This window comes from Felis catus, chromosome C1 (assembly GCF_018350175.1).
Source record: "Felis catus isolate Fca126 chromosome C1, F.catus_Fca126_mat1.0, whole genome shotgun sequence".
NCBI lineage: Eukaryota > Metazoa > Chordata > Mammalia > Carnivora > Felidae > Felis > Felis catus.
The window spans coordinates 99,279,117-99,402,991 of NC_058375.1; the positions used below are offsets into that span (position 1 = coordinate 99,279,117).

Below are 123,875 nucleotides of genomic sequence, written 5' to 3' on the forward strand. Positions count from 1 at the left end.
CTGCCTTCTTCCCCAGTTGCACTTGACTTTTCCTGCACCAACCCTGGGTCTTTAGTAGCCAGCAAGGAGGTGATTCAGGGGCCTCTTCCTGCTGGGGCTGACCTGACTCTGTTTACCATGCTCGCCCCATTCCTACCAGCTGCTCTCGCCTATTACCATAATCCCCAAGTGGCTGCTGCTGGTCCGAAGGCCACTTGAGGACCCTGGAGAGGAGGTCAGGGAGCACGATAGTGATAGTTGCATAGGGCCATGGCCTGAGTAGTTTTGAGCCCAACTCGTTCATTCATCATTCATTCAAGCAGATGTCCCTGAGCACCTGTTCTGGGCAAGGCGCCGTTCTAGGTCCCAGGGGATGGGGGAATGTAAAGATGGCCCCTGCCTCAAAGCACTTAAAGCACTTTCACAACATCCCATCTTTCAGACTGAGAGTTTGAATCCAAAGCAAGGAAGAAAAAGTCACGTCACCTGGAGCGCTGTAAACGCCCCACCCCTTTGGTTCTTTACAAGCAGGATTCACACATCTCTTCCCGTGAGAATTCCTGTCGTCACCCCAGTGAGGCTGGAGGCCGCTGAGAGTTTTCAGAGGAAGAAGCAGAGGGTACGGGCCATTACGATTTGCCCAGGTTTCCCAGATGGTGAGTGGCACAGCTGGGGTCTGAGTCCAGGATCCCTCCGTGGAGGCTGAGGCTCTTTTCACTCTGCTCTGAAAGACTTTGTCTTCATTTTCTCCTGCCTCGTCTCTGAGCCCTTCTCTTTTCTCCTCCCAGTGCTCCTGGGACCCTGTGGCCTTCGTGGGCTCCCTCGGCCTCCCCACCCTCAGCAACCAGGAGCTTCTCAGTTCTCTAGTTTGATAGGTTATGCTAATGCGTGAACATAGGTCAAACACAGCAAATTTCCAATCCTATTTTAAGCTTCGGGCAGATGAGGTTCTAATGGAAAATGAATACAATGACTATTTAATGGACAGGCTGGCTGAGGATAAACGACTTTCAGCAGTATGCAAACATTTATCCAGCACCTATCATCTTGGAAGAAATGAGCTAGGGAGTTCATGGGAGGGGACCGGGCAGTCACTTCCCCAGTGCCATGGCACAGAAAGCTTGGAGCTGGGGGCCAGCTGGAGCTCTGTGTGAGTCCTTGCTGCGAGACGCTGGGCAAGCGACAAGCTCTTTGAGCTTAGCGTTCTGTGAAACGGAGATAAAAATATCTACTCACAAGGTTCTCGTGAGGATTCGACAGGCTAGTTAGACGTGACGTGCAGGTGTTAGGAGTTTAAATGTTTAATATGTTTGTTCCCCGCCTTCTCAGAGAGCTTACGTTCCAGCTGGGGCCGTAAGGTCATTACCGTGAGTTGAGTAAGAGGTTAACTACACGCCAACAGTCTCGTCCTTCCTGAACCTCGCAAGAGAGCTACTTACTTTGGGGACATGTAAAAGGACAGAACACACGTGGGAAGACAGAGCACAGGTAAGAGAGCATGGTGTAGATGAGGAAATGCAGGTACAAGTAAGATGTAGGGCAGGCGAGAGGGCAGGCGAGGCGCGCAGGCGAGGGTACGGTGAGGAGGGCAAGGGCCCAAGGCTGTGGCCCGGCAGGTAGGGTCCAGGTCCTGGGGGCTCCAGGTATACCTTACCTTGGGCGGCATAGCCCCAGTCTGCCTCTGTTTCCTCTTCTGTCTCTGTCACTATCTCCCCATCTGCATTTCTCTTATAAGTGTATCTGTCATTAGCCTTGAACCCCAGTCTAAATCCAGGATGATCTGAGATCCTTAACTTAATTACATCTGCAGAGGTCCTTTTCCAAGGCCTGACGAGTGCCCCAGATCTCATTCTTAAATCTCACTGAAGCTTGCTATGGGAATTTAAAATGGTACGGCCACTATGGTAGTTTCTTAAAAAGTTAAACATATGCCTACCACTTAATCCGGCCATTCCATTTCTACGAATTTACCTAAGAGAAAACAAACCAGATTTCCACATAAAGACTTGTACACAATGTTCATAGCAGCTTTATTTGTAACAGTCAAAAATTGGAAATAACCCAGATGTCCAGCAGGCGAATGGATAAACACATTGTAGGGTATCCACACAATGGAATCCTACTTAGCAATCCAAAGGAATGAACTACATTGCAACATGGAAGAGTCTCAAGGTAATTTTATTAAGTGAAAGAAGCAAAACAAAAAATGAATATATACTGGATTGATTCTGTTTAATAATAAACTCTAGAAAATGCAAACTGATCTATAGTGACAGAAAGCAGATCAATGGTTCCTTACGGATGAGAGAGGTTGGAGGGAGAGGGCAGAGAGACTGCAAAGAGACACAAAGGAGCATTTAGGTGTCATGGATATGTTCACTACCTTGATCATGGTGATATTTATACATGTGTCCAAACTTAACACATCGCACGATTTAAGTATCTGCAGTTCATGGTATACCAATTACACCCCAATAAAACTACTTCTAAAAAACCCACCGAAGAATTTTAATTAAGGTAAAGACATGGCCAGATTTTCAAAGACCTTCCAGTTGTACGGAAATGGAGAAGACACTAGAGACAGGAAAACAGCCTAAGGCCTAATTACATATATAGTTAGGTAAGAGACGAAGTGCTGACTCATTCAATTTAATTGCTGTGTAGTATTCCATTGTGGAAATATATCATAATCCATCTATTCGCCCATTTGAAGGATATTTAGATTGTTTCTAATTGTTTATTGTTACAAAAATGCCTTATCGAATAGTATTATAAGTTTCTCCAAGTACTCACATGGAATAGTGTCTCCAATGAAATACCTACAGGTGCAATTATTGAGTCAGAGTACAAGTGCCTTCAAGTTGACTAAATGTTGCCAAATTGCTCTCTCCAAAGTCATTGCAAAAATATTCCCTCCTGTCAGAATTTTATGAAAGTTTCCATTGTTCCACATTCTCACCGACACTTGGCTTTACCAAAATGTTAACGATTTTATGGCTGTAAAATGGTATCTAATCTTTCGAAAGTGCATTTCCAGAATTATTAGTGAGGTTGCATATCTTATGACTCTTGGTCACTGAGCTTTCCTCTTCTGTGAATTCTGTACATATCTTTTGCTTGCTTTTCCGGTGGGCCACTTGCCCCATTTTTATTGGCTTGTAGTTTGCCTTATATTCTTGTATTCTAATCCTGTATGCTGTACCCTTTGCAAAAGTCTCCCAATCCGTGGCCTATCTTTTCACGTTGTTTTATGGTGCCCTTTGTTATACGATGTGTTTATTTCCTAGTGCTTCTGTAACAAATTACCACAATCTCAGTGGCCCAAAACAACACATTTATTACCTTATAGTCTAGAGGTTAGAAGCCCCAAATGGCTTTCACTTGGCTAAAATCAACGAGTGGGCAGGGCTGTATGCCTCTTGTAGTCTCTAGGGGCAAAATCAGTTTCCTTGCCTTTCCTAGCTTCTAGAACCCACTTCTTGGCTTGTGGCCCCTTCCTCCATCTTCAAAGCTGACCACATAGAGCCTTCAAATCTCTCCCTCATTTTGACACTCCTACGTCCCTCTTATAAGGACCTAGGGTCAATCCAATTTATTAAATAGTTCACTTACCCTACTAATCTGCTATTCCATCTTTGCTGTATAGCAAGCTTTCATAAATGCATGGGTTTATTTCTGGGCTCTCTATTCTGTTCTTTCAATTATTTACTCCCTTGCTTCTCAAAGTGTGTTCCAGGGACCAAAAGCATCAGCATCCCCCGGTTAGCTTGTTTGGAATGCAGAATTTCAAGATGCATCCCATACTTTCTCAATTAGGAGCCGCCCTTAACAAGATCCCCAGGAGATTCCTATGAGCAGGAAAGGTTAAGAAGCACTAGTAGACCCAGTGCTTTTAAAATCTTAGTTACTTCCTTTCAAGCATTGATATCTGGTAACTCAAGTTCTCTTCTTTGCTCTTCATCATGTCGAATTCGTAGTTTGGAGAAGATTGGGAAATTTTATAATAATCGAAGTTAATTCAGGAGCTTGTCATATATAACTTATTTGGGGCTCCTTTTATGTCCTGAGTGTCTCCATAGAGGTTTTGTACATCCTTATGAAGCCCCAAAGTCAGGTTTTTGTCCACATGAGGGTAACTCTGAGCCTCTGGCTGGGCAGGCTGTGTCTGTGTTACAGTCCCTTGCTGCGGGTTTGGTTCCCTGGGGTAGTGGTCGGGCTGTACCTGCCCCCAGCTGACCAATTCCCACTGGGCACCGGCGGAGAGCGAGCTTCAGGAAGTGGAGCTCATACGCAGCGTCTGGCTGTCTGGGGCACCTGGGCAGGCGTTCAGCACTCTTTGGACTGTGGGTCCTCACCCTGACGTACTCCACCCCCCGTTTAGAAAGTCTGGCACGATCACAGGCTGTTCTAGGCAGTAGATTTCCGGGGTAGTATACAGAGAAGGACCGAGCCGACAGACGGGTCTTGGTTGCCCTAGCGAACAGAGAGAAGAGGGCTGGGTTCTTCAACCCCCCATCTTGATTCTCCACATGGCTTCTGCCATTGGCCCTCTTCCTCCCAACCCCAGCATCCTAAGCCCCAGAAAGTTTGGAGGCCCATGGAGGTGCCAGTTGCCCCCTCCCAGGGCCCTAACATGGGAAGCATGGGAGCAAGTCCAGTACTTATATGAGGAATTGCAGAATCCTGCTAAGTTTCCAGACTGGCTGAAAGCTGTGATGTAGGCCCCAGTGTAGTCCCCACGGTGGGGCAGAAACCGAAGCAGGATCAAAAAGTCCTTAAGAAATCTGGGCTTGCCCAATGCTCTAGCAGCTCCGAGGCTCTGAGGATATCTTGAAGCTGGTTTCTGTAGGCCACTCTGTATCAGGCTCTTTGCCATTGCTAAGGGGTGAAGCCCCATTCAAAGACAGGGGTCACAGCACCGATTGGAGAGGAATAGAATCAAAACACTCACTGTATAGATACACCAAGGAGACAGAAGGAAAAAAATGAAGGAATCTGGTCCCGGAGGAGAGCTTTGCACCTGTTGCTGGAGCTCTGGGTCATCAGAGCTGTAAAAGTACTCCACCAGTGGTTGTGAGGGCACCCCAGGAACTGACAGTGACGGATTGCCAACTGCCAAGAAGCTGGAAAAGTTGAAGGCACAGGACCCAGGTGACCAGAACTTCAACAGCAGAATAGTCCAGAGGGGGTGAGAGTTCTTTGTTAGCAACAGCAACTTCCCGTACAGAGTTTAAGCTGGAGCCTAGCTTGGGGAGATGTCATGTGAAGTGTAGCTAAGTTGAGCAAATCTGTTTGGAGCTGCTTGGATTTCTGTGTACGGATTATACACCTTGAGACAAGAGGAAACCGTGAGCCTGGAATGTGAGACAATAGAGCTACTTGGATTTGAATCTGACAAAGAGCAGTGAACTTCACAGGGCAAAGGCTCAGGGGTACAGGGGTCAGGGTGAACAACAGACTGGGTAGATTCCAAAATCCTGGAACGTTGCTCTGGGTCTGACCCACGTGGATCTCTGGTACTCATCATTCTTGCTTGGACTCTCTGTATGTTGAAACCAGGTGGTGTTGCATATATTATTAGAACTTTCGGTGGTACTAACAATTTATGTTTGAGAGGAAAGGAAAATTTTGCCTTCTGACCTCACTCCTTTTTTCAAAGTTCTTATTGTAATTTCAGTTAGTGCACAATGTTACATTAGCTTCAGGTGTGCAATATAGTGAGTGATTCGACAATTTCAGACATCACCCAGTGCTGACGTCACCACAGGCACACTCCTTAATCCCCATCACCTACTTAACACACCCTACTTACCCCCCTCCTCTTTGGCAACCATCAGTTCTCTATAATTAAGAATCTGCTTCTTGATTTCTTTCTCTCTCTCTTTCTTTTTTCCCTTTGCTTGTTTTGTTTCTTAAATTCCACACGAGTGAAATCATATGGTATTTGTCTTTCTCTGATTGATGTGTTTCGCTTAGCATTATACTCTTTAGAAACGCCCGTGTTGTTGCAAATGGCAAGATCTCATTCTTCTTGTGGCTGAATAATATTCCATTGTATATATTTACTATATCTTTACCCATTCATCAATCAGTAGACGCTTGGGCTGATTCCATATCTTGGCTATTGTAAATAATGCTATAAACATAGGGGTACATGTATCCTTTTTAATTAGTGTTTTTGTATTCTTTGGGTAAATACCCCGTAGTGTGATTGCTGGATCATAGGGTAGTTCTATTTTTAACTTTTCGAGGCACCTCCATATTGTTTTCATCAGGCACTGCACCAGTTTGCATTCCCATCAACAGTACACGAGTATCCCTTTTTCTCCATATCCTTGTCAACACCTGTTGTTTCTTGTGTTGTTGGTTTTAGCCATTCTGAGAGGTGTGAGGTGATAGCTCATTGTAGTTTTGATTTGCATTTCCCCGATAGTAAGTGATGATGAGCATCTTTTCATGTGACTGTTGGCATCTGTATGTTTTCTTTGGAGAAATGTCTATTCATGTTTTCTGCCCATTTTTTAAATTGTTTTTTGGGTGTTGAGTTTTATAACTTCTTTGTGTATTTTGGATACTAACCCTTTATTGAATACGCCATTTGCAAATATCTTCTCCCATTCTGTAGGTTGTTGTTTAGTTATGTTGCTGGTCCTTACCTGTGCAGAAACTTTTTTTTTTTTTTATATAGTCCCAATAGTTTATTTTTGATTTTGTTTCCCTTGCCCGAGGAGACATGTCAAGAAAAAGTTGCTTCAGCCAATGTCAATGCTTGTGTTCTCTTCCAGGATTTTGATGGTTTCCTGTCTCACATTTAGGTATTTCATCCATTTTGAATTTATTATTGTGCATGGTGTAAGAAAGTGGTCCAGGTTCTTTTTTTGCAGGTTGCTGCCCAGTTTTTTCAACACCATTTATTGAAGAGACTGTGTTTTTCCCACTGGGTATTCTTTCCTGCTTTGATGAAGATTAATGGGCCATATAGTTGTGGGCCCATTTCTGGATTTTCTATTCTGTTCCATTGATCTATGTGTCTGTTTTTGTGCCAGTACCATACTGTTTGGGTGGCTACAGCTTTGTAATATAGTTTGAAGTCTGAAATTGTGATGCCTCCAGCTTTTTCAAGATTGCTTTGGCTATTTGGGTCTTTTATGGTTCCATACAAATTTTAGGAGTGTTCTAGTTCTGTGAAGAAGGTTGTTGGTATTTTGATAGGGAGTGCATTAAATCTATAGATTGTTTCAGGTAGTATGGACAATTTAACAATATTTGTTCTTCCAATCCATGAGCATGGGGTGTCTTTCCATGTCTTTGTGTCTCTTCAATTTCTTTCATCAGAGCTTTCTAGTTTTCAGAGTACAGGTTTTTCACCTCTTTGGTTAGGTTTATTCCTAGGTATCTTATTTTTGGTGCAGTTGTAAATGGGATTGTTGTCTTAGTTTCTCTTTCTGCTGTGTCATCATTGATGTATAGAAAAGCGACAGAATTCTATACATTGATCTTGTATCCTGCAACTTTACTGAAGTCGTTTATCAGTTCTAGCAGTTTTTTGGTGGAGATGTTGGGTTTTCTTTATATAGTATCACATCATCTGCAAATAGTGAAAGTTTTCTTCCTTACCAATTTGGATACCTTTTATTTCCTTTTCTTGTCTGATTGTTGTGGCTAGGACTTCCAGTATTATGTTGAATAAAAGTGGTGAGAGTGGGGGCGCCTGGGTGGCTCAGTTGGTTGAGTGTCCAACTTTGGCTCAGGTCACGATCTCACGGTTCGTGATTTTGAGCCCCACATCAGGCTCTGTGCTGACAGCTCAGAGCCTGGAGCCTGCTTTGGATCCTGTATCTCCCTCTCTCTCTGCTCCTCCCCTGCTCACCCTCTGTCTCTCTTTCTAAATAAAGATTTAAGAGAATTTTGGTGAGAGTGGACATCCTTGTCTTGTTCCTGACCTTAAGGGAAAAGCTCTTAGTTTTTCATCACTGAATATGATGTTAGCTATGGATTTTCCATGGATGGCCTTTATTATTAAGGTATGTTCCCTCTAAACTTACTTTGTTGAGAGTTTTGACCATGAATGGATGTTGTACTTTGTCAAATGTTTTTTTCTGCATCTATTGAAATGATCATATAGTTCTTATCCTTTCTCTTATTAATGTGATGTATCATGTTGATTGATTTGTGAATATTGAACCATCCAGGAATAAATCCCACTTGCTTGTGGTGAATGATTTTTTTAAATGTCTGGCTGGATTTAGTTTGCTGGTATTTTCTTGAGAATTTTTTGTGTCCATGTTCGTAAGGGTTATTGGCCTGTAGTTCTCTTTTTTAGTGATGTCTTTACCTGGTTTGTGTATCAGGGTAATGCTGGCCTCATAGAAATAACTTGGAAGTTTTCTGTCCTTTTCTAGTTTTTGGAATGGTTTAAGAACAATAGGTATTACCTCCTCTTTAAGTATTTGGTAGAATTCATCTGTGAAACTATTTGGTCCTGGACGTGTTTCTTGGGTTTTTTTGTTTTGTTTTGTTTTTTACTGATTCAATTTTTTTTTTTTCTGATTATCATTCTGTTCAAGTTTACTATTTCTTCCTGCTTCAGTTTTGGTAGTCTATATATTTCTAGAAATTTATCCATTTCTTCCAGGTTGTCCAATTTGTTGACATATAGTTTTTCATAATAGTCTCTTCTAATTGTTTTTCTGTAGTGTTTGTTGTTATTTCTTTCTCATTTGTGATTTTATCTATTTGAGGACTTTATCTTTTTTATTGACATGTCTGGCTAAAGGTTTATCAATTTTATTGATTTTTTTTCCCCAAAGAACCAGCTGCTGGTTTCATTGATGTGTTCTGCTGTTTTTATAGTTTCTATATAATTTATTTCTGCTCTAATCGTTATTATTCCCTTCCTTTTGCTGGCTTTAGGTTTTGTTTGTTGTTCTTTTTCTATCTCCTTTAGGTGTAAGGTTAGGTTGTTTGTTTGAGATTTTTCTTGCTTCTTGACATAGACCTGTGTTGCTATATATTTCCCTCTTAGGACCACTTTTGCTACATCCAGAAGATTTTGGATAGTCATGTTCTCATTTTCATTTGTTTCCATGTACTTTTTAGTTTATTCTTTGATTTCCTGGTTAACCCAGGAAATCATTGTTTAGTAGCATGTTATTTAACCTCCATGTATTTGTGGTCTTTCCAATTTTTTTCTTGTGGTTGATTTCTAGTTTCATAGTGTTGTGGTCAGAAAAGATGCATGGTTTGACTTCAATCTTTGTGAATTTTTGAGGATTGTTTTGTGGCCTAATATGCAATCTATTCTGGAAAATGTTTCATGCACACTTGAGAAGAATATGTATTCTGCTGTTTTACGATGAAATGTTCTGAATATATCTGTTAAATCCATCTGGTCCAATGTGTCATGCAAAGCCATTGTTTCCTTCTTGATTTTCTGTTTAGATGATCTGTCCATTGATGTAACTAGGGTGTTAAATTCCCCTTCTGTTATATTATTATCAGGTCCTTTATGTTTGTTATTAGCTGTTTTATGTATTTGGGTGATCCTATGTCGGGTACATAATTACCATTGTTATATCTTCTCATTGGATTGTCCCCTTACTATTATATAGTATCCTTCTTTGCCTTTTGTTATAGTATTTTTGTGGCTTTTTTCCAAATGTTTGTTTTTGAGAGAGAGAGAGAGAGAGAGAGAGAGAGAGAACGAACAAGTGGGGGAGGGGCAGAGAGCAAGAGGGACAAAGGATCCCAAGTGGGCTCCATGCTGATAGAAGTGAGCCTGTTTCAGGACTCGAACTCACGAACCATGAAATCATGACCTGAGGTGAAGTCAGACGTTCAACCAGCTGAGCAACCCAGGTGTCCCATTATAGTCTTTGTTTTAAAGTCTACTTTGTTCAATGTAAGTATTGCCACTCAGACTGTATTTTGACATCCATTTGCATTATAGATGTTTCTCTGTCCCCTCCCTTTTAACCTGCAGGTGTCTTTAAGTCTAAAGTGAGTCTCTAGTAGGCAGCATATAGATGGGTCATTTTTAAATACACACACACACACACACACACACACACACACACACACACACACATTCTGTCACCCTATGTCTTTTGATTGCATTATTTAGTCCATTTCCATTCTAAGTAATTATTGATAGATCTGTATTGATTGTCCTTTTATTATTTGTTTTGTGGTTGTTTCTGAAGATTTTATCTGATCCTTTTCTGTCTTTGTCTCTTTCATGGTTTGCTGATTTTCTTTAGTGATATATTTGGATTTCTTTCTCTTCATTCTTTGCATATTAATCAGTGGTTTTGATGTATAGTTACCATAGGTTTGTATATAACCTCTTCTGAATGTAACAGTCTAGATTAAGTTGATGGCCATTTAAGTTTGAGCCTATATTTTACTTCTCACCTCCCCATGTTTTAGGTATGACTTATTTTTACAGATATATTCATTTTTACTACTTTTGTATCCTAACTCTATACTGTCTCTTTGGCCTCTCTTTTCCACTCAAAGAGTCCCCTTTAATATTTCTTGCAAAGCTGGTTTAGTGGTCACAAACTCCGTTAGTTTTATTTGTCTGGGAAACTCCTTATCTCTCGTTCTATTCTGAATGATGGCCTTGCCGATTAGAGTATTCTTAGTTGCAGGTTTTCCCCATTCAGTGCTTTGAATATATCCCATCCCTCTGGCTTGGATATTTTCTGCTGAGAAACACCCTGCTAGCCTTATGGGATTTTTCTTGTAAGTTACTGACTTCTTTTGTCTTGTTGCTTTAAAATTTTTTCTTTATAACTATATTTTGCCAATTTAATTACCATATGTCTTGGTGTGGATCTGCTTTTGTTGATTTTGATGGTAGTTCTCTGTGCCTCTTGGATCTGGATATCCATTTCCTTCTCCAGATTAGGAAAGTTTTCAGCTATTATTTCTTCAAAAAATTCTCTGTCCCCTTTTCTATTTTCCCCTCCCCCACCCCCTTCTCCTCTCCTCCTCCTCCTTCTCCTCCTTCTCCTCCTCCTCCTCCTCCTCCTCCTCCTCCCCCCCTCCTCCCCCCCTCCTCCCCCCTCCTCCCCCCTCCTCCCCTCCTCCTCCCCTCCTCCTCCCCTCCTCCTCCCCTCCTCCTCCCCCCTCCTCCTCCCCTCCTCCTCCCCCCTCCTCCCCCTCCTCCTCCCCCTCCTCCTCCCCCTCCTCCTCCCCCTCCTCCCTCTCCTCCTCCCCCTCCTCCCTCTCCTCCTCCCCCTCCTCCTCCCCCTATGATAATGAATGTTATTATATTTGATGGAATCACTAAGTTCTCTAAGTCTATTCTTATTTTGAGTAATTCTTTTTTCTCTATCTTTTGTTCAGCTTGATTACTTTCCATTACTTTGTCTTCTAGGTCACAATTCATTTCTCTGCTTTTTCTAGCCTGCTGTTCATTCCATCAAGCATGTTTCTCATTTCATTTATTGAGCCCTTTATTTCTGCTATGTTGTTCCTTATCTCTGTGTTAAAGGTCTCACTCATGTCTTCCAGTCCTTTCTCAAGTCCAGTGAGTATCCTTGTGATAATTAACTTAAATTCTCTATCAGGCATGTGACTTGTATCTGTTTCACTTAGATCTCGGGCAACGGTCTTGTCCTGTTCTTTCATTTGGGAAAATGTTCTCTGTCTTCTCATTTTGTCTAAGTCTGTGTGCCTGTTTCTGTGTGTTAGGAAAGTCAGCTATGTCTCCTGTTCTTGAGGGTAATGGCCTCATGAATAAGAGATCTTTTAGTGTTATGCCATGTAGTGTCCCCTATTTCCCAGGACCTGGCACTTCAGGGAATATTCCAATGTGTGCTGCATGTTCTCTGCTGTTATGTCCTAGCCACTTTATCCTTCAGGCCAGTTGTCTACAGAGGCTCTCTTTGCCTGTTGTGGGCCGTGTTGGTTCCATGGTCTGAATGTGGTGCATTTGTGGGTATGCTCTGGTCTGTTTGTGAAATGAGACCTATTGCCACCACCAACAGAACCAAGGTTCTGCAAAACTCCTGAGTTGGGAGATGTGGTGTTGGCAGGGGGTTGGGCCATTCTTCTGAGGGAGGGGGCCCACTGTGCTGGGACTGAGGCAAGTGTCACTGAGAGAGGTGGTTCCATTGGAGCATGGGATTGGAGTGGGGCTTGGTATAAGCAAGTTAGATAGTGAGTCTGACATCATTTACTTCTTGATTAATGAACACTAAGAGTTATGGAACTGCTTAGTCAATTGGTTGTTTTCATTATCTGCAAAATAAAGTAAATGTAGCAGAAAAAAAAGTCCTAGAGACAGGTTAACTTTTTATAAGCAGTTAATCTCAGGCAAAGTACTTTCTTAACATCTTTGAGCTGCAATTGTCTCATTTGTAAAATGGAAATAATAACAGAACATTCTAAAGGATTTCACAATGATTAAGAAGCTTTTGGCTACAAGTAATTCAATTTAAACAATAAAGAAACTATATCTCCCCACATAACAATTAGTCCTGATACTTCTGGGATGATTACCTCAGTAATCAATGACACCATCAAAGACCAATTATTTTCCATGTCTTGGTTCTGACATTTTCTTTGTCTCCTTATTCTCAGGCTAATTCCCCTGCTAATTGCAAAATGATCGCTAAAGTTTCTGGCATCCCAAAATTCTTGAGAAGCACCTCCCCTCTCCCCCATGCATTAGATTTCTCTTCATATCTCATTGGCTAGATTTTTTTTCACATGTCCATACTGAAACCAATCACCCTAAGAGAAATGGAATCACAGTAGTTGGTTTCGACCAATTGGGATATAGCTTTTCTTGAGTTGCTGAGAAGAGTGGTAGATATCCAAACAAAATTAGGGCTCTGCCGGCCATGAACAGGGGAACTGGTTGTTTGGTGGGCAACATGAGTGTCTACTACAGAGCTGTTTCCAAATTGTAATGAGATCATTTGCAGCAAGCTCTTGGCATGGTACTTGGTGCACAGGAAGCTCTCAAATCCATGTTATCTAGAAACACTTCTCATGATCTTCACAATTAAGTTATAAATTTAGGCAAGTTTTGAAAATTGCATTTTTCTTATCGTGCTGGATGATATATGTAAACACGGTGACCCCAGGAGCGCAGAGGAGCCCCTAAGCTGGTGTGGAGAGAGGAACTGAAGGGTGAGGAGTGGGGAGAGTCTGTCAGGAAGGGTTTCTCAGAAAGAGATGGCCTTGAGCTGAGTCTTGAAAGGCAAACAGAAGTAAGCAAATCTTAAAAAGAAAGAAAGGATGGATGGATGGATGGATGGATGGATGGATGGATGTAGTGGGCGTGAGGCATGGGAGCATGGGACTAGAAACTTCCCTGTCCTCTATGCACCTGAAAATGCTTAAGGAGAAGGAGGCTGAGAAAGCCCTTGCAACTAGGTATGCCCTGAGCCTGGGGTGCTGTCAACGTATTAAATGTCTCAGACAAATTGATCTTGAGCACATGTGTATTATCTTGGTAGCAAAGAAACAAACGACAAAAGAGTGTGCTGGTTCAGAGAAGGCTTATGTAGTTAGGAAAAAGAATCTTACATAAGTCGCCAGGTTTTCGAGTGAGGAAGATTGAACAGTCATTTCACAAGATCATAACAAGTGGGTATCGCCTGTGTGAAACTGAATAAAAGAAACCCCACTCAAAATGGAGTTGGGAGGCCAGAAGGGGGCACTCCCATCCCCTACCACTCACAGTCAGTTGCAGACCCCAATGGGAAAAGAGCGGTGTGCATTCCCAACAGGAAGAAGCTTACTTCACTACCCCTGCAGGAGGAAGAAAGATTTTCTCCTTGCCTGGCAACAGCCCAGCCAATAAGAGACCGTCACAACTCAGCCAATGAAAAACCACTATCCTTCAAACTCCTAGTTTACTCCAATGGGCTTTTGGCAGACAACAGCCCCACCCGACTCCCCCCTTCCCTGTGTAGAAGAGCATTCCTCAGCTTTGTGCTCCGGACTTGCCTATGGTTTTGACATAGCTTGCATGTCCCGGATGGCAATTCTCTGCTATTCCTGAATAAACCTATTTTGCTGGTAAAATAACCGACGGTTTTATCTTTAAGGTCAACAAATTAAACCAAAGGGCCATTGTAGCAGGACAATCTAAGATACTAGATGTGCTGCCAGTCAAAAGGGGAGGAGGAAAAAAAAAAAGACTTTGGCACATTTAAACAGCAAACGATGAGAGTTCATTTCTCTCTGCGTTTGGAATAGCCAACCTGTGTCCCCAGCCAACTGACAGGCAATACAGTCAACTAGGGAGATGAGCAGAAGCACTGGGTGTAAGGGGAGGGTCAAAGTGGGATTCACGTTCTCGTTTTAAAGCCGTCCCTGATGATTTGTCACATTTGAGCCACGAAGATGCAAAACACAGTTTGCCTGCTGCTTAGTTTCAGATAACATTTCCCCCCACTGGAAACGAATAGCAGGGGAGAGGCAGTGCTGCGAAGCCTGGGGGGGTGGGGGGGATTGAAATGTATTCCGGAAGTTGGAGGGAACCACTGTAGGCTAGTAAGGCTCATTCTCAGGGATCGATTCCCTTTCTCCCGGGCCTGGAAGTTCTAGATAACACCCAGAAGGGAGAGAATGAAGACAAACAACATGGCCAGGTGCTGTTTGTTTGTTTGTTTGTTTGTTTTGCTTGTTGTTTTTTGATAAGGCAATATGCCCGTGCTTTCAAATACCTGCATGTAGAAATCTGACGTACGCAACTGGCTTTCAGTAAGAACCTGCGAACAACTCTATCTTAGCCGGTCTTGTCCGGTCCTTCGGGATCGGCAGCTCCCTGTGGTCCTGCTTCCCTCCCAAGGTGGCAGCCGCCAGAAAGCACCTGGACAGTGACAGCTTCTACCTGAGGCTCCGTGTGCTCTATGCCAGAAAGGGGAGCTCTTTCTGAGTGGTCTCCAAGAAGGGACGTCTTGCCAAGACCGTACGTTCCAACTCTGCTCCGCCCAGAGATATAAAACCACCAATATGTTTGAGAAAAGGGGCAATGAAGGGAGGGAAAGTAAATTATGTGGCACTCCTTTGGTTGGCTGGAAGTTGAGAAGGAAGTGAGGATACCCTCTGGGCCTTCCATGGGACAGTGGGCCTCTGGCAACCCTCTGTCCCCACCTCCGCTGTGGGCCCCTCACATTCTGCGTCCTCTGTGAAAAAGTCCCTGCTCTGTTGGTGACCAGAGACCCTGATCCGAGGCCTGGAGAAGAATATCTCTACCCTTCCCCACCCCTCAAATCTGTATCTTTTGCCCAAAAGGTCTGAGTGGGGAAAGAAGGCGAGAAGAAAGTAAACTGTGTGGCTGAGGTGTCATAGCTATTCTCTTCCATCCCACCCTTGGGCCATACATTTCCTCCCGCAGCCCACACAGGGAAGGCAGGGTGTCCCCTCTGGGTCCCTCCAGCCCGCAACGTTGTGTTGCATCTTGTGTTGCATCTCCTGTGAATGCTGGCACCAGTGTTCTCACAGCATCCTGACTTCCCTTCACGAAACGCAGCCCTCTGTGCTGAAACGGCTGCTTCTGTGCCTTCCCCATTTTGCCACCTCGAGAGCGAGTGCTGGTTCTTGCGTGGGTTTGTGTTCCAGGACCCAGCCTACTGCCTGCGCAGAATAGGTCCCAGGAAACCCGCTGGAGAGTCACCGGCCACTAGCGGAGGGTGCAGACTCCAGGGCCAGGACTGTCCTGTGCCCCAGTCCTTCCCCCGTGGCTCTGCTTGCCTGGGGCTGCAGCCAAGACAGACCAGTGACAGACCTGAAGCCAGGCTCAGAGGGCAGGGCTTGGCCTTTCCCTCCGCATCAGCTGCTGGACAGCAACACGACAAGAGATAATCTCTCTCTCCAAGGCCATAAATGCTGCGGCAAAGCCCCACGTTCCTCCTATTGTTGGGGCTTTCCTGTTTTCAGCCCCTGAAGATGCCACATGGGGGGAACAGGGCTTTTCAGCAGGTGGATTCTTTCCAGCCTTGGGCACGGCTCTGCTCTGGGTGGTGTATTTATTTGAACTCCTTTGGCAAATTACACCTCCCAGAGGCCTGCGGACTCGCAGCCAAGGCTGATTTCTCTGGGGAAAGATAGCACCTTACAGAGTCAATAGGGAGGCTCTGTTCCCTGAGCAGAAAGACACTTTTAACAACAGCTAATGTTTTATTCTGTCGAGGTCACAAAAGCCTCTGTAGCCAAAAGGGCGCGAAGGGGAGGAAGAAGTAACCTTGAACTCGAGAAAGAAAAAGAAAATCGCTAGAGTTTGTAGATCCCGGTGATCTCCCGAGCCAGTCCCAATCCCAGCAACAGCAAATGTGGAATCTACCCATTGCTTCTCTTATCAGCACCTTTATGCTTGCTATGACTACAGAAGGGTCAAGCCTGTGCTATTTCCCCTTTTCTCACTCCCTTCTTTCGGGCTCTCTCCTGCCTTTCTTTTTTTCACCCTCTTCTCTCCATTTCCTCTTGCTTTTGTTTATAATCCGTCTCCCAAAACATGCACACATGTGCACGCACACACACAGACACCCGGTTCCAAACAGCTCTCCCCATGCTCAAAACTTTTTGAAGCGTTATGTTCTATTTTTTAACATATTAGGATATTGTTTTCTTCTCCATAATTTATTTCTGATGTCATGTGAATATACTTGAAACCACTGACGAGCAAATATCGTTGACATTTCAAGAAGACGTTCCTTGTTTGTCCTGTGGCTCCTTGGGGCATCACTGAGCACTCCCAGGGGCACCTGTACCTTGTTTGAGAAACATAAATCTATAAATCCCTGCATTTTTTTTTTTTAATTTGCAAGCCCGCCAACTCACCATCCATAATATAGGTGACACGTTCACATTTGGTTTAGGTGTTATTGAATTGCCCCAGATGGTGGAAATGTTAGCAACCGTAGGGATCATCAAGTATGGTTGGCCCATCTGGGGCACAGAAAGGGTAAATAACTGTCCTAAGGCCCCAGAGCAAGTTGGTGGTAGAGTTGGGACTTGTCCCCAGGTGTCCTTTCAGTCAGAACATTTCCATTCTTCCCTATCTTCCTTCTTTGATGTTTTGGAAGATCCCACTGTGTTCTAAAATTATATAATTCAAAATAAGGGCATAGAAGTTAATCCCTGTGCCCTTTTCAACCTACCTTCTCTTCTTGAATTCATTCCTCCTTATCACTACCCTTTGTCGACAGATCCCAAGCAGCTTTAATCCTGTCTTCAAGACTGCATTTAGGTCCTAGACAAGTTGAGTTAGTTAATACCCTGAATAAATCGAATCACTTTTTCCATAGGATTATTTGTTGGTGGTGGGACTTACACTATTCGCTCAAGTATCACTTTTAGTGAGATACACTCTTCCTCCAAAACCTGCAGTGGCTCCCCATTACCTATGGCATCAAAACCTTCCCCACCTCCTTCATCCACTGCTGTGGGATCCGGGCACCCAGGCTGGGGACACCGTGTTACTGCAGAGGGTAGGTCCGTCCCTATTTGGCCCTTGACACATGATTTGAAGACAAACAGGGTATTCCCAACAAGGGAAGAAGTGCTTGCTAGGGAAGCAGGGAAGGGGGTAGACGGGTGAGTGCAGTAGGTGCCCTGGGAGAGGGTCCTTAGCAATCCAATTCCAGTTTCCCCATAACCTCAGTGTACCCCATCCTCTTTTCCCTCGTCATTGGCTCCTTTTCTCCTCGCGTGATGTGCCGGCAGCCACTCGACCTATGCCCGTGCATTCCTCAAGTCCTCACGTCTCCTCCCGAGAGGGTCCCCTACCCCTGGACTCTTCCCCTCCAGTCTGCTCACCACGCAGCTGCCAGAAGCAACTCCATCTTCTCTGTTCCCTGTGCGACTGTCTTCTGCCTCCTGCTTCATCCGTGGAGTCCAAATGCCTCAGTCTGCCCTCCAGAGTCTTTTAGTTACCATCCTATCCCTAACGACTTCATTTGCTGCTGTTCCTTCGCGTGGCATCCTCCGTGAACGAAATAAATGCCTCTCACGCAGAGCAGAGGGCCCAGCCCTGGGGGGGGTGCGGGAGATCGGAAGAGGTGACCCCCGGGGGGCTAACGAGGGCTCATGGAAAGTAGACTCTACCACTCTCTAAAGTCGCTTCTTTCTTTGATAGGGGCTATCAACCCATTAGATCAAAGGGTTGACATATACATGGCATAACTTGTTTTCAACAGAGATGATTTTCTTCTTAATAATTTCCTACACAAGATGGGCGAGGCTGGGTGGGCCAGCTGTCACGTGCTCCCACTTACCTGGCCTGTGACCGTAGCAGCTAGGATAAATGTTAAGCTGTGATGGCAAAGAGAACCCCAAATTACAGTGGGAGAAGGAAGGGTCACCTGACAGTCTGGGTGGCCCCGGCCGTCAGGGCAGCCCTGTCCCGTGACATCAGTCAAGCACCCAGGTTTCTTCCACTTTTCTGTTGTCTTTGCCTGCAACTCCACAGCCACATTCCCGCCAGCAGGAAAGGGAAACAAGAATGTGAAGAGAGAGCAAATGCCGTCGTGGGGGATTGAATTGGAGTTTGCCCACGTGGCCCCCATTCAGAGCCCACTGACCAGAGGCTAATCACCTGACGGAGATGCAAGGGAAACTGAGGAATGTAGTTTCTTGATGGGTACCATGTGCTCAGCCAAAACTCAGCAGGGATGAGGAAGGTCTTCATTAAAAGGAAGAAGGGGAGGGGCGCCTGGGTGGCGCAGTCGGTTAAGCGTCCGACTTCAGCCAGGTCACGATCTCGCGGTCCGTGAGTTCGAGCCCCGCGTCAGGCTCTGGGCTGATGGCTCGGAGCCTGGAGCCTGTTTCCGATGCTGTGTCTCCCTCTCTCTCTGCCCCTCCCCTGTTCATGCTCTGTTTCTCTCTGTCCCAAAAATAAAAAACATTGAAAAAAAAATTTAAAAAAAAAGGAAGAAGGGGAGAGGATATCTAGCAGGGTGTATAACAGCCTCTGCCACAGTAACTTCTCCTCTTTAGCCCCCACATCCCCACCTGTTACACAAGGGCAGGAATTTCACCCTCCCGATCACACAGAGCTATCTGGAGGAGAAAATAAAATTGGACACATGAGGGCTTAGGAATATGTTTTTTTAAGATTTTTTTTTTAAAGTGCTGTGCTAGAATGCAAAGTTCAACAGCCATTTAAAAAACCAATCCGGGGCGCCTGGGTGGCTCAGTCGGTTAAGCGTCCGACTTCAGCCAGGTCACGATCTCGCGGTCCGTGAGTTCGAGCCCCGCGTCAGGCTCTGGGCTGATGGCTCGGAGCCTGGAGCCTGTTTCCGATGCTGTGTCTCCCTCTCTCTCTGCCCCTCCCCTGTTCATGCTCTGTCTCTTTCTGTCTCAAAAATACATAAAACGTTAAAAAAATTAAAAAAAAAAACAAAAACAATCCGTTGGGGCACCTGGGTGGCTCAGTTGGTTGAACGTCCGACTCTTGATTTCAGCTCAGGTCACGATCTCGTGGTTGTGGTATGAAGCCCCACGTGGGGCTCCACACCAAACATGGAGCCTGCTTGGGATTCCCTCTCTCCCTCTCTCTCTCTCTGCCCCTCCCCCACTAGCACACATGCACACTCTCTCTCTCTAAAATAACAATGACAACAGCAACCAAAAACCAATCTGTCAGTGTCATAAGGTTAGACACACACCTGCCATATGATGGAACAACGCCCCACTCCTATGTATTTGCCTAAGACAAATAAAAAGTTACTTTCACACAAAAACCTGTATACATAAGTTAATAGTGGCTTATTCATGGAAACAACCCAAATGGGTAAAGAAACCATGGGGTAACACCCATAGGACGAAATACTACTTACTCAGCAATAAAAAGGAATGAGTCGCTAAATACGTGAAGTTAGGTGAGTCCCCATGCATTTTGGTAAGCGACATAAGCCAGACTCAAAAGGCTTCATGCTGTATTATTCAGCTTATATGACATTCTGGAAAAAGTAAAACTTTTAGGGGTGGAAAACAGATGAGAGATCGCTGGGGCGGGGGTGGGCATTGAATGAGTGATTGCCACCTCTTTGGGATGGGAAGCTGACCACAGAGGAGCCTCAGGGAACGGGGTGGGGGTGGGGGTGCAACTGTCGGATCTTCTTCATCCTGGCGCTTACACAGCTGTGTGTGTTTGTCGAAACTCAGAGCTGTCCGCTAAAAAGGGCACATTTTGTTCCTTAATTTATACCTTGATAAACTTGACCAAATCAAGTGCTATTCTAATGCAAACTATTATTAAGAATCATCTGCCGGGGCGCCTGGGTGGCTCAGTTGGTTGAGCGTCTGACTTCGGCTCAGGTCGTGATCTCACAGTCTGTGAGTTCGAGCCCCGCGTCGGGCTCTGTGCTGACAGGTCAGAGCCTGGAGCCTGCTTCGGATTCTGCGTCTCCCTCTCTCTCTGCCCCTCCCCACTCATGTTCTGTCTCTGTCTCAGAAATAAACATTTAAAAAAATTTTTAAAAAAAGAATCATCTACCTAACAGCTCCAATAATGACTTAAGTTCACACTGGGTGACATAATGTAGTTCACAGCTTTCTTATACGTCATCTCAAATGAGCCCCAGAGAGGCCCTAGGAGGTGGCAGGGCCAGCCTCTTGTCTTCACCAGATGATGCTCAGAGTATTTCAACTATTTGATAATGTCACGTAGCCAACGGGTGACACCACTGCCACTTTAGCTTTCTAAATTTTGTTCTTTCTTCTTTGAAGGCCATCATGCTGTTTAGGAGTTTTGAATAGTATCAGATAAAGACCGAACATTAAAACAATAAAATAAAAATCTCCCCGTTGGGAGCAGGAACAATATAAGACCCAGGGATTTTTTTTTAAACTCCCGATCTGCCCGTCCCTAGTGTTCTAAGCAGGATCCTCTGAAGCCTTTCTGTCCCAGTGAAGGCTGCGGTCCCCTCCCTGGGGACCCCCTGTGACTCAGGCCGCAGGACGGGACCTCTCTGGCTGTGGGAAGACAACACCAAGACTTGACCACTTCCAGAAATTGGCTCCCTTGCAGGTTGCCAATAGTACCCTTCCCACAAGGCCATGGAAGGAGTAGACCCAGCCACTAGAGCCCCATGCCAGGATAAACAGCAGAAAAAGTAGGATGATGAGACCCGCCTAATCAAGGCTATTTGGGGACCCAGGTGCAGGCGCCGCGCGCTTAACTACTTCTTTTGTCTTCATCTGTGCATCAGAAAGATCACCCACAACCTGGCCAATTCGTGGCTGTCTCTTTCCATAGCTTCGCAGCCACTAATATCTGTATCGCACATTAGAATGAAGCGTCTTCGCAGGTGTGCAGTGGTTTGCTTCTCCTTACAGAGAAAATCACATGCCCATCTTATCTGCAGGTGAGAAATAAAGACCCATAGAGCCAAGCTAACCGTAGCTGCGTAAATCAAGCTGGGCTAAGATCCAGCTAACAATTGGTGGAGCAGGACTTGGACCCATCTCACTTACGCGTCCAAAGTCCACATGCTTTTTCTCACCTCACTCTGCCTCTTATCTTACCCCCAGCTGCTTTCTATTGTACCCCCCCCCCCCCTCACTTGCCCACACCAAGCACACGGGTTGGGGAAGCATCACGAGCATGTTGCCCATGGTAGTGAATCAAATGGTTCAGGGTGTGCTACCAAACAGCTCCTCAATGGCAACTGTTTCTAGTAATGTACTTGTCGTGGGGCGCCTGGGTGGCTCAGTCAGTTAAGCGTCTGGCTCTTGATCTTGGCACAGGGCGGGATCTCACAGTTTGTGAGTTCGAGCCCTGTGTGGGGCTCTGCACTGACAGTGGGGAGCTTGCTTGGGATTCTCTGTCTCCCTCTCTCTCTGCCCCTCTCCCACTGGCTAGCTCTCTCTCTCTCTCTCTCTCTCTCTCTCTTAAAACTAAATAAACATAAAAAGTGTTTAAAAATAATGTACCTGTCATTCATGAATTTTTAAAAATGCTCTTCACCTATTTTGTCCATCCCCTCCCCCTGGCAACCACCAGTCTGTTCTCCGAATTTGAGTCTGTTTGTTCATTTGCTATTTTTTCGATTACACACAGAAGTAAAACCACATTGTATGTGTCTTTGTCTGACTTATTTCACTTAGCATAATACCCTTTAGCTCCAACTATGTTGTTGCAAATGGCAAGATTGCATTCTTTTTTATGGCTGATAATATTCCCAGTGTGTGTGTCTGTGTGTGTGTGTGTGTATGTCCATTAATTTATCAGTGGACACTTGGGCTGCTTCTATATCTTGGCTATTGTAAATAATTCTGTAATAAACATAGGGGTGCATATATACCTCTTCAAATCAGTGTTTTCATTTTCATTTTCCTTGGGTAAATACCCAGTAGTGGAATGATATGGTGTTTATGTTTTTAGTATTTTGTGGCACCTCCATGCTGTTTTCCACAGTAGCTGCACAAATTTACATCTCCATCACCAGTGCATGAGGGTTCCTTTTTCGCCCAATCCCTGACAACACTTGTTATTTCCTGTGTGTTTGATACCAGCCATTCTGACGGGTGTGAGGTGATATCTCATGGTGGTTTTGAATTGCATTTATCCAAAGATGAGTGATGTTGAACATCTTTTCATGTGTCTGTTGACCATTTTTTTAAAACTGATTGTTTTGAGTTGTATACGTTCTTTATATATCTTGGATATTAACCCTTTACTGGATATATAATTTGCAAATATCTTCTCCCATTGTGCAGGGTTCCTTTGCTTTTGTGATTGTTTCCTTTGCTGTGCAAAAGCCTTGTATTTCGGTATAGTCCCAATAGCTAATTTTGCCTTGCTTTTGTTTTCCTTTACTGAAGTGACATATTCATAAATGTGTTGTGGAAGGTGATGTCCAAGAAATTGCTGCCTGTGTTTTCCTTTAGGAGTTTTATGGCTTCAGGTCTCACATTTAGGTCTTTCATCCATTCTCAGTTTATTTTTGTGTTACAGTGTAAGAAAGTGGTCCGGTTTCATTCTTCTGCATGTAGTTTTCCAGTTTTGATGACACCATTTATTAAGATTGTCTTTCCCCCATTGCATAATCTTGCCTTCTGTCTCAGAGATTGATTGACCATATAAGTGTGGATTTATTTCTGAGCTCTCTGTCCTGACCCATTGATCTGTGTATCTACTATTTGTGCTAGTACCATACTGTTTTGATTACTAAAGCTTTGTGGTATATCTTGAAATTTAGGATTGTAATATGTTAAGCTTTGCTCTTTTTTCTCAAGATTGCTTTTGTTATTGGGGTCTCTTGTAGTTCCATATAAATATTAGGATTACTTACCCTAATTCTGTGAAAAATGCTATTGGTATTGTGATAGAGATTGCACTGAACCTGTAGATTGCTTGGAGTCGTGTGGACATTTAACAGTATTCATTCTTCCAGCCCATGAACACAATACATTCTTCCATTTGTTTGTGTCATCTTCATTTTCTTTCATCAGTGTCTTACAGTTTTCTGTGTATAACTCTTTCACCTCCTTGGTTAAATTTATTCCTAGGTACTTTATTCTTTTTGATACAATTGTAAACGGGATTGTTTTCTTAATTTCTCTTTCAGCTATTTCATTATTTGTCTATTGAAGCATGAAAGATTTTTATATATTAATTTCACATCCTGCAACTTCACTGAAGTCATTTTTTAGTTCTAATAGTTTTTTGATTCAGTCTTTAGGGCTTTCTATATGTAGTGTCATGTCATCTGTAAATAGTGAAAGTTCTACTTCTTCCTTACCAGTTTAGATGCCTTTTCTTTTTCTTGTCTGATTGCTATGGCTAAGGACTTCCAGTATTATATTGAATAAAAGTGGTAAGAGTGGACATCCTTGTGTTATTCTTGATCTTAGAGGAACAGCTTTCAGTTTTTTCCTCACTGAGCATGGTGTTAGCTGTGAATTTTTTCATATATGGCCTGTATTATGTCAAAGTATGTTTCCTCTAAACCCACTTTGTTGATAGTTTTCATCATAAACAGATGTTGTATTTTGTCAAAAACTTTTTCTGCCCCAAGGTGATCATATGGCTTTTATTCTTTTTCATTTGAATGTGATGTATAACATTGATTGATTTGCAAATATTGAACCACCCTTGCAGCCATGGAATAAATAGTATTTGATTATGATGAATGATTCTTTTAATGCATTATTGAATTCAGTTTGCTGATATTTTCTTCAGGATTTTAGATCCATGTTCATCAGGGATATCGTGCTGTAGCTTTTCTTTTCTTGTAGCATCTTTTTCTACCCTGATACAGGGTAATGCTATCCTAGTAGAATGAACTTGGAAGCTCTCCTTCCTTTTTTATTTTTTGGAATAGTTTGAGAATAGATATTAACTCTTCTTTAAATGCTTGGTCGAATTCACCTGTGAAGCCATTTGAACCTGGACTTTTGTTTGTTGGAAGTTTTTGATTACCAATTCAATTTTGATACTAGTAATTGATTCTAGTCAAATTTTCTATTTCTTCCTAAGTCAGTTTTGGAACATTGCATGTTTCTAGGAATTTATCTATTTCAGTTTGTTGGTATATAATTTTTCATAATATTCTTTTATAATTCTTTGTATTTCTATTGTGTTGGTTGTTTTTCCTTTTTATTTCTGATTTTATTTGTTTGAGTCCTCTTTTTTCTTAAAGGTTTACCAATTTTGTTTATCTTTTCAAAGAACCAACTCTTAGTTTCATTGATATTTTCTATTGTCTTTCTCTGTTTCTGCTCTGATCTTTATTATGTCCTTCCTTCTACTAGCATTGGGTTTTGTTTCTTCTTCTTTGTCTAGCTCCTTCAGGTGTAAGGTTAGGTTGTTTATTTGAGATTTTTATTGTTTCTTGAGTTAGGTATGTATCCTCTTAGATCTGCTTTTGTTGTGTCCCAAAGATTTTGAACCATTGTGTTTTAATTTTCACTTGTCTCCATTTATTTTTTTTATTTCCTCTTTGATTTCTTTGTTGACATGTTGGTTGTTTAGTATCATGTTGTTTAGCCTCCTTGTGTACGTATTTATTTATTCCAATTTCTCTTATAGTTGATTTCTAGTTTCACACTGTTGTGTTCAGAAAAGATGCTTGATATGATTTCAATTTTCTTAGATTCACCGAGACTTGCTTTCTGGTCTCCCATGTGACCTATCCTGGAGAATGTTCTATGTGCGCTTAAGCGCACTCGTGAATCTCGTGAATCTTCTAAACCAATTTGTATTTATTTATTTAAACCCATTAAATTTTTTGGAGGAAGTAAGTTCTTCTGAGTATTACCATGCCCCCTACAAAATGATATTTCTTTTTTTATTTCTCTTGACCTGACCGCTCCCAAATGGCAATAATTGTTCCCTATTCCTACTCTTTTGGGCTCTGTGAGCGAATCATTCTAGTCATGCCTTCACAATTTCATGCATGCTCTGCTCCACCGCAGCATTTGGTTTCTTGTGGGTTCGCCTTGGCCCTTGTCCACAGAGTAATTTTGCCAGGAAGACCTCAGTGTCTTTTCAGTGTGGTCCCCAGGGCACAGACTTCAGCATTGAACTGGGTGCCGGCGCTTAGGGAAGACTTTTGCAGGGTTTGCAAGGCAGAAGATAATGATGTGTCCCTTTAATTAAGGATTTTGCTTTCTCAAAAGAGAAGGGGTATAAGCTGTGACATCTGTTTTATTCTTCAAAACCTGCCTCCTGTCACATTGCATTTCTTCTGCGTTCACTGTTTTCCAACACCTCACCCCAAATAACCCTGTTCCGTTTACCCTCCTGCAGGCTGGGGCAGCCCCCCCCCCTCCTCCCAGCGCGCATGAGTGTTGGAGCTTCCTCGCTGCCTAATTACCTGCCCTGTGGAAGCCAGGAGGGGACCAGCCGCAGCTGGAGCCCAGCTGTAGGGAGATGGAATATTAAGACATTTTCCTTTCTTCCGAGTCCTTGTTAATTCTTCCTGGTGGTGATTAGCCAGTTATTTTTAGCTCCCTCTAAGCTTCCTGGTTAGTATTCAGGGCTGGTTTAGACCGCACAGAGGCACACTCAACATGTTCATGCTCCAATTTCATTTGGTCTCACTGAAGTGAATAAAATGAATTTGCAGGGTGGCCCATCCCCCAGCCTCCCCGGGTGCACCCTCTCCTGCTGCTCCCCGAACTGTTGGTTCCTGTCGCAAGGGCCTGCCGCCCTGGGGCCGGGGACAAAGTCTTGCAGGAGGGATCTGGAAAATGAGCAGTTTGGAAGCCATTGAGGAGATAGAAAGAGCACTGCACCAGGAATGAGGAAACCGAGGTTTTAGTCTGGACTTTGTCACCAGCTAGCTGTGTAACAGCCGGCAAGGTACCTGCCACCGGTAAGATAGTGTGGCTGGACCAATCAGCTCGTAAGTCCTTTCCGGGACTAAGATACTATTGATTCAGCAAGTCTAAAACAGTAGCTGAACACGAAGAAGCCTGTGTGCAAACATCTGGAAAGTGGGAGGGATGCGTGTGCCTTTTTCTTTCTTTCTTTGGTCCATCTGGCTTCCCTTTTCCAGAGCTCGTTCTTAAATGAAGGGTTGTTCTCACTCCACGACCCCGCCTCAGGCTCCTCCCTCTCCACAGTAACCCCTGGCGTTCGTTGTCTCCCAAAGAACTCCCAGAGGTTCTGGGCCTGCTCAGAAGCCACTGTAGGTGCAGCAGAAAAGGACATCTGGGGAGATTTGGGCCCCTCGGTGCAATCTTGCTAACAAGAAGGAAGAGGCCACCAGGTTTGAGAAAGCAATCCAATTCCACTCCATTTAACCAGCCTGGGAATGATCAATTCTAAATGATGGCTCTTCATATACTTCCTCAAGCAAATACTGACTCTCAGCCAGTTCAAAGGGTACGTGCAGAGCCATTTTCCCAGCAATTCACTTGTTTTGGTGCAGGGGACAGAGCCAGCCCTCCCCCAGGATGCTTTTCCTCCTTTCCTCATTTGTAACAGGGGGCTAACACCCGCTAGGCTACGTGTCATAGGATGAAATATCATGAATTCATAGACATCATTTGGCCCAGAGCCTTGTACACCGTCTTTTACAGATTGAAACTTGAGAACTGCAGGAGGAGGCTCAAGCTCAGGCTCGCACAAGCTCGCAACGGAAGGGTGAGTCTGAGCTCTCAGCCACATACACGTACAAACGCCGCTTCTGAACGGGGAGATGTGATTTTTGCGCGTGTACATCCTTGAGGGCTGCACTCACTGAAAACGTTCCCCTGAACCCTGCACAAAGTAGATTTTAAGAGAGATGTTGTTGATCCTCAGGACTATCCCCAGTCCCTTCTCACACCTTTAGTACCTTCGTAACCAGCCACGTGTCCTGACTGTCACATCTCTGGTGCAGCAGCTGGTGACAAACCTCTCTACATCCCGAACACAGTTCTGTGTTACCCCCCATCTCATTCGCCAGCCCATGGATTGGTGTATCTGTGCAAGCCACACTGGCTATGGACCCCACATATATTGGTTCCTCCGGCTCCCTTCCAGTCAAAGCCCCAAGCCCTTCACTGCCCCCCCCGCCCCCCCCCCCCCGCCATGTTGCTGTTGAGAGCTAGGTTCACAAGCACCTCTTGGCCCCTCTGGCCAGGCTTCCTTGAGGGCGTAGCCCTCACGGGACTGACCTCTGGCTTCTCCACGACCGGGTCATAGTATGAAGGTTACTTCTGCAGTAAGTCGGGAGCATAACAGGCAGAGGGGGCCAGTCAAGCATCGCTAACCTGTAGCCGTGAGGCGCACACGGGGGTGCATGTGGGTTCACCTTTAAAAGGCCTCTTCTGCTAGGGCCGTGCCTTGATTGACTAGTGATCCCTCGGGGTGCATTTAAGATACTTCAAGTAGTACAGGCTGGCTGCCTCTGCAAGCTTGGGTCGGGCAGGACCGGTCCTCTCCAGCTGGGATCCGGGACAGCCTACCCTGCCTTACCTCCCGCTCGGTCCCAAACAGGGGCTCCGCCCAGCCGCTGCAGGGGGAGAGATCTGGAAACTGCTGTTGTTTGCACACAAGGCCAGGCGAAGCCAAGCCCAATGCATCATCTTTTAATGGCTCTCTCTGCAAGCAGGTCTTACTTAAAGGGACCTCCAGCTGGTCAACCCTTGCCCCTCAGTCTCTGAGTTTGGGACTAGAAGGAAACTCTTGTAAATCTCCTAATGCTCGGAACCACGCATTTTATTGTAATCATAAACGGCACCCAATGCCACAGCAGGTGCACCTGGGCACTTGGTTAAATAATAAATGCAATCTGTTTCCCAGTCACCCAGCCCAACAGGCCCTGAGTAGCAGGGGGAGGAGCAGCAGAGCAGAAGCCAAGGGTTGTATTGCCGCGAGAGAATCAGAGAGGGAGCGTTCTCACATTGGGCTCAGAGCGTGGATGTCGATGCACACGGCAATTCTTCCACATTTATGTGGGGCCCGGTTCAAATACCCATTTTCTGGCCGTGTGCTCTCGGGCAGGTTGCTTAATCGTTCTGAGCCTGTTTTCTCAACCGGGAGACAAAAGCGCTTAATCCTGATGAGCAAATGAATGACGGGGACCTGGGCTCCCTCTGCCAGGATTCTGCCCCTCCCCTCGGGTGGCGTTGGAAAAATCTGCCCCTTAGGTCGGTCCTTGGTCAAAAAAGCCCCTAAGGCCAGGGAGAAAACAGAGTTACGGCCCACCTCACACCCACAAGGAGGGCTTCTCTCAGAAAAACAGAAAATAGGGATCGACGAGGACGTGGAAACATTGGAACCCACGTGCAGTGTTGGTGAAGACGTCCAATGGTGCAGCCACCGTGGAAAACAGTATGACAGCTCACCAGGACATTTAAAATAGAATTACGGTACGATCCAGTAATTCTGCTTCTGGGTACATGGGTTCCCCCCACTATCCGAAAGGAGTGTTCCTATGAAAACTTTCACAAGCTGAAATGGCATAAAGCAAAGAGGTCATTACCATTAACTTACATGGAAAAGTGTCTGGTGTTCCCAGATCCAAAAAGTAACCTCTCTTAGGCGTTTCTGAGAACATAGGATACACCTTGCTAACGGATGCACGGAATAAAACGAGATGCATCACAGATGCTCACAGACACAGTTCAAGGCTATGGTGGCTTGGGACAGAGGTCTGAGCACAGTTCCCAGGGGAGGAGATTGGAGGGGCCGCCCTTGCTGCTGGTGGGTGAGCTGCCTCTATAGAGGCTTGTTGCAAAACAAACGCTGAATGCTAGTTTGGCTTTTCACCTCTTTTCACAAAAGTGAAACTCCCCTTTGGATTTCTTTGCCTAGCAAAAATGGGTATTTGTAAAAGTAAAGTGGGCCAATGTAAAGTTTCAACAAGCGGGGGAATACCTGGTTACACAAAAGAGTTGAAACCAGGGTCTTGAAGAGATGTTTGTGCACCCATATTCATAGCAACAGTAGTCATGACAGCCCAAAGTAGAAGTAACCCAACTGGCTGTTGACGATGAATGGATAAACAAGATGGGGTGTATGCGTCTATTGGAATATTACTCGGCCTTAAAAGGGAAGGAAATTCTGGCTACAACACAGATGAAAGTTGAGGACATTATGCTAAGTGGATAAGCCAGTTACAAAAAGACAGATATTGTCTGAGTCCCCTTTAAAGATGTACCTGGGGTAGTCAAGTTCATAGAGACATAAAGTAGAATGATGGTTACCTGGTTTCCAGGGGGTGGGAAAGGAAAGATTGGGGAGTGGCTTAATTGATATCAAGTTTTAGGGTTTTTAAAAAAATTTTTAATGTTCATTTATTTTTGAGAGAGAGAGAGATTGATTGAGAGCGAGTCGGGGAGGAGCAGAGAGAGGGAGACACAGAATCCGAAGCAGGCTCCAGGCTCTAAGCTGCCAGCACAGAGCCCAACGCAGGGCTCGAACTCATGGACCGCGAGATCATGACTTGAGCTGAAGTCAGACACCTAACCGACTGAGCCACCCAGGCGCCCCATATAGAGTTTTAGTTTTGCAAGACGAAAGAGTTCTGGAGATTGGTGTCGCAATGATGTGAAATGCAATTCACGCAACTGAACTATACGTTTCAAGATGAGTAAGGGTCATTTCAATGTTTGGTGAATTTCATCAGAGAGACAGACTGAGTTAAAGTTATGGAGCAAACTAATAAAGATTAGTTAATAAATCTTAACATCATTAATAAATGATGTTACAACGAAAAACAAAACAAAAACAGAAACACCCACAATAGAAAGAAAGTGATGGAGCAAAGAGGTAGTGATGGTGGTGACTGGGAACAGATTCTTCCAGACAAGATGGGCACTAGACTGATGCCCTCATCATTCCAGACTGGGCTTGGTGGTCAGTGGCCAGCTTTGTTGGCCGAGTTTCGGCCTCCGTTCTGGAGTCTGCAGATGAAACAGGGTGCGTGTGTGTGTGAAAATGCCGACCTTCGATTTGTTTTACTTTCTCTACAGGTAGATAGTAATAAAAATTGCAATATTAAATGTTACTGAGCCTTGACCTGTGCTTTGTATATGTCACCACCTTCAATTTTCCCAGCAGTCAAAGGAAGTAGGTGTTACTACCCTTAATTTACAAGCAAAGGAAGCAAAGTTCAGGGGACTGAGTAAGAATGGCAGGAGTTATGTAAGCCACCAGCGAGTGCTGGGCACGTAGTTTGGGTGGCCGTGATGGTGTGTGCTGGGCACTGGGGACACAGGTGTGCCTGGAGCTTCCGTGTGGTCTCTGGGGGCCCCCAGGACCACTGAGGAGACATACACAATGACAGAGGCTCAAAGTAGAGTCTTGATGTTACGGAAGGGGCATCACAGAGACTCTGGAGTTCATGCAAAGAGGAGGACACTGAATTGGCAGAAAAGGGAGACGTGAAGGAGGCTGAAACTCTAGGAGACAGGAGGTGAATAGTAGATTTAAATAAAAAAAAACAGTATTCATTCAGGGGAAAGTGAAGCACGGTCGCAAACACAATTTCCTAATGTGGGTAAAAGGTTGGGGGAGACCTTCTGCAGGGATTGCTACTGTAAGCACATTTATGCCCACGTAATAATTGCTAAGATTTATTGAGCCCTGATTGTGCGCCAGGCCCTAGTCTAAGTTCTCTATGTCCAGTAGTGCATTTGGCCCCCACCACCACCCTACGAGGTGGGTCTTACTCATTGTACTCATTTTGCCCATGGAGAAACTAAGGGCTCAGAGAAGTGAGGTGACGTAGTCCCCCATCATGGAGCCAGCAGAGCCAGGATCTGGACCCACGATCCAGAACACGAACACCCAGTTCCCACTCTGCCTGGTTTGGGGATACGGAGCGATCATCCAACCAAAATCATCGCATTCGGCCATGGACGTAAGCGCCAGTCGCGTGTAGTCAGAAATTAGTATTTCGCGACTTGGTTGCTGATGTTGGTGTTGAGTGCATCGCACGTGTTGCAGATGGCACAAAACGCCTACAGATGAACGCGAGGGGCTATAAGGGGCGGGGTGGGGGGGGCAGGTGTAGAACGGTAATGAAGCTGTCGTTTCCAACGGTAAATCGTGACTTCAGCCCTGTGTATCCTGTATTCACCGCAGAGCCAGCAGACATCATGAGGGGAGCTCACAGAGGTCAGGAGGACCTAAATTAGGCAGCAGGGAGTGTTTTCAAGTGACCGGAAACCCAGGTCAAAGTAGCTTAAGCGAAGAGGAGAATCCGTTGGCTCGCCCAACATCCGTTGGCTTCAGGAATGGCCTGGAGTGGAATCAGCTAAGAAACACAGGAATTGTGGCAGAGACCTCAGGAGGCACCAGTCTCTAGTTAAGGCTCCACGCTAACCTTAGGTCGGTCTTTCTTAAAATTTGGCCAAAGGTCCGTTGCACGAGAATGTCTTGGAGGAGGGGGGTGGAGGAGCATGGTAAAAATGTCCATTTCTGGAAGGGAAATTCTAGAGCCAGGAAATCAGACTCCCTGGGGAATGTGGCTCAGGTGACTCTTGCAATTCAAAATTTGAGAACCGGTTGGCTAGGGTTACAACAGCAACAAAGTGCGTCATGTGATCCGTTCCCGAGCCACGCTTCTCTGTGGAAACCATGCTCCTTTCCTGTTACCTCATTGAGTAGTTACCCAATGGTAGGATTAACTGAAGCCATTTTCTCTACTGGACTGTAGTTTTCACGAGAGCAGGAACTACATCTGTTGGCACGACGCCCTCCATCAAATCCCCCTTGAACTCAACTCAGTGTCTGGTGCACGGGGATCTCTCGATAAATATTTATGGAACGTGTGAGGGGGTGAGTGAATGGATGTCTGTAATGACTTCGGGTCCACAGAGTCTCACACACTTGGCTCATGTAATCCACACAACAACCCCCACCCCCCCCCCAATGAGGGGGGTAGTCTAGACACTATCATTTCATTTTTCAGGTAAGAAAGCTGAAACTTAGGGAGAAGGTGAGCTGCTCAAGTCGTGTACAGAGTAAATGAATGGTCCCTAAGCTCCTGCTCTGGGCTCTTCCAACAGCTTCATTCCAGCAGGATCCAGGGACCCATGGAGGCGGTGGGTCACCATAAGGATGTCCCCAGAAAGGCAGAGGTGGCACACGCCGTCCCATTCCCCAGCCGATCCGCAGGTCTCCTTCCTGAACACTCCTTTGTTGTCTCACCGCGTCCTCATTCAGCTCAACTTCTTCAGCTCTTTCATTGCTCCGACTCCTTTCTGCAGGGCTCAGGAGAGGAAATCAAAAGGAAGAGTAAGGATAACAAGAGGCCAGTTGCTGAGAGACCTGTAAACGGGTCTGATCTGCAGAAGATGACCAGGAGCCGCCCATTACACCACATATCCCCAGCCCCAGTCTGTGGTCCGGACACCGCAGATCAGAACCACGCCCACACCTAGCAGTGGCCGGGGCAGCCGGGGCCGCCCTCATGACCACAGCAAATAGCGACAATTGTCGGCAAAGAAGGGAATAAACTCCGAGGTGTTCTGTGGTTCCAAGCACCGCTAACTATCCTCTAGCCTCCCTCGTGCTCCTAACAATCCGCTGGGCACACGGGAGGGGAAAACAAGAACGTAAGACTCAGCCACTTGCCTGGAGGAGCAGTAGCGTCCTTTACGTTGGGAGGAGTGCGACGCGATGACGCAAGAAGAGAAATCAGAGCATGTGTCCCCTGCTGGTCTTGAGGCTGCGGGAGGTCAGGAGTGAGCTGTGTGGGCCAGAGGGCAGAGTGAGTGTCATGGAAAATGTGACTGAGTCTGGAGACAGTTGTAATTTCAAAAGGCTGTGGACTAGGGGAACATTCCTGGGAAGGCAAGAATGGGCTTCCAGAGGTTCTGGCGAGCAGGAAGAGGTCGGCGAGATGGTTGTCTACTTCTGCGCTGGGCTCTGCCCTCGCTAGCTCGTGCTTGCGTTTCTTCGATCAAATGCGATGCTCAATTATGATAAGAAATAGTTTAAATTAGGAAGCGTCACGATCATCTACTTCATAGGGTTGTCGTTGTAAGGGTTAAGTGAGTTACTGCGCGGAACGAGCTTGTTTAAAGTGGCAGGTTTAGGGGCGCCTGGGTGGCGCAGTCGGTTAAGCGTCCGACTTCAGCCAGGTCACGATCTCGCGGTCCGGGAGTTCGAGCCCCGCGTCGGGCTCTGGGCTGATGGCTCAGAGCCTGGAGCCTGTTTCCGATTCTGTGTCTCCCTCTCTCTCTGCCCCTCCCCCGTTCATGCTCTGTCTCTCTCTGTCCCAAAAATAAATAAAAACGTTGAAAAAAAAATTAAAAAAAAAAAAGTGGCAGGTTTAAATAAAATAGTAGCGAGTCGTTCAGTAACATCCCTGGAGCTCCTGCTCTGTGGCAGGCAGGCAGTGCGGTAGGGGTAAAGCGGTAAAGCGTAAGATCCTTCCTCTAGAAGATCGCCCAGGAAAGAGAGGAGAGAGCCAGGTAATCCTAATACGGCACAAATGCAAATGCTAAGTACCGTGACGGAGGAAAGCACAGGACACGGTGAGACTCAGGGCCGGGTCACCGCTAAGGCTGCCTAGGGGCATCCCGGGAAGGCTTCCCAGAAGAGGTGATGAGTGTGGACTCCAAAGCGAGAAGTTTCCCAAATGAAGGGGAGAAGGGGGAACCGCCAAGTACTAGACGTCCCAGACGTGGTGGAGAGGCTGGGTGGCATGGGAATCTGAACCGGAGAGTTAGGTCAACGAGGGTCCGAAGGACCTTGGGTGCCAAGGGAAGGAATTACAGGCCCTAAGAAGGGGACAAGGAGGCTGGTGGATCTGAGCATGTGGGGCCCTTGCCTCCCTGGGCCTTGTTTCTTCACCCATAGGAAGGAAGCTGGGAGAGCCAAGCCCCATCTCCCTCCGAGAACTGACCAACGGCACGCGTGTCTAGTGGCTCCCCCCCACCCCACTCCGCTCCCCCACCCTCCACCCTGCCCCCCAGATTTATACAACTGCCGGCCCAGCCGCGGTGCTCCAGAGGACAGGTTAATAGACACATTGTCAAATCATTTACTTGACAATTTTTTACTGAGCACCTGCTATACCAGGCAGCGATGAACAAAGGGAGATGAGGTCCTAAGTGCTGAGCCCAGGCTCCTAAAAATGGGGCAGGAAGGGACCTGCGGGGCCCCCCTGTCTTGCCACCTAGGCAAGGATAGCACCCATCTCTTTGGGCAGAATGGGAGCCGTTGTGTGCAAGGGCACGCACCTCGGGGTGGGGCTTGGGGTAAGGCCCCCTCCCGCCTCCCTCTCCGGGAGGTCTGTCTCACCTATCAGCCTTCCTGTGGAGACAGATTTTCCCAACTTGCAGGGGAAGCGGGCACGCACAGAGAGTGGGCGGGACGGGTGAGAACTCTGGCACAATCCCAGGCTCCCACAAGACAGGCAGACCAGCAGCCTCAACGGTTTGTAGACGTTTAGGTAAATATAAACTCCCTCATTCCCGGGCTCTAGAAAGCCCGCTCCGTCCGTGCTCTAAAACCAGCCTGCTGGGCATTGTCCCGTGTAAAGGAGTGCTTTCTTTGTTAAATCTTTTAATCCCACTGTCTCCTATCTTGCCCACTCCTCCACATTCCCACAGATTCCTGGGGAGCCCTCTCTCTGTTCTGATGCAGATTTATCCAGCTGGAACCAGTTCAGGTCCAGGAACAATTGGAAAGTAATGGGCTGGAGGGTTGCTGTCATTTGCCCATAGACAAAGGCTTAATACGGGCAGAGCCTGGTGTCGGGACTAAATTCAAGGTCGGGGACAGAAACTCCCTACGGCTGTTGCTGTGGGCTGCAGGCTGAGGCACCCTGTCTTACCTCTCCGTCATTCCTAGAACGTGGCCCGTCTAACCCCGGCCCCCTGCTTGCGCGTCACATAACTACCTCCTGGGTGTCCCCAAGAGTGGTACTCCGTTGTCAGTTGCCTATGGTTTCCTCACCCTGCTGCTGGGGCCCTGTACATGAACGTTACTTTCCTCATTCCCCAGCTGTTGGTTTGAGGCTATATGAAAAGTAGGGACACCGTCTACATCACAGAATTATTGTGAAGTTTCAATTAGATAATATAGAGGGGCGCCTGGGTGGCTCAGTCGGTTAAGCGTCTGACTTTGGCTCAGGTCATGATCTCCTGGTTCGTGAGTTCGAGCCTCGTGTCGGGCTCTGTGCCGACAGCTCAGATCCTGGAGCCTGCTTCAGATTCTGTGTCTCCCTCTCTCTCTGTTCCTCTCTCTCAAAAATAAACATTAAAAAAATAAATTAGATAATATACATAAGCCACACAGTAGGTGCTTTGGTGACCATGGGACTGATTCTCTCTTTCTTCCCAATGGTCTGACACTCAAGTCGACAAAAATGGTGAGCATTTACTCTATGCCGAGGGCTGTGTTAAGCACCGTGAGCGACACACTAGAAGTATGCTCCACCTGGTTTCTACTCCTAAATCAGTCCACTACATAATCAGGAAATGGGTTTTATGGGCTTGCCCCATGCCTGGGATCATTTAGGAAGAGTGACAAATTCCAATAGGCATGAAATATGACACCATCCTTTCTCATGACACTCTGGGGAGAGAACGTATCACAGGAAAAGTTAGATTATAAGACCTAACAATGCTTGAGAGGACAAACATAAAAAACCACACGACGTGCACGATTCACGGCTAAATGGCAGGGATGGTCCAGCGGAGGGGAACGCCCGGGCTACACACATCTGAAACTCAGGACACCAATGGAGAGGACCAAGTAGGGCTGGGGATCCCCAGTTTTATTACTGGGGTTTTGTCGCTCAAGGGAAGAGGCTAAATCATGTGTCATGGACCGCACTGTAGATCAAAGACGGTGATGTCTGAAAATTAAGTAAGACAACTTCTTCTTGTCCCCTCACTGCTGAACGAGCTGGAACAAGTGACTTACAAGTCTCACTTTCTGCAAATGGGAAATGATAGTTTCTACCTCGTGGAGTTAGAAAGATGAAACAAGAGATTTTCACGTGTATCACTTGATCACTTAATGTGTCAATACGTTAGCATTTATTAATAATATGAAGCGAAGCTCTGGTGGTGGTTTTTCTTGGAAATGCAACCCAGCTTAAGCCTCCAAAGTCATCTTGGTGGCTGGGAAAGATGTGACAACTTCTATAGTAGCTGAATTCAGGTGAATTCAACTTTTGGAAACGGCTTTTCATATTTTATGTGCCAATTTATTGAATCGGGGGACATAAAACTCCAGCCATTCAAGAGAGGAAAACTCTGGGGGCTTCCTTTATTTCCAAAGTCATTTTCTCCACCCCCCCCCCCCCACCAGAGACAGATCTTTGGAGATCCTGGGTAAACGCACACACGCATCCTGGGTCTGCAAGATGGGGCATGCCTGCCTCTCATCCCGGCCAGTCTCAGCCTGGGCCCCGGCTCCTTGTGGGTGGATGTCAGTCCTTCTATTTCTTCTCCTGGCAAGACTTAGCAGAGGGGCTCAAAGAACTCAAGGCAGTTGTCTCTTATGGATGGTAAGGGGGGATAAGCTTAGCGAGATTATTCAAAATCCATGCTCCGCCCAAATTGCTTCTTAAACTCTTTCCTGGGATCGCTACCAGGCCCTGATGCTGACTAGTCAAGTCCTCTGCCATGTCCTGCGCTGGTGGGCGTATCACTGAGGACAGCCACAACGCTGCTGGCAACGAGAAGCAAGAGAAAGAGGGAGGAGGAGAAAGGGGAGGGACAGACTGAACCATTAGTCTATGAATAATTGAGAGTTGACTCGATTTGGAGATTGACTTTGATGATGGTTTGGCCCGAGTGGGGACCCTGGAGACTCCGTTCTAGCCTCATCACGGTAACCACAGGGCCACAAGCCAGGCGCGCAAAGTGCCTTCCTAAGCGGCAACAGCCGTTGCCATCATTACCCAGCGGATGGTGTTTCAGGGGACACAGTGGCCCCTGTGTGGTCCTACAGCCATGTCATCGTGAGTGGGCAAAGGCTCCGAGCCCAGGGCCCACGCAGCCGTCAAGGACAGCGGTCTTCTACCAGTTAGGCCCACCAACGTGGGGAGGGATGAGTGAACTGGGCCTTGGGCGGAGAGGCCCTGAATTTGGGGGCCTCGGGAAAGGGCTTTGCAGCCTCCTTCGGTTTTCCTTTCAATCCTATTTGACGGACTTTCATGGGAATTAGGATCAGGGCAGGAATGGCATGTGCCACGGGTTGAGACTCGCCGTCTCTTTGCCGTGTTGGCCCAAAGCCCCCATTGTGAGTGAACCGCAAGGCTGGGTCATGTTGCACCTGTGGGAGGGGCACGCCGGGTCTATCTGAACACTCCATCGAATTCTCTCACCAAGGACTGTTTACTTTTTCAGCCTGTAGTGTCACCTCAGTCACCCAGAGAGAGGCAGTCAGAGGTTTGTGGGGGGCGGGGGGGGGGGGCAGACAGCAGCTCTATTTGAGCTATGTGACCCCAAGAAACCACTAAATGCCGGAGCTTCTGTTCCCTCTTCTGTGAAACAAAGGGCAAAAATGTTTCCACTCAGGATTGTCGAGAGGAATATAGAAGATTGAAATTCTTATAGTGTCCAGCATAGCCCCTGACAGACATCAGCCAATGAAATTGTTTTTCCCCTCACATCCCCGACAGTACCAGCGTTTGTGGTCTCTTGACGTGGGGACCGATCCCTTCTGAAGTAGGGTCCCCAGGAAGGAGCTGCCGTTGTCACAGGACCGACCATCTGTGACATTACGCTGTTCAGAATTGTTCTGCCAACGGAGGGGGCCCCCGATGTGTGAGGTCTTGGGGGGCTTTTTCCCTGAAGGACAAGGACACTTCTCTGCCTCTGAAGAAGAGAACCCCAAATTAGGGAAGCCATGGGAAACAACAAAATTCCTTGGGGACCCTCAGCTAACCCTGAAGGTCAAACCATAATGGGGGTAAAGACAGTATTTTCCTCAGTCAGAGGGATCACCAGGCCAAAGGGAGCTCCAGGGACACCCAGAACAAAGAGCATTCACTCCAGGCGTTTCTTTGGTTGATTTGTGGAGCTCCTGGAGTGGAGAGGGGCCAGGGCGTGAGCAGGTGCACAGGGTGTGAGAGGTAAGGTCCTTGAGCCCGACTGACCATTTGGAGAAGGAGCTTTAAAGAGACAGCGATTCGGGGCCGGCAGCGAGGATGGCTCTCACCTCACTGATTTATGTGAACGATTGTTTAATGCTTGCAGTCATATGGTTTTTGCTCGTTGGGGACCTCCACCAAGAAGAAGCCGGGGAGCTAGAACAGAGTGTTGCTAAGAAATATGTGGGTAGGAGTCCTCGTCCGCCGGGCTGCAGAGGGGCCACATCAGGAGTTCCCCTGGCCTGGAGGGGGGTGTCAGTTGGGGAGTCGGGACTCCTCAGACTGTACCCAGTCCTGTCCCTCTCCCTGAGGTGCTGGTGAGGAGGCAGCCCTCCCCCTAGACCAGCTGCCCTTGGCTCCCCTTCCCCGGGCATCTGTCTCCCCAGAGCAGCCAAAGGAGATGAGCTCATTTCTAGAACCCGAGAGGCGGCTATGACCCCATCTTGCCAGTTACTGCTGGAGTCGGGCAGTTGAATCCAGGCAGGGCATCATGCTGGCGCCGGGCCAGCCTCGAATCGGGCAAATGTGCTGACTCATGTCCCTCTTCCAACAAGCCCTGGGAGTTGGCACGCAGGGAGCAGCACCGGGGTGTCTGATGGCTGACGGCGCGGGCCACCTGGCAGGGACCAACCGAGGGTGGGGGGGGGGAGGCAGGGGACAGCACCTCTCTACAGGAGCCGTCACCCACCTGTACCCCGGTCCCACATTCCACTAACCACCACGGGGGACCAAAATATGTGCTCACCCAAGGATTTCAAGGCTTCTTGCACAAGCAGAAACAAGCACATCACAGGAGGGAATGTTGTAACAGGAGCAAGTGTTATGCTTCGCCCGAGAAAAATGGATACCTTGCCTTGGATAACCTCCAAAACTCAGGCTGGGTATATACAGTAAAGCTTAGCGGTTTCTTTGGGGGAAAAGGTCGCACCTTAGGGTTTGAAAGCCTAGCGTAGAAAAGTCTAAAGACTAAAACAAACATGGCCCATCATCCCCTCTCCGCCACCCCCCCAGGTAATAGCTGTAGATGGTTAATGGATACAAGTACTTGATTGGATAATATATGTGGACAAAAAGGTACAAATTTAAAAGTGAAACACCCCCCCCCCGCCTTGTTTATTTCTCTCTCCAAGGCACCACTTTGAAAACTTTCTTTTGTTCCCTCCCCTCCCCTCCCCCCTCCCGCCCCCCCCCCCCTCACTCCAGGGAGAAACGTTTATGTATGAAACAACATATCTGTCTGCGCTTAAATATTTTAGCCTGAGGATTGCACCCCTCCCTGGGACAGCAACCCCACTGCATTTTCGGGTGCCCCGAGTGAGGGCTGCATTCAGGTAGTGCACAACGTGAACATGCCCACCAGAGTTATGCAATGTGGTAGGAGTGTGGTTTCCACGTCATAATATACCCCAGAGCTCTCTCCAGATCAACACATAGATTCATCTCTTTTGTAAAAAAAAAAAAAAAAAAAATCTGACTTCACAGATCCCACATTTAGAGGTACCATAATTTATTCAACCAGTCCCTATGCCTGGACAATTTGTTCTTTTTTTTCCCCCCAGTTGCCAAAAGGCTCCACTTAACATCCTTCTGTAGCTATCTTAGCAAACTTTTATGAGTGTCCACGGAATAAATGCTTATCAGCAGAATTCCTAAACCCATGGGTACGTACGTTTCAACTTTACAGATTTTATCTAATCAGTAGCGTCTATAAATAACAGCTACCCCAAGGAACAAAAGAGTTTCTCTGATTGAATTCCTCCCTGAAATAAGGTGAAAAGGATTGACCTGACGTTGGAATAGAACCCCTTATTACCACGGGCGGCACTGAGGGTGTGTGCACACAGATTGGCTGAATGGAAGGGAGGTGAATCGGATGAGGGCCTGGAATAAAAGAAATCCTTCAGAATTTAAGAAGGGCTGTCATCCTAACCACTGATAAGGAAAAGAGTAGACAAAGGGGTTATAAAGGCTGCAGTTAGAGTCACTGTACCCTGGCTGCCGCCAAGTAGCTCAGAAACAAAGTGGGAGCACCCCCTGGGCTGGAGGCTTTTACAGCACTTGCTGGAATTTTCTAAGAGGCCCCACCATTAGATGTGTGTTCTAGTTGCCCAGCACAGCTATCTATAACCGTTCATTGTTGTCTCTCGTGGGCCTATGGAATGACTGGGCTCAGCTGAGCGGTTCCCACTGGGGGTCTCCCATGGAGACCCAGTCATAGGTAGTCTGTTGTTTCAGCTGGAATTGCCCAAAGGGATTTGTGATCTCCCCCAGCGTCCTGTAGGTTACTATCCTCCTAACGAGGAGAACTAAGGCTTGGCCATTCCTCTTTGGTTCCCAAAAGAGAGATCCCCAGCCCACACGGACTTGGAGGAAAAGGGGGAGTTATCGACTGAAGTACCTTAAGTGTGCAGGAGGGTTTCAGGAATAGCTGGATCTAGCTGTTAAGAGAATGTTATTAGGAATTTGTTTCTCACCATCTCTCAAATTTACTTTTCTCTCTCTTGACTTCTTTCTCAAATAATGCCACCAAGGTCTCCAGGGTCAAGATTATCAATCTCAAGGGACAGAAATCCTCCTTCTCACAGGACCTTCAGCCCCATCCTGAAGCTGTTGGGCTGGTTTGGGTCACAGGCACGTCCCTGAACAGATCATCACAACCAGGGAAGGGACATGCTGGCCAGGCCTTAGTCTCCTGCCAACCTCTGGATCTGGGAGGTGGGGGTCAGACTTTCCCAGATCATATGGCCTGAGACTAAGACCAAGGATGAGGTGAGGTGGTTCCTTGAAATGAAGGTGGAAAAAGGGAGACATTGGAGACCACTTGACTCCAGTCCCCAACCCAGTGACGGCATGCCTCCCACACCACCTGTGTGGGCACTTAGACGAGATCAGTGGGAGGAAGCAGGCTCAAGGCCTCTGAAAGCAACCTCTTCCACTATCAGGCAGCTCTAAGTGTAAGTCATTAGAAAGTAAGATATACCAACACTTTAATGGTCCCTTTGTGTCAGGCACCGGGCTATGTACATTACAATTTCTTTTCATAGTAGCCTGTTAAAGAGTTACTATCATTGACCCTGTTTTACAGAGGAGGAAATCAGACCGAAAGCCATTAAGTAATTTGGATATTTCAAGGACAAAATCTTTTTTTAAAAAAAAATTTTAATGTTTATCCATTTTTAAGAGACAGAGCACGAGAGGGGAAGGAGCAGAGAGAGGGAGACGCAGAATCCGAAGCAGGCTCCAAGCTCTGAGCGGTCAGCACAGAGCCCAAGGTGGGGCTTGAACTCACGAACCAAGAGATCATGACCCCAGCCGAAGTCAGAGGCTTAACCGACTGAGCCCCCCTGGTGCCCCAAGGACAAAATCTTCATGATAAACCTCTATACCAGGAAGGTCGGCCCCACCATGATTTTTACCCATTGACCTTTCTTTGGCCTTTTGGAGTTAATTGGATAAGCTCTCCAAATAACTGTAGACAGCTATTACATACGTGCCAAGATTTCAGTCTTCTCAGGTAAGCAGCCCCAGCACCTTGTAAATTCTGAGTGTAAAATGGTTTGTGGAGGTTTCCCAAAATGCTTTTCTCTGGGCATGCTCAGTGGCCCTCTTAGAATGTGCTTAAAACCAAACTGCTCCAAATGGGGTCCAACCAGCGTGAAATACTACAGGACCTCCTACTCGGCTACTATACATGTGTCAACGAGACCTCAGATTTCCTTCAGGTCTTAAGGAGTCACGTTCCTTTGACAACTCAGACTGAGTGTGGAGTCGGCTTCTATCCTAAGGGCCTCGTCAAAGCTTCTGCTGAGTCTACCCCCCAGGTCATCACAGGGCAGTTAACTTTTTGAGCCTCAGGGGCAAGGCTTTACTTTTAACCTTGTTCAGTTTCACCCTGTTCATTTAGTTGATCGTCCCAACACTTCTGGGAATTCTCATTCTGTCATTCAATGCCCCGTCCACTCTCCCAGCCTGGGTCATTCTGAGTCAGAAATTAAAAGAACATTTGGCCAAATAGAGGCATGAATAGAAAATGCCATGGGAGGCCTGTTTTGGGGCACATTCATTGGTTAACAAATCCCACCAGCTACACCCTCCCTCACCTTCAGTGCCTGCCATTATTTTTAAGAGTTCATGAGATCTTGCCAAATACCATGATGAACAAATGACAGACGAGCCATTTCCAAGGGTCTAGTACCTTCTTAAACTATTTCAAGAGGAAGAGAAATTCGTTTCTCATTCTTTTTTAAATTGTTTTAAATGTTTATTTCTGAGAGAGAGACAGACAGACAGACAGACAGAATCCTAAGCAGGGTCCAGGTTCCCAGCTGTCAGCACAGAAGTCCATGCAAGACTCGAACTCACCACGAGATCGTGATCTGAGCCGAAGTCAGAGGCTTAACCAACTGAACCACCCAGGAACCCCTCTCATTCTTTAAATATATTTTTTTAATTTTTTTAACATTTATTTATTTTTGAGACAGAGAGCATGAACAGGGGAGGGTCAGAGAAAGAGGGAGACACAGAATCTGAAACAGGCTCCAGGCTCTGAGCTGTGAGCACAGAGCCCGACGCGGGGCTCGAACCCACGGACCGTGAAATCATGACCTGAGCTGAACTCGGACGCTTAACCGACTGAGCCACCCAGGCGCCCCTGAACCCCTTTCATTCTTTTATCCATTCAATGATCCAGTGTTTAATGAGCACAAGCTTTATGAGCTGAGAAGCCCTGGGTAAGCTGCTTAAGCCACCTGTGCCTTTATTTTCTAATCTGTTAAAATGAGGATAATAGCTTCACAGAACTAACGTAGAAATTTAGTGAGATAACCAAAAGTTGCTTCAAATGATTCCTGGCATAGGCTCGACGCTCAATGAATAGAAAATACAGAGCCCTGTTATGAACCCATCCATGCTAACTCTTTTCCCTCTTGCATCTGAACTTTGTCCTTTGACCCTGCTTGACCTCAGCCTGCTTGCAATGCCCTCACTTCCAGCAGTCCGGGGCTCCCTCAGGACGCTCACCAGTTCGGATGAAAATCTGGTGCCTTCTCTTTTCTCCCTCACTTTGGTTATTTGTGGTTTGATCATCCTGGTGGCCTTTTTAGCGCCCTCTTGCCAGGCTCGGAAGTCCTTCCTGGCAACTGCTTGCGGTGGGGGGGACTGGGGGGGGCCCTCCGAGGCTTTCTGACAGCTGCCCACAGCCAGGGAAGTGCTTTGCAGTCTCCTGTTGTCTGCGGTGCCCTCAGGTGACTGCCTCACATCATCCAGACTCCTAAACTGGAAACCATAATTCTCATCCTCTCTCTTCTTTCCTGTAAGCCTTGATATTACGATCAAGTAGGGTCCTTCCCACTTCTTTCCTTGAAAAGTTTTTTCGTACAAATGGGTTCAGGGTCTGAGCATTCCCCCACCCCAATTGCCTACTCCCCAACACACACACACACACACACACACACACACCTTAAGAAAATTGGGGTAATTATATTATGAAAGGAAGAAGTTTTCTCCCGCCCGTATCTTTTCATTCCTTCATATTCTCAAAAGGTCACCCCAGGGCCACCTTGAGACCCAACTCCGGGGGAAGCTGTGTGAATAGAATGCGTGTTACAGGGTGAGCCCCTTGGAGTGTGCAACACACGAGCATGGCCCAACTGGCTCTGTAGCCGGGTCCTCCTGCCCTCCATCCCGTCTCTTCTTACGGACTGCTACTTCTCGGTAGCAGAACATCTTGCTAGCTTAGAAAGAACAGTGCACTAAGTTACTGATATGGGTGGGTGAGGAAGGGGGAGAAAACCATCTTGCCGACACTGAGACAGCGTCTGAAGAAGACAGCACGTGGAATGCCCGGGGCTCAGAGTGATGCTTGGCCAACTAAGGGGAGGGCCAGCGGGATGAACCCAAAGAGGCTCTGCTCCCCCCTCCCCCAGCCAAGGAGCTGTAGTCTCTTTGCCTGCGAGTGGCAGTGAATGAGCAAAAGCCCCTGGCTGCACAGGTGGAGGTCTGGTAGACTCCCCCGTCTCGAAGAAGAGTCTACAAAGGAAATGGTGCGGCTATCTCCGATTCTGAGTTAACAGGGCCACCCGAGGCCCTCTTCAGAGAAGTTCTGACTCCCTGATAGATCGGGTGGGAGAATTATGCAATCTTATAATTCCCAAGTGTTTTGATTGGGCCAAGGGCAGACCCCCCGGCCTCGGCTCTCTCTCAACGTAGTTACTTTCTCGTCTCAGGATCAGCAGCCCAGGGCTCTGCCCTGGGCTCTCCCTCTCCAGTCACCCACTTCTATTTTTCTCTATGGCCCTTCCACCTGCTAGAATGTAAGCTTCTAGAAGACAGGGCCTTTGCCCCAGAGCCTAGAACAGTGCCTGCCCAGCCCAAAGTAGCAGTCGGGAAAAAGTCTTCGAAGGAATCAGTCAATGAGTGAGAGGGAAACAGCTCAGTCCCACTGAGTGAGCTGGAAAGGACTTCAGAGATGGTCTAATCGTTTCCTCTGATTTTCCATGGAAGCAAATTGGGAGCAGTCCAGAGGTTTTAAGTGACTTCTCAGACCTGCCCCTAGAACTGGACTTGGCGGTTTTCAAGGAGCTTTCAAGGCACACCACCCCCATGTGACTTTTCACGCACTCTGTGGGAGTGTTAGGAGGGAGGATTGGTGGCCCAGAGAGGCAGAGTCAGTTGCTCAGGGTCACGCAGCCAGAATTTAAACCCAGCTTTGGGTTGACTCCCTAACTGCTGCTTTAGGCCATTGGGTTGGGGATCGCGAATGTGTTTCATTTGTAGAGCCGAGCGCGATTAATGGGGAATGCTCCCTGGGGCCACCATTTTGAGAAGGAGTCTGAGGCGACATCCAAGTTCAGAAGGCAGGACTGCACGATTGATTAGCAAAGTCTGCCATGGGCACAGGGGCACGGGGCAGGAGGGGCAGGGTCTGCCATCCCTAGGACTGGAAGATGTTGCGATATTGCAACATTAGGCTCCTTCTCCAGGACTCTTTCTCCCTTACCATAGTGCTTCTGAAGCCAGTGTTTCTGCGCTTCCTGTGCCAACAATGAGAAGCCTATGGGGAAGGCCGCCAAGCCCTGCCAAGTCGGAAGTGAGCAGAGCACTGTGAGAAAGGAACTGAATGGACATTTGGTTGTTCCAGAATCTTTTGTCCATCACACCTGCCACTTACGTGTTGGAAGGACACAAACACGTTAATGACAGGAGGGAAGATCATCCACGATCCTTTATATCAACTTTTAGAGGGATTCTGTGACCTTTTGGCATAGACTTACTTGGGGTCCTGTTTTCCTCAGAGTCTGCGGAGAGCAGGGAACCTCCGTGACATGCGCTATGTGATGGCAGGACTAGAGAAGCAATTGCGGCCAATGCCCACAAGGCAGAGACCCACAGAACGGAGCACACAGGCAAGGCCTGGCCACCCAAGGCTGGACTGCCAGGACCTAAATCAGTGACCCCACAAAGGCTTATTGAGTCCTAAGCTAAGGCCTATAAACGACCTCACCTCATACAGGCCTGGCACATTCACAGTGATGGGCATCTCCATTGTCCCCCACCTGCCTGGACATGTGCACAGTGCTGAATAATATCAGGTCTGGACATGGACTCTGAGGTCAAGGAGACTCTGCCCCAGGTCAGGAAACAAAACACCCCATGAAGGCACGTGGTCGGCCCCGGGGCCTCTCCTGGCTCGTCTCCCTCCTTTACTTCACGAGCAGCCTACCTTTATGCAAAACACATTTTCTTGGAACTCCCCTGATATTTTGGGTTGCCTCACACCTCCTTGCCTCTGCTAACTCTCCCAGGCCACCTGGCAAACAGCTCTTCATGAGTTTGAATCCCGTCTTTGCCCCTCAGCAGCCACGAGGCCCTGGGCAAGTTTAACTCTGTGCCTCTGTTTCCTCATCCGAAAAAGGGGATAATAAGCATTGCGCCTGTATGAATGAAATGAGGGAATACATAGTAAGAGCTTAGAAGCATGTTCAGCACTGAAGCACTAGACAGGAGTCGGTAATCATTATTATTACTCATCTTTCAAGACTCAACTTGAACTCTGCCGGGAAGGAGTGCGAAAAAATACCAGAAAGACAAAAGGTTGCCTGAGAAAGATATTTGCGGTACGGGACAAGGGACTACTTTCCTTCGTTTACGAGGGACAAGTGCAAATCTGTAGGAAGACAATCGTTGGATGGAAAAAGGTCAAATAAGCAGGAGCGTGCAGTTCACAGAAAAAAAAAAAAAATACAAGTTGTCAATAAGCCAGGGAAGATGATCAGTTTCACCCCTAACTGTGCCAAAGTAGCCAGGCATTTTTTGGTTATCAGACTGGCAATATTTTTGAGGTTTGGTAATATCCAATCAGTGTCCACCAGGACGGGAAAGCGAACAGTTTGCATAGGCTCTCGGAGGGCGTCCTGATTTCTGTGGTCTTTTCAGCAGGTATTCTGAAAATAGTTATCAAAACTAAAACTGCACATTTCCTTTAGCCCAGCAACTTCCCCCTTTACTTTCTTTGTTTTTGTTTTTTTTTTTCAACGTTTATTTATTTTTGGGACAGAGAGAGACAGAGCATGAACGGGGGAGGGGCAGAGAGAGAGGGAGACACAGAATCGGAAACAGGCTCCAGGCTCTGAGCCATCAGCCCAGAGCCTGACGCGGGGCTCGAACTCCCGGACCGCGAGATCGTGACCTGGCTGAAGTCGGACGCTTAACCGACTGCGCCACCCAGGCGCCCCTCCCCTTTACTTTCTTGATATCCTCACAAGAGGACGTCAGTATATGTCACTAGCATATTCTGGGTTTCTAGAACGGTGCCCAGCATACAGAGATGGTCAATACATATTTGGAGAATGGACACAACCAAAATGTTCACTGTAGCAATGTTTCAGATAAAAACTGAAAACAGCCTAAATGTCCCCCAACAGGGTCGACTTCTTTTTTTTTTAAGTTTTTAAAAAGATTTTATTTTTTTTAATGTTTATTTGTGTATATTTGAAAGAGAGAGAGAGAGAGGCAGAGGGAGAGGGAGAGAGAGAACCCCAAGCAGGTTCCACGCTCAGCCTGACACAGGGCTTGATCTCACAACTTGAGCTCACATCAAGAGTTGGCCACTCGCCCCACTGAGCCACCCAGGTCACCTAGGTGCCCCAAAGATTTTATTTTTAGGCAACCTCTATACCCCCCCCCCGTGGGGCTTGAACTCACAACCCTAAGGTCAAAGTCGCACTTTCCCCCAAATGAGTCAGCCAGGCACCCCCAGGGTAGACTTTAAATAAATGATTGGAGAAATCGATAGTTGTTAAAACCAGTATCTTACTTTGGATTCAGGAAGATTTCTAATACATAAGGTGACAAAAATCCACCTAAAAACGTCAAAGTACAGAATAAATGTTACGCAAAATCATTGGTATAATTAAGAGAGCATATGCATATATATTATTCAAATATTATAGTGTATATATACTTTTTCTTGGAAAGATACCTTTATCCTTCCAAGGATACCTTTATAATTCTAATTATAAAGGATACCTTTATAATTCCCTTCGGGAGAAGGATCAGGGAAGGGAAGTAGGCAAGATGAGAGAATTTTCGATTCATTTTACGCTTTCCTATTTGAAATTTTTCTTTCTTTTCCTGTATGCATGCATTGGCTTTATTTTAAAATACAATTTTTACAGTTTTTAAAAATTTGTTTATTTTTGAGAGAGAAGGGAAAGACAGAGTGTGAAGGGGGGGGGGTGGACAGAGAGAGAGGGAGACACAGAATCCAAAGCAGGCTCCAGGCTCCAGGCTCTGACCTATCAGAGCCCAACACAGGGCTCGAACTCACGAACCTGAGCCGAAGTCGGACACTTAACTGACTGAGCCACCCAGGCGCCCCTAAATTAAAGTTTTTAACTAAGTATTTTAGATTATTAAAGTAAATATTTTAAAATAAGTACTTAAATTATATTTTAAAAAATCACAGTGTAAATAAACCAGTGTGGCTTCTGTCTCGGAGTAGCTGACTGGGCTCTCTAAGACCTGCCCGGTGTCAGCCTCCTCCTGGCGTCCTGCTCTGGCCTCACTCCCAGCGCTGCCAAGCCCAGGCCGGTCCCTGCACATCCTCCACGGGCTGTCTGGCCCTTTTGCTTCCTGTGCTCCCCTTCCTCCACTCACCGCGTTCTTTAAGCCATTACCCCCGGGCCCGGGTGAGCCTGGTGCGCTTGTGGGGTCCCCCACAATGCCCCCTACACACAACTGTCCCTTTACTTGTCCGTTGTCTGGAGTTCATCTGTTTGCTTGGGAGGGAGCAGGTGTAAGAGATCTTCAGGGCAGAGCTGTACTTCCCAGTCTCTGTGGCCTCTGCTCACACCAAAGTCTCTCAATACCTGTTGGAAAAATACATAGGAGGGGAAAAAAAGACCTGTCTGGAAAGCTGTGGAAAAAAAACCTCTTTCTTAAGCCTTGAGTGACGAACACTAGAATTCATACATAAAAGGGGGACGGTACTGCTCGCAAAGCTGGATAGTCAACAAAAGAGACCTGCTTCTCTAGCAGCACTTTGTCAGGAATAACTGATTCCCGTTCCAGAAAACTCAGCCCCAGATTCAGCAGCCTCTTTCTTGGTGGCCCTTGCTCCTGGCAAGCTGTCCTCAGGCCCATCTGGGTCAGCCTTAGCGGGGTAGCAGAAGTCTTGGAAGAGAGAGGGGGGTGGTAGTTAATCACCCTACAGCGGCACCTAGTGATAAGACCCCTACGGAGTGGGACCGCCCAGGAGGAGCTGGGGGAGGTTAGAAGGTGCCTTGAGAACTAGAAAATGCTGGCAAAGAATCTCTAGGTACACATGGATTTCCAGGGAAGATGACTGGTTGAGAGAGGGTGAAGGGACAGCTCACTAGGATAGAGTTAAAAGTGTTTAAGGCCAAAGGTGCAAAGCTAATAGAGTCGATCAAAGTTTTGAAGCTGCCCTTAAAGTGATTTTCTGGCAATTTCTTGGGACTTCGTTCTCCCATGAAGGGAAATATACAGCATATGGGTCCAACAAGTCAGGATTCTGAGGTCCCCAGACATCTGTACGTGGAAGCAGGTGCCGTGGGAGGAGGGAGGGCCCAGGGTAGGATGTGGGGAATGGGGTTGGGGGCTCACGTTGAGAAAGGCCTACAGACCCGCCTCTCCCCTTTCCTGAGCCACCTGCCATCCTGCCCCAGCTCCCTCCTGTCTGTTCTGGACCTGACTTCCAACGCACAAAAGTCACCGTGACTTTGGTGCCAATAGCCTGAGTGGCTTCAGTCACACGGCCCAGGCACTCAGTGAGGACGGGTGTAGATCAACAGTGAGAGCATGTGCGCTTGACGGAGTCAGCACAATGGTGCCTAATCCCAGCTCCACCATTAACCTGCCGAATGACCTTGAACGGGTAGCTGCTCTCTCTGTGGGTTAACCCGGTATACGATCTCTGTGATTCCTTCTGCATGAACGTTCTCTATCGAATTCTAAGCTTGACATGTCTTCTGAGGCTCTGAACTTCCAGAAGCACCAGAGGTAACCCAGAGGTTTGTTGAATGATGGAAGTCCAGCAAATGCATCTTTTATCTCTCACTGGGGATTTTGTAAGCAATAATTGGACCATCTCACCCATAGTTTCTAACTTAATCATACGACATTTATTGAAGGTTTGTGATAGGGTCAGCAACTGGGTTAATATTTTGCAACAACGAGTAAAAAGAACGATATTAACAGCAATATATTGACGACTGTGATGTGTGTTATATCCCTTAATCATCAGTTCTGAGGAGGTAGGTAGTATCATCCCGTCTCTAGAGAAGAAAACAGAGGCTTTGAGAGATTAGGAATCCTGGCCCAGGGCACCCGGTGAGGAAACAACAGGGCCACGAGAAAAACCCACAGTGGTCCAACTCCAGAACCCAAGCACTTTACTAGGATTTACTGACTCTTCTGGAAATAATTATAAGAGGCTTAGAAAGAATAAATAATTGTTCCCTGAAGACATAACAGATATGCTGCTGATCTAAGTAGTACTCTCTCTTTCCTCACCAGGTGTATTTTCCAGTCAAACTAGAATTTCCCACCAGCAGCCCCTAACTCGGGTGCTCACTTGGTCTCCGTGACGCAACCTCATGACAATGGATGGATGGATGGATGGCTCACTCATCTAGCAGGTTTGTTTACCCAAACCCTCTACGCCACATATGTTCTCTTTATGCCGATCGCCGGAAGCAGCTTTTCCCAGGAAGGGAAATGGACCCGTTTTATAGCATTTCCCAGAATTTGGATATCACCTGCTGAGCTCCAGAAACCTTACTAAGAGCCCTCGGTTTTGTTTTTGTGGTTGCTATTTATTTTTTTTAAACGTTTATTTATTTTTGAGACAGAGAGAGACAGAGCATGAACGGGGGAGGGGCAGAGAGAGAGGGAGACACAGAATCGGAAACAGGCTCCAGGCTCCGAGCCATCAGCTCAGAGCCCGACGCAGGGCTCGAACTCACGGACCGCGAGATCGTGACCTGAGCTGAAGTCGGACGCTTAACCAACTGCGCCACCCAGGCGCCCCTTGTGGTTGCTATTTAAACTCAAGGGCTGCTGTGCTTCTTGATGGAACAGAGAGACAGATGACAGTTTAACTCCCAAAGGTCCAGATGCCAGGAACCGGGGACATCTTGCTCTGTGGCTGAGCCCTGGACTCCAGGATAGAAGGAGAGCCTTAAGCCACCTGGGGGCCCACTGGTCCCTGTAGAAGGAAGCCAATAGCATTAGTGACCCTCTTGGGAGCCAAGCAGCAGGGACAGCAGGAGAGAGGTTAGGTTTATTTATTTATTTATGAAAAAAAATTTTTTAATGTTTATTTATTTTTGAGACAGAGAGAGAGAGAGAGACGGAGTGTGAGCAGGGGAAGGGCAAAGAGAGAGAGGGAGGCACAGAATCCAAAGCAGGCTCCAGGCTCTGAGCTGTCAGCACAGAGCCCGACGCGGGGCTCGAACTCACGGACCGCGAGATCATGACCAGAGCCAATTGACTCTTAACTGAGCCACCCAGGCGCTCCGAGAGGGGTCGGGTTTAGCATTGTGAGTTTACAAACTGCTGATCTGAGTCCCTGAAACAACATTCTGCTCACAGACGTGGCACGAAAGAAAAAAGCTTAATTGACGTAAGCCACTGGTAGTCGCAGATAACATATCAGACGTCAACGCAGACTTGGTGAACACAAAGCAATTCTTGAGCAGAATAATGGAGCTGAATATAGAGTGGACATGGCGGCAGATCCTGTGGACTGCTACTGGAAGAGAGGTGCCGTCTGGGCTAGGGACCCCCTAGGACATCCCCAGCAGTGAGGTGGCAACAGGTGTATTGAGAGCCATCTGTTAAAGAATTCTAGAATTACCACTGCTCAGAGGGCCTCAGCCAGGTTCCGTGTTGCACCTGAGGAAGCTTAGACCCAGGGAGGGGAAATGACTTACTTGCCCGAGGTCACGGAGTGGGAGAGAGACAGGAACCAGCCTTCCTGACTGCAGTCCCCGCTGTTCGGTCTCAGCACCTGGCTGGCTCTCTCTCTCTCTCTCTCTTTGAGAAATGGCTTCACTGTTTCTCATTGTTTGCATATAACTATGGTGACCATCTTGGTAGCTAACCAGCATGGCATCCTAGTGATTCAGCCTGGGTGCTGGGGACAGAGCTCCCCACCTCACCTTTAAGTTATTTCTCACATGCGAAGCAGTTAAAGGGCCTGTGAGGGTTTTGCCTGAAGGGATGAATGGGTCAGATTGGCAGGAGGCAGATAAGCAGGGCCCCTGGAAGGGACAGGGAGAGGGACAGGGGAGAGAGCGCAAGGAAGGACCATTGCGCTCACACGGAAGGCAGGACCACCCACCAGGAGAGGTCCAAGGGGGGCTGCCCATGCAGAGAGCACTGAACCACATTCCCCTTAGGGTCTCGGAACCTCCAAGACTCTATGACAGTTTTTACACGACAAACAGGCCAGGATACACAAGTGTTTCCCCTCTCTAGAACATAAGGTCCACACAGAAGCATTTTTGTAAGTTTCCTTTTTGCCACTATAATCCCAGTGCCTAGAGCTGGGGGGCAGCTCATGGGCCAAATCCGGCCCACAGACTGCTTCTGTAAATAAGGTTTTATTAGAAGACAGCCTTGTGTTGTCTACAACTGCTTTCGCATGACAATGGCAGAGTTGAATCATCGTGACCGTGACCGGATAGCCCATGAAGCCGGAAACGTTTACTGTCTCAAATTTTCTAGAGAAGTCTAACAATACCTGATCTCGACTATTGCCTATATCACAGCAGATGCGTAATAAACATCTGACCAATGAACAAACCATTTTCTCCATTGGTATCACAGAGGTGCGGAGACCTTAGTTAAGGACATACAGGTGTAGAAGAACCGTCACGGAAATCAGAGCTTGACAGACCCGGACTTGAACCTGGGCTCTACCGCCTACGTATGGTGTGCCCTTACGGAATACGTTGCCTAGTTATTAATAACTTCAAGGAGACTTCAATGCGAGAGGTTCCCGCGTGACCGATTGGACATTATGGAACAGAGGCAGCAGTCAGAAGTCTTGAGCTCTCTACAGAATGGGGCAGGGCAGGGTTGGGGGGGCGTCAAGGGCAAGTTCAGAGATGACTGTCAGGCAGTTCAACATTTAAACTCATGGAAAACTACCAGTCAGCCAATTTTCACGTGATGATATTTAAGACAGTGAATGAATAGGCAAGATTCAATTGGCTAATAGATTTCAGGTGTCTTCCCAGTGGTGAAAAACAACGCAGAGTCTCCAAGCTCCCCAAGTTCCCCAGCTGCCACCCCTCTGACTACCCAAGGACACAGAACTCCCTCCCCCCGGCTCCTGTGGGCATGTGGGTTGCAAACGCAACCTCCCAGGTGAACACTGTTATAATTCCACTTTTACGGGCGATAAAACTGAGGCCCAGAAATTTGTGAATGCTGTCGGGGTCACGCTGCTAACGGGGTAGAGCCAACTCTGGTGTCCCAGGACCCCAGAGCCCCTGTTCTTCACCACCAGGTTAAGCCCTACGTGCTTACTAGCTGCGTGACCACGGCTGCACCACTTAAGTGCTCAGGTTGAAGCTTCCTCAGTGGCAAAGTAGAGATCATGAAACCTGCTTAAAACAGTTGTGAGATCTAGACGATATACATGAACCAATAACCAGAGAAATGGGAGCTACACGTGCCAAGGGACTGCCCCTTACAATGTGAAGGAAAACAGCACATGGAGAGTTTTCTTATCTAAACCAACGTGGGTAAGAAGTCTTTGTTGGGTAGATGAACCACCTCCTTGCACTCACTAAAATCACGGTCAATTCATCATCTACTTACCCTTTTGGCAAATACATCTCAAGGGCCTTCCAGGGGCCAGTTGGTACCAAAGGACAGGATAGCCTACGGGAAAGTGAGCTTTGGGTCAGAAGGCTTAGCCTGACAGCCTCACTCGTCACTCGTTTCTCTCGGCGGAGTGAAGTTGCACAGGTCACTTAGCCTGCTGGGGCCCTCGGTTTTCTTAACTGTATAATGGGAATGATAACACCTATCCCACGCAGCTGTGAGGTTTAAGTGAGATTGATATTCCACCCATGAGCGGATTCATTCTCTGATACAATGTGCACACCTGTAACATTGTAGCTGCTTCCCCCCCCTCCCCCCCGTCATTGTCCCACTGAGAATGGTGCCAATTATTTCAACTTTAGATTAGCATGTTCTTTACTGGGGAAGGGAAGAGATTTCTCATCACTGATACTGCTTAGAATTTCCAGCTGAGGGTAATAATGAAAAAGCAAACTGACTCTTAATCTTATTTTAAATTCCCTACAGACAATGTACTCCTTACCGATGAGACATGGGACAGACCACTCCCATGGCCAGCCTCGGGTAAGCAAATGAATTATACATTGGTGCCAAAGTGTTCAGATGATAATCGGAATTAATTGGCAGTTATAAACCACATTGTTAGTAACCCATTTAGAGTCGGTGCGTGGAATCAATAGGCTCTGTTAGAAAGCGGCAAACAGGGGCGCCTGGGTGGCTCAGTCGGTTAAGTGTCCGACTTCGGCTCAGGTCATGATCTCGTGGTTTGTGGGTTCGAGCCCTACGTCGGGCTCTGTGCTGACAGCTTGGATCCTGGAGCCTGCTTCGGATTCTGTGTCTCCCTCTCTCTCTGCCCCTCCTCTGCTTGCACTGTCTCACTCTCTCTCTCAAAAATAAATAAAGATTTTTTTAAAAATTTAAAAAAATAAAAGAAAGTAGCAAACGTCTTCATTAATCCAATCGAAAAGTCTATGAGGTTTCCTATTCCAAAAACTTTTTACAGAAGTATCATATAAAGAAAAGCACACACATCATACAGCTTGCTGAATCCTTACAAGCAGAGTGTGCGCATGTAGTCAGAGCCCAGATCACTAAACAAAACACCGCCAGTACTCCCGAAGCCTCTTCATTCCTGCTTCCAGTAGTTACTCGTGGCCTTCCTTCAACACCTTGGAGATTCTTCTAAATCTGATCGTGTCATACCGTCCTTCAAACCCGTCGCTAACCTTTTCAGTGCCCTTAGATGCAGACCCATCAAAACTCCTTCACCTGTGTCTGCCTGTGCTGAATGATCCAGCCATGCCAGACCTCCTTCCCTTTGCTGAACAAACTGTGCTCTCTCTCCTCTTTGTCTTTTCAAAACTGTATATAATAGCACAATTGGGATGTAATTCTTATACTATGCAATTCACCCGTTTCAAGTGTATAAATCAATGGTTTGTAGTATACTTAGGGAGTTGTGTAACCATTATCATTCTCAATTTTAGAACCTTCCTATCACCCCAGAGATAAACCCAGTGCCCATTACCAGTTGCTCCCCATTTCTCCTCAATCCCCCTCGCAATCTACTTTCTGTCTCTATCAATTTATCTGTTTAGACATTTCGTATAAATGGAGCCATACAATTATGCTGCCTGGGGTTTTTGTTTTCGACAGGCTTCTTTCACTCAGGGTAATGTTTGTAAGGTTTACCTCTCAGGACTTCATTCCCTTTTTATTACTGAATAATAAACCATTGTAGTAAAATGCTGTATTTTATTGGTCCATTCATCATTGTTTCCACTTCCATTTTCATCGTTTCCACTTTTTAGCTGTTACGAATGAAGCCGCCAGGACTGTTCGCACACACGTTTTTGCACAGACACACGTCTTCATTTCTCTTGGCTATACACAGAGGCATGGGATGTCTTCGTCATGTAACTACTGTAGGTTTCAACCTTTCAAGGCACTGCCAATCTGTCCTCAAAAACATTGGTCCCATTTTACATTCCCACCCGCGTCACGTGAGTTCCAATTTCTCCGTGTCTTCTGTAACACTTGTCATTATCAGTCTTCTTTATTACAGCCAACCTACTGTATAGGAAGTGATAGCTCATCATGGTTTTGCTTTGCATTTCCCTGATGACTAATGCGATGATGCTGAGCATCTTTTCATGTGCTTTCTTGGCTATTTGTACACTTTCTTGGGAGAAATATCTATTCAGATCCTTTGCCCACTTTTTTTTTTTTTAAATTTCAGAGAGAGAGCGTGAGTGGGAGAGAGGGGCAGAGGAAGAGGGAGAGAGAATCCCAATCAGACTCCACACTCAGCATGGAGCCCGATGCAGTGTTCCATCTCGTGACCCTGGGATCATGACCCGAGCCAAAATCAAGAGTCGGACGTTCAACCGACTGAGCCACCCAGGCACCCCTCTTTGCCCACTTTTATATTGAGTTATTTGTCTTTTTACTATTGACTTGAAAGAGCTCTTTGTGCAGCCTAGATACAAGCCCCTTATCAGGTATATGATTCACAAGCATTTATATGAAATAGAAAATTTGGGGGAGAGATTACTGTGGATTACTTATTTCATTCAATGCCAGCGTGAGTCCCAACATAGTGGTGCACACTTCTTAGAAGAGAAAGCAAGGGAGCCAGGAGCACTCAAGGGCATCTGAAAGAAGAGGCTGTTCTGAGATGTACCCTAAAGAATGGGAAGACTGTGCTGCAGGGCTGAACTTCTCATCACTCAACAGTAAGTCAAACCTCATCATCTGTTCCCTGTAATAAGACAGTTCCTCCCCTTCAAGATGTCTACAGCCCAAGTGGGTGAGAAGCACAGTATTTGCAACGCAATGTGCTAAGTACAATTATAAATATTACAGAAGCCCAGGGAAGGGAGGTTAGTCTTGACCACCTCGGACTTCCAGAGGATTCGTTCAATCGGGGAGGCGTGTGGGTAGAATTCATGGGATCGTTAATTAGGATGAGAAGGAAATTACATCTTTATTTTCAAGACCTGAAATTGATATTTAGCATCCTTTTCATTTATAAGTGTAAGGAACAAACCATAGTAGTATTTGCAACAATCGTGATTTGGTTGTAAAACAGCACAGATATTTATACATTCTATTAAATTGTTGTGGGTCTTGAGGTATTATTTATGCTTACCACTACTTGAAAATCATGAGTCGTTAGACCCACCAGTAGATCTTGTTATTTAATGTGATAATAAATAATATCTTATTATAGCCAAATTTGATTTATTAAAACTTCAATTACCATATTTCAATATAATTGGCTTCCTTTGTAATCCTGTATATTTCCTTTTATATATTTATTTATTATTATTTTTCATCTTTATTTATTTTTGAGAGAGAGACAGCATGTGAGCAGGGAAGGAGCAGAGAGAAAGGGAGACACAGAATCTGAAGCAGGCTCCAGGCTCCAAGCCGTCAGCATAGAGCCCGATGCGGGGCTCAAACTCATGAACCGTGAGATCATGACCTGAGCCAAAGTCGGACGCTGAACCGACTGAGCCACCCAGGCGCCCCCCACCCCCACTTTTTATGTATTTAAAAACTGAGAAGGGCTTCATGAACTTAATCAACTGCCAGAGGATAGATGGCACAAAAATTTTTTTAAAAATTAAAAAAAAAAACACCTGTATTAAATAATTCTTCATTGAAGCTGGAGATTCTACTGAGCCCATGAGTCCAGAAGAGAGACAGACAAATACGCAGATATTTTCAGTATAATAGTAAATGTATGACAGAGGTCTGGATATGGTATTATGGGAGAACAAAGAAAAGAAGGACTAATTCTTTCTAGATCATTCAAAGAGGGCTACAGGTGACATTTGAGCTGACTCTTTTTTTTTTTTAATTTTTTTTTCAACGTTTTTTATTTATTTTTGGGACAGAGAGAGACAGAGCATGAACGGGGGAGGGGCAGAGAGAGAGGGAGACACAGAATCGGAAACAGGCTCCAGGCTCTGAGCCATCAGCCCAGAGCCCGACGCGGGGCTCGAACTCACGGACCGCGAGATCGTGACCTGGCTGAAGTCGGACGCTCAACCGACTGCGCCACCCAGGTGCCCCGAGCTGACTCTTGAAAGATGAACAAGGTGGCAGAGACCTTCACTCATTGGGTCCGACCCCGTATCCAGTCCTTGAGTAACCTCTACACGATGCCATCCCGCGGATTCAGCCTGTCTGAAACACTTGAGCCTGGAGGCATGCACCCGGAGTCTGACTAGAGTTGGAGGCGGAGAGAAGAGGGGGACGGGACCTTGACAGATAGAGTCGCATGGCAAAGGGCAGGCCTGTGTTTGTGCAGCCAGAAGGAGACCAGATGGACAGGAAGAGGTAAGGCTACCAGGGGCTGTGGGCTGGGGTCGCACAGAGTAAAAAAAAAAAAAAAAAAAGAGGACCCCAGCCTTAGGAAGCAGTCAAACCTGGATTCCACACCAAAATGGACATCTAATAACCTGTGTGACTTACACAAGTTATTTAATCTCTTGGAGCCTCTGTTTTGTCATACGTAAATATGAATGAACATCTATATTTCAGGGTTATAGGGATTGAGTGATAGAGTCTATGGAAAAGTACTTGGCTCCGAGTAGGCAATCAATAACTGTCAGAGCCTCTTTCTTTCAGTTCTACCCAAAGCCAGCCTTGCTACCTTCTTCCCTCAGCTGATAATTTGACCTTGATTACTCATTCTCTAGGCCCAGCAATAACTAGATCTATTAGCTTCTTACTATGCGCTTGACCTTGTGCAAAACACTGTCTCTTGTCCCTAAAGGTAGAAACCTCTAGTGGGCGGACGAAGACACTGAGGCTCAGAGACATCACACAGTAATCATTTGCCCAAGGCCCCACAGCTAGGAAGTGGTAGCTGCAATTTAAACCCCGATATGGCAGGGGCGCCTGGGTGGCTCAGTCGGTTGAGCGTCCGACTTCAGCTCAGGTCACGATCTCACGGTTCGTGAGTTCAAGCCCCGCGTCAGGCTCTGGGCTGATGGCTCAGAGCCTGGAGCCTGCTTCCCATTCTGTGTCCCCCTCTCCCTCTGCCCTTCCCCCATTCATGCTCTGTCTCTCTCTGTCTCAAAAATAAACATTAAAAAAAAAATTTAAACCCCGATATGGCAGACGTTAAAATCTATGCTACACATCGTGCTTCTCCTGCAGAAACATTTGGAGATCACTCCGTTGCGTAAACGTTTAATCCATGCCTATCAACATTTGACCAAAGCTCAAGAAAACTGTGCTTTGATAAACAATGCCTATCAACACCGAAATCAACAAGAGCAAAAAAGCAAAGCGATAGGTTGGACCAGTGAGAATCCTTAAAAGGGAGATAATCTAACTAAATACTTAGAGTAATAACAGCAATTTCTTGGGCACTGGAGAAGGTCACCGTTGTTTCCCCACAGCCCAAGGCAACAACTGTAAGATGTGAGGTCTTACAGTTCTTCTTTAGGGTTGGAGACTAAAGTCACCTGGATTGGTGGTAATATCTCCACTCACATTCGGTCCATCCTGGCATGAAGCTATGGAGACCCCAGTCACAAAGACTGATATTTGTGTAATGCTTACAATTTAGTAAACGTTCTCATTTACAGGGTTATCTGCGGACACAACCCTAGGACGTGCATAGGGCCAGGGTCCTTTGTATGCTCAGAATAAGAACCTGAGGCTCCGAGAAGCAAGGCGACTTTCCCAAGGTCAATGAGCTGGTAAGAGAGAATCATGATTTAAACTCCATCCTTTGCCTCCTTCTCCAGGGCAATTTCCACCTCCACTGGCGTCCCCATCCCAGTCCAAATTAGACAGAAGTTGAGGCTCTTTGGAAGCAAACTTCTAGAATCCTGTGAACTGTGTTGGATGATGAGTTGGAAGCAAACAGAAGATAGCATTGACAATAAAAGCAAACCTCTAGCATTTCTCGAAATAACAACTTTATTGAGATAGGCATCGCATACCATAAAATTCATGCTTTTATTTTATTTTATTTATTTTATTTTTTAATTTTTTTAATGTTTATTTATTTTTGAGACAGAGAGAGACAGAGCATGAACGGGGGAGGGTCAGAGAGAGGGAGACACAGAATCTGAAACAGGCTCCAGGCTCTGAGCTGTCAGCACAGAGCCCGACACGGGGCTCGAACTCACAGACCATGAGATCATGACCTGAGCCGAAGTCGGACGCTCAACCGACTGAGCCACCCAGACGCCCCAAAATTCATGCTTTTAAAACGTACAATTCACTGGGTTTTTTTTTAGAACATTCACAAAGATTTATTACCATAAAACTAATTCCAGAACATTTTTGTCACCGTAGAAAGGAACCCGTAACCGCTGCAGTTACTACCCATTCCAGATTTTTTCACTCCCTGGAAACCACTTATCTACTCTGTTTCGGTGAATTTACCCTGCTGGACACTTCGTACTAACATAATCACTCAGTATGTGGCCTTTTGCGTCCGGAATTTTTTTACTTACCTAATAATGTTTTCACATACCATTCACACTGTAGCATGTATCAGTACTTCCTTCTTTTCATGGCCAAATAATATTCCATCGTATGGATATACCACATGCTACGTATCCATTTATCAGTTAATGAACATTTGGCTCTTATGAATAATGAATGAATGATGCTATGAACATTTGGGTACAGGCTTTTTCATGGACATGTGTTTTCTTTTTTCTTTTTTAATTAATCTATTTAATTTACATCCAAATTAGTTCACATATAGTGCAACAATGATTTCAGGAGTAGATTCCTTAATGCCCCTTCCCCATTTAGCCTATCCCCCCTCCCACAACCCCTCCAGCAACCCTCAGTTTGTTCTCCATATTTATGAGTCTCTTCTGTTTTGTCCCCCTCCCTGTTGTTATATTATTTTTGCTTCCCTTCCCTTATGTTCATCTGTTTTGTCTCTTAAAGTCCTCATAGGAGTGAAGTCATTTCTCTAATTTCGCTTAGCATAATACCCTCCAGTTCTATCCATGTAGTTGCAAATGGCAAGATTTAATTCTTTGTTATTGCTGAGTAATACTCCATTGTGTATGTATATATATGTGTGTGTGTGTGTGTGTGTGTGTATATGTATATATACCACATCTTCTTTATCCATTCGTCCATCGATGGACATTTGGGCTCTTTCCATACTTTGGCTATGTCAATAGTGCTGCTATAAACATGGGGGTGCATGTGTCCTGTCAAAACAGCACACCTATATCCCTTGGATAAATACCTAGTAGTGCAACTGCTGGGTCATAGGGTAGTTCTATTTTTAGTTTTTTGAGGAACCTCCATACTGTTTTCCAGAGTGGCTGCACCAGTTTGCATTCCCACCAGCAGTGCAAAAGAGATCCTCTTTCTCCACATCCTCACATGGACATATGTTTTCATTTGCACATGTACCTAGGAGTGGAATTGCACAGGTAACTCTATGTTTAGCTTTTTGAGGAACTGCCAGAATAAGGCAGTTCTTTATTCTTTTTGTTCCTTTATTCTTCACGCTACTATTCTATTTATGCTATTCCAACATGGCTGCAACATTTTACGCTCTGCCCAGTGGTGTATGAAGGGTTCTACTTTTCCTGCTTTCTCTCGACTCATGTTGTTACATGTTAGTGGGTGTGAAATGGTATCTCATTGTGGTTTGGGTTTGCATTTCCCTGATGGCTAATGATATTGAACATCTTTTCACGTGCTCATTGGCCCTTTGTATACCTTCTTTGGAGAAATGTCCATTCACATTATTTACCCACTTATTTGGGTTGTTTGTTCGTTGTTGAATTGTAAGAGTTCCTTCATACGTTCTATGTACAAGTCCCTTATTAGGTATGATTAGCAAATATTTTCAGTCATTAGTGGGTCATCTTTTCATTTCCTTTTTTTTTTTAAGTTTATTTATTTTGAGAGAGAGAGAGAAAGAGAGAGAGCGCGCGCCAGGGAGGTGCAGAGAGAGAGAGAGGGAGAGAGAGAATCCCGATGTGGAGCTTGGTCCCACAAACCATGAGATCGTGACCTGAGCCAAACCAAGAGTCAGATGCTTAACTGACTGAGTCACCCAGGTATCCCATCATTTCCTTGATAATATCCTTTTAAGAACCAAACTTTTAAAATTTTGATTAAGTGCTATTTATTTTTTCTTTTGTTGCCTATACTTTTAATCTCATATCTAAGAAAATATTGCCTCATCCAAGGTCATAATTCTGACACATCTGTTTTGTTTTAAGCATTGTATACTTTTAGCTTTTACTTTTAATGCCATGATCCATTTTGAGTTAATTTTTTATAGGATGTGAGGTTGGCATCCAACTTCATTCTTTCGCATGTGGATATCTAGTTGCCAGCACCCTGTGTTAAAAACTAGTTGTTCCCTATTGATTTGACTTGGCAGTCATGTCAAAATTCCATTGACCATAAATGTAAGAGGTTGTTTCTGACTCTCAGTTCTGTTTCATTGATCTATGTTTATTCTAGTCCAGTACTGCCCGGTCTTGATTACTGTAGCTTTGTATTACGTTTTGAAATTTGGAAGTGTCCGTCACCTAGCTGTGTTCTTATTTTTCAAGATCACTTTGGCTATCCTGGGTCCCTTACATTTAAATATGACGTTTAGGACCAGCTTATCCATATCTGCAAAAAAAGAGAAAAGAAAAGAAAGGGAAAGGGGCGCCTGGGTGGCGCAGTCGGTTAAGCGTCCGACTTCAGCCAGGTCACGATCTTGCGGTCCGTGAGTTCGAGCCCTGCGTCGGGCTCTGGGCTGATGGCTCAGAGCCTGGAGCCTGTTTCCGATTCTGTGTCTCCCTCTCTCTCTGCCCCTCCCCCATTCATGCTCTGTCTCTTTCTGTCCCAAAAATAAATAAATAAAAAAAAAACGTTGAAAAAAAAATTAAAAAAAAAAAGAAAAGAAAAGAAAGGGAAGGGAAGGGAAAGGAAAGGAAAAGAAAAGAAAGAAAAGGGAGCTATGATTTTGAGTGGAATTGCAGTGAATCTGTAGATACATTTTGGAAGTATTTCCATCTTAACAATACTGGTTCTTTGAACCCATGAACCTTGGATGCCTTTCTATTTAGTTAAGACTTCTCTCATTTCTTTCCATGACTCATGTAGTTTTCAGTATACATGGTCTTACATTACTTCTGTAAAATTTAGTCCTCAGCATTGTATTCTTTTTATGCTAATGTAAAGGGGATTGCTTCCTGTGGTGTTATGGTTTATAATATAAATCTTGTCCTCAGTTCCTGAAATGGCTTCAGAAAAATAAAGATGAAATGGGCATCTTGTTATTTATAATAAGCCCCTTTCAATCACTCTTGAGTTTATGTGAATGAGGGGACTTTGGGAAAGCCCCTAAGGATGGGGGCTGATTTCCAGGGGAACCAACCTTGACTTTTCTTTTTTTGGAAATTTTCTTTTTTTTCTTGGAATTTTCTTTTTTTTTTAATTTAATTTAATTTAATTTTTTAAATTTACATCCAAGTTAGTTAGCATCTAGTGCAACAATGATTTCAGGAGTAGATTCCTTAGTGCCTGTTACCCATTCAGCCCATTCCCCCCTCCCACAACCCCTCCAGCAACCCTCTGTTCTCCATATTTAAGAGTCTCTTCTGTTTTGTCCCCCTCCCTGTTTTTATATTCTTTTTTTTTTTAAAGATTGGAATTTTCAGTCCCACCTCCCACCCCCTGGCTAGAGGAGAGGCACAGGAGGTTAAACCAATCACCGATGGCCAATGATTTCTTTACTCATACTATGTAATGGAGCCTCCATAAGACTCCCCAAAATGAAGTTCAAAGAGCTTCCAGGCTGGTGACACATGGAAGTGCCTGGCAGGGGGCATGGAATCAAAGGGGCGTGGAAGCCCTGTGCCCTTTCCTCACGCCCCATCCTATGCATCTCTTCCACCTGGCTCTTCCTGAGCTGTGTCCTCTCATAATGAACTGATCGTCTAGGAAGCAAAATGTTTTCCTGAGGACTGCAAGCCACTCTAGCACATTAATCAAGCCTGAGGAGGAGGTCATGGAAACCTGCAGCCTATAGCCCGTTGGCCAGAAGCACAGGTAACAGCATGGGCTTGGAGTTGACATCCAAAGTGAAGGGTCAGGGGAGGGAGGCACAGTGTTGTAGGACTGAATGCTTAACCTGTGGGATCTGATGGTATCGCCACATAGTGTCAGAATTGAGTTAGATTATAGGACACCCAGCTGGCGTCACAGAATTGGGTGAAGTACAGAAATCCCCACCACACACTCACTTGCTGACCAGAAGTGTCAGAAGTAGTGTGGTGGTAGTATGAGAGTAAAGGAGACACACAGAAGGAGTGTGATTTCTCTTAATACATCCTTAATTTCATTTTTGGATTGTTCATTGCTGGCATTTAGAAATACAACTGATTTTTGTATATTGATCTTGTATCCTGCAACCTTGTTGAATTTGTTTCTTAGTCCTAATACTTTGTAGTGGCTTTTTTAGGGTTTTTTATGTACAAGATTATGCCACCCACGAATAAAAATAGTTTTCCTTCTTTCTTTTCTGATCTGGATGCCTTCTATTTCCTTTTCTTGCTGAATTGCTCTGGCTAGAACCTCTAGTACGATGTTGAATAAAAGTGGCAATAGTACTTGTTTTGTTCCTGATCTTAGGAAAAAGCTTTCAGTATGTCACTATTAGGTGTGATGTTTGCTGTGGGTTTTTCCCAGATAGGCTTTAATAGGTTAAAGATGCTCCCTTCCATTCCTAATCTATTGAGGATTCCTATCAAGGAAACATGTTGGATTTTGTCAACTGATTTTTCTGCATTTATTGAGGAAATTAGTTTCTGTGTTTTATACTATTAATATGGTATTACAGTAATTTCTTGTATGTTAGACCATTTTTGTATTCTTGGGATAAACCTCCCTGGATCATGTATATGATACTTTTCATGTTGCTGGTTCAGTTTGCTAATACTCTGTTGAGGATTTTTGCGTCTATATTGCTAAGAGATATTGGTCTGTGGTTTTCTTTTCTCATGATGTCTTTGGTTTTGGTATCAGTGCAACACTAACCACATAGAATGAGATGTGAAGTATTCCCTTCTTTCTATTATTATTATTTTTTTTTTTGGAAGAGTTTGCAAGTGATTTGTATTAATTCTTCTTTAAAGGTTTGTTAGAATTTACCAGTAAAGTCATCTGGGCCTTGGCTTTTTTTATGGGGGAAAGTTTTTTTAATTAATAATCGAATCTCTTTACTTATAGATCTATGTAGATCATCTGAGTTTTTGTTTTTGTTTTTTTAGTGTTTCAGTAATTTGTGACTTCCTAGGAAGTTATTAATTTCGTCTATGTTAACTAATTTTTTGGCATACAATTGTTTGTAGTAGTCACTAATCCTTCGTATTTCTGTAAGATTGGTAGTGATGTTCATTCTTTCATTCCTGACTTTAGTAATTTGAGTCTTTCTCTTTTTCTTGCTTCGTCTAGCTAAAGGTTTGTCAATTTTTTGGATCTGTTCAAAGAAACAAATTTTGATTTGATTTTCTCTAATGCTTTTCCATTCTCTTTTTCATTAATTTCGACTCTGGTATATTTCCTTCCTTCTGTTTGTTTGCGAGTTTGTTCTTTTCCTAGTTTGTTAAGCTGGAAGTTTAGGTTATTGATTTGAAATCTTTTAATACAGATACTTAGCTGTAAATTGCTCTCTAAGCACTGCTTTAGCCGCATTCATAATTTTTGGTATGTTTTGCTTTCATTTTCATTTACCTCAGAGTATTTTCTAATTTCCTTTGTGATTTCTTCTTTGATCCACTGGATATTTTAGAAGTTTGTTGTTTAATTTTTGTGCACGTATGAATTCCCCAAATTTCCTTTCACTATTGACTTCTAATTTTGTTTCATTGTTATCAAGGGATATTTTTTTTTTTTTATGATTTCAAGTCTTTTAAATATATTGTGGCTTGTTATACAGCCTAACATGTGATCTGTTCTGGAGAATGTTTCATATGCACTTGAGAAGCGTGTGTATGTGTATTCTGCTGTCGAGTAGGATGTTTTAAAAGTGCCTGTTAGGTCCAGTTGGTTTACAGTTTGTTCAAGTCTTTTAGTTCATTGTTGATCTTCTGCCCAGCTATTATATATATTGTTGAAAGTGGTGTATTAAAGTTTCTAACACTTAAATTGTCTATTTCTCCCTTCAATTCTGTCAGTTCTTGATTTATGCATTTTGAACCTCTGTTGTTAAGTCAATATGTGTTTATAATCATTATGTTCTCCTAATGGGTTAGCCCTTTTATTATTATAAGATGTATTTGGTGCCTCTAGTAATAACTTTTGTTTCAAGTCTATTTTGTCTGATATTACTATAGGCACTCCAGCTATCTTCTGGGTACTATTTGCATGATATATCTTTTTCCAACCTTTTACTTTCAAGTGGTTTATATCTTTGAATGTGAAGTATCTTATAGATGGCATATAGTTAGATGGAAGGTTTTTGTTCATTTTTTCAATCTCTGGGTTTTTTTATTATAATTTTAGCCCATTTACATTTAAGTAGTTACTGATAAGATAGGATTTAATTTTTCCTTTTGCTATTTTTTTTTCCTGTGTGTCTTATGGATTTTTTTGTTCCTCTATGCCTTCATTACTGCCTTCCTTTGTGTTCAATATTTTCTAGCATAGAACATCCCCTTGCTGTTCCTTTATATATACATATACAACATATATGTGTGTGTATATATGTGTGCGTGTGTGTATATATGTGTATTTTTTTCCATAGTGGTTGGCCAGAGGATAACAGGATCTTAAAACAGTCTAGCGTGGGTTAACACCCTGCATGTGTATAGTACATTCTCATTTACATTTTTTATTTAATTCTAAGGAAGGAGTAAGTAAGAAATCTGGGCTAGAAACCCTTTCTCTATTTTGGCCCTGGGACCTGTTCAGAGCAATGTTACTCATGCATAAGGCTCCTCTGAGGGCAAATTATAGCCATGTGAGAGAGATCCTTTCCTGATTCCCAGGGTATAGATTTTCAGGGTTATCATAACAACTTTGTATGGACTTTCGAGCTGCCAAAGTGGATTCGAATACATCAGTGATTCTCAAAGTGTGGTCTGAGTATCTCTGAATGTCCATGAGATGCTTTCAGGAAATCCTTAAGGACAAAATTATTTTCATAATAGTACCAAGAGGCTACTCGCCCTTTTTAGCTCTCGTTCTCTCACAAGAGTATAGTAGAATTGTCTAGAGGTTACATGGCATGTGATATAACGGATCGAATGCAGAAGCAGATAGGAGAAATTAGTGTCCCTATTAAACCAGGCATTAAAGAGAGTTGCAAAACTGCAATACAATGATACTCTTTTCTCTAAGTTGTTTTTGAGAATACAGTGATATTTCATAAAACAGGTTGTTGATATTCGCGTAAATGGCTTTATTATTGTTAAGTTTAAATGAGTTTTTTTTTAATTTCCCAGTTTTAATTTATACTGTGGTAAATATGGATATGGCACATTTCAACAAAAGCTTGTTTGTGTTCTTGATAACCTTTAAGAGTACAGGGGCGCCGGGGTGGCGCAGTCGGTTAAGCGTCCGACTTCAGCCAGGTCACGATCTCGCGGTCCGGGAGTTCGAGCCCCGCGTCAGGCTCTGAGCTGATGGCTCAGAGCCTGGAGCCTGTTTCTGATTCTGTGTCTCCCTCTCTCTCTGCCCCTCCCCCGTTCATGCTCTGTCTCTCTCTGTCCCCAAAATAAATAAACGTTGAAAAAAAAAATTAAAAAAAAAAAAAGAGTATAAAGCGGTCCTGAAACCAAAAATTCCGAGAGCTGCTGACATTTTTATCGCAGCCCTCACGACAGCACTGTATGGAAAGCAGGACGAGTTCGCTCGTTTGCTGTCGTGGCTCCTGGGATGGAGAACCTGAGGCTGTGGGCCTAGAGCTATACCTGGAAGGACTGGATTTAGTAGGAAAGCAGTCTATGATTCTGAGGTTAGAGCCAAACCAATTAACTGGAGTGACACTTTCTGGGAGCTGTAAACTCTTGGTGGCCATCGACAGTGCTGGCCTCTCCCATGTTCTGGATACTTTTTGCATACTGGCTTCCATGAGTGTTGCTAGTTTCACAAATGGCTCCTCTTCTTCCACCTACCCCTTAAATATTCCTATTACCCCACATCCTATCCTCAGCCCTCTTCTGGTCTCCCTCTAGACTCTCCCTAGATGAGTTTACCCGCCATTATATATGATGATTCCCAAATATGCCTCTCCAGCTCAGATCTGTCTCTTGAACTTCATAGCAACGTACTGGATGTGTCCACCCAGATATCCCTCAGATGTTTTAAACCCACATGCTCAAAACTCTCTAATCACTAGGCATTCAGTATATCGCAGTAGGCACAGGTAATGTGACAGCAGACAAGACATAACTGCTTTTCTCAAGGAAAGAGCAATCTAATAGAGATGACCGGGTGGTCCAAAGCCAACTTCTGTATTTGGGGGTCTGGTTTAGTATGACTGCCATTGGTCCAATCACCCAAGACTCCCCCTCCTTCTTCCCCAGCCTCTCCATCCAGTGAGTCACCAGTCCTGTGCATTTTATTTCTGTAATGTCTCTCCAGCCTTCACTTCTCTCCGTCCCTACTGCAACTCCCTCAGATCAAGAGATCTTATGTCTCTTGTGGATGATTGCAATAATCTCCTAACCATTCCCTTTGTCTCCTGTCTCGTCCCCATTTCCTTCCTACTTCACACTGCTGTTTGAGTGCTCATTTTATAATGTCACATCTGCTTTCCTTGCTTCCATGCTAAACCTCTTCAATGACTCCCTCTTCTTGGTGAAATAATATCCATGGTCATTAGCTTGCCTCAAAAGGTTCTCCGGGAACTGACATTTGCATCATTTCCTATCACTTCTCTGAATTTGTCCAAGATATTTCAAATAGCCAGATATTTGAAGATATTTCTTCAAAAGCTTCAACAGCTTCAAATAGCAAGATAGTCCAAGATATTTCTGATAGCAAGAATGCCCTCCTTGGGGCACCTGGGTGGCTCAGTCAGTTAAGCCTCCGACTTGCGCTCAGGTCATGATCTCATGGTTCGTGGGTTCGAGCTCCATGTCAGGTTCTGTGCTGACTGTTTGGAGCCTGGAGCCTGCTTCGGATTCTGTGTCTCCCTCTCTCTCTGCCCCTCCCCTGCTTGTGCTCTGTCTCTCTCTCTCTCTCTCAAAAATAAACAAACATTAAAAAAAAAAGAATGCCCTCCTTAATTACCTGGTCATCCTTTATAATCCTTCTAAAGCGTAAGTTGTGGGTTTTTGGTGTTGTTTTTTTTTTTTTTTTTGACCTTCCCAAGGAGTCTTGATTATTCTCCCTTTTGGGAGATATATTAATATATCTTGCACAGATCTCCCTTCATTATGGTACTTATTACATTACAGTATAATTTTCTCTTTCCACATCTATATCCCTCTCTGGACTGAACACCTCAATGGCAGGCACTGTCTTATTCATCTTTGTATCGCTAGACCTAGCCCAGTACCGGGCATGGACTGGGCACTAAATAAATATTTATTGACTTAATGTTGAAGGTCTGTCAAATATGGCTCACACTCACCCTTCTTCCTATTTTCTAAATTTAGAATTCCTTCCCATTCTCCATCCAATCACCCAAGCCCAAAACGCAGGTGCCTCTATAAATAATAGATTCCACACTCTTCTTTATTCCCGATAGCTAATAAATCACCAGTCCAGTCTATTCTGTCTCTCTACCCTCTCTCCAGTTTGTCAGGTGCCCTCCACCACCACCTTAGAGAAATCTTCTAACCCTTAAGAACACAATGGCCATATTTCCAACCTCAAAAATTGGGACATAACATTTTTGTGTCACTTCCGGATATGAGGTATTCTGATAAACAGAAGTAAGTTCTAAAAAAGGTTGAGGGGCGCCTGGGTGGCGCAGTTGGTTAAGCGTCCGGCTTCAGCCAGGTCACGATCTCGCGCTCCGTGAGTTCGAGCCCCGCGTCGGGCTCTGGGCTGATGGCTCGGAGCCTGGAGCCTGTTTCCGATTCTGTGTCTCCCTCTCTCTCTGCCCCTCCCCCGTTCATGCTCTGTCTCTCTCTGTCCCAAAAATAAATAAACATTGAAAAAAAAAATCTTTAAAAAAGGTTGAAATTCTCAAAATGGTTTCAGCGATTTCCAGGGACAGCAGTAGAGAATATTCGAAATCAACACGTCACTAAGAATTCAGGTTGGGTAGTCATTTAGCTTTGGTCACAAGGTTCCTGGGCCCCTGTTTTAAGAGTCTCAGACCAGGGGCACCTGGGTGGCCCAGTCGGTTGGGCGTTCGACTTCGGCTGAGGTCATGAGCTCACCATTGTGGGTTCGAGCCCCACGTCAGGCTCTGTGCTGACAGCTCGGAGCCTGGCACCTGCTTTGGAGTCTGTGCCTCCCTCTCTCTCTGCCCCTCCCCTGCTTACACTCTGTCTCTCTCTCTCTCTCTCTTTCCCTCTCTCTCTCTCTCAAAAATAAATACAAATTAAAAAAGAAAAGAGTCTCAGACCTTAAGCTATTTATCATTTAGGTGACAAAGGACAAATGCACAGACAAGAATAACTAAAAATACCATATTGTAAGTACCAAATAAATGAGGAGGTAATTGAAGAGAGACACACAGAGGAGATATGACCTGAGCTGGGCTTTAAGGTCCTTGCAGAAGAGGTGGGCCAGTTCACAAAGACTGCCCACGTGGAAACACCTCAAGTCCAGTCACCACTAAAGGAAATGGATCCTTGTTCACCAGCCAAGGTTGACTGACCAGAGGAAGTTGATTGAAGGGTGGTATGTCCTTGGGCAGTCTGAGATCTATGACTTGGACCTACATAAAAAGACGAGCTGTGTCAATGAGACTTCTTTCTGGAATGGGAAATTGGGAAACCAAGATGGGAGATCTGGCAGCCCAGGCTGGCCTGAAAAGACTTGCTTCAAGTGTTACCTTGAGGCAAAGGTGGGGCTGGAGGGTCCAGGGCTAGCTAAAGCCAAGTGTAAGCCAAGGTCATAAAGAAATAGAAACCATGAGTAGACAGAACAAGTCGGTCTACAAAGGAGTCAATACTCAATATAAGTGGTAACAGCATCAGAAGAAGACCGTGAAATGAGAGACTTGGAGCAGCCGGTCCCGGGATCCACCTCGGAACTTCGTGCATTGCGGGCTCCAGTCCTTAGAGCCGCTCCTGAAACATTTTTCCCTGGTGATTGTTTGAATGCTGTTGCTTGCAAGCTAAGAGATGAACTGAAACCGATTTGATTGGAAGGAGCAGAGGGAGAGAGAATTCCAGGAGGTTGAGTTTCTTGTGGACTACTCAGGAAAGGGTAGAAAGGGATTTTTTTTTTTTAATTTTTATTTATTTTTGAGAGAGACAGAGAGCAAGTGGGGGAGGGGCAGAGAGAGAGGGGGACACAGAATTTGCCTGAAGCAGGCTCCAGGCTCTGAGCTGTCAGGATGCGGGGCTCGAACTCAAGAACCGTGAGATCATGCCCTGGGCTGAAGTTGGACACTCAACCGACTGAGCCACCCAGGCGCCCTGGGGGATTTTTTTATTTTTTAAAGTAGAAGGTAAAAATGATGGGAACACCTTAAATTTTGAAATCAGCCGACCGGTATTTGGCGAGTGACTGAACGAAGTCATGCGTGTAGGTGAAGGCCAGAAAGGAAACAACTCTGAATACCCAGGATCAAGCCTACAGTCTTGATCCCACGGGCAATAGGAAATGATGGCAGCTTGGAACCGGAAGAAGACACCATCAGGATGGAATCTGCAAAATCATGAAGGTCTTGGGAGACACAGCATTTGCCAACACAGAAGCATACTTCTCCCAGCCCTGCAAAGCTGGACCGTGGGTAGCATGCGGCTGACGGAAGAACGCGAAGCAGCCTGGGGTTGGGAAACGGAACTACCGATGAGGGTTGGCCTGAGGGAGGCTTCCCCCCAGACAACCTAGAAGCTAGGAAAAACGGCCAGAGACCTCCAGCCGTAAGATCAGCGAAGGTCGCCTCCGTGGGCACGCCCGTGCCTGATCAGTGCTAAAGGGGCCCATTATGACAGGGACCGTAGAGTCCCCTGTGGACTTCCGTGTAGGGCCCAGATGTCAGCTGTCTCCTCGTCCTCTGAACCGGGCATTTGCAACAGCTGTCTGTTTCACATCACGTCAACTCGGACACGGATTTCAGCAACTCTTTAAATGCCGCCCTCCAATCCCCTCACGTTACATTAATGAGCAGTGGAGAATCTCCTGACAGTTGCTCGAGGGAGGTAAAGTTGCACCACCCACAGCAAACAATTTCAAACACACAAACAACCAGACATGTATGTTCTGTGAAGGTGGGGGAGGGGCAGAGAGAGAGGGAGACACAGAATCCGAAGCAGGCTCCAGGCTCCGAGCTGTCAGCACAGAGCCCGACGCGGGGCTCGAACCCACAAACTGTGAGATCATGATCTGAGCCGAAGTCGGACACCTCACGGACTGAGCCACCCAGGTGCCCCTGGGCTTTCTTCTTCAACCCATCCCCCCTAATCTAGTCTCCTGGATCTCTCTCCCTCTGTTCTGTTATGCAAAGTCATTCTGTTGTGTCCTAGCTCCTATCCCGCCCGAAATGTGCAAACCCAAACCCAAAACACAGTTTGGATAAGTAAGCTGTGTCCCACACGGTTTATAGGACCCACCTTTCTTAAGGTGACAACTGAGGTTATTAATAAAGCATTTTTTGTGGTTGCACACACGGCCATAAGCATACAGATCAGTATCTTCCAACATGGCACCAGCTGTGTTTTCTTGGCCCTATCACTTTGCTCTGCGGGCTTCTGTTTCTTATTCTTTAACACAGAGGCACCGGTGGGTCAATCTGGGTGAATCCCATCTACCGCCCAGCTCTCTGGAGTCCGCATAAGAGTCAAGTGGAAGGACGGCTGGGGGCGGGGCAGAGGGAGGAACCAGCTCTTGAAGCTCTGGCTTTGGTGCAGGTGGGGGGGGTGGGGAAGGGTGAGGGAGGAAGGGGTCGGCAGGCAGATTCCAGTGGGCAGGGAGAGCGAGGTGTTGGCCTGCCCGCAGCCCGGCTGCCCCCCTCCAGCAGGCATGATGCAGCCGGAACGCAGAGCGAGGAGGAAAAACGGCTTTGTCTCCGCAGCCGCCCACGCTCTGACTGCATTAAGGCTCACACTGGGCCCGCAAGGACTTTTTGATGAAGTGGAGCAGCAGAGCACGGCCGCCTTTGCAGGATGCTCTTTTCTCCTCCTCGGCCCTCCCCTTAAAGCGCATTTTCTGGATGCCATTTTCACTCTCAGCCCTCCGCAGCTCCTCAGGAAGAGGGGAGTGGGGAAAATCCAGTCCCAGGGACAGCCCAGTGGCTCGTTTCTCTGGGAACACCTATGGATGTCTACTGTATCGGGCAGGAACAGAACAAAGTCACTTCTATCTCCGGCTTTCCTAAAGGCTTTGTGTGCCTCAGAAGCTGGTTATTGTTGTATTATTAAAGCCCCAGCAGGCCGGCCCAAGGCTTGGATACACTAGAGCTGTCCCAGGCAGCTTCAGCTAGTTCAGACTTTCATCCTGTGACCCAGCCTGACTCCTGGTTCATCGCATCCCAGGAAGGGGGAGCAGGAGGGAGAGGCCAGGCTCTTCTAGAAGGTGCCCTGGGCTTCTCACCAAACCGGTCTGTCCAGTTCCCAGGAATCATTCTGAGCCAGGATCCATGTTGCCAACATTGTGTTTCTTAAAGCTCTAGCAGTGTAAAGGTGGGGGTGGGGGTGGGGGGAGGAAGTGTTGCATAAGGACATATCTAAAACCAGATCCTCCCGGGTTTCAGCCAGCGGCTTGCTCAGGGGAAGTTGGGAGGACCAAGGGTTAGGCGTGACGCCGGTGACTGAAAACGGAGGGTTGGGGTGGGAACTGCATGGGGCATGGTTTGCTTAGCGTAGGTTTGAACACAGGTTTGTTCCAGCTTGTCGCAATGTCCTAGTCACACCTGTGAGCTTTGTCATCTCTCCCAACCCCTATTTCACAGATGAGAAGGAAGCTCAAAGAAGCAAGGTCATTCCCATGAACTGGCGTCCACTGAGATAGCCACTACCTGGATACATGCTGAGCGTGCACGGGCGTTCATTCTTTGCAGGTGCCCTTTAAAAGGCAGTGCCCAGGCCCTGGGGGGCTCAGTCGGTTGAGTGTCCGACTTTGGCTCAGGTCATGATCTCACTGGTCACGAGTTCGAGCCCCACTGACAGCTCAGAGCCTGGGGCTGCTTCAGATTCTGTGTCTCCCTCTGTCTCTACCCCTCCCCTGCTCACTCGCGCTCTCTCTCTCTCTCTCAAAAATAAATAAACATTAAAAAAAAAAAAAGGCAGTGCCAGTTTAATGCTAGCATGGGACACATAAGTCCTAGGAAGGCACGGACTGTATTTTTCACTAGGTTTTATGTGGCACATTGCAAGCCTCGGGCATAGTTGGGAGATTTGCTTCTGGACAAACCCTGAAAAAAAGGAAGATCACCGTCACATCCTCCAACCGGCTCCCCTGCGCTTTGTCTCATGTACATGTGGGAAAAGTGGAGCTGGAGAGGGTGCCGCATGACAGAGCAGCAAAGCATCACCAGGGATGGTTGTACAGCCTGTGCACTCCACAAAAGACCTGGAAGAGGGACGAAGCAGTGGCCCAAATCCACACTGTCTTCCACTTAATGAGGCACGGCCCTAGTGAAGTGCTCCTTGTCCTTGTGGTCTCACGTCAAGTTAATCCTTAAGTAGAAAGCCTTTCTTCTCTACTGGCCCTTCCTCTGTTCTTCCCTTCTACCTCACTCCTAGTCGCTAAAGCCTTCCCCTTTGGTGTTGTTTGTTTGTTTTTAAATTTATGTTTTCCTTGTTAAGCTGTAACCACCAAACCAGTGATGAGCCCATTTTCAGGCTGCCTGTTCCACCTTCTGGACATGGTGTCCCCATGATACTTCTGGCTGCCTCTGTCCACGTGCCTCTTCCTCCAGGAAGACCTCCCTGGCTGTTACCTTCTCCCCCAAACATCCCACCCCAGGGTAGGAGGCCCATCACCCTTAACATCCTAGGCACACCCTACGGGAGCTCTCCGCGTACCTTGAAATGACCTGTTTGCAAGCCCACCTTCCCCTTAGATCTGCCCTGTCAAATATGTTAGCCCCTGGCCACATGCGGTTGCTGAGCACTTGAACTCTGTCCAGGCTGAATAGAAATGTGTTGTAAGTGTAAGATACATACAGGATGGGCACAGCATGGAAAAATAATGTAAGATATCTCATTGATAGTTTTTATAGTGATTACGTCCTGTTGAAATTATAATCTGGATATATTGGGTTAAAGGTCTGATGTAAATTAATTTCACCTGTCTCTTTTTCCATTTTTTTCTATGGCTACTGGAAGAACAGCACTGCTTAGACTGTAAGCCCGTACGGGTCAGGGACCAGGTCTAACTCCTCTTTGGAGCCCCAGCACCTAATACAGACACCCACTGGGAGCTGAGAACGTCTGTGCAGTAATACAGACGTCACCTCATACATACGGTCCCTGTTGCTGCCTCCCTGTCTGTCTCTACCAGGACCCTTTGTGGGCACCGAGCACAGGGGCTGTGCCCCACCTGTCACAGCGCTTGGCAAGAGGCAGGTGCAGAAGAAATGTTTAAGAATGGAGGTAGAGGAAGTGCTATCTAACTATGTGGGTAGAGGATGTTTAAAAATTTAATCTTGCTTTAATTCTACGCGGGGATCACGGATGTGTATGGAAACGTGAAAGGCGGGATAAACGTGGAATAGCCACAACAGCCTGGATGGACTTTTCCGAGTTAAGGCAGAGGAAGCAGCAGAGCGGGCCCGGCAAGAGGGATAGTAGTGGCTGTGCTCCCAAGGCCAGCATAGCAGTCTCTCACATGAGGAGCTAACTTGTTAAAAAGCCAGCAGTTAGAGAAACCCTTCTGGGGGATTATAAAATTATATATATAAAATACAATATATAAATATATAAATATATAAACATTTTCTGAATATAGAAATAAAACTGGCTCATTAAAAAAAAAAAAAAAAAGACCAAAAACCAGGGCACCTGGGTGGCTCAGTCAGGTAAGCGTCCGCCTTCGGCTCAGGTCATGATCTCGAGGTCTGTGAGTTCAAGCCCCACGTCGGGCTCCGTGCTGACAGCTCAGAGCCTGGAGCCTGCTTGGGATCCTGTGTCTCCCTCTGCCTCTGCCCCTCCCCCGCTCATGCTCGCGCTCTCTCTCTCTCTCTCTCTCTCTCTCTCTCAAAAAAAAAAAATAAATAAACATTTAAAAAAAATTTAAAAGACCAAAAACCACAAAAAAGGGAAAAGTCTGTGATCCCACTCCAAACAGTAACCCGATAACCACTAATAACGGGTTGTTGCTACTTCTAGGTTTTTTCATCACGCAAATACTTTCCTTTTGCTTTTTTTTTTTTTAACGTAAATGAGATTATATTCTAAATAACATTCTGCATCTTTTTTCTGATGTTAATTTACCTATTTTTGAGGGAACGAGTGGGGTGTTTATTTTTGAGAGAACGAGGCGGGGAGGGGCAGAGAAAAGGGAGAGAGAGAATCCCAAGCAGGCTCCGCAGGGACAGCACAGAGTCCTATGCGGGCTCGTGCGTCTCACGGCCCTGGGATCATGACCTGAGCTGAAATCAACCGACTGAGCCACCCAGGCCCCCCTGCATCTTGCTCTTTAAACATTTAGGACATTTTTTTCATGTCCACACGTATAGATCTCTTCAATTCTTTTTAGCTGTAGCAGGGCTCCACTTAATTTAAATAACTCCCTTATTATTGGACTTCAGCAATAAGGATACACACTTTTTTTTTTTACTCTTGCAGGCAGGCTGTAGCAAACATCCTCAGACGCATCTTTGCAACTTTTGTATTTACCGAGGAACAAAAATAGCTTCATTTGTGTCCTAATGAGGATGATGAAGCCATCAGAATAGGACCACCCGTAGGTTTTTTAAAAAACAGATTGGGGTGAGGGGGTATATGGAGGAGGGTGGGGATGATAATGGTGGATGTTTGGGCTTCGTTTGGGGGTTCTTGGAATAATGGAAACAAAAGTCCAGTTTAGCATGAATCTCATCTTCCAGCTCTAGAATTTTTTTTTTAATGTTTATTTTGGGGACAGAGAGAGACAGAGCATGAATGGGGGAGGGGCAGAGAGAGAGGGAGACACAGAATCGGAAGCAGGCTCCAGGCTCTGAACCGTCAGCCCAGAGCCTGACGCGGGGCTCGAACTCACGGACCGCGAGATCGTGACCTGAGCTGAAGTCGGACGCTTAACCGACTGAGCCACTCAGGCGCCCCGCAGCTCTAGAATTCTAAAACTATTGCTTTTCAATTTAATCTAAAAGCTCAGTTTTGAATCGGACTGTGTGAAGTTCAAGAACATTATCTTACTTATATCCCAGTAAGATCTCTAACTGGATACACCCCTCGGTCTGGCATTCAGTGGGTCAGTTTCCACTTTTTCCTATTGAAGCACTTACAGGTTCTTTAATTACACAGGTAACTATGGTTTGAAATTCAAAACAACAGTGTGTCTTTCATATTTCTCCTCAGAAAGAAAAATCCAACAGTAAACAACACCACTAGAGTTTCTCCTCTGCCACCAGTCGCACCTAGATGCCCTCCTGGCTCTGCAGTGTAGATAAGTCACTGATCTCTCCCCACCTGTGAAATGGTGCCGCCTCCCTTGAATCACTATCGTCTGGATTACAGACGATTTGTGTAAAGCACGGGAAGAAGGTACGTATTCAAATAACGGCAGTTCGCATTCTTTTTCGATCGAAACAGCCAGGATTAAATAGCAAGCAAAAGAGAGAAAAGTAGCTCAAGAAATCTAAGTGGCCCCTTTGGACATTTTTAGTGGCTGAAGGCAATTAAGGGAGCGCTACCTGCCAAGTTCTGTGTGAAGGATTTCACCTACGTTGATCGCTCTACTGAATTCTCGTGACAGAGTTAAGAAAGAAGCCATCTTTTCCCGTTTCGTGGATTGAAAAGCTGAGGCCCATGTTTAATGTTTCTCAGATTTATCAAACGAGCAGACGGATAAGCTGGTATTAAAACTCCAATCATTTTGTCCCAAACCTACGCGGGTCCAGGTTCCAGATGGCTGTCCACTGCACCTGACCGCCTCGTGAAGCTTAGCAGGGTCCTGCTTCCTTCCCGGCTCCTGCACATCTCTCTTCCCTGACTCCACTCTGACCATGGCAGCAAATTCAGGGCCTTCCTCTTGCCATTTGATTCTCCACTGTACCAGTCAGGACTCTCTCAGCTGCAAGTCACAGAAAGGCACTCAGCACATCAGGAACAAAATGGCCCCCTGCACATGAAAAGTCTGAAGGTGGACTTGGGCTCGAGGCATGGCTGCACCCGGGGGCTCAGATCGTAGCATCAGGCTCTGTCTATCTCCCCCATCTCTCCGGGTCCTGGGACTGGCTTTAGTCTCCAAGGGCTCTCTCCTCTGGCCAGAAAACTTACAGCTCGTGACCCCAAGGATGGAAGATAAAAAGAACACCCTTTGTGTCTTGCGTTGTCTATATTGTCCACATGTCGAATCTTAGTGAACATTCGCATGCCCATTCCTCAGTCAATCACTGTGGCTTGAGGTGTGGTGTACCCTGTTGGCCAGGCTCCCGTCTCAGACCCACCTGGGTGACTAGGAATTTGGGGGTCACACGGAATGGTCCCCTGCAGAACACAGAGTCCTGTAAAGAAAGCAAGGGTGAGGGGCGCCTGGGTGGCTCAGTCGGTTGAGCGTCCGACTTCGGCTCAGGTCACGATCTTGCAGTCCGTGAGTTCGAGCCCCGCGTCGGGCTCTGGGCTGATGGCTCAGAGCCTGGAGCCTGCTTCCGATTCTGTGTCTCCCTCTCTCTCTGCCCCTCCCCCGTTCATGCTCTGTCTCTCTCTGTCTCAAAAATAAATAAAAAAAAAAAAGTTAAAAAAAATTTTTTTTAAATAAAAAAAGAAAGCAAGGGTGAAAGAAGCCCTTGCTAGACCCGAGCCACGGATATCTTCTGCAGAATTCTTTCTCTTTTTCCCTCAACAACAGCTCATGAGCTCTGTTTTTGGCCTGAGAAAAGCTCATACTTCAGATGCATAGGGATTCTGTAATGGTTTCTTTTTTGTGTATTTTTCTTGCATCTTTATGTACAGTCTCTACACGTTGTCTGCAAATCCCACTGAACATGATGTATCCTGACCCCTCTTCCCACCTGATTAGTGTAATAGCGCTGGCGCCTTTGAGGCTTTTGGCTGCAATCACCAAAAGTCCTACCTAAAATGGCTTCGCCAGTGAGGACAGTGTCCTTTCCCACACGTAAGGAAGTCCCGGCTGAGGCAGCTCCAGAGCTGCTGGAGTCCGTGGCTCACACTCTCTCCGTCCTCTCTGCCATCATCTGTGTGTCAGCTTTGTCCTCGGTGCGTTCCTCTCAAGGCTGCGGGATGGCCACATCGTCCCGGCTCCCACACCCAGACGTGACGGTATCCTGCAGACGACAAAACTCTGACCTGCCTTGTACGTCACCTGCCCCACCTGAGTCACCTGAGTTAGCCGGCCTGCACTGTCCAATAGATGGGACGATGGACGCTTACATTTTAATTCATTAGCATTCCAGACAATCAACAGTTCTAGGCGCTCTGGGGGCTCAGTCGGTTGAGTGTCAGACTTCGGCTCAGGTCGTGATCTCACGGTCCGTGAGTTCGAGCCCCGCGACGGGCTCTGTGCTGACCGCTCGGAGCCTGGAGCCCGCTTCGGATTCTGTGTCTCCCTCTTGCTCTCTGCCCCTCCCCCGCTCACACTCTGTGTCTCAAAAATGAATAAATATAACAAAAAAAAAGAAAAGAGAATCAACATTTCCTCAGTCACACCAGCACATTTCCGCTATCAGAGACACTCTATTGGATTTTCCCCTTAAACCAATCAACAGCAAGGTGACTATGATTACTATGACTGTTAAGAAAAGCGTTAAGAGTGGAGCCACCATTGGTAGTTACCAAGCTCCAGTTTTGTGCCTTGACCTTGCAGGGACTGGGAATACAAAGATAGACCTTGGTCCTTACCCTCAAAATTGTACACCCTAGCAGGGGTGACAGGCGTGTCCAGACACCAGAGTGAAGACCAGAACCGATCAAAGGGCTGAGTGCTCTACTCAGGGAGCGATTGTTTCTGGGGGAGAGCAGGGAAGGCCACCTCCAGAGCACTTACGTGGCCAGACAAGCAAAAACGAAGGTTAAGAAAGGTAGGAAAACAGGAGTGGGGCACGTTGCCTTAAAGAAGCTGAGTCCTTGGGGCACCTGGGTGGCGCAGTCGGTTAAGCGTCCGACTTCAGCCAGGTCACGATCTCGCGGTCTGTGAGTTCGAGCCCCGCGTCGGGCTCTGGGCTGATGGCTCGGAGCCTGGAGGCTGTTTCCGATTCTGTGTCTCCCTCTCTCTCTGCCCCTCCCCCGTTCATGCTCTCTCTCTCTCTGTCCCAAAAATAAATAAAAGTTGAAAAAAAAATTTTAAAAAAAAGAAGCTGAGTCCAGCCCAAAGTTAAAAACCAGACTCCGAAACATCAGAATTTCAGGATATTTTAAATCTTTTTTTTTTTTTTTTTGGTTTTCTTCAAGTTCATAGTGAAACAAGTCATTAGGATAGATTGTTAAAGGGGCTCCAGGCCAACAGCCCTTTGTGGGGGATCCGAACCCTCCATGAGAACTTTACCTTTATTGTATATATATTCTTAAGTTTATTTTGGGAGAGACAGTGTGCCAGCAGGGGAGGGGCAGAGAGAGGGAGAGAGAATATCCCAAGCAGGCTCCGCACTGTCGGCACAGAGCCCGACTCAGGGTTCCAGCTCACAAACCATGAGATCGTGACTTGAGCCGCGATCAGGAGTTGGACACTTAACGGACTGAGCCACCCAGGCACCCCGAGAATTTTACCTCTAATGAGGCTTTCTTCCTTTGGTCAGCAGACTGTCCCCTGTGTGTTACTTGATGTCTGCAGAACATTCATATTTGTTATGATGCAACTGTCCGCATTTAAATGTAAACGTTATGTTTACGCTGTAACAGAGTGACTGGTTTTTAATGATGTCATTTCAAGAGATTACTGGGTTGCTTTTCCAGGGGCGTCTTGGCTGGTAGATGGGCTGCAGTGGCCAGCAGACAATATCACATCCTGTTAACAGCAACTGATCCTTTCTCCCCGGGAGCCCAGTGCAGCAGGACACATCCTCTCGTGCTCCTGCTGCCCTTAGCTCCGCTGGACCCCGCTGAGGAAACCATTGGTCCCCTCTAGACCAGGCGTGTCGGACTCCTGGCTTGTCCGTTTGCCCAGACAGCACCCTCACCTCCGTCCTCAGAGGCATGTGCCATGCCCTGTCCAGAGTGTTGAGAGCCACAATTCTCTGTCTTCCAAGCAGCAGAGACCTCGCCCTCACCACCAAGTCAATGCAGCTTAACCTTCAGGACTCTCATCTGCATCGGCCCCTTCCAAGGCCCTGCAGGGTTTTACCAAGGGGTTCACGTGGCCATATGTTGTAAAATTTGCAAAAACAGTACATTTGCATTGCAACTGATTAAGAATACTGCTTCTTTTACTCAGATTCCCACTCTTTCACGTAACTCTTCAGATGGGGCGACATTGGACGGATTTTTGGAACCCAGTTAAAGGGAAGGTAAGTGAAGGATGAGTTTAGTTTGGGTTTAGAAGCATATATTTGTGTAGGTCACAGTCACTTCCATGTACAGTTATGTTACTGCCAGTCAGCCGGAGAAAGAATTGCTTTCCAGAACATTCCTATCACCCACTATGCTGACTTGTCCACCATATCGGTACTTGGATGCAGCGCCTCGAGTCATATGGAAATATGAACACGTCTTGTAGCCCCACCACCAGGTATAAAATATATGAGGAGTAGAGGAGAAATAAAGTTCGAAATGTAGGGAGTCAGAGATAACATACGGAAAACTCTTCCAAATATCAGATACGGAAAATTGTTAAGTGAATGGTTCTGTTCTCCCAACACCTAATCAGACGAAGTCCTCTCTTATCAGGAAGATGTCTGATACCAGAGTGTATACAACTCCAAAAAATTAATCCCCTTTTGTTGCCGTTATTATTATTTTTTTTTTAATGTCTATTTATTTTTGAGAGAGAGAGAGTGAGAGCAGAGGAGGGGCAAAGAGAGAGGGAGACACAGAATCTGAAGCAGGCTCCAGGCTCTGAGCTGTCAGCACAGAGTCTGATGCGGGGCTCGAACTCAAGAACCGTGAGATCAAGACCTGAGCCGAAGTTAGATGCTCAACCGCCTTGGCCACCCAGGTGCCCCATTGCTGTTATTTTTAATAGCAATTGTGACAAACAGGATTTATGAGAATTCCTGTATTTATAGGGCATGTACTCCAAGCAGAAAAACAAAGCAAGTATCTTATAACAGTTCACATATGAGCTTTTTGAGAAAAGTTTTCTCAAATTTGAATACAATCGTAAAAATTTACATGACATTACCAATAACAAGTTGGGAAGCTAAAAGGAAAGTTTGTAAAGTAGCAACGATAAAGAAATATTTTTGATCAATCACTCTAGAGGCCTTAGGAAGGAAGGAAATATTGACTCTTCTCTCTTGAGATTGTGAGATCACAAAACCATAATCAAATGAAGAGGTAATGAGAAGTTTCGCAGCCAAAAGACGTTTTTAAAAGAAAAAGATTCTAAAGGTGTGCAGTTAGTAAAAGGCAATAATAATATAAGTCATAAAGCAGTTAATAAGAATATTTTATGTTGTTGATGTGTCAATTTTTTAAATTTATTGTGATTCTTTTCTAAATAAACATTTATATTTGTAACAAGTTTTTATTCATAATTTTGATTCTTTTTTTCTTTTGATTCCCCCAGTCTAAAGAGCTTTAGACTCAGGCCCTCTGTAAAACCTGGATCCCTGGCTGTTCAAGGGAGAAAGTGAGGTAATACTCAAGCAAACGTTTGTTTCACCCAAGCAGGTGAGTCTGTGGTCTTGTGGAAGTTTCCACTTTAAAAAAAGACACATTTGTGGGGCGCCCGGGTGGCTCAGCCAGTTGAGCGGCTGACTTCGGCTCAGGTCATGATCTCACGGTTCACGGGTTGGAGCCCCGAGTCGGGCTCTGTGCTGACAGCTCGGAGCCTGGAGCCTGCTTTGGATTCTGTGTCTCCCTCTTTCTCTGCCTCTCTCCTTCTCAAAAATAAATAAACATTAAAATAGTAAAAAAAATAAAATAAAATAGAACTTTGGGTTAGGTGAGCTAACCGTTCCTTTCCGTGTTTCTGATTTTAACAGCTAAGTGTTGCTAAGTCAAGAAACTCCATGACTTGCTGCAGAGAACGCAGAAGAATGACATCAATTTTTAATTTGCAAATGAGTGCTGCTAACTTTGTGAAATCTGATTGTTCGCGTATGTAGGTTAAACATATCCCTCATGTATTATTCATGTTGTTTAATTATTTAATGCATCCTTTTTTCATAACAGGGCAAAGGTAAACTTTTGCACTGCCCCTTCTAGATAGTCACAAATTTGGCCTAAGTGGAATCCAAAGAAGTTACGCTTTTCTACTTTTTTTAAAGTTTATTTATTTTGAGAGAGAAAGAGAGGGAGAGTGTGCGTGCAAGTGGCGGTTGGGGGGGTGCAGGGAGAGAGAAAATCCCAAGCAGACTCCCCACTGCCGGTGCAGAGCATAACTCGGGGCTTGAACCCACAAACCGTGAGATCATGACCTGAGCCGATATCAGGAGTTGGACACTTAACTACCTGAGCCATCCAGGAGCCCTTATGCTTTGTTATTAAAACTGTGCCACCACCTTCATTTTTATATACTTTCTAATTTGTTTAAAAAAATTGTTTTAATGTTTATTATCGAGAGAGAGAGAGCAGAAGCGGGAGAGGGGCAGAGAGAGAGAGAGGGAGACACGGAATCGGTAGCAGGCTCCAGGCTCCAAGTTGTCAGCACAGAGCCTGACACGGGGGCTCGAACCCACAAACCGTGAGACCATGACCTGAGCCGAAGTTGGACGCTCACCCCACTGAGCCACCCAGGCACCCCAGTTTATACTTTCTCATTTTTAAGCTATCCTTGTAATATATATGATCCTACTTTGTCTCCATCAAATTCTTAGAGGCTACACGGAGCAGATAACTATCTCCATTTGATGGATTCAGAAATGGAGACAGAAAGAGGCAAAATGACTTTTCTATCCGTTTTAGTTGACTAGAGACGGAAACAGCTGGAAGACAGGTCCTCCGATGCCCACTCTCCGTATTAAGGTCAATACATAGAAATAAATAAGTCTGGGATGGATAGGAGGACCCTTTGGTTATCAGTTACTGGTATATATTAGCCAAAAGCTGTGGGTTTTCATGACAATGGGAACGTGGATGGCAGCATAAAGCCCATGCAACGTGGGGAGAGCGTTTATCCAATGTTGGGGGGCAGATCTCAAACTCATTTCAAACATGAGAGCAAAAGCCTGTAAGACTAGCCAGTCCCTGAAGATAAGTGACACATGGCCCTGAACCCCCCTGCCGGCCCCAGTGTGTGGCTGAATGTGCTGGCCGGGTTACGAGCACCATCAGATAGCTCCAAGTCTGTAGAACAAGATAGCATGTCTGGGCACGGGTTGGCTGGCTGGCGTGGGCTCCTTCTCACTGACCTGTTCTCTTCTGAGTGCTTGAGATTAGGCAGCGTATTCCGGCAGCATGAGAGAGGCCACGTGAAGGGGAGGACATGGGCACTTCCCGCAGCCGGTGCACCTGCTCAGGGGCCTCTATTCAAATATTGATGACCAGGAGCTCTGCCGCAATGGTGCACAGCCAGTGCCTCTCTGCTCCCTCCTTCGGTGGAACGGGAGGCCCCCCTGAGACGCAGGCCATTCAGGAGAAAGCGGTTTCTGACAAGTGCCCCTCTAAGAGCTCAGCTTGGAAGGTAGGACCGCTCACCAGTGTGTGTGCGCACAAGAGCCCTTGAGCTGAGTTTGGTGACTGGTTGTCTTGCAATCGTTGCTGGCTGTTCCTTTTTATGTCTGTATATACTTGAAACCGCATGGAACACCTTTTCGGCACGGGTGTCGTAGGGGACTCGGCCCTGGGCCTGAGCCAATCACTCGGTAAGGCCCGCAGTTATCAGGACTCACGCTTTGATGGGGCCTGTCCAGCCTAATTGGACAGTCACTGTCCTCCACGGCGACATCAGGCCCGTGGAGACACTTGAAGTCACCCACACAATCACAATTTCAGCCCCCGGTAACACAAATAAAATCCGAACGTAGTTAAAACGAGATTTGCAGTATTCAATTGGCGATTCTGGCTGCTCAGAGTTTTTAATGGAGAAAAACACATCTTGGTTTTATTATCCGCCCAGACACCGATTTGTAAGGTCTCTCCCTGCCTAACATTTAAGAATCGCTGGTAAAATTTCACTTTTTAGTGTTTTCTGTGCATCTAGACCATTCCCTAATCTGGCCTTTGTGAAAGATAACCTACAGCCATCAGAAAGGAGAACAGGGATGGTGTGGGGAAAGAGAACGCATACTTGAAGAACCCTATCTGAAGGGCAAGATCTGCACAATGCATGTGTCTTCAATACCTCCCCACAAACTTAGGAGGGCAGTATCAGAATCCCCTTTCTGGGGCGCCTGGGTGGCGCAGTCGGTTAAGCGTCCGACTTCAGCCAGGTCACGATCTCGCAGTCCGTGAGTTCGAGCCCCGCGTCGGGCTCTGGGCTGATGGCTCGGAGCCTGGAGCCTGTTTCCGATTCTGTGTCTCCCTCTCTCTCTGCCCCTCCCCCGTTCATGCTCTGTCTCTCTCTGTCCCAAAAATAAATAAACGTTGAAAAAAAAAAAAAGAATCCCCTTTCTACAGATGTGTATACTGAGGCTCCTGGGCCTTATGCAATTCACCCAAGGCTACGTAGACAATGGATACTGGCCTGCTGCATCCCTGAGACCCGTCTCCAATACCCAAATAGTTGAGCCATGTTTACGACAGCTAACCATTTTGTCAACTCTGGGGACTCTTCATCCCTCCGTAAATGAAATGCACTAAACACAGCAAATGAAGCAAATGAGTTGCTTCAAGGTTCGCAAGTCTGATATGTCACCACAGGAAAGCAGACTCATAAAATGTCGTGTGTGGTAAAACTACTCATAAAGGCTGATCTTCTGGACAAGACCTGAAAAGCAGACAGTTCATTTGTCTAACTGGTCCTTAGCATTAATGGACTTTGGCCAATGTCTCAGTAGCAGCATAAGCAGCATAAGGCATCTGGGAATTTAGACCAAAGACTTGCTCTTCAACTCGACTGTCAGGTGCTCTTAGTTTTGTCATTCAACTTTGCTGTGCTTTGTCCTGCTTTCTCTAGCTATAAAATGGGCACGATAAATTATCCTGGAGTGGTCATGAGACTTATATACGTGAAAGCTCTCTTCAAAGCTGTTATTCGGGTGTCTCAGATTTTATCTGAGAAATATAAGCAAGATGCAAAGTAGATTCACCGTTAATTAACGGCTGATGTTCACTGACTACTCTCTGCACGCAGGCATTGCGCTAAGGGCCTTCCAGCCACCATTTGACTTAATTCTGCCAACGCTATGAGAGGATTACCAGTATTTCCCCGTTTTGCAGATGGGAAATGCAAGGCACAGAAAAGCAAGCGACCTTCCAAGTCACATAGGTAGAAAGTGGTGGAGTCCCGTGAGATTCCAACTCAATGGTTTCTTTCCGGAGCCCATGAGGCTCTCCTGCCTTCCATATTGCAAGTTTGACAAAATGACAAGGTGTTAGACAATTCACCATCAAAGGGTAAACATTTGACCTCCATGCTCCCGCCAGAAGATTCCAGCTCACACATACACCTGACCACACTGGCCCCTAGAAGAGAGCCTTGTTAGTCCCTGGCACCGATGCGTTATGTCTCCGTTTTTGGCGGTTCCTGACCGGGCTCCTCTGGTTTCTTCCCCTCTACCACCACCCTCTGGCTTTTCCCTCTGCTGATTCTTGGTGCCTTGGAGACCTACTCACACTATTCCTCCCACCTACTCTCCCCAGAAGCCTTCCTAAACCCTGAGAGCAGGTTGCCTGTCTGCCTAGACCTTGTCTAGTGAAACCCTTTATGTCTGTGTCTGTGTCCCTGCTGTAGGCATCTCAAGGACTGCGTGGCGTCTCGGCCATCTCGGTAGCTTCAGCACCTCATATTACCCACATTCAAACTTGTCCACAGCGAGGCTCTGAAACTTGCTAGACAACAGGACCTTGGATTCGATCCCAGAACAGATGAGGACATATTAATGGAAAAATAGGTGAGATCCGAATAAAGTCTATAGGTAGGTTAATAGCATTGTACCAACTTTTATTTCCTAGTTTTGAAAAACGTACCATGGTTACGTAAGACAACACTAGAGGAAGCTGCATGGAGGTTATATGGGGACTCTCTACAGCATCTTTGCAGCTCTTCTGGAAATCTAAAACCATTGCAAAATAAAAAATTCAAAAATCCAGTCATTAGATGACTTTGTAGCATAGTGTTTAAAGCCATCTTTTTTTTTAAAAATATATAATTGTTTGTCAAATTGGCTAACATACAGTGTGTAAAGGGTGCTCTTGGTTTTTGAGGTAGATTCCCATGCTTCGTCGCTTACATACAACACCCAGTGCTCATCCCAACAAGTGTCCTCCTCAATGCCCATCACCCACTTTCCCCCCTCCCCCACCCCCCATCAACCCTCAGTTTGTTCTCTGTATTTAAGAGTCTCTTGTGGTTTGTCTCCCTCCCTCTCTGTAACTATTTTTCCCCTTCCCTTCCCCCCTGGTCTTCTGTTAAGTTTCTCAAGATCCACATATGAGTGAAAACATATGATATCTGTCCTTCTCTGCCTTATTTCACTCAGCATAATACCCTCCAGTTCCATCCACGTTGCTGCAAATGGCTAGATTTCATTCTTTCTCGTTGCCAAGTAGTATTCCATTGTATATATAAACCACATCTTCTTTATCCATTCGTCATTTGATGGACACTTAGGCTCTTTCCATAATTTGGCTATTGTTGAAAGTGCTGTTATAAACATTGGGGTACAAGTGCCCCGATGCATCAGCACTCCTGTATCCCTTGGGTAAATTCCTAGCAGTGCTATTGCTGGGCCGTAGGGTAGATCTATTTTTAATTCTTTAGGGAAACTCCACACTGTTCTCCTGAGTATAAAGCCACCCTTTTGCAGTAAGATAGACCTAAGTTAAAATCCAAATTCCAACTGAACTATTTATTACACGTCCTGTGTGATCTTAGGCAAATCACATAGACCTAAGAGGCTCTCTGAACTTTATTGTTAAATGGCCTGGCATAGTGCAAATAATCAATGATGGTTGTGTTATGATACGTTTTGGCTTCATAATAATAGTGTTATTACTGTAACAATATGCTAAGAATATGGCCCAAACTTTCCCTTTCAGACTTCCCCCCACTGCACACATCCCAGCATCCTGACATGCCCTTTACTTAACCAATATGTCTGAATGTTCTAGCCACTGTTCTGGCACTGGGATCCAGAAATGAACAAAATCTTTGTCTGCAAAGATTGCTCCTATAAGCAGCTTACATTCTAGTGGAGAGAGGCAATCAATAAGTAAGTTCGATTTATAGCGCCCTGGTTCTCAAAGTGAGTCTCTAGACCAGCAGCCTCAGCATCACATGGGAACTTGTTAGAAATGCACATTATCAGGCCTCCTGAACCGGAGACCTGGGGATGGGGCCCAGCAGTTTCAACAAGGCCTCCAGTTTCAACAAGAACCGCTGATAGAGTAGGTCAGTGATAATCAGTATTTTAGAGAAAATTAAAGCAGGAAATGGGGTGGTGTGCCAGGATAGGGACGGGCGGTGGGGGTGGGGGGTTGAAATTTTAAGTAGGGTGGTCGAAAGCCTTCCTCTGAAGGTAACATCTGGTCCAAGACATAAAAAAGATGAGGACTCGAGTGGGCATCCCGGATATCCAGGAGAAGAGTGTTTTATGCAGAACGAATGGCAAATGCAAAGGCACTGGGGCAGGTGCAGGTCTGGCTTGCACAAAGAAGGGCAAGGGTGGGCCAGTGCAGCTGGATTAGGGTGTGCAAAGGGGAGAAAGCAGGAAAAGAGTGGGGAGAGGTCATGGACTCCAGGCTGCATACGGACTTGTAAGCCACTGCAAAGAGTTTGACATTTACATATGGAACACGTGATTTTTACAAAAACACTCTACCTTTGGCTATTAGGCTACAGCCCTCCCCCCATCCCCCAAGTCCACCTGCTCCGCTTACCTTTCATGTTTCTAACCAATCCCTTCTCTTCCTTAGGCACCCCCACCCTATGCTTGTCAGAATGAGCCTCTCCCACCCCTAACTTCCACAGCTACATGGGTTAATCCCAAGCCACACTGTTTTCCCATTGCCTAAATACAGGTTTTGCCTATATTTTGATTGGATTGTGTCCCTGAAGCGTAGGCTCCAGTCTTTTCCTCCTTTAGTCCCACACCAACCATGATGTCTGTGCATTGCAATGCTACGTGGATATTTACTGAACTTGTCTTAAGGTATCAGGATGGAAACCAACATATTGGCACTCAATACAAATATTATGAATGTTGGCAATGATTTTGCAATTCCCCCGTCAGAGGTAATAAGAGAAGGAGCTTATAGATTTGTTCTCAAACCACCAAGGCATTTCGGATGCATCAGCAGAACTCAGCTAGCGTGCGACTAAGACCTGCACAGCTCTCCACATCCCCAGCCACTGACTACTTCTATGTTGGCAATGGCTCTGGGTATCGCCAGGTTGGACCAAGGCAGGGGATAGTATGAAGGGGAGATGACTTGGAACCCGTGGAGTGGGATGTGGCTTCCAACTCCACCTCTCATGGGGATCTTCCCTTTGTTTAAGTTTATTTATTTTGAGAAGGAGAGAGAGCACGGGGGAGAGGCAGAGAGAGGGAGAGAGAGAATCCCAAGCAGTCTCCGTGTTGACAGCATGGAGCCCAACACGGGGCTCAAACCCATGAACCATGAGATCATGACCTGAGCCAAAGCCAAGAGTCAGTCCCTTAACCAACTGAGCCACCCAGGAGCCCCTCTTTTTTTTTTTTTTTAATATTATGAATCTGGTAAAGCCCAGGGGCTGTTTCCCTATATGAGGTCTTTTTATTGCACACAATCTAGAAGACGACCTAGGAAACAAATTTTGCTGAACTATAACTGAAAAGGCGGTCAAAATTTTCCTGATGCTTAAAAATAAATTTATTATGGCAGTATTTTTACCCCCTCTGTTAGCACATTAAGTAACAAGATCTAGAGGCGAGTTTAGTAAGTGCCAATATTTTGATGTAACGCTGAGTGTGGAGGACATGTCCCGATATTCACAACAACCGTAATATGATAGGGAAGGGACTTCATTCCCCATTACTGACATGGATACGGGTACTTACATTCGTGATGGAAGGAAATGCCAACTTTGGGGTTGATTTTGATTCTCTTAGAGCTCAGTGGGGGGGGGGACTGATTTTCCCCCTTCTATTTTGCTCTGTGTACTATGCAAAGACCTCTTCATTGCCCCAGAATATAGGTTGGGACAAATTGCTTTACCTCTGTAAATATCGGTATCTGTCCCTGTAAAATGATGCTGATGGATGGCAGTTATTTATTTTGCCTTTTAGTAGCAGCAACGGTAGACGACGACTTGGAACCTGTATGTAGTCTGGAATATACTCTGGACCACTTGTTGGCCATAGCCAGGGTCTGATCTTCAAGTTGACCCCTTTGGTGGTCATCTTGTTTTGTTTTTTTAAGTTTACTTATTTGTTTTGAAAAAGAGAGAGAGCACAAGCAGGGAAGGGACAGAGAGAGAGAGAGAGAGAGAGAGAGAGAGAGCCCCAAGCAGGTTCCGCACTGTCGGCACAGAGCCCAACACGGGGCTCCAGCTCACAAACCATGAGATCGTGACTTGAGGTGAAATCAAGAATTGGACACTTAACCAGCCTGAGCTGCCCAGGTGCCCCAGCAGTCATCTTTTTCAACTGGGGCTTCCTACTCCCCAAATGTCTCTTGTTGACCTGAAGGTTCACCTTTATTTTTTTTTTAATTTTTTAACATTTATTTATTTTTGAGACAGAGAGAGACAGAGCATGAACGGGGGAGGGTCAGAGAGAGGGAGACACAGAATCGGAAACAGGCTCCAGGCTCTGAGCTGTCAGCACAGAGCCCGACGCGGGGCTCGAACTCACGGACCGCGAGATCATGACCTGAGCCGAAGTCGGCCGCTTAACCGACTGAGCCACCCAGGCGCCCCTGAAAGTTCACCTTTAGAGATGCGTACACGCCTTCAAGAGACTCCCAACAAAGAGCACATACTCCTGAATTATCCCCCAAACTCCAGCTGGACCCAACACCAGTCCTGTTTAGGGAGTGAGACACTGCTAGCCCAGGGGGGACTGTGGGAGGCTGGAAAAAAAGGCGATTCCTCCTTGGGACAGTCTACCTCCAAGGCCCTCCTTTCCAGGGGACCCGTTAAGACTAAATTGTTTTGCCAGACAAGATCCTATGTGTCTGCAGTCATGGTCTCAAAGAGGATTTTCCTAACACTCAGCAGTGTGTTCAATGGTAACTTACATAGGCCTACCTAACCCTGGTGCTCTGATTCATTTTCCAGTTAATTTCCCTTTCAGATCATAACTTTACTCCTTTCAGTGGCATTGAGTTGGTTTCCAAGCACTTGGGAGAAAGGTGCTTTCCTCTGGGCCAGCCCCTCCAGAATTGCTCTCTCCATCAACCATGCGATCGCTTCAACTCTGGGTGCAGTGCTTCTCGAACTGCAGTGTGCATGAATCACCCAAGGACTCCTACAACACAGCGTGCTGGGTCCTACCCCCAGAGATTCGGGTTGGCTCCGCCACGGATGGAGCCTGAGAAATCACTTTTTTTAAATGTTTATTTATTTCTGAGAGAGAGGGAGAGCACAAGCAGGGGAAGGGCAGAGAGAAAGGGAGACAGAGGATCCAAAGTGGGTTCCGCGCTAACAGCAGAGAGCCTGACACGGGGCTCAAACTCCCAAGACTCAAGACTGTGACCTGAGCCAAAGTCAGACACGTAACCGACTGAGCCACCCAGGCGCCCCAAGAATTTGCATTTCTAACCAGCTCCCTGATTTCCTTGCCTCTGGGAACCCAGATTCTGTATTATTAAACCAGGGCAATAATACCTTCTTTACAGGGCTGTTGAAAAAAAATCAGAAAAAAGATGACATATGTAAATATATTCAGAGTGCTAAGCCTCTAACAGAATTTAACGACTGCTAATTCCCATCATGGGGCATTATTGTGGAGAAAGGGATTTCTGGAGATGACACCACAGCAGATTTAAGGAAGCAAGAGAAATTAGCTGGGGGAAAAGGGAATGAAGGGTGTTCCCAGCTTTGCAAAGCCTTACAAAACAGTGTCTAAAGGCTCAGTGCACACACACACACACACACACACACACACAAGTAGCTAATTCAGAAAGCTGCCAGAAGTTACACTTGGCTACCGCAAGTTCAAGGATCACATGTACATATGCAGGGATGTGATAACAAGGGCCTATTGTGCTACAAGAGAAAGTTTCAACTCCATTCTGCAGGGGATGGAAAACCACCGAGGTTGTTTGAAGCATGCAGTGACACGAAGGAGGGATGGTGTAGGGGAGGAGGTAAAGGTTTGGGCTGACAACTAAATTTCTCTCTTGAGTTTCTAGGTAGGTGAGGAGAACACAGCCCCCCCCCCCCCCAGGAGAAGAAGCAGCACAGAAGAAACCGCTGGCTGGGGGAAGAGAATGAGTTGAATGTCAGATATGTGAAACTCAAGGCAGCTGTACCGCACCCACGTGGAGGTGAGAAGGGGTGGCTAGATCCGCGACTCTCCATGTCTGGAAGGGAGCTCAAATCGTAGATTTAGAAGGCCTTCTGCAACTTAGGTGGAAATTAGATCCACAGGAATAGACGACATAGCCCAAGGAGTACGTAGTGTGAGAGAGATGCTGAGGACCTGATTCTGGAGAACAATAACATGTACGAGCAATCCCTAATGGAGCATGAGTCAAGGTTAATGACAGTGGGCAGGACCTGTGCTTCCTATTATCATAATATCTTAATACAGTCCCCTCTGGGTTACATGGACATTGAGGTCAGCTTTGGCCAATGGGACCCACCACCTCCAATGCAGCATTGAGGTGGGAGGAGCAACGCAAGGAGGCCCCAACGACAGACCATAGGGAATGTGCGGAGAGTTAGTGAGAAGGGAAGGCACGTGGCTCGTGAGTTCGAGCCCCGCATCGGGCTCCGCACTGACAGTGTGGAACCTGCTTAGGATTCTCTGTCTCTCCCTCTCTCTCTGCCCCACCCCGCCCTCAAAATTAAAAAACTGGCAAGTGACTGTGATCACCAGCAAGCACTGTCCCCTCAGTGGCCACACTCCTCAGAGAAGCGGGTCCAGAAGCGCCGGCCCCCATGGGTCATCCTGTAAAGACGGGGGTCTCTTCTCCAAGAAAGTTTGCATAACCGAGATCCCTGAAATTGCCCAAAGCTCGGAAATCGTCTGCTGAGAGAAAGCTGTTGTGAACCATGAGTCGTGACAAAAATAGATCCCGTCCCCCTTCTTCCTTCAGACAAACAAGACACCCACATGAATCCACCGGCTTCCACCCCCGCCATCCTGCTAGGCTCGGCCAAACCATCACCAACCAGCAGGATCCTGCGTCGGCCCAGCCCCCAGCACTAACCTTTCCAGCCACCGGCTTCTGAACAGCCTGACCCACAGGGAACAATGCAAGAGCCTACCTCAGGAGCCCAGGTAAGAAGAAAGTTAATGAACACAGAGAACTACAAGGGAGTCTGGCTCTCCCTGCAGGGGGGGCAGAAGGACAGAGGAACAACTGGAAACGTTCACGGGTCGGGGGGGGGGGGAGAGGAAACGCTCCACCTGACGCCCGAGGTCTGTGATTGGACCACAGTCCGTGGGTATCCACGTGTGACCTTGTCACCCATGCAGGAAGTATGGGGCTTACAAAAATCCAAACCCATCAGAGAAATTGAGGCAACTTCAGATGTATGTTTTGCTTTTTTTCCTCCCCCTCCTCTGAAAGTGGTGGATTGAAATTTGAGTTCGTCCTCTCTCGTTTTCAGAAATACATTGTGCAAACGATGAGGCACCCCTGTGTCCAGGCCTAACTAACCCCAAAGAGTCAAAACGCCTTAGTTACCCCCAAAGCCATTTCCTTAGGAAGCAAGCCCAGGGCCTCCCTCTTGAGATAAGGGAACTCCTGCCTGATGTCACGGAGATGGGGGCCAAGGCTTCGATGGGATTGTCCCAGGCTCGGGAAACACAGGAAACATTGAGGCAGAAGGAACGAAACACAGTGTAGGGATGGAAACCTGATCTCCTATTACAGCTGGAGGAGGGTGGGGTCGGGGAAGCAAATCTAAAACCACCTGACCATTGAGACAGGACTGCAATGGGGCAGAAAGCCTTCCCTGAGACAGGGATGGCACTCTGGAAACAACTGTGCCAGGAGCCGTTGGATTAGGGCTGTTAAGCCCCCTGAGCTGGAACATACTATTCTCACAGGCTGCACCTGTGAACTTTCTGGAGGCACGTGTCCCATTGCGAGGACTCCTTGCAACGTTACGGCTCTAAAGAGACCGTCTCCCCAGGCAGTGTCCCCTAGCAAAAGAGAAGGGAGAGAAAAGCCATAACTGGCCTGGCTCCCAAGGGGACGGGATGGGGGGGGGAGGGAGCCCCCACTTCATCTTTGAACTTCCTCCGAAGTTCCGGGTGGCCTTGACCACCCGTCTTGACCACCCATCAAGGCCCGAGGCAAACAGTGAGACAGGCTTCTTCACTGTGTTGCTTTTACAAAGTAAATCACGTCTTTACAGACAAGGGTGTATCCTCCGAGTGTCTCCAGAGTGTGCTCCGGGAGGCCGAATAGAACGAGTTCTCCCCAGGACTAGACACTGATGCATTCACTCCCTCCGGGTGGAATTAGCTAGGAATTCCCTCCGGTGGGGTTGGAAGAGTCGTGTTGTTTGTTTTTGCCACAGGACATTTTCCCACGAAAAACCCACACGGCTCTCCATAGGGAAGCTCAGCCTCTCGGGCTGCATGAGGAGGGGGCCGTGCTGGGTCCCTGGCCCGCGGGGCTCCCCCTGCTTTTCTGATGCTTCCTCTGGGACATCTCCGCGCCCCCCCCCCCCCCGGCCCCCTTCCCGGGCCCCCGGGCTCCTCCGACCGCAGCTAGGAATCACAGGACGATCCATACCGCTAAGTGAGGCCTCCGGCTTCAGATTCCCGGGCAGGATTAGGCCCAGAGGGGCCGGCTTTGCGGTGACAGCCTAGCGCGGGTCAGCTGGTTTGTCACGGTGCACCTGCCGCTCCCGGCCCTTCGCGGCCCGCTGCTACCAGGCCGGAAATGGACCCTTCAGTAAACCCCGCCAGCACGGGGCCCTCTTGACATCTATTCTGTACAAGCCCCAACCCGGTACGAACCTCTCTGAGGTTCCCTCTAATACGCTCTCTCAGCAAGTGTGAATAATACCTAAACACCAGACTTACGCCATTGGACTCAATTAACCTTCTCTAAAATGAATGTGTCCTTAATACCTACACCAAACGCTGATCAAGGCATTCTGATTTGGGGAAAAGAGAGAAGGGTTACCTCATTTCCCAGCCTCTTGTGTCAACAGCCCACTTTAGGTTCTGTACTGGCCACTCCTGAATAATTGAAAGTCAAGGTCACACATGTCAGTGAAAGAACCTATAATTAACGTCCAACTGTAAGCATTAGACTCTCTAAATTCACTCAGATTGTGCTTAAAAGGGTGTTCTTAAAAGGAGAGCGAGAGCTTGACCTAGTTTTTATTTAGGAACAACAGCCTTTTGTGTTTTTAGAGCATTTTCTTTTATAATGAGACAACCATATTGTCACGCAAAGCCACTGGTTAAATGACACAGTCATCCTACAGCCGGATCGTGCGAGGCTTCGACAGAGTAGCAATGTCATGACCCACACACGGTACGTAGCGCAGGGAACTTCAAATTTTATCAAATCCTACACCCACTTCCTTCCTACAAGTAAGGAAATTGCGGTCCAGGTGGGCGAAGGAACTTTCTCCATCTCCCAGAGCTAGCTGGCAGGCGGACAGAAGCAAGAACCCCCACGTTTATGGCTCCAAACGAGGGTGCTTTTCCTACCACCCCACGTAATACCAGCAAGGCATTTAAGTAAACATCTCTCAGAATTGCTGCTTTGCTTGCAATGCAATTCAGAGAGTGTTCACCAGACACGTCTATGTACAGCGAAATGAGGAACACCTGTGTCACTTAGGCCCTGCACACTTTTGTTCTAAAAGGCATGATCCGTAGGCTCTCAAACGTTGCTCCCATTTGTTAGACCCTCTGTGGACAAGCTGGCAGGATCGGCGCACTTCTGAAAGGCCAGCGAAAGTGGGTAGAAGGCCAGGACCAAGGGGTGGCAATGTCATGGGAAAGAGTCAGTCCCGTGTAGCCGCGTGGTTCTCAACCCCAGATGCATTAGAATCGCTCAGATTTTGGGGGGCGCCTGGCTGGCTCAGTTGGATGAGCGTCTGACTTCGGTTCAGGTCATGATCTCGCAGGTCGTGGGTTCGAGCCCCGCGTCGGGCTCTGTGCTGACAGCTCAGAGCCTGGAGCCTGCTTCGGATTCTGTGTCTCCCTCTCTCTCTCTGCCCCTCACTCGTTCATGCTCTGTCCTCTCGGTCTCAAAAAAAAAAATAAACATTAAAGAAAAAATTTAAAAAATTAAAAAAAGAATCACTCAGATTTTTATTATTTTATTTTATATAAAATATAAAGGAGGCTGCATGCCCAATGTGGGGGGAGGGGGGTCAGACTCACGACCCTGAGATCAAGAGTCACACTCTCCACTGACTGAGCGAGCCAGCCAGGCACCCCAGAGTCACTCAGATAGTTTTTTCTTTTGAGAGAGAGAGAAAGAGAGAGTAGGGGAGGGGCAGAGAGAGAACCTCTCCGTGCCCAGCTCAGACCCCAACAAGGAGCCTGACTCGGAGCCCAACGCTGGGCTCGATCTCACAACCAGGAGGTCGTGACCTGAGCCGAAATCAAGAGCTGGACGCTCAGCTGAGTAAGCCACCCAGCCGCCCCCCACTCAGACGTGTTAACGTACCAATGTTGGGCAGCACCACAAGAGACCCCTCTGGCAGGATGTGTGAGTGCAGATAGGGTTGAGCAGCCCTGGAGAGCAAGGTTTTGGTGTCCAACCCGGGCTAGAAATCCCCAGCCCTGACAACAGAGGACCCAGACTCTGAGTCTCCCTCACGTATTTCAGAAAACGGGAACGAATCCTATCTTGCTGGGTGGCTATAGCCTGAAGCCATCCCGTGCAAAGGGACAGGAGTGAGGAAAATTAGAAGGACCCCACCGTGTGGAAGGTGTTTGGTATGGGATCGGTGTCCCTGAATTCTTCTTTGCCTTCTGCTCTCTTTTTTTTTTCCTCTGGAAAACACACACACACACACACACACACACACACACACACACACACACACCATGTCAGCCAATGGCTGGGTACACTTAATCCCCCAGGATGTGTTTCTTTCCACTCAATGATTTGCATTGCTTTGTTCAAGTTTGGACAGCTTCCACGTAGCTTCCATTTGTATAGGTTTTCCGTTTGGGAGCATTAAACTATAGGGAGAATCTTTTTAGGGGGTCGGGTCAAGGCAGGAGGAAACTGGCTCAGGGAGGACACATTTCTCCTCTCTGTGAGACACGCTTTGTGCCCCTACTACCTGTGTGAGGGGATTCTCTGCCAGCCCAACCCCCCCCCTTAAAACAAATTTTTATTTATTTATTTATTTTGAGACGGAGACAGCTTGAGCAGGGAGGGGCAGAGAGAGAGAGAGAGAGAGAGAGAGAGGGAATCCCAAGCAGGCTCTGCACTGCCAGCACAGAGCCCGACACGGCTCTGTTTGGTATGTTGTGTATCGTGTGTAATGTCACGAAACCATGAGATCGTGACCTGAGCCGAAACTGAGAGTCGGACCGGACGCTTCATCGACTGAGCCAACCCAGGCCCCCCCAGCCCAACCCTGATAAGATGCCTCAGTAAGTGTGCAAATAATTCAACGTGGCCCTTCCCAGGGGCCTCCGACACCATTTGCACCCTCATCCCTGCACACACGACATACGGAAAATTCTGGCAGGGCACGGCGCTAGGAATCAGTAAAGAGCAATAATGGATGCCTTTGGTTCTGGAAGTCACAAAAGCAGAAGTTGGACTCCAGGCTTGGCTTTTCTTTATTTCTCTCGCACTTCACAAGCTGAAGGATGCCATGTGGAGGCAACGGTGGGCTTTGCGGCAGTCCCTCGCTCAGGGAGCCGCCAGGCCACCATCCAGCCACCTCCGCTACCAGTCTTACTGGGGGACTGTCTGCCATGGCCGTCTAGAACATTCAAATGGACAGCATGGCTGCAGATACGCCCCCCACGCCGCCCCCGGCATTAACGGTCCTCCTCGATTCTGGGCATTACCCAGCCCTTTTCCCCCTGCAGTCATCAAGCACATGAGCCATTCAAGCATGCAGCTATTTTTACTAGAGTGTGAAGGATTCTCAGTACAAACTATATTTAACAGGAGGTTAAAGTTCACATTACACAATCAGTGGGGCACAGGACTAAATCATTAAACAGCCTGTTCTAGGCTCTTCCTGCTTTTCTCTACAAGCGGGCTTTCAGTCCTGAGCCTTCTTTCAGTTTAGCCTGCAGATGCCTTGAGGTCTTGGTTTTTTTTTGCAAGAAAGACTTATTCTTTTTCTTTTTCAAAAGTTTTTTAATGTTTATTTACTTTTTGAGAGAAAGAAAGAGAGAGACAGAGCATGAGTGGGGGAGGGGCAGAGAGCGAGGGAGACACAGAATCCGAAGCAGGATTCAGGCTCTGAGCCGTCAGCCCAGAGCCCGACGCGGGGCTCGAACCCACAAGCTGCGAGATCATGGCCTGAGCCAAAGTCAGACGCTTAACTGACTGAGCCAGCCAGGTGCCCCGGAAGTCTTTTTCTTTTCAGGCCTCCTGTGTCTCAGGTGGAGATTTTCTCGTGGCATCAGGACCTCTGATTTAGCAGGAACCTGTGAGGGAATGTTAAGTGAAGCCCAGTGTTGGAAGATCTAGCCTAGAAATTCTGAAAAACGCAAGCCATCCATCTGGAGGCTCAAACTGATGCTCGCCGACAACCATCGCTGGCTTTTCAGAGCGAGGTACTGACAAGGGGCTGGGGTCAAGGGTGTTCGTGTCAGAGCAGGAATGAAGAGGAGGGGTCTAAACCGGCTCATCGCTAGGAGAGGCACCCGAGAGCAGGGTCCTGGGCCTGGCGTGCATTGTGACACGTTGCCCACATGGTCCCTCAGCTGCTGGAGGAGCTGCCTACAAACAGCCTCAGCAGGTGGCCTGGGCAGGAAGGGCCTCCACTCAAGAGTCACCTCGCTCAAGGTGACACCCCCCTTCCTGGGGGAGCCTGCATGCAGTGACTGGTCAGGGTTGCAGGGTTGCCTTATGAAGGGCTGACCCGAACTCAGGACAACTGGAAAACAGCATCCCTGCCTCAGAGCCCCCTGGGTGGGGGGTGGGGGGCGGAGGGTAGGGCGGCGGTTCATTCGGCCTTCCGTTAAGACTGCCTCCTGGGGCGCCTGGGTGGCTCAGTTGGTTGAACGTCTGATTTCAGCTCAGGTCATGATCTCACAGTCTGTGAGTTCGAGCCCCGCATGGGGCTCTGTGCTGACAGCTCAGAGCCTGGAGCCTGCTTTGGATTCTGTGTCTCTCCCTCTCTCTACTCCTCCCCTGCTCATGCTCTGTGTCTCTCTGTGTCTCAATAATAAATAAACATTAAAAAAAAAAAAAAAAAGACTGCCTCCTGCATGGCCTCTGCCTCTGGTACGGGTGCAGGTCTCAAGAGCGCCTCCCAAAACGCTCCCGCCTGCCATCCGGGTCTCAGAGTCTGCTCCCCGGAGAGCCCCACCTGCCTGCGACAAGGACCAGAGAACTTGGTAGCATTTCTTAACCTATGTGACATTCCCCGCTCTGCTTTTTTGTTGCCGGTGCCAGCTGCCAGAAAGCTCTTCGGATGCACACGGCAAATGCTCTTGGGCAGACCCAGCAAGTAGCAAGGATATCCCCGGTGAGAGGATTACAGAGGCAGGATGTCACTCCCTATCCCAGACCAATGCAGTGAGGACCTGTATTTTATTTTATTTTTTAAGGTTTATTTATTTTGAAAAAGAAAGAGCGAGAAAAACGGAGTGCAAGCAGAGGAGCGGCAGCGAGGGAGAGAGAGAATCCCAAGCAGGCTCCGCGCTGTCCCGTCGGCGGGGAGCCTCACTTACGCTCGACCTCACGGACCGTGAGATCGTGACCTGAGCCAAAATCAAGAGTCGGACGCTCAACCGCCTGAGCCACCCAGACGCCCCGAGAACCTGTATTTTAACAAGATCCCCAGATGATTCATATGTGTGTTAATGTTTGGTAAGCACCAGATGATTGGATGAGAAATGGCTGAGCGGGAACGTTTACCGGTCGCAAGGAAGTATCCTGCCCCCTTGTTTGCTGCATAATAGGAGTCATCTGTTTTTAGCTCTCAAGTTATTTTTTCCTACGGAGAGGACTTTAAAAACCCATTATTTTGCCCCAGTCCGATCGCAGGCGAAAGGGCGGAAGACGGAGGCAGATGGTCAGGCAGCAGATAGCTCCGGTTAGGGAACCTGGCTGCCACATTAAGCAAACCAGGGAAAAGTGTGGACGTAGAGTCCGAACGCAAAGTCAGTGGCAGCAGGTTCTCGGAGCGTAGAGGATGCGATGCGACAGATGAACTTGGAGCTTTCCCAAATGACCCCACGGAAGCTGGTAGAAGACAGCCCCCCGGGGGCAGGCACACACACAGGCGGGCAAAGGGATGCACTCCCACCCGTCCTCTTAGCCCCGCTGTCTGAGGATTTTCAGCAGTCCTTCACTGACAAGGGACTGACATACTAGAAGGACAAGAGTTTGTGGTAGGGACAATGAGACGTTTCCAAGGCATCCTTCCTAGGAAGGATCCAGTCATTCTCAGTGGGTCCTTCCGTGGCTCATAAACCGCTGCAGTAAGCCGTCTGTCTGGATTTCTTTACAGATAGACCTGTAGGCCGGGTTGACCTGTAACTGTGTCTTCCAGCAAAAGTCCTAGAGAGCAGCACAGGACAGGTGAGTGGTGCTCATACAGAGTGACGCTGAGCCACGACTGATTCGCGTCTGGCTGTGGCCTGTTCTCTTTCAAGGGCAGCATGGGGAGGGGAGCTGCCGTGTGACCAGGACCCCCAAGGGAAGTGTGAGCGTCAGCAGATATCCAGGGGAGACGCGGGGGGTCCCGGTCCTCGATGAAATGTGTCTCCCACTCAGCGCAGCTACAGACCCAGAGCAGAGCACAATGGAGCAGCTGTGGGCCCTTCTGAGAAGTGGCAGCAGGCAGACTGGGGAGGGAGACCAGAAATCCAAGTGCCACTGAACCAGCAATGAGTTTCCCACTTGTTTGACAGTGTATCCGCAGTCCGGATTGGGGGCAGCCCCGAACTTGGAAGTGCACACGTGTGGATAGAAAGATCTCCCTCTAGTTCCGGCTCAAGGTGAAGTTAACACAGGGGGGCTGTTCTTTATCCTTCCTTTTGCCATTCGCTCACAGCGGGCCCCCAGGCGATCAGAGCAGTGGCAGTGACAGCGGGAACAGGGCCCCTTTCCTCTCTGTTGGGAGGAGTTATTTCTCCGAAGAATGGGGGCGACCCATTCCTTTTTTTCTCTCTGTTTCCCACCACTTGGCCCTGAATGTGGACACATGTATGGGAGGTGAACAGCACAGTAGGATAAATAGAGCACTAGCTCTCTGTCCAGAGGACGGCCAAGGGGAGCCAGAGTGCCAGAAAGTGCGAGGGAGGTGGCGAAAAGGGAGGAACTTGGGCAAACGGCCCCACCAAGCTGTTCAGAAACTGCTGGGCTCAACCCTGTGCTGTGCATTGGATCTGCCCCTAAACAGCACACCGAAGACTCTGAGAACCGAATTAAGGGGTAGACCACCACCCAAGTCCCAGATGGACAGCAGCCTCCCAGCCCCCACGGGGGGAACACCCATGGGGAAAGGCTGCGTCCCTCCGAAGATTCTGAAAACAAGACCGACACTGAAACTACAACCGACAGAAGGCTGGCAGACCTTTCAGCCTGAATCCGTCTGGGTTGATCGTCTATGAAAACACAAATACCAACCTTTACATAACATGGGAACAAAACCCAGGTCGTGTAACGTATCGTTCAAAACTGCCAGGATACCATCCAATATCACTCTGTGTATTCGTTTTCTATAGCTAGAGACAAGTGGCCACAAACTTAGTGGCTTCAAACAATACCCTCTTTTTTTTTTTTTTTTTTTTTTTTAATTTTAAAGTTTTGTTACATCCGAAGTCCAAAATCAGTCTCACTGGGCTAAGGTCCAGGTGTGGGCAGGGCTGGCTCCTTTTGGAGGCTCTGTGGGAGAATTGTTTCCTTGCCTTTTCCAGCTTTGAGCGGCTGCCCACACTCCTTGACTCATGGACCCCTTGCTCTGTCTTCAAAGCAAGCAACTGAACATTCCTCCGACCCTTCTTCCATAGCCATATCCCTTTCTGACCACAGCCAGGAAACATGCTCTGCTTTTAAAGATGCTTGTGATTATAGTTGGCCCGCCAGTAAATCTTTCCATCTCAAGGTCAGCTGATAAGCAATTTTAATAGTGTCTGCGACCTCACTTCCTTCTGCCCTGCGATGTAACATAGTCACAGTTTCCGGGAACGAGAACAAGGACATCTTTGAGGGAGACTTTATTCTGCCTACCACCCTCAGCATAGGAAGAGCCATCAAATCTCAGCTCACATGAAAACAGACAATCAACAGACGCCGGCACCAAAATGATGCAGATGTTGGCATTTTCCGGCAAGGACTTTCAAGCAGCTATTATAAAATATTCCAAGAACGAAGGGAGAGCACTCTCGAAATGAATGGAGAGATGGAAAGTCTTAGCAGGGAAAGATAAAGGGTAAAGGATAGCCAGATATAAATTTTAGAATTAAAACACGCAAGAAACAAAATTTCAAAGCCTGATGGATATACCAATAGAAATTATTCAGTCTAAACAACAGAGGAGAAAAATTGGGGGTGGGGGGGGTGGGGGAAGATGAACAGAATCTCCGGAACCAGTGAGACCATACCAAAATGTCTTAACCTTTGTGTCATTCAGGTCCCAGAGGAGCAGAAAGAATGCAGGGCAGAAAAAAAATACTGGAGAAAAAAAATAATGACTAAAAACTACGCAAACTTTGCAAAAGGCATAACCCTATAGATTCAAGAAGCTCGATGAACTCCAGAGAGGACAGACATATATATAAAAAAATCCATGCCCAAACACATCCTAATCAAACTGCTAAGAACCAAGAGGAAGCAGCCAGAAATACGACATAGAACAGATCAGTTCAAATGACTGTGCATTTCTTAGCAAAAAGCAGAAATTGACCGATGCAAACCACTGGCAGATTTCTGCTCATCAAAGTAGCAGGAATTTTAACAATTACTACTATCTGGTGTTAGGGTCAAAGAACACGTTAGTGGGAAGAGATATAGGAACATTTATGAGAGGCAACTGGGCATTTTCTATCAGAATTGTCAATCTATACACCTTTTAACCCCTCATTCCACTTCTAGAAATTCATCCTAAAACAATACTCGTACATGTGCTCAGAGATATTTATTGCGGCATCGTATGTAACGGCAAGTAAACACATTAGTTAATAAGAACGTTTATCAGTTATTAACAGAGAATCATATTTAACTAAATTACGGAACACCACACTATGTAATGTATGTAATGTACTTTTTAGAGCAATTACATTGGAGGGGCGCCTGGGTGACTCAGTCGGTTAAACGTCCGACTTGGTAAATGATAGAGACATTTGTCAAATAGAACACCCCCCCCAACACACACACGCACGTCAGGTTTTATGGAGCCTATTAAGTGCCGAGAAACAGAAGATCTGGAAGGACAAAAGCCAAACTGATACCAGTGGTTGCTTCTGAGGAGTAAGATAGGAAGGATGGAAAAGTTACTTGCACTTTTTACTTCATATATCTGTGCATGCGTATGTGTGTGCATGTTAACAAAGAAGAAGTATTATTTTGACATTTTTAAAATGGTAAAAGGCATACCTATGCAAGTTTAGTAACAGTGTCCTCCAGTGTTCTGACCCTAGAAATTTACCAACTAGTCTTTCGCTGTTTTCTGGGGATTTAGCATTTTATTTTTTTTTAATTTTTTAAAATGTTTATTTATTTTTGAGAGACGGTGTGAGCCGGGGAGGCACAGAGAGAGAGGGAGACAGAGGATCCGAAGCAGGCTCTGAGCTGTCAGCACAGAGCCCGATGCGGGGCTCAGACCCACAAACCGTGAGATCGTGACCTGAGCCCAAGTCGGACGCTTAACCGACTGAGCCACCCAGGCGCCCCAGATTTAGCATTTTATTCACTTCCGTTAAGGAAACCAAATCCTCCCATTCAGCATCTCCTAGTGTGTAAGTTTCCTACTGCTGCATAATAAATTACTCCAAGGTTTACTAGCTTAAGATGCTCAAAATGTATTATCTCATCTAGGTTTTGAGGCTCGGGAACCCAGAGTGTCTTGATCGGGTGCCTCTGGTCCGCGTCTCCCATAGGCTGCAGTCAAGACATTGGCCAGGGCTATAGACATCTGAAGGCTTGAGTAGGCCTAGAGGATCACATACTAGTCTCTCACCTAACTCCCGGCAAGAGAACTCGATTCCTCACTGGCTGGTGGTCAGAGGCCTCAGCTCCCCTTCACACAGGCCTCTTTGTAAGCTGCTCACAGCATGGGAGCTGACTCTCCTTAGAGCGAATGGTCAAAGAATGAGATAGAGTGGCCGAGATGGAAACCACAATGACTTCTATAACTTCTACGAGGCTATAGAAGTGATAGTATATAGGGGATATACTATCACTTCTGCCATAATGCGTTGGTCACACAAACTGACCTTAGTACAATGTGGGGGGAGAACACAATACCAGAAGGCAGAAAGCATTGAGAGCTACCTGGAAGACCGGCTGCCAACGTTAAATTTTGCCCGACACTCTTTCTCTTCTGCTTGTTCAAGTTCACACGCTTTCTAAGAACTTGTAAAGTTCAACTCTATCCCTACAGCATCACTGGTGCATTTAGGGGTCCAGGAGCATCCAGTCTAACATCAAAAGAAAACTATGGGATGTCTGGGTGGCTCAGTCGGTTAAGCATCCAACTCTTGGTTTCCCACTCAGGTCATGATCTCATGGGTACGTGAGTTCAAGCCCCAAGTTGGATTCTGTGCTGATAGCGTGGAGCCTGCTTGGGATTTTCTCTCTCCTTCTCTCTCTTCCCTCTCCCACCTGTATCCACTCACACACACACTCTCTTAAAATAATAATAATAATAATAATAATAATAATAATAAACTAAATGAATAACTAAATGAATAAACTAAAATGAATAAACTAAAAAAAAAAAAAAAACCAACAACGCTATGGACCAAAAGGAAATCCCAGATCACAGAGCCCCCGCATTTTCCTGTAAACAAGGGAATTTTTATTTCCCTGAATTGATGATTAGAAACAGTTGGGGAAACTGCAAATGTACATAATTGATCAAGGAGAAAAACACAGGGAATAAACGGGCATCTCAATGAGAATCCTTTCAACAAGGAGTCATGTGACCTGTTCCCACCCTGCAGCCCAACCTTTACTCCTCACAAGTCAGGGCAATCGTCTCTCCTCCCAAGTGGAACTTCCCATAAGCTATGGAGGCAAGGAAGCAGAAACGCTTGCCAGCTCACAGATCAACATAAAGACTACCAGAATCTTCTGTCACAGAAAATTTTGGAAGGCAACCAATAAAATCTGGGAGTTAAAAGATATCTCTGTCTCTGCACAAAAACAATATGAAGGACATCAAAGTGTGGCCTTATCTGCGAACTTGGAAGAGAATTTCCTGACGTGTGTATGTTCCTGATGGCAAACGACGTGCGCTGTGGTCTTAGGAGCATAACTGAACGGTACTATTCTTTAAAAATTTTTTTTTAACTTTATTCATTTTTGAGAGACAGAGACAGAGCATGAGCGGCGAAGGGGCAGAGAGAGAGAGGGAGACACAGAATCCGAAGCAGGCTCTAGGCTCTGAGCTGTCAGCACAGAGCCCGGCGCGGGGCTCGAACTTATGAACTGCAAGATTGTGACCTGAGCCAAAGTTGGACGCTTGACCGACTGAGCCACCCAGGTGCCCCCTGAATGGTACTATTCTATACAGTTTAGACTCAGCCAAACATCTAAGTCTTTCATAATATGCTTGCAGATAGGGTGTAGAAATAAAAGAGTTGATTCATCATAGATTGAGCAATCCTTACGCAAAGACTATTGATTAAATCATCGTTGTCAACTTGAAAGAAGTTAACACGCCTCAGGGCTTTGAATTTGGGCTTGCCGCGTTCAACATTTTTATAAACTATTTGGAAAAAGACAAGTAAAATGTGCCGCTTATGTTTTCAAGTATTACAGAGTGAGGCAGGAGAGCCAAGAAGTTGGATTATAAAATCAGAATTCCCAGAGGTCTCCGACGGGCTGAAATGATAGGCCAGAACTCACGACGTGGAAATGGGTGGAAGCGAACAGCATAACATCCTGCCCAGGTGCCAAATGGGAGAGAGCGGGCCTGGTACCAGTTAATGCAGAAAAGCTTTCGGTGAGCTACGGATTTAAGGTAAGTCAGCAGTCCGCCCGCCCTGCCGAAAAGGCAATGCAAAAACCTCAGTCTGCAGTTGTAACAAACAGAGCTCAGACCCATGGAGATCTTGATCTGATGGATCCCACCCTGTGAATCTGTGGATCCCTAGAATGATTGACAGAGTCCTCTAGGAGCAGAATACCTGCGAACTCCCAGATGATACAATTCTCTGTATATAACATTCCCGACTGACCCATCTAGTAATTCTATCCAAAAAGAAGAAGAAGGAAAAAAAAAAAAAAGAGAGAGAGAGAGAGAGATGAGTTTGTTTGATTCTTTATTTGTTCAAACGATATTTATTGAGAAAAAAAAATACTTGCCGGGTATTCTGCTAAAAGCCAGTGACATGGAGGACATATCCACCTCCTCCCAGTTATTCATTCAAACCCTAATAGAGCGTCAAGAGATCTGGTCGATGTAATTAAGGTTCCAGATCAGTTGGCCTTACGATAGGGTCGGACCCCAATTGCGTGAGTACTTGAAACGCAGCGAGTTTTTTTCTGGTTGGTGGCATAAGAGTGAGTTGGAGGTTCAAAGCGTAAGAAGGATTCTATGCACCATTGCTCACTGGAAGGTGAAGGGGGGGCCACATGGTAGGAGTGCGGGTGGCCTCTGGTTGCTGAGAGGGACCCCCAGCTGAGAAGTCAGCAAGGAAACAGAGACCTCAGCCCTACAACCACGAGGCAATGGATTCAGCCACAAGAATCAGCTTAGAGGACGACCCAGAGCCCCAGCGAACCACAGCCCCAGCCAACACCTTAATTTAAGCCCAGTGAGACCCTGAGCACAGGATGCATCCACACCACACCCAGGCTTCTGACCTACAGAAATTGGGTAATAAACTCGCGGTTGTTTTACAATACTTTGTGCCAATTTATTTACAGCAATAGAAAGCTAACACAGGTGATAAAGAAACAACAGCCACACAATGAGGTAAGTGCCCTGATGGAGCAAAGTCGCAGGGTACACGGTTGATGGTCAATTTCAGCATCAATTTCCCCCTTCTCTTCCCTCGGTGAATCTCAGTTTTGGTCACTCCTCATCCAGACATACAAACGTGGCCGCTAACTGCACCCCAAGCCCCAAATGTGGGGCTGATCAGTCTAAAACAGGGTTTCCCCGGGGGCGCCTGGATGGCACAGTCGGTTAAGCATCCGCCTCTTGATCTCAGCTCAGGTCGTGATCTCACGGTTGGTGAGTTTGAGCCCACATGGGGGTCTACTCTAATGGTGCGGATCCTGCTTGGGATTCTTTCACTCCTTCCCTGTACCCCTCCCCTACTTGTACGTGCTCTCTCTCCCTCTCCCTCTCTCTATTAATAAATAAACATAAAAAATTTAAAACGGGGTTTCTCAATTTTGGCATTATTGACGTTTTGGCCTAGATAGTTCTTTATTGTGGGGGTTATCCTGTGCATTGTACGGTATGTATCAGCATCTCTGGCCTCTACTTTTTTGTTAATTTTTTTAAGTTTTATTTATTTATGAGAGATAGAGACAGCATGAGTGGGGGAGGGGCAGAGAGAGAGGGAGACACAGAATCTGAAACAGGCTCCAGGCTCTGAGCCCGATGCGGGGCTCGAACTCACAAACCATGAGATCATGACCTGAGCCGAAGTCAGGAGCTTAACCGACTGAGCCACCCAGGTGCCCCTGGCCTCTACTCACCATATGCTAGCGACACACACTCCCCCTGTCCTCCATTCATGGCAATCAAATCTGTCTCCAGATATTGCCAAGTGATAAGGGCGGGGAGGGATGAGGAGCAAAATCACCCCCAGCTGAGAACCATCCATGTAAAAGTGCGCTTACGTGCCTTGCTAATGTTTGGTTCGAGAACAGGTATGTGACCACTTTGGAGAATGAGCGGTAAAGAGAAGGCTTTGGAAGGGTCTGAGAAAATCCTGCTCACTGTACGGGGGATGGTGCTGGAAGCAACCCTCCCTCCAGATGTTGTTATGCGCAGATTTGAGCACTGGGCCTGCTGCGGCCATGTCAAACCCAGCCTGGGGACAGAGCCATGCCGAGTCTACCCTACCTCTAGATTACTGGTTATGTAACCCAATTGATTCCTTACTGTTCGAGACGATTCAAGATTGTTCAGGAGAATTCAAGGCACATCTGGGTTTTGCAGCCAACAGTCGCCTAACTGGTGCCAACGTACAAGATGCTGTCAAAGTCCAGGGGAAGATGTACGTCACAAGCCGAGTCAGGAAAGAAAAAGCAAAAGAAAAGAAGGTAGGCCCAGAAGAGTTTATGGAGTGCTTTCACATCGTATTTAAAAAAAAACAAAACCAACTCTCTTAAATTTCAAAATGTGTGATACAATATTATTAAGTACAGTCACCAATGCCGTACGTCATATCCCCATGACTTATTTATTTCCTAACTGAAAGTTTGTAGCTTTTGACCCCCTTCATCCATTTTGCCCACCCCCTGCCCCCTCCCACCTCTGGCAACCACTAATCTGTTCTCCGTATACCTATGAGCTTGGTTTTTTTATTCGTTTGTTTTTTTAGGTTCCGTATCTAAGTGAGATCATACGGTATTTGTTTTTCTCTAACTTATTTCCCTTAGCCTAACTCTCTCGAGATCCATCCATGTTGTCACAAATGGCAAGATTTCCATCTTATTTATGGCTGAATAATATCCCGCTGTGTCCACACGACATCTTCTTTATCCATCCATCTGTTGGTGGACACTTAGGTTGTTTCCATAGTTGGCTATTGTGAATAACACTGCGTGTCTTCTTAAGTTTATGTTCTTATTTGTTTCCGATAAATGTCCAGAAGTGGAATTGCTGAATCCTATGGTAGTTCTAGTTTTCATTTTTTGAGGAACCTCCATACTGCGTTCCAGAGTGGCCGCACCAATTTACATTCCCACCAACAGCGCACAAGGGCTCCTTTCCCCCACATCCTCGCCAATGCTTATTATTTCTTGTCTTTTTTGGTGATGCCATTCTGACGGGTGTGAGGTGACACCTCGTTGTGGTTTTGACTTGCATTTCTCTGATGATGAGCGATGTTGAGCATCTCTTCCCGTGTCTGTTGGCCACCTGGATTCTTCCTTGGGGAAGAAAATGTCTACTCGGATCTGCGCATTTTTTTGATTAGCTTTTTTTTCTTTTGCTACTCAGTTGTATGCATTCTGTATATATTTTGGATATTAACCCCTTCTCTGATATAGCATTCGCTGATTTGTTTTATAGTATTGGTTTTTGCCCATTCTGTAGGTTGCCATTTTTTGCTGATGGTTTCCTTCGCCGTGCAGAAACGTTGTGGTTTGATGTGGTCCTGCTGTTTATTTTTGCTTGTGTTCCTTTTGCTCTTAAAGGTGTCAGTCACATCACACCTTTGATCCTAAGCACCCTGGAAGAAGATACTATTATCTTCACCTTACATCTCAGGAGTTAATGGCTTGTCCATTGTTATGAGACAAGGATGGGTCAAGTTCAAACCCCGGGCTTCTGATACCAGATAGGCTCCCCCCACCCCCACTCTTTATTTGAACCATGACTTCTTTTATATCAAAAAATATATATATATAATATATAATCTATATATAAATATATATAATATATAATTTTATGCTCAAAAATATTAGATATACTAGACAAAAGTTCAAAATTTTGAGTGAAGGGTCCAAGGTTTCCCATAAGCCCACCTCTACTGTCACTCCAAAAGATACAGTCTCATCTTTCCAGAAAATCACTCCAGCTGGGACTTTCCTGAGGTTTCCCCCACTTATACCTCCTTGCTGTTTTTTCCCTGTTTCTTCAGTCCATTATTTTATCAAGGCCCAGTTTATTCCTGAAATTACATAAGGTAGCCCAAGTTTTTGGTGATTTTTCTTCCTCTTAACTGAGAGCATGTACGATGCGCATGTTGCCAGACGTACTTAAGCCTCACCAGATGGGGCCCGAATAGTAGTCATTCTAAAAGAGCTCACCACGTTCGTCCCCACCTGCTTATCCAGGTGTATGCTTGTCACCATCCCCCTTCGCTTTCTGGGTCTCCTCACTGAGGTCTTCCTCTGGGGACACTTCACCCCCATTCCTGCAACCCCTCTCACCACGAGAACTCCACTGGCTGCACCAAGCGGTCCGCCCTGAAAACAGAAGGACACCTTTCCTAGTCTGTCCCTCTCGGTCACCTGGAAACCAAAGCAGCTTTGCGCGTGCCTGGGCGCTCATACATCCCGTACCCCAAAGACAGAGCCCAGCAAAAACCAGCTTCTTCGGCCTCCGTCTGCAGCCCTTTTCCTAATGTGGCTTTGCTGTGGAGGCACAGACCCCATGCTGCTCCTCTCGTCTTTGTCTCTATTTCTAGAAATGATATCAGCCACCGGGTTTTGGATGCTTACTCTGGGCCAGACGTTATGCTAAGCACCTGCCAAGCTACCTCATTTAATCCTTACCACCGCCAGATTGGGCAGGTATCCTCATGAGGCACCTTTTACAAGATGGTCTCTTACAGCTAAAAAAGCTTACGGAGCTTGGGTAAGGTCCTACAGCTGATCCAAGAAGTCCTTGCTTAATCTACACATACGCTGCTCTCAAGGTACTACAGTAACAACTTCCTCCTGTCTCCCGCGGTCAAAATCAAAAGCCCTTTGAAAATGAGCGCATGCAAGGCGGTCCCTCTAGCACCTGGTCTGCAGACACCCTCTGACATGCTGCATGTATTATTACAAGTCATTGTGAACATGCATTGAGTGCTCGTTATGTTCTAAACACTTTGCATTATTAAAGTGCCTTGAATCCTCAAAATGACCCTGGTTAGGTAAGTACTGTTATTTTTCCTTATTTCACAGATGAAACACACACACACACACACACACACACACACACACACACACAAGCAAAGGCACTGAATGGTTAATTAACATGCCTGAGGTCGCACAGCTAATGAGCGGCAGAGCTATGATGAGGACACAGGCAGTCTGGTGCCGGAGCCCATGCCCTCACCCCTCTGCTACTGATTACTGCATATCTACCATGTTCCCGTGTTTTCTCTAATCTTCCCAACGTTCCCGCAAGCGGGCTATGGCCCCAGTTTTATAACCAAGCAACCTGAACATCAGAGAGATGAAATAAACTTGCCTAAGCTCTCGGTTACTAAATGGAAACATCCAGATCCCCACCAGGTCTACCCTGTCTGTCTTTTCCTGCGTGTTTTTTTGTTTTGTTTTTTTCTCTGTAGCCCCAAGCAGGTTCCCTGCTCCATCCTCCCAGCATCTCCCCGAGAGCTACAGCTCAGGTCTGTGCTCTGGGCATGGAGAAAAGGAGGAGGGCGATTAAAGAAGGTGGCGGCTGCCAGCTGCTGCTTCAAACAAAATAGATCCACATTTACAAAGGCACCAGGGCTGGTTGCCTAGCAACAACTTTCTACCTCCCCAAGCTGCTCTACCCCATCCTTAACCCACCGCACATCACACACTCCCCTTGGCCCGCAGTGCCCTCTGAGACATCCCCCTTCGAGGCCGCCTTTGTTCATTTTAACCTGATTTGCTGGGCAAATGCTCGCAGCTTGCAACTTGCAGAGAGCCCAGGAAACACGCAATTCATGCCACAGATGGCCCTGGGGCAGGCCGAACAGAGCCCTCCTCCCTGCACGGCCCAGACCTTGGCACTCGCAGGATATCTAATGCTGTGGGAAGGAGAAGGTCTCAATTTCAGGCTCTTTGTCAGATCCCTGAAGGTTTAAAAAAAGAGTTTTGTGTTTCACATATGTCAGGTTCTTTAAATAGTTCTTTGAAATAAAAGTTTGATTGGGATAGAACGAAAGTAGACTGTCTGGATTTCTTTTTTCATCTTATCCCCCATGTTTGAAGTTAGAGCCTCTTAAATTTAAACTTATCTTCAGTTCCACCAATCCAAAAGGCCTTGGGGCTATTTTTGTCCTAGACTCTTAAAGGGAGGTAGGACAAGGCAGAATACATAGTTCTCTGAGCTCTACTTTCCAGCAGAAATGACAAGGGACAGCCGTAGTGTAGCCCCCGGCAAGTCCAGAAGTTTCCGACTTCATGGTGAAGTGATGCTGACCTGAGAGCTGCATTATCACTCTCGGGGGCTCTAAACACTTTTGTGACCATGGGTCCCTTTATCCACAAGAAGAAAAAAAATAAAGAAAAAGATATTAACAATTTTGTATTTTGCAGGTAGGTTGGTATGAAGACAAATACGATCCAGGCTGGAATCATTAATACATATTCATTACCTTTATCAGGATATGTTTATCTTTTTTCTAATGTCAAAAGAAATTGAAACATTTCCGTGAGCCCGTGAAAATTTATGAGTCCACACCGCTGCACCTGCTGTGCCTAATGGAGAAGACGGGGCTGCCGAGAGCAGACCAGAACACGGCAAGCATTATGGAGACACTGGTACCCAGCACTGCACTCCGAGCCATGAGATTAGGACGAAAGTAAGATGTGGTGCCCGCACTCAAGAGGCTCGCAGCCTGGCTGGGGAGGAAGAAAAGGCCATGGCTGCAATCACCGAACCACAGAAACTCAGCGTGGCCGCCACCGATAAGATCACCACGGCCCCTTTCTTATTCAGGGGCCCTTGCATCTCATTCCCGCTGGAAGAAATAACACATTTGAAAAATAGCAGTTTGAGAACAGTCCAGAGAGGTGGGAGGTGGCTGTGGCACGCATGGTGATGATTGGACACTGGGGTTAAAGAATAGCCAAGGAAGATTTCTGGGTTGGGGGCTTGAGTGGCCATCTTCAGGGACAAGAAATATGGAAGAATGGATTGCAGAGGGAAGTGAGTTCCGTGTTGGGCAGGTGGCGCTTGAGATAACTTTGGGGAGTAAAAGGCAGAGATTACTGCTGCTTGATTCCCCGCTAGGGTCCCATCTTTCCATAAGTGGATATAGGTAGAGAAATCTCGTGACTACTTGCCTGTATGCGTCTGATGCCCAGAGCTAGAGACTGGGGTGTTATAGCAGATGCTGGCACTTGACATTCATTTTCTACCTGAAGGCAGCTTATGTTAGCACCTGCAACTCCCTGCCTTGTTCTGGCCTCAGAATAAGGAATAGATAGTCTATCCATAGGATAAGATGGAATTGCGCGAGAGTTAATGCTCTGGAAGCAGCCCTCATCCAGTGATGGGTAGAAAGTTGGGAGGTCTAGGGGCGCCTGGGTGGCTCAGTTGGTTGAACGTCCGACTTCAGCTCAGGTCATGATCTCACAGCCTGTGAGTTCGAGCCCCGCATCAGGCTCTGTGCTGACAGCTCAGAGCCTGGAGCCTCCTTCAGGTTCTGTGTCTCCCTCTCTCTCTGACACTCCCCCATTCATGCTCTGTCTCTCTCTGTCTCAAGAATAAATCAACATTAAAAAAAAAATTTTTTTTAAAAAGAAAGTTGGGAGGTCTATGTCCAACTTTGTCAATTATCCTGTAGTTGGGGTAATTTTGAGGCACAGACTATACAGAATTCCCCAGTGAGACAGAGTTTCTAGAGCCCTGGGGTGAGGTCGGAAACATCCTGGCCAGACTTTGTGAGTAAGAGGTTTCTCTGGGCGAAGGGCTATATGGTCAGTTCCAGGACCTTGTGCATCTAGAAAGGAAGGATTGACATTCTTAACAATCGTCAACTTCCAGTTTGACTACTTGCTTACGGACCGAGAGCTCGCCTACTCGAAAAAACAGCCCATTCCATTTTCAGGTGGATCTAGTCACTAGGAAGTTCTTTCTTGAAATGAAGTAACACATTATGACTTCTATCTTTTGCTTCTTTTTCTTTTCCTAGTTAAAAGCTTTATCTTAGGAAAAGAAAAAGTGTGTGATCCAGTGGTTTTTAGTATAGTCACAGAATTGTGCCACCATTTCCACCACCAATTTTTTAACACATCCATCCCCTTGAAAGGAAACACCATACCCATTAACAATCATCAGTCTCTCCTAATCCTCCTAGCCCTAGGTAACCGCTAATCTATTTTCACTCTCTATAGATTTGCATTATTCTGGACGCCTCACGTAAATGAGCTCATAAAATGTGTGGTCGTCTTTGAATGGCTTCTTTCACTTAGGATCATGTTTTCAAGGTTTGTCCATAGGGTACCATGTTATTGGTACTTCAGTCCTTTTTATTGCCAAATAATAGTCCATTGTGGATAGATCATATGTATTTTTTAATCGAGTCATCAATTCATGAACGTTTGGGTTGTTTCCACTTTGGGCTATTGTTATTTTTTTTTTAACGTTTATTTTTGAAAGAGAGACAGAGTGTGAGCGGGGGAGGGGCAGAGAGCAAGAGAGACAGAATCTGAAGCAGGCTCCAGGCTCTGAGCTGTCAGCACAGAGCCTGATGCGGGGCTTGAACTCATGACTGCAAGATCATGACCTGACCCGAAGTCGGACACCTAACCGACTGAACCACCCAGGAGCCCTCTACTTTCGGCTATTATTAAATAAGGTTGCTGCAAACAGTTGTGTACGTGTTTTTGTGTGGATAGATTTTAACTTGTCTTGAGTGTATCTAGGACTGAAATTGCTAGGTGCTGTGGTAATTCCATGTTTGTCTTTTTGAGGAACTGCGGACTGCTTTCCAAGATGATCAGCACCCTTTTACATTCCAGTCAGAGTAGTGTGAGAAGGATCTACTTTCTCCCCATTCTCACCAACAATTGTTATTTGATGTCCTTTTTATTACAGTAATCACAGTGGGTGTAAAGGTAGTTGTGGTTTTGATTTGTATTTCCCTAATGACTAATAAGGTTAGAGGCTTTTCATGTACTTATTGCCCATTTGTATATATTCTTTGAAGAATTGTCTATTCTATTAATTGAAATATTTATCTTTATGTTATTGAACTATAAGGCTTCCTTATATATTCTAGACACAGATGGCTTACCAGATAAATGATTTGCAAGTATTTTCTCCTATTCTGTGCATTGTCTTTTTATCTTTCTTGATTGTTCCCTTTGAAGCACTAAAGTTTTAAATTTCAGTGAAAGTCCAATTTATCTATTTGTTCACTTGTTGTTTATTCTTTTGGAGTCATATCCAAGAAATCACTGTCTGATTCAAAACGATGAAGATTTATGTCTATGTTTTCCTCTAAGAGTGTTAATTCTAGTTCTTACTTTAGGTCTATAAACCATTTGAGTTAATGTTTGTATGTGGTGTGAGGTAAGGGTCCAACTTCATTTTTTCACATGTGGCTATCCAGTTGTCCCAGTACCATTTCTTGAAAAGACTATTGTTTCCCTCATTGAATTGTCTTGGCATCCATGGTAAAAATCAACTGGTCACAAACATGCAGGTTTATCTCTAGACTTTCAACTCTATTCCATGGATCAATCTGTCTGTCCTTATGTCAGTACCACACTGTGTTGACTACTGTGGGTCTGTAGTAAGTTTTGAAATGTAGAAGTGTGAGTGCTACAACTTTGTTCTTCTTTTTCAAGATCACGTTGGTTCTTCTTGGTACCCTTCTTTTCCGTTTCCATATGAAGTTTAGTTTGTCCATTTCTGCAAAACCAAAACCAAAACCAAAACCAAAACCAAATGAAACCAAAGCAACCAAACAAAACAAACTGAAACAAACCAAACCCAAACAAAACAAAACGCCCACAAAGGCATCAGTTTCTTCAGTGGGATTATGCTGAATCTGTAGATTAATTTTTGGAGTATTGTTATTTTAATAGTAATAAGCCTTCCAATCCAGAAACCTGGAGTGCCTTTCCATTTATTTATGTCTTATATATCTTTTGTTAAATGTATTCCTAAGTATTTTGTTCTTTTGTTGCTGTTATAAATATAATTTTCTTAATTTAATTTTTTTGTTTGATCATTACTACTGTATAGAAATATAATTCATGGGGTGCCTGGGTGGCTCAGTCGGTTAAACATCCAAGTCTTGATTTCAGCTCAGGTCATGATCTTACAGTTCATGAGATCAAGCCCCATGTAGGGCTCTGCACTGAGAGTGTGGAGCCTGCTTGGGATTCTCTCTCTCCTTCTCTCTCTCTGCCCCTCCCCTGCTCACACATGCTCTCTCCCTCTCTCTCTTTCAAAATAAATAAATAAACAAATAAATAAACTTAAAAAAAGAAATGTAATTCATTTTTGTATATCAATGTTACAACTGCGACATCACTTACTCGTTCTAATAGTACTTTTGTCCATTCCTTTGGTTTTTTTATGCACAAGATCATAACTTCTGCAAACAGAGATCGTTTTGCTTCTTCTTTCCAACCTGGATAACTTTTACTTCCCTTTCTTGCCTAATTGTCCATGCTTGAGCCTCCAGCGTTCAACAATGTTGAATAGAGGTGGTGAGAATAGACATTCTTGTCTTGTTCCCAATCTTAAAGGAAAACATTCAGTCTTTTGCCATTAAGTATAATGCTAACTGTGGGTTTCATAGATATCTTTATCAGGTTGAGGAAGTTCCCTTCTATTCCTAGTTCTAGTTTGTCGAATGCTTTTGTGATGAAATGTGTTGGATTTTGTCAAGTGCTTTTTCAGCTTCTACTGGGATGAACATGTAGCCTATGTGCTTTATTAATACAGTTTATGAAATTAATTGATTTTCATGTGTTTTATTCAAGCTTGCATTCCTGGGATGAAATCTCCCTAGTAATGGTGTTGAATCCTTTTGAAGTTGCTGGTTTTGGTTTGCTAATATTTTACTGATGATTTTTGCTCCTCTATCTATAAGATATATTGATCTGCAGGATATTTTTTATTGTCTTGGCTTCAGTATCAAAGTAATACTGGCCTTATACAATGAATTGGGAAGTATTCTTTCCTCTTCTATTTTTTGGGAGAGTCTATATATAAATCATTCACATTAATTCTTCTTAGACCTTTGGTATAATTCACCAGTGAAGCCATGTAGGCTGGGAATTTTCCTTTGTAAGAAGTTGTTAGGGTTTTTCTGTTATGTTGTGTTTTGTTTTGTTTTTAACTGATTTAAACTCTTTACTTTCATTACTTGTTATAGGTCTAGGCAGACTTTCTATTTCTTCATCAATGTGATGGTTTGTGTCTTTCTAGGAATTTATACATTTCACCTACATGATCCAATTTTTGGCAGACAATTGTTCACTGTATTCCTCGTAATCCTTTGTATTTATAAAAGGTTGGTAATGATAGTCCCCTCGTCTTTCCTTTTAATAATTTGAGTCTTTTCTTCCCCACCCCACCCCCACCCGCCTGGTTCCTCTAACTAAAAGTTTAATTTCAGGGTGCCTGGATGGCTCAGTGGTTAAGCATCTGACTCTTGATTTCAGCTTAGGTCATGATCTCACAATTCATGAGATTGAGTCCTGCACTGAGCTCTGTGCTGATAGGGTAGAGCTGCTTGGGATTCTCTCTCTAATACTCTTCTATTCTTTATTTCATTATTTTCCACTCTAGTCTTTATTATTTCTTTGCTTTTGGGGGGTTTAGTATGCTCCTCTTTTTCTAGTTTCTAAGGCGAAAGGATAGGTCATTGATTTGAGGTCTTCATTTTTACACTCTAAATCTCCCCCTAAATGCTGCATGAATTGCAACCATGAGTTTGAGTATCCTGTGTTTTCATTTTCATTCATCTCCAAGTATTTTCTAAATTCCTTTGTAACTTCTCCTTTGAGCCACTGGCTAGGGGTTGTTTACTTTCCACATATTTGTGAGGCCCCCAGATTTCTCTGTTATTGACTTTTAATTTTGCTCCATTGTGCTTGGAGAACATACTTTGTATGATTCAATTCTTTCAAGTTCTTTGTGGTTTGTTTTCTAGTCTAGCATAGGGTCTGTCCTGTAGAATATTCCAGAATACCTGAGAAGAAGGTGTATTCTGTGCTTGTTGAGTAGAGTGTTCTCTAGCGATCTGTTAGGTCCAGTTGTTTTATAACATTGTTCATGTCTTCTATTTCCTGTTGATTGTGTCTCCCTAGTTGTTCTATCCATTGTTAAAAGTGGAATATAAAAGTTTGACTATTATCATTCAATTTTATCTTTTAATTCTGTCAGTTGTTGCTTCATTTATTTGGCGGCTCTGTTGACACATATGTTTGTATGTGGTGTGAGGTAAGGGTCATATATATATATATATATATATATATATATACATATATATGTAGTATATATACATATATATACATGTACATATGTATATATGTATATATATACATGTATATATGTAATATATATATGTATATTACATATATAGGTATATACATGTATATACAAATATATACGAATATATATATGAATGTTCTACACACACACACACAAACACACACACATATATATATATATGGATGATTGTTATACCTTCCTGATGGGCTGAGCCTTTTTCATTATAAAATGTCCCTCTCTATCTCTCGTCACATGTTTTTGTTTTGAAGTCTCCTTTGATATTAGTATAAGCTCTTGTGTTAGTTTCCTATTGCCTCTCTAAACAAATTACCCCAAATTAGTGGCTTAAACAACACAAATTTGTTGCCTTACATCTGTGGGGATAAGAAGTTCTAGAACCAGAGACGGTGGAGCTCCATGCCTATTAGAGGCCCTGGGGAGGATCCATTTCCTAGCCTTTCCAACTCCTCAAGGCTTCCGTATTCTTTGGCCCCTTCCTTCATCCTCATGGTCAGCAGTTCAGCGTCTTCAAATCTTTGTCTCCACCCCCTCCCCACTGCCGCTTTCTGTGCCCCAACCACCATCTCTTCTGCTCGTCATCATGTCTCTTCTGTCCCTAGCTCTCTTGCCTTCCCCTTACAAAGACCCTTATGATTACGTTTGACCAATCTGGATAATCCCAGATAATCTTCTTGTCTCAAAATGTTTAACTTAATCACATCTGCAAAATTAATTTTACCATGTAAGGTAGCATTTCCACATGATCTAGTGATTAGTATTAGTATCTAGACATCTTTGGGGGAGGGGTATTATATACTTTACAGTACCACTCTAGCTTTGTTATGGTTGCTCTTCACGTGATAGATCTTTGGGCTAACTTTTCTTTTTTTTAATGTGTACTTATTTTGAGAGAGAGCATAAGCAGGGGAGGGACAGAGAGAGAGGGAGAGAGAGCATCCCGAGCAGGCTCCTGGCCATCAGCACAGAGCCCAACACGGAGTTCAATCTCGCAAACCGTGAGATCATAACCTGAACCCAAGTCAAGACTCAGATGCTTAGATGACTGAGCCACCCAGGCACCCTGGGGTTAACTTTTGACATTCAAATATAGAGTCATGGTTGATATTTCCCCCTATCTTTCTCTCCAGGTGAACCATTCCAGTGACCATTAACCATTCTTTCAATGACATAGTACTGGATTTTTCATCATCCTGAGCTTTCCATTCTGTGTGCCTTAAAGATGTTGGGATAATAATGACTGCAAATCAGCAGTAAACGCTTTTTGAATGCTTGCTCTGTGCCAACTGTTACACCAACCTCTTTACAGGATTGTCTCATTAACCCTCACAATAAACCTGTGAGACAGATATCATCAGCATTAGGTGCAATTGAAGAGACCGAGGTGTAGAGAGATTCAAGAACTTGCAGGATTTTGTAGCCAACAAGGGGCACAGCCAGAATGTGAATCCAAATAGTCTGATTCAGGAGTCTCCTTTCTTACCTGTCTCTTAGCAATATCACACCTATTTCACTAACGTCAAGCAAAATCCGATTTAACCATTGAACTGATGAAAATAGCACATATAGTGTGACACTATTGTGCAAAATTATTTATCTCCCATTACTTGTCTAGATCTTCTGACTGTCACTGTGCATTAAAGAGGTATCTAGAATGATGGTCCCCACGTATTGACTATGGTTATTTCTGGGTTATAGAATGTGGGGGATTTGGGCTCATGTTTTTTGTTACTGTTTTTTGTTTTCTTCTCTTTTTTTTAATGTTTATTTATTTATTTATTTTGAGCGAGAGAGAGAGAGAGAGAGAGACAAAGAGACAGAGCACGAGTGGGGGAGGGGCAGAGCGAGAGGAAGACACAGGATCCAAAGCAGGCTCCAGGCTCTGAGCTGTCAGCACAGAGCCCGATGCGGGGCTCGAACTCACGAACCGTGAGATCGTGACCTGAGTCGAGGCCAGACGGTCAACCTACTGAGCCACCCAGGCACCCTTTTGTTTTCTTGTCTTAATTTCTTACGTTCTTTGAGTGTTTATGATGAACCTGTATTGCTGTTCTTGTCTTTTTCAGTGGTTTTATTGAGATATCATTTATACACCATGAAGTTCACTCCTTTCAAGTGTGTACTTCAATGCGTTTTAGGATAGTGACAGAACTGGGCAACCATCGCAACAATCGAACTTAACATTTCCTTCATCCTGAAAAGAAACCTTGAGCCCATATATCGTCATTCTCCATTTCCACCTTCAGCCGTACGCAGACCCTACTATACTTTCCGTCTCTTCATATTTTCTCTTTTTTTTAATTTTTCTTAACGTTTATTTATTTTTGAGACAGAGAGAGACAGAGCATGAATGGGGGAGGGGCAGAGAGAGGGAGACACAGAATCGGAAGCAGGCTCCAGGCTCTGAGCCATCAGCCCAGAGCCGACGCAGGGCTCGAACGCACGGACCGCGAGATCGTGACCTGAGCTGAAGTCGGACGCTTAACCGACTGAGCCACCCAGGCGCCCCTCTTCATATTTTCATATTTTAAACAGTTTATGTAAGTTAAATCCTACCATATGTGTTATTTAGTGTCTAGCTTCTTTCACTGAACATGATGTTCTTGAAGCTCATCTGTGTTGTGCCAGGTACTGGTACTTTGGTCCTTTTTATTGCCAGATAGTGTTCCATTATATGGATATATGCCACTCTCTTTACCCATTCATCAGTTTTTAAGATTAATTTTTCAGCTTTACTGAGGTATAATTAGCACATAAAGTAGCATGTAATTAAAGTGTACAACGTGATGATTTGACACACATATACTTTATGGACTGATTACCACAATCAAGTTAATTAGCACATCTGTCTTCTCACATACTTACCCTTTTTTTAATCCACTCACTGGCCGGTGGACATAGGGTTGTTCCCATGTTTTGTAAATTTTTTTATGCTTTATTTATTTTTGAGAGAGAGACAGCGAGACAGAGTGCGAGTGGGGGAGGAACAGAGAGAGAGGGAGACGCAGAACCCAAAGCAGGCTCCAGGCTCCGAGCTGTGAGCACAGAGCCTAATGTGGGGCTTGAACCCACGAACCGTGAGATCATGACCTGAGCTGAACTCGGCCGCTTAACCGACTGGGCCACCCAGGCGCCCCTCCCATGTGTTGAGTATTGTAAATAATCTGCTATTATGTATCCATAAGCAAATTTTTTGTGCGGATGTGTATTTTTATTTCTCTTGGATAAATTTCTGCGAGCAGAATTGCTGGGTCCTATCGTGTTCATCTTCAACATTTTAAGAAACTGCCACACTGTTTTTCCAAAGTAACTGGACCCTTTTACATTTCCACCAGCAATTTATGAATGTTTCAATTTCTCCACATTCTTGCCAATGCTTGTTACTGTCTTCTTTCTTACAGCCATTCTAGTGGGTGCAAAGTGGTATTTCATTATGGTTTTGATTTGCATTTCCTAATAACTACGGATATTGAGCACCTTCTCAATAGGTGCTCATAGTGGCCATTTGTATATATTTTTGGCAACGTGTTTTATTTTTACAACAAACGAAGGTAGTTTGGAGGGAAGATTTCACCACCTAGCACTGGACATAATCACCCATTTGACATCTGACCAGCATGGAGTGGGGTCAGTACAGTTGCCTGTGACTTGTACTTGGTACTTTGACTGATGCAGGCAAAATGTTGGGCTACTGTTGGGGTGCCTGGGTGTCTCAGTTGGTTAAGCATCCGACTTCAGCTGCGGTCATGATATGAGGTTTGTGGGCCTGAGCCCTGCGTCGGGCTCTGTGCTGACAGCTCGGAGCCTGGAGCCTGCTTCAGATTCTGTGTTTCCCCCTCTCTCTGCCCTTCCCATGCTCATGTTCTGTCTCTCTCTGTCTGTCAATAATAAATAAACATTAAAACAATTTTTTTTTAAATGTTGGGCTAATGTTTTTAGCAGACACATTACACAGCAGCCCCAAATTAAGCTTGTGGTCAAGGGCAATGTCCTAGATCCTGTTCTCATTGCTTATTATAGAGCTGGGTTTTTCCCATTCTCTATTTGGGCAGTTGACTTTATTGAGCCCAAATGCCAGAGCTAACGTTTATCCACGTTGAATTTTAACTTGTCAGTTGAGACCTAATATTGCCACCTATACAAATAATGTTTTATCTTAAATCTGTCACCTACCTGGCAACCCTATCTTGATGTAAAAATATCCAAGAAGGTAGATTTTTTAAAAACCATTATAATTTTTTTCAGAATCAAAATGTATTCGAATGTTTACAAGCAATATGGAGCCTCAGTTACAATGCAAGAAATTTATTTAAAAGAAAAAACAAGCACCTCCAAAATACAACTAATGTAAGAGACCTATAAAACTCCGTATTTTTATTTTTCATAATCAACATAGGGACAGATCTCTAGTATGGGAAAAGTTGTTAAAAGTAAGTACTGCCATTCAACTCTGTTTCATAGGAGTAGGCACTTCTAATGAATTTCTTTTCAATTTTTTAATGTTTATTTGTATTTGAGAGAAAGAGAGAGCAAGCATGAGCAGGGGAGGGACAGAGAGAGAGGGAGACTGAATATGAAGTAGGCTTCTCACTGTCAGCACAAAGCCTGACTTGGGGCTTGAACCCATGAACCATGAGAACATGACCTGAGCCAAAGGCAGACGCTCAACCGACTGAGCCACCCAGGCACCCCTTACTGAATTTATGTTTTAAAAATGAGACTGATGAGAAGAGAAAGTATATACAATGTCATAGAAACACAAACATGTCGTGTGAAGGGCATTCTATTGCATTTTGAGTCTTTCTGATTATACTGTCAGTGGGAATTTTTTCTGGAAATGCCAGGAGTGATGTACTGTCACTTTATGTGTTAATTACTTTACCCAGAACCCCTTCACTTCCTATCTCTTCCTTGGAAAATATTTTGGGTCTTTTCAAACCACGGGGATCTTTTCCCTTCTCTGAAAATCTACGCGGAACAGAATTACTCCTTCTTCTCAGTCCACAGTATGTCCTTCTTGGTTCCTAC

The 123,875-nt window shown here is 45.9% G+C and overlaps 3 long non-coding RNA genes, 1 other non-coding gene and 1 pseudogene across 7 annotated transcripts; all 5 read left to right on the forward strand.

Moving 5' to 3' along the window:
* The first annotated feature begins 321 nt into the window (after positions 1-321).
* On the forward strand, positions 322-61,163 carry LOC123379017. 2 transcript variants are annotated; one of them, XR_006582919.1, is made up of 8 exons: positions 322-635; positions 1,309-1,467; positions 26,980-27,043; positions 50,487-50,608; positions 54,294-54,350; positions 56,370-56,521; positions 59,393-59,506; positions 61,104-61,163. It is a non-coding gene; the product is annotated as an uncharacterized LOC123379017 (long non-coding RNA). The 2 variants fall into 2 exon arrangements; XR_006582920.1 differs by lacking the exons at positions 50,487-50,608; positions 54,294-54,350; positions 56,370-56,521; positions 59,393-59,506; positions 61,104-61,163 and adding an exon at positions 32,602-33,526 and having other exon boundaries at positions 330-635.
* On the forward strand, positions 4,295-5,512 carry LOC109503030 (annotated as a pseudogene).
* A 15,496-nt stretch (positions 61,164-76,659) lies between the features above and the next one.
* On the forward strand, positions 76,660-82,876 carry LOC123379371. The gene is made up of 4 exons (XR_006583760.1): positions 76,660-76,778; positions 77,393-77,578; positions 81,423-81,495; positions 82,716-82,876. It is a non-coding gene; the product is annotated as an uncharacterized LOC123379371 (long non-coding RNA).
* A 13,570-nt stretch (positions 82,877-96,446) lies between these two features.
* Positions 96,447-96,531, forward strand: TRNAR-UCG. The gene has a single exon. It is a non-coding gene; the product is annotated as a tRNA-Arg (tRNA).
* A 2,311-nt stretch (positions 96,532-98,842) lies between these two features.
* On the forward strand, positions 98,843-113,968 carry LOC109502555. 3 transcript variants are annotated; one of them, XR_006582923.1, is made up of 6 exons: positions 98,843-99,138; positions 101,043-101,113; positions 106,512-106,721; positions 107,630-107,678; positions 108,879-108,982; positions 111,076-113,968. It is a non-coding gene; the product is annotated as an uncharacterized LOC109502555 (long non-coding RNA). The 3 variants fall into 3 exon arrangements; XR_006582921.1 differs by lacking the exon at positions 98,843-99,138 and adding an exon at positions 99,809-100,399; XR_006582922.1 differs by lacking the exon at positions 98,843-99,138 and adding an exon at positions 99,810-100,399 and having other exon boundaries at positions 112,975-113,968.
* Positions 113,969-123,875: the final 9,907 nt, after the last annotated feature.